Source organism: Hyla sarda, chromosome 7 (genome assembly GCF_029499605.1).
Source record: "Hyla sarda isolate aHylSar1 chromosome 7, aHylSar1.hap1, whole genome shotgun sequence".
NCBI classification, from domain to species: domain Eukaryota; kingdom Metazoa; phylum Chordata; class Amphibia; order Anura; family Hylidae; genus Hyla; species Hyla sarda.
The window spans coordinates 78,761,578-78,905,756 of NC_079195.1; the positions used below are offsets into that span (position 1 = coordinate 78,761,578).

The 144,179-nt window shown below is 42.6% G+C and overlaps 1 long non-coding RNA gene across 2 annotated transcripts; it reads right to left on the minus strand.

Annotated features, from left to right (window-relative positions):
* Positions 1–20,761: 20,761 nt before the first annotated feature.
* On the minus strand, positions 20,762–111,960 carry LOC130281959 (uncharacterized). 2 transcript variants are annotated; one of them, XR_008846179.1, is made up of 3 exons: positions 111,745–111,960; positions 111,025–111,094; positions 20,762–21,010 (listed from the first exon to the last, which is right to left on the minus strand). It is a non-coding gene; the product is annotated as an uncharacterized LOC130281959 (long non-coding RNA). The 2 variants fall into 2 exon arrangements; XR_008846180.1 differs by lacking the exon at positions 20,762–21,010 and adding an exon at positions 21,267–21,399.
* Between the last annotated feature and the right edge of the window lie 32,219 nt (positions 111,961–144,179).

Consider the following 144,179-nt stretch of genomic DNA (forward strand, 5'->3'; position numbering starts at 1 on the left):
AAAAACGTACACTCCAAAATCCCCTTGTCGCTCCTTCCCTTCTGAGCCCTCTACTGCGCCCGCCGAACACTTTTCATGGACATATGAGGTATGTGCTTACTCGAGAGAAATTGGGCTACAAATACAAGTATAAATTTTCTCCTTTTACCCCTTGTAAAAATTCAAAAATTGGGTCTACAAGAAAATGCAAGTGTAAAAAATGAAGATTGTGAATTTTCTCCTTCACTTTGCTGCTATTCCTGTGAAACACCTAAAAGGTTAAAACGCTGACTGAATGTCATTTTGAATACTTTGGGGGGTGCAGTTTTTATAATGGGGTCATTTGTGGGGTATTTCTAATATGAAGACCCTTCAAATCCACTTCAAACCTGAACTGGTCCCTGAAAAATAGTGAGTTTGAAAATTTTGTGAAAAATTGGAAAATTGCTGCTGAACTTTGAAGCCCTCTGGTGTCTTCCAAAAGTAAAAACTTGTCAATTTTATGATGCAAATATAAAGTATACATATTGTATATGTGAATAAAATAAAATAAATATTTGGAATATCCATTTTCCTTACAAGCAGAGAGCTTCAAAGTTAAAAAAATGCTAAGTTTTCAAATTTTTCATCAAATTTTGGGATTTTTCACCAAGAAAGGATGCAAGGTACCACAAAATTTTACCACTATGTTAAAGTAGAATATGTCACGAAAAAACTATCTCGGAATCAGATTGATAAGTAAAAGCATTCCAGAGTTATTAATGTTTAAAGTGACAGTGGTCAGATGTTCAAAAAATGGCCGGGTCCTAAGGTGTAAAATGGCTGGGTCCTTAAGGGGTTAAAGCAATACACATATTTACATGCTTGTCTAATAATACTACTTTTTAAAACAGTCAAAGGAAAGAAGAAAAAAAAGGACCTACCTGTTCTGCTTCCAGCCCTCTCCTTCTTCTCCCTGGTCATCTCAGATATATACTATTTTAAGACAGAAGGGGTCGCTGCTTGTCCCGATTACCACGTGCAAGCCTAACCATGTCCACACGTGGTTTGCAGTTTCCCATAACATTCGGCCCATCTAGTCTGCCCAATATCCTGAATACTATGAATAGTCCCTGGTCCCATCTTATATGAAGGATAGCCTTATGCCTTTCCCATGCATGCTTAAACTCCTTCACTGTATTTGCAGCGACCACTTCTGCAGGAAGGCTATTCCATGCATCCACTACTCTCTCTGTAAAGTAATACTTTCTCATATTACTGCAGAAACTTTTGCCCCTCTGACATAAAACTTTTTTTTATCTTCTTTTAAAAAAGGTTTTCCTTCTTTACCATGTTGATTTCTTTTAGGTATTTAAAAGTTTCTAGCATATCCCCTCTGTCTCTTCTTTCTATACACATTAAGATCCTCTAACCTTTCAAGGTAAGTTTTATCCTGGAATCCATATACTAGTTTAATAGCTCTTCTCTGAACTCTCTCCAATGTATCTATATCCTTCTAGAGATATGGCCTCCAGTACTGTGCACAGTACTCCAAGTGAGGACTCACTAGTGCTCTGTAGCCCAACATGAGCACTTCCCTCTCTATTGCTAATACCTCTCCCTGTATACTCATGAGCACTTTCCTCTCCACTGCTAATACCTCTCCCTATACACACATGAGCAATTCCCTCTGTTCTGCTAATACCTCTCCCTATACACTCATGAGCACTTTTTTCTCTACTGCTAATACCTCCCCCTATACACCCATGAGCACTTCCCACTTTCTACTGCTAATACCTCTCCCTATACACTCATGAGCACTTTCCTCTCTACTGCGAATACCTCTCCCTATACACACATGAGCCCATTCCCTCTCTTCTGCTAATACCTCTCCCTATACAACCATAAGCACTTTCCTCTCTACAGCCAAAAACTCTCCCTATACAACCATGAGCACTTTCCTCTCTACTGATAAAACCTTTCCCTATACATCCAGTCTTATGGAAATGATGTTAAAAACACAAGTTTTAATCTCCTGCTGATCTGCAACATCTTTGTCTGGTAAACCACTAAGGGGGTGGGGCTGGAAAAAGGGGCAGGGCTACAACATTTTAATCTCCCTGACAGTTGTCTTACAGCCAGACACATGGCAGTATGAAGGAAGCAGAGAGAGGACATGGCTGAGCTCCTGGGAAATATATTTCTCAGTTTTAATTTTAATGTAAGACAAAATAAGATCAAAGAAGGAGACGATTGAAAAAAGGAAATACTGGGGTACTTTAGTGAATTTTCATTGTTCCTTTAATTGCCTATTGTTAGGACAGTCTATCAATAACTGATCCATTGATCAGCTGAATGAGGGATCTTTTCGTATGTTATTCCCAGGTATAGTGCCATACATATAGTTGTGGCTGTGTTTGGTACTGCAGCTCACTGCATTACAGTGTCATACAAGTGGCTGAAGTACCAGGCATAGCTACAACCTACAACGTTGACCATGGTAAAAATGAAAGGACTACTTCAATTAGCTGATTAGCAGATCTCCATTAATCTAATATTTATGGTTTATAAGGAAATGACAGTTCTCTATCCAACCTTCTCAGAGATGCTTTACTTAGTTTAAAATATATTGCTTTTTACCTCAGTTTTTGAAGTAGTAATGAAAAGAATTTCTCTTTTGCAGTTAAAAGGTCTGTATCCCCATAAGGCATATTACCAGCGCATACAATGTTTATGAATCGCAAGTGTCAATGAAGTACATAGCTAATTTATGGATTTAATAGATTTGACCATAGGGCTAGAATAATCATTGCAGTGAAGGGAGACACAATTCTACTTTTTTTCTACCATTAAATTAGCAGCTACCATTAGGTTATGCTTCAGTTCCTGATGAATGTATTGGATATACTGGGACATGTGTTCATGCCATGTATAAATCTGGGCAATGTTAGTGCAAAGTCAAAGAAATCAATGAATGAAGGTAAAATTATGTTATTGACTACTTGTAGCCAAGTTGAGGTAAACACTTCAGAAATTCTAGCCACTCACATAATAAATAGACATTTCATTATCCTGATCAATACATTGATGTAGCTTACATCTTAAGGCCGCCTAGATACCTTATATACATAAATGCTAGGTTCACCAGCTGAAACCATATCTTTCAGCTCAGTTTATCTCCCGTTGATTTCAGTAGAGAAAGACCAGGAATGTGCGGCCAAACTCTTCTCACTGGACACCCCCATTGTTGTATGGAGACTATCCCCAATGCACAGCAATAAGGCTATTCCGCAGGTCAATGGGTTTTCCATGCACCCATTAATACTTCAGATTTTGTTAAGCGGATTTGTGAGCGGAATTGTCGGTTTCAAATTTCCACCACCACGCACTTTCTTCAGGCAGATTTTTGCCTTTGAATCCCAATATATTCTCAATGGGACTCTCATTTGGAGGCAGATTTTGACCCAAAGTGGAATCGAGGCAGATTGGAAGCGGATTGCAGGCGGAATTTCCGTACGGAGTTTAGTCGGAATTTTTAATTGGGTCAGCCCCTGGTTCTTGAAGTTGCCCACATTCTTCCTATTAATACGCCCATGTGACCAAATTGTCCAAAAGGGGCTGAACTTTGGTCCTTAGTGCTCACTCACACTGTTTTCTGCTTCAAATTTCCGTTTTGAATTGGGGGTGGAAAATCCGTCCGGAATAGGGGTGAATTCTGCCTGCAACAGAAAATAGGCTTAGGAGGCAAAAATTACTCCTACCAAACTTTTGCAAGCAGACAGGCGGAATTTCAGTAGTGTGAACCTAGCCTTAAAGGGGTACTCCGGTGAAAACCTTTTTTTTTTTTTTTTTAAATCAACTGGTGCCAGAAAGTTAAACAGTTTTGTAAATTACTTCTATTAAAAAATCTTAATCCTTCCTGTACTATTAGCTTCTGAACACTACAGTGGAAATTATTTTCCGTTTGAAACACAGAGTTGTCTGCTGATATCATGAGCACAGTGCTCTCTGCTGACATCTCTGTTCATTTTAGGAAGTGTCCAGATTAAAAGGAAATCCCCATAGCAAACATATGCTGTTCAAGGCAGTTCCGAAAGTGGACAGAGATGTTAGCAGAGAGCACTGTGCTCGTGATGTCAGCAGACAGCTCTGTGTTTGAAAAAGAAAAGAATTTCCGCTGTAGTATTCAGCAGCTAATAAGTACAGGAAGGATTAAGATTTTTTAATAGAAGTAATTTACAAATCTGTTTAACTTTCTGGCACCAGTTGATAAAAAAAAAAAGTTTTTCACTGGAGAACCCCTTTAACCCCTTAACCCCTTAAGGACCCAGCCATTTTACACCTTAGGACCCGGCCATTTTTTGCACATCTGACCACTGTCATTTTAAACATTAATAACTCTGGAATGCTTTTACTTATCAATCTGATTCCGAGATTGTTTTTTCGTGACATATTCTACTTTAACTTAGTGGTAAAAATTTTTTGTAACTTGCATCCTTTCTTGGTGAAAAATCCCAAAATTTGATGAAAAATTTGAAAATTTTGCATTTTTCTAACTTTGAAGCTCTCTGCTTGTAATGAAAATGGATATTCCAAATATTATTTTATTCACATATACAATATGTATACTTTATATTTGCATCATAAAATTGACGAGTTTTTACTTTTGGAAGACACCAGAGGGCTTCAAAGTTCAGCAGCAATTTTCCAATTTTTCACAAAATTTCCAAAATCACAATTTTTACGGGACCAGTTCAGGTTTGAAGTGAATTTGAAGGGTCTTCATCTTAGAAATACCCCACAAATGACCCCATTATAAAAACTGCACCCCCCCAAAGTATTCAAAATGACATTCAGTCAGCATTTTAACCCTTTAGGTGTTTCACAGGAATAGCAGCAAAGTGAAGGAGAAAATTCACAATCTTCATTTTTTACACTCGCATGTTCTTGTAGACCCAATTTTTGAATTTTTACAAGGGGTAAAAGGAGAAAATGTATACTTATATTTGTAGCCCAATTTCTCTCGAGTAAGCACATACCATATGTCTATGTAAAGTGTTCGGCGGGCACAGTAGAGGGCTCAGAAGGGAAGGAGCGACAAGGGGATTTTGGAGAGTACATTTTTCTGAAATGGTTTTTGGGGGGCATGTTGCATTTAGAAAGCCCCTATGGTGCCAGAACAGGAAATAAAAACCACATGGCATACCATTTTGGAAACTATACCCCTTGAGGAACGTAATAAGGAATAAAGTGAGCCTTAATAACCCACAGGTGTTTCACGACTTTTGCATATGTAAAAAAATGTAAAAAAAAATTTCAATAAAATGTGTGTTTCCCCCCAAATTTCACATTTTTGCAAGGGTTAATAGCAGAAAATACCCACCCAATATTTGTAACCCCATCTCTTCTGAGTATGGAGGTACCCCATAAGTTGACCTGAAGTGCACTATGGGCGAACTACAATGCTCAGAAGAGAAGGAGTCATATTTGGCTTTTTGAGAGCAAATTTTGCTCGGGGGCATGTCGCATTTAGGAAGCCCCTATGGTGCCAGGACAGCAAAAAATACCCACATGCCACACCATTTTGGAAACTAGACCCCTTGAGGAACGTAACAAGGAATAAAGTGAGCCTTAATACCCCCCAGGGGTTTCACGACTTTTGCATACGTAAAAAAAAATAATATTTTTTTCACAAAAATGTATGTTTCCCCCCCAAATTTCACATTTTTGCAAGGGTTAGTAGCAGAAAATACCCCCCAAAATGTGTAACCCCATCTCTTCTGAGTATGGAGGTACCCCATAAGTTGACCTGAAGCGCACTACGGGCGAACTACAATGCTCAGAAGAGAAGGAGTCATATTTGGCTTTTTGAGAGCAAATTTTGCTTGGGGGGCATGTCGCATTTAGGAAGCCCCAATGGTGCCAGAACAGCAAAATAACCCCCACATGGCTTACCATTTTGGAAACTAGACCCCTTGAGGAACGTAACAAGGGGTACAGTGAGCATTTACCCCCCACTGGTGTCTGTCAGATCTTTGGAACAGTGGGCTGTACAAAATTTTTTATTTGCGCAGCCCACTGTTCCAAAGATCTGTCAGACACCAGTGGGGTGTAAATTCTCACTGCACCCCTCATTACATTCCGTGAGGGGTGTAGTTTCCGAAATGGGGTCACATGTGGGGTTTTTTTTTTTGCGTTTGTCAAAACCGCTGTAACAATCAGCCACCCCTGTGCAAATCACCTCAAATGTACTTGGTGCACTCTCCCTTCTGGGCCTTGTTGTGCGCCCTCAGAGCACTTTGCGCCCACATATGGGGTATCTCCGTAGTCGGGAGAAATTGCATTACAAATTTTGGGGGGCTTTTTTCCCGTTTACCTCTTGTCAAAATGAAAAGTATAGGGCAACACCAGCATGTTAGTGTAAAAAATTTATTTTTTTACACTAACATGCTAGTGTAGACCCCAACTTCACATTTTCATAAGGGGTGAAAGGAGAAAAAGCCCCCCAAAATTTGTTAGGCAATTTCTCCCGAGTACGGCGATACCCCATATGTGACCTTAAACTGTTGCCTTGAAATACGACAGGGCTCCGAAGTGAGAGCGCCATGCGCATTTGAGGCCTGAATTAGGGATTTGCATAGGGGTGGACATAAGGGTATTCTACGCCAGTGATTCCCAAACAGGGTGCCTCCAGCTGTTGCAAAACTCCTAGCATGCTTGGACAGTCGACGGCTGTCCGGCAATACTGGGAGTTGTTGTTTTGCAACAGCTGGAGGCTCCATTTTGAAAACAGTGGCGTACCAGACATTTTTCATTTTTATTGGGGAGGGGAGGGGGGCTGTGTAGGGGTATGTGTATATGTAGTGTTTTTTACTTTTTATTTTATTTTGTGTTAGTGTAGTGTAGTGTTTTTAGGGTACAGTCACACGGACAGGGGGGGTTACAGCGATTTTCCCGCTGCGAGTTTGAGCTGCCGCGCAAAATTTGCTGCATCGCAAACTTGCAGCCTGATACTCACTGTAAGCCCCCTGCCCATGTGAATGTACCCTGTACATTTACAAGGGGGGGACCTCCAGCAGTTGCAAAACTACAACTCCCAGCATGCACAGTCTATCAGTGCATGCTGGTAGTTATAGTTTTGCAACAGCTGGAGGCACACGGGTTGGGAAACACTGAGTTAGGAAACAGACAATGTTTCCCAACCAGTGTGCCTCCTGTTGTTGCAAAACCACAACTCCCAAACATTCTCAGGCATGCTGGGAGTAGAAGTTCGGCAACATCTTTAGAGCCAGATGTTGCCGAACTAAAACTCCCAGCATGCTTGGAGTTGTAGTTTGCAACATCTGGAGGACTACAGTTTGCAGACCACTAATACAGTGGTTCCCAATCTGTGCCCTTCCAGATGTTGCAAAACTACAACTCCCAGTATGCCAAAACTGTCCAGGCATGCTGGGAGTTGTAGTTCTGCAACATCTGAAGGGCCAGATGTTACAGAACTACAACTCCCAGCATGCCTGGACAGTAAGGGCATGCTGAGAATATGTAGTTTTGCAACATCTGGAAGGGCACAGTGGTCCCAAAACTGTGGACCTCCAGATGTTGCAAAACTGCAACTCCCAGCATGCCCAGATGCCAAGGGCTGTCTGGGCATGCTGGGAGTTGTAGTATACAGGGTCCCATTACAGCAATGTATGTCGCTTTACGGCGACGTGCATTGCTGTAAAAGGCCCGACCGCGGCTGAAGATCTACTCACCTGTCGCCGCCGCCGCCATCTTCCTCGCCGGGATCCGGGTCTTCAGATACGAGCTAAGTACCGGGGCCGGTCCCCAGCACTCCCCCGTCCCCCGCCGCGTCCTCTGGTCTTCCTCCCGTCCTCTACAGACTTCCAGGGGCCTGGCAGGACGGGAGGAAGTAACCACCCCACCCCCCTGCGATTGGTCGGTTAACTAACCGACGGATCGCAGAGGATCGGAGGAGGTGGCAGGCTTGCCACCTCGCTCCTATGCTTTAGCATGGTCCTGGCTGTCTGTGACTGCCGGGATCATGCGAAATTACCGGGCGGTCGGGTCCCAGAGACCCGATCAGCCCGGTATCGCCGCAGATCGCAAGGGCGATTTCCCTTGCGATTTGCGGCGATCGCCGACATGGGGGGCCTACATGGCCCCCCTTGGCGTTTGCCCTGGATCCCTGCTGAAGGATTTCAGCAGGGATCCGCTTCCGATCTCCGCCGGGTGAGCGGCGGAGACCAGGAAAAGACATGACGTATGCATACGTCATGGGTCCTTAAGACCCAGCCAGGGTGTAATGACGCATGCATACGTCATGGGTCCTTAAGAGGTTAAGGACTTAGCCCTTTTCACCTTAAGGACTCGGACGTTTTTTGCAATTCTGACCACTGTCACTTTAAACATTAATAACTCTGGAATGCTTTTATTGATCATTCTGATTCCGAGATAGTTTTTTCGTGACATATTCTACTTTAACATAGTGGTAAATTTTTGTGGGAAATTGCATCCTTTCTTGGTGAAAAATCCCCAAATTTGATGAAAAAAAATGAAAATTTTGCATTTTCTAACTTTGAAGCTCTCTGCTTGTAAGGAAAATGGATATTCAAAATAATTTTTTGGGGGTTCACATATACAATCTGTCTACTTTATGTTTGCATCATAAAATTTATGAGTTTTTACTTTTGGAAGACATCAGAGGGCTTCAAAGTTCAGCAGCAATTTTCAAATTTTTCACAAAATTTTCAAACTCCCTATTTTTCAGGGACCAGTTCAGGTTTGAAGTGGATTTGAAGGGCCTTCATATTAGAAATACCCCATAAATGACCCCATTATAAAAACTGCACCCCTCAAAGAATTCAAAATGACATTCAGTAAGTGTTTTAACCTTTTAGGTGTTTAACAGGAATAGCAGCAAAGTGAAGGAGAAAATTCAAAATCTTCATTTTTTTTTACACTCGCATGTTCTTGTAGACCCAATTTTTGAATTTTTGCAAGGGGTAAAAAGGAGAAATTTTTTACTTGTATTTGAAACCCAATTTCTCTCGAGTAAAGACATACCTCATATGTCTATGTTAGTTGTTCGGCGGGCACAGTAGATGGCTCAGAAGGGAAGGAGCGACAAATGGTTTTTGGGGGGGCATGTCACCTTTAGGAAGCCCCTATGGTGCCAGAACAGCAAAAAAAAAAAACACATGGCATACCATTTTGGAAACTAGACCCCTCGGGGAACATAACAAGGGGTAAAGTGAACCTAAATACCCCACAGGTGATATATGCTTTTGCATATGTAAAAAATAAATAAATAAAAAAAACGTTTTACCTAAAATTGGTTTCCCAAAAATTTTACATTTTTAAAAAGGGTAATAGCAGAAAATACCCCCCAAAATTTGAAGCCCAATTTCTTCCGTTTCAGAAAACACCCCATATGGGGGTGAAAAGTGCTCTGCTGGCGCACTACAGGTCTCAGAAGAGAAGGAGTCACATTTGGCGTTTTGGAAGCAAATTTTGCTCTCGGGGCATGCCACATTTAGGAAGCCCCTATGGTGCCAGGACAGCAAAAAAAAAAACACATGGCATACCATTTTGGAAACTAGACCCCTCGGGGAACGTAACAAGGTGTAATGTGAACCTTTATACCCCACAGGTGTTTCACGACTTTTGCATATGTAAAGAAATTTTTTTTTTAACCTAAAATGCTTGGTTTCCCAAAAATCTTACATTTTTAAAAAGGGTAATAGCAGAAAATACCCCCCAAAATTTGTAACACAATTTCTCCCGAGTACGGTGATGCCCCATATGTGACCCTAAACTGTTGCCTTGATATACCACAGGGCTCCAAAGTGAAAATGCCATGCGCATTTGAGGCCTACATTAGGGCCTTACATAGGGGTGGACATAGGGGTATTCTACGCCAGTGATTCCCAAACAGGGTGTCTCCAGCTGTTATAAAACTCCCAGCATGCTTGGACAGTCAGTGGCTGTCTGGCATTACTGGGAGTAGTTGTTTTGCAACAGCTGGAGGCTCCGTTTTGGAAACAGTGGCGTACCAGACGTTTTTCATTTTTATTGGGGAGGGGAGGGGGGCTGTGTATATGTAGTGTATATGTAGTGTTTTTTACTTTTTATTTTATTGTGTGTTAGTGTAGTGTAGTGTTTTTAGGGTACAGTCGCACGGGCGGGGGTTCACAGTAGTTTCTCGCTGGCAGTTTGAGCTGCGGCAGAAAATTTGCCGCAGTTCAAACTTGCAGCCGGATACTTACTGTAAACCTCCGCCCATGTGAGTGTACCTTGTATATTCACATTGGGGGGGACATCCAGCTGTTGCAAAACTACAACTCCCAGCATGTACGGTCTATCAGTGCATGCTGGGAGTTGTAGTTTTGCAACAGCTGGAGGCACACTGGTTGTGAAACACCGAGTTTGGTAACAAACTCAGTGTTTTGCAACCAGTGTGCCTTCAGCTGTTGCAAAACTACAACTCCCAGCATGCACTGATAGACTGTGCATGCTGGGAGTTGTAGTTCTGCAACAGCTGGAGGCATACTACTTTGGCTGGGGATGCTGGGGATTGTAGTTTTGCAACTGCTGGAGACACACTGGTTTGCCACTAAACTCAGTGTTTCACAACCAGTGTGCCTTCAGCTGTTGCAAAACTACAACTCTCAGCAGTCACGGACAGCCAACGGGCATGCTGGGAGTTGTAGTTATGCAACCAGCAGATGCACCACTATAACTCCCAGCATGCACTTTAGCTGATTGTGCAAGATGGGAGTTGTAGTTATACAACAGCTGAAGGTACACTTTTCCATCGAAAAAATGTGCCTCCAGCTGTTGCAAAACTATAAGTCCCAGCATGCCCATAAGGGAATGCTGGGAGTTGTGGTGGTCTGCCTCCTGCTGTTGCATAACTACAGCTCCCAGAATGCCCTTTTTGCATGCTGGGATCTGTTGCTAAGCAACAGCAGGAGGCTGTCAATCACCTCCAACTTCTGCTCCACACCGCCGCACACTGGTCAGTCCCTCGTCGTCGCCGCCGCTCCTGGGGCCCCGATCCCAACATTGATGCCGGGGATCGGCACGCACCCGCTCACGTCCGGCGGAGCGGGTTGCGGGAGTGACATCCGCAGCAGGTGCCCTGATTGGTCGGCCTGTAAACCGGCCGACGAATCAGGGCAATTGTGAGGTGACACCAGTGCCACCTCACCCCTGCTGGCTATGGCTGTTCCCGATCAGCCATTAATTCCAGGTCACCGGGTCACTGGAGACCCGATTGACCCGGAATCCGCCGCAGATCACTGGGCTGCGATCTTCGGCCATCACCGACATGGGGGGTCATCATGAACGATTTCAGCAGGCATCGGGCACCGGCTCTGCTCCAGCTGGCTGCAGGGGGGCCGGGAAAGCTCATGATGTTCTCATACGTCATGAGTCCTTTAGGACTCTGAAATGAAGACGTATGAGAACGTCATGAGTCCTTAAGGGGTTAAGGGTCTATTCACATGGCGGAATTTACGTTTGCAGAATTCTTCATCAAATTAAAGCCCATAGACTTTTATGGGATTCCGCACTCCCAGTCACACTTCTGAATTTCCGCAAGCGAAAATTCAGAAGTGAGACTGGGAGTGCAGAATCCCATAGAAGTCTATGGGCTTTAATTTGAGGTGGAATTCCGCAAGCAGAAATTCCGCTGTGTGAATATACCCTAACTCTAGTTGCCTTAAAGGGGTACTCCTGTGGAAAACTTTTTTTTTTTTTTAAATCAACGGGTGCCAGAAAGTTAAACAGATTTGTAAATGACTTCTATTAAAAAATCTTAATCCTTCCAGTACTTATTAGCTGCTGAAATTCTTTTATTTTTAGAATACAGTGCTTTCCGCTGACATCACAAACACAGTGTTCTCTGCTGACATCTCTGTCCATTTTTAGAACTGTCCAGAGTAGGAGAAAATCCCCATAGCAAACATATGCTGCTCTGGACAGTTCCTAAAATGTATCTGCCAGTATTTTGTCTATATCCCAATTGTCATTACTTAGTAAAGGACTTAATTTTGTAACCAAATGCAATTTTCAACTGTTCAATACAATCCTGGACATTAATAGATTTGCTCTCAATATTACTTTACAGAGAATGTTTTTTGAGTTGGATAAAGAGGACAATCAGAATGAACATTTGGGTCCAGGGGAAGATGTCCCCATAATGTGTGCAGGTTTTGTGGACCAGAACAACTTACTTATATTGCGTAGTTTGCAAAACAGTAATGTTAATATTTGTGACCAGGTGGGGGAGGGATTTCGCCCGACCGGTCCTGGGTTCTATCCTGTGGCCTACCGGTCGGGGGCCCTGGATTGATTTCAGGAATTGGTTGAGTGGGATTTGGTGGAATTGCATAAACGGTTACCTACCAACATGAAGTGTGACAATCTCCATAAAGCAGAGAGGAAAGCATTGCATGAATTGAAGTCCAATTGCCATGTTGTAGTCTGCAATGCAGATAAGGGGGGGGGGGGGGGGGATAGAGTAGTGCTCGATGTGGGGTTGTATGGCAAACTAAACAAAGAAATGTTACAGGATAGTGACACATATCGGAAGCTTGCCTCCAACCCCACATCTGCATGCCATATATATATATATATATCTTGTGTATGAGGGGAGGGGGCCGGTACCTACAATAGGGAGAAAAACTGTAAAAATTGGTCCACAAAAAAAAACAAAAAACTTTATTTATATATTTACATTTTATGACTAATATACTCTAACGTGACCATTATCCTTTTCTGCTTTCTGTCTTTTCTCTGTCTGGTGGAGACGCGCACTTTCTAGAGACAGAGAAGAAGCGCACTTTCTGCCTCTAGCACTGCGCAGGCGCACTGAGGAGGCAGATATCGGCGGGAGCGAGCGCTCACCTGGATAACACGCAGCAGTGCGCACGATAGATGAGCTGAGGGGCACATGCGCTAGGACCTGTGTGTAAATCACACAGCGGTCCCAGCGCTGACACAGGGGGTAGGCGTGGCGGCGGCGGGGCATAGCATACCTCATGCCACGCCTATCCGACTGTGTGTGGCTGTAATCAAAAGCATTTTTGGGGGTGATGAAAGCCTGCAAAAATAAGGTAAAAACAAGGCTGTACACAGTACAAAGGCTGTGTGTAGGTTATAGCACCCAGAGTTGCGCTTTAAGCAAATATACAGAATGCTGCAAATAAATATTCTTTGTACAGAAGAAGCAGCACTTCTTGTAAACTGCATATGGTTTATGTTTGAAGAGGGAAAAAACTAAATCCCAGTTAATATTTTCAGATGAACAGTGACTCGAATAACCCAATAATACAGTATTTCATGTCTGTGAGCTTTAATTAAAATGGGATTGAATCAGCTAAAAGCATATATAAACTAGGACACAATTCAAGTACCAGAGCACACGATGATCATACACAATGAAGAATTACAATTAGAGGCACTTTCTGCTTTGTCTGTAACTAAAACATGAAAGGAAAAAGGATCCAGAGCGTGGATACAGCGTTTGTATTGAAGACTTCTATAGAATTAGACAGATAGTATTTTGGTCAACATATTTTTTTGTCTTATAACAAAGAAGTTACATAATATATATATATATATATATATATATATATATATATATACACACACACACACACACACATATATATATATATATATATTCTCCCCTTAAGGACTTAAGTTTTTTGCACTTTTGTTTTTTTTGCATTACCTTTAAAAAATCATAACTCTTTCAATTTTGCACCTAAAAATTCATATGATGGCTTATTTTTTGCACCACCAATTCTACTTTGTAATGACATCAGTCATTTTACCCAAAAATCTACGGCGAAACGGAAAATAAATCATCGTGCGACAAAATTGAAGAAAAAAACATTTTGTAACTTTTGGGGGCTTTCGTTTCTACGTAGTACATTTTTCAGTAAAAATAACACCTTATCTTTATTCTGTAGGTCCATACGGTTAAAATGATACCCTACTTATATATGATTGATTTTTGTCGTACTTCTGGAAAAAATCATAACTATGTGCAGGAAAATGTATACATTTAAAATTGTCATCTTCTGACCCCTATAACTTTTTTATTTTACTGCATATGGGGCGGTATGGGGCTAATTTTTTGCGCCGTCATCTGAAGTTTTTAGTGGTACCATTTTTGTATTCGTCGGACTTTTTGATCTCTTTTTATTAATTTTTTCATGCTATAAAAAGCGATCAAAAATACGCAATTTTGGACTTTGGAATTTTTTTGCGCGCACGCCATTGAGCGAAATTTTTAGAATTCAGACATTTACGCACGCGGAGATACCACATATGTTTATTTTTTTTACAGTGTTTTTTGTTTTTTTTAAAGGGAAAAGGGGGGTGATTCAAACTTTTATTAGGGAAGGGGTTAAATGATCTTCACTTTTTTTCCACTTTTTTTTGCAGTGTTATAGCCCCCTCTAGTGGCTATAAAACTGCATGCCCTGATCTCTTACATTGTTCAATGGTTTCTCATAGGAAACTATTGATCAATGATTCTGCCACTTGACTGCTCATGCCTGGATCTCGGCGATCGGACAACAGGAGGCAAGCTAAGGGACCCTCCTCGTGTCTTACAGCAGTTCAGGATGCCTCGATTTCACCGCGGCGATCCCGAACAGCCCCCTGAACTAACCGGCAATGTTTTGCTTTCACTTCAATGCCGCGTCTAAAGGGTTAATAGCGTGCGGCACCGCGATCAGTGCCGCGCGCTATTAGCCACAGGTCCCGGCCGTTGTTAGAGGCCGGGCCCGCCCCGCCGTTATAGAACGGGAGTGGACTCAGGACGTACAGGTACGCCCTGAGTCCTTAAGGGGATATATATATATATATATATATATATATATATATAAGAAAGTGGTGCATTTAGTAGTCAATGTACAGTAGTAATAGTATTCAATGTACAATAATGAGATTTTGTAAAGAAATAAAGAGCAGATGCCGTACATCAGTGTTTCTCAACCAGAGTGCCTCCAGCTGTTGCAAAAATACAACTCCCAGCGTGCAGGAACAGCCTTTGGCATGCTGGGAGTTTTAGTTTTTCAAAATCTGGAGGCACTCTGGATAGGAAACACTTCAGTAGCCTAACAGTTTGCACTACTCTTATCTACCATGGGGCAAAGGCATAGCGGTATCAAGGATGGCACCTATTAAACTTAGGCTGCATTTCATACCCCGTTTTTGCAATACAGTTCCCGTATACGTTTTCAATTTGAAAACCGTATGGAACCATTTTGAAAACCGTATTTATTGACTCTCCATTCAAAACCTTATGCCAAATGATGCATCCGGTTATGTACTTTTTGTGACTTGTACAGTTTTGCCACTTTTTTCCCCATACCCAACACTGTAGCCTACCACTGTTTTTGTCCAGGTGAAAAACCGTATTAAAACTGTATACGGTTTCTTTAACATAGGAGTCAATTAGAACCGTAGAGAACCGTATTTGCACAATGCAGTTTTTGAGTTTGCACATATGCAGTGCACACGTGTGGATATTTGGAATATGATCTGCATGTGCTACTTTTTCTTGTTGCTAGTGACATGGATGCAGCGAGTTTCCACTAAAGGACTGTATTGCAGCCGCAGCCACCAACATGTTCAACTGCAGTAACATAGTATTGTACCTCTATGTGAGATGTGGTATGCTTCTGTGCTATGTAAATATTGAAATTTCCAAGCTTTGAGTGCCTCTGAGTGGTAAAGAAATCCTGACCTTGTGCAAACTAAAGTGTGAACAGTGTTTACGGCGCCATTTTGCTTTTCTACGGAGGTCCCTGCTAGACCTCATAGTCTTGTCAGATACACCTCCACCCTACTCTGGTTCAGTCCCCACACTTACATACAGTATGGAGGCACAACTTTCAGAATGTATCCTCTTTAAACTACCACAGTGAATTTGAAACATAGCCATCAATATGGGATTGAAGTGAAAATATTGAAATCACTGCTTAGGCATTACAGCCATTTGCTACATCAAAAATACACTTTACAGTGCATCAGAAACTATGAGTCTGTGTGAACCGGGTTATTGATGGAACACTCCCAATCTTAGAGGGGCACTCCACATTTAGTTCTGTGTGCACGCTGCGGGGGTCGGCCATGCCCCCTTGTGATGTGAGGCCACACCCCCTCTCCTATAGACTTGCACGACCCCCGCCCCCTATAAACTTGCATTGAGGTGTCATGGCCTGACATCACTAGGGGCCTAGCCGACCCCCGCAGCCCTGACCAGTGGAGTACCCCTTTAATAAGATCAAATCTAGCCAGAATGTTTTAGGGTAGGTTCAATTACAGCTGTGTTTTATTTATGGACGCATTTTTATCTGTAAATTGCAGAAAAACAGCCACCAAAAAAAAATCATACCATTACTGAGGCAATGCTAATTTATTATCATCATTATTATAATTATTTTATATTATTTGCACAGTATATGGAAATCTAAAAGCAAAAGGTGGAAGCAGAGCTTCTCATGGGACAGTATGCAAGTACAGGTGGTAATCGTATTTTGCAGATTGATAGAGTGACACACTCACCTTTCTCTGTTGTGTGATTGACACAACAGCTATCAAGTCGGTATTGCATTCAACGGTGCATCCACCAAGGTCGGACTTCGGACAATCCCCGGCCGATGTAGACAATGGTGAGCAGATTTCTCCATTTCATTGGAGGGAGGAGACCGGCTTGATTGGCCAATCATTTGCTAAGTTTATTAATGGCGAATCCAGATAGGATAAGAAAACTTCAGGTTTATTGAAAATGCCTTTAAAACAGACGTGTTTTGGGACGCATGTCCCTTATTCATTGTGAATAAGGCTAGTTCCCATTGAAAAGCCTTAAAAAAGAGAAAAAGGGACATGCCTCCTGAAACACGTCTGTTTTAACCCCTTAACGACCACGAACAAAAATGTACGTCCTGGTTTGGCGGTACTTTGCACACAGGACGTGCATTTACATCCTGTGTAATGGCCAACATCCGCAATCGCGTGGATGTCCGCCATTAACCCCTCAGATGTCGTGATCAGTACAGATCACGGCATCTGCGGCTATACGCATGTTAAAATAGATGATCGGATCGCCCGCAGCGCTTCCGCGGCGATCCGATCATCTGTAATAGCGGACGGAGGTCTCCTCACCTGCCTCCGTCCGTCTCCCGGCATCTCCTGCTCTGGTCCGAAATCAAGCAGACCAGAGCAGAAGATAGCCGATAATACTGATCAGTGCTATGTCCTATGAATAGCACTGAACAGTATTAATAATCAAATGATTGCTATAGATAGTCCCCTATGGGGACATAAAAAGTGTTAAAAAAAAAAGTAGAAAAATCTCCTCCCTCAATAAAAAAGAAAATGTTCTGTTTTTCCCATTTTACCCCCAAAAAGCGTAATTTTTTTAATAAACATATTTGGTATCGCCGCGTGCATAAATGTCCAAACTATCAAAATATAATGTTAATGATCCCATATGGGGAACGGCGTAAATGTAAAACATTTTAAAAAGTCATAAAATGCTGCTTTTTTGTCACATTTTATTCCCCAAAAATTGTATAAAAAATTATCTAAAAGTTTTATATATGCAAATTATGGTATTGATAAAAAAGTACAGATGATGGCGCAAAAAATGAGCTCTCATACCGCCCCATATACGGAAAAATGAAAAAGTTATAGGTGGTCAAAATTTAGGAGAATTTAGATTACTGATTTTGTACAAAAAGTTTAAAAAAATGTTTTTAAGCGGTACAAAAATATAAAAGTATCTAGCCATGAATATAATTTTAATCGTATTGACCCACAGGATAAAGAACACATATCATTTTTACCGTAAAATGTACAGTGTGAAAACAAAACCCTCCCTAAAAAATAATTTTTTGGGTTTGCTGTACATTTTATGGTAATGAGAGGTTCCATTACAAAGTAAAATTGGTCACGCAAAAAACAAGCCCTTATATGGGTCTGTAGATGGAAACATAAAAGAGTTATGGATTTTAGAAGGTGAGGAGGAAAAAACGAAAACGCTAAAAATAAAATTGGCCTGGTCCTTAAGGTTAAAATGGGCTTGGTTCTTAAAGGGTTAAAGGCATTTTCAATAAACCTGAAGTTTTCATATCCTATCTGGATTCTCCATTAATGAACTCAGTGAACGATTGCGCTGATCAAGCCGGTTCTTTGCCTCCTGTGAAATGAAGAAACCTGCTCACCAATGCACAGTAAATGCTTATTGTACATTATGTTATGGAGTCTAAACCTTCTCTAATTCAACTGATGCAACTGAAACTGTACACATATAGAAACTGTACAAATATAGGGGTCCCACTGTGTTAGCTACAGAATGATGAAGCAGTGATGAAATTATTTTGTGCTGCATTATAAGTGTATCAAGGTTACCTGCAGTCCTACACAAACTCAGAGATCATTGGCACATTATGACGAGGTATACCAAATGATAAACTTAAAGCGTACCCGTCAGATCCAACAAAAAAATTTTTTTTTAAATATATTACTCAGCACCTAATCCTGACCATGTACATCAAATTTTTATGTATCTAGCACCTTTATTTATTTTATTACACTTTTAATTTACCTCACTAGTCTGAATTCCTCTCAAAGGGAGGGGGTGTGGCCTCACTGTGCAGGTCTCCACCCCTCCCTCAGTATGCTGTCTGCTCACATCTCCCCTAGCATTAGCAGAGCTACAACTCCCAGCTTGTCCTCACTAACAGTAACGGGACACAAGCTGACAGCGGGAGGATTTTTCCTCCAGCTGTGAGCCCTGCGCTCACAGCTGTCAATCAAGGAAGTGTGTCCATGACATAGGTGATGATGCATGGACACAGCAGGACTAGTATGTGTCCAAGCAGGCGAGGGGGGCAGTTGTTTGACTGGCTTTTCAGTATTTCATACCGAAAATTTTCTAATGAAAGCAATTGCAAAACCCATTGATTTTGCATGCTTTACAACATATCAAAAGTTTTTGTATCTGACAGTGACCATTTAAGTTTTCGACATATGTATAACCAAAACAACCTATAAAAGGCTCTGTTAAACCAACCTATATCATATACAACACCAATATAATACTTAGGACAAATATATTTAACAAATCCTTAGTCATTGTACCCAGTTACAAATAATATGTTAAAAGTCTGCACTCACACTAAGGGGTCCTCTGGAGAATCACATTATCACAGAATAATTCTAAAGGATGTCTACAAGTAGTGTTAACCATCATAATACTTAGCTCTATGTAGTAACCTAGTATAGGGACTCTGGTTCCAATTCAAATGTGTACCAACAAAGTAAAATAAAAATACTACAATAGGCATATGCCCAGAGAAGAAAAGGTCAGAAAGTACACCAGCAGAATATTTAAATGGCAGGTAAAAAATAAAAAGATTAATGTTACTGTAACACCTCAATGGGCGTGAACCTACCGTGTCACTTACCGATCTGGCTTTAGGCGTAAATTGGGAGCGGAGTCTACGGATATGTTCATACAGTGGCATTTCTGAGCGGAATCTAGCAGAAAAATTCTACTTGGATATTCTGTTGCAGCAAAGTTATTGTATGTTGTTTTCAATGGGATTGATCTGCCATGGAAATCCTGATTCCAGCCTCCTTCAATTATTTCTGCAGAATCTGCTCTGAGATGCATTGCCATCTATGGAGACAGCGCATTTCTGAGCAGTCTTGGAGCCGCGATGTCCTGCTGATACCCACTGTTCGTGCTAGGCCAGAGACTGCAGGGCCTCCTTACGATCTCCTGAATGGGGCGTGTCCGACCACTGCACAAAGCGGCGGCTGACACACACCCTCAATGAAGCTCTATGGGAGAGCCAGAGCGCTGCACTCGGCAATCTCCAGCTCTTCCATAAAGCTGCATTGTGGGGCGTCTCGGCTGCCGCTTCGTGTGGTGGTTGGCACACGCAATTTAGGGCCCCAGGAGTTTGAAGGGGGGGCAGTGGTCAGATTACCCACGATCTGACACTTATACTTAGGATAGGGGATATGTTTTTATATCCCGGAGTATCGCTTTAAGACCTTTTTTGGCACATACTATAGTATGATTATCCAAGGGAACCCTTAGTGTGAAGGTAGACTTGCCTCTTAATAGATGTAGCTGTGTAATAAATAAAGATGCATTTGTTTAATCTTTGCTTGTCCTGCGTATTTTATTGGTGTTGTATTTGTATAACTAAGATTAACCAAGCATGCATTATCTGTTAAATGTGATAGAATACTCCATCTGGCAAAATACTTCTGACTCTAACCACCATTCATAACATATCCATATTAAAGCTGTTGCGGGGAGATATAGTCATCATGGCTTTGATGGTATCATATTTAGCCAAATTAGGACAATTTCAAGCTATGCAAAAAGAAAATACAATATAACTTTGGCATGACATCAGTATTATGGTCCCCAGTCTTTCTGTGAATACATGTGAGCAGAATACCAATCTAGCTGAGAGCACCCAATGCCTCAATAAGCTGTGAGCAGTTTCAAGCCTGGCTAGCAGACATTATACCAGCCATCAGTCAAAAACATCAGCTGTAAAGGTTAGCTTCTCCCCTACAGATCAAGCCTGGGTAATATATTCCTTCCAAACATTGGGAGACAGATAAATTCGGATCAGACTCGGAGAGAGATCACATATCAATCATGCTGCCATTTTTTTCATAATGAATTACTTCGGCAATATTTAATGTCTTTGTCAAAAGTGTCAACAGACAGCATGAGAAGAACAATGGTGCTGCATCACCGGGTTATTTAAAGAATTCTCAACAAAACTGATGAGGCTCCAAGATGTTTGGGTTGTCTGGAAGCAAGACAATGCTATTTACTCCCTATGCTGGCGAGAGCTGTCATTCGTATTTATGCCAATGTATTCACACTGTCAGCTGTTCTTCCCTTCTTCATTGTGTTTATTTGATATGTCCAGGGAATCCGCTTATTTCTTACCATTTGTGCATGGGCTTCGGATCCACTGGGGAAGTCAATCTGTGTCATGCATAAAATATGTATTAAATTTAACAGAAAATACAGAAAATAGCTACAGAAACAGGAGGAATATTCCACCTTAACTATATTCTGGACAAGGCATAAAGCTATGCAGTTGCTACAAGATGTGTTATATACATGAACTGAGGCCAAGCATGCTTAAATGGTTCTTATTACAAGTGCATTAGGAGAAAATAAACATATATTAGTGTTTATCTGACCAAAAATGACAGATACATTACGTAGGAGAAGTTTTATTTTGTATTAACTCTTTTATTAATATTTATAGTTAAATTTCCTTATACTGTATGTCCAGCTTAAAACATTTCCAAATTCTAGAAATTCTCTATTATATTTTAGGAATCATCCCTGCTAGTGGTAGCAGCAGTCTGTAAATAAAGAGAGAATAGAGAAAATAACAAGTAGGACAATTTACAGGGCTGTTCCAACCATAAATATTTGTTAAATTTTTTAGATTAGTATACTGTACATTAAAGAAAACTCCAGCAAAAATTAACTTATCCCCCATTCAAAGGATAGGGGATAAGTAGCTTGTCACTGAGGGATTCTTACTGTTGGGACCACCTGCGATCTCCGGGAACATGACCCTGGCTCTCTCAGTGAGGCGCGCGTGTCGTCTACCAATAGTTGGCAGACGCTCCATTCATTTCTATGAGAGCGCCAATGATGCCTGAGTACTATACTTTTGGAACACCCATAGAAATGACAGCTGGGTCCCATCCTGGAGATTGCAGGGGGTCAGCTACTGTGGATAGGGGATAAGTTAATTTTTGCTGGATTTCTCTTTTCAGTGGTGTAAAGGTTCGACTTTAGGGGATCCCAGTGATCACTACAAGTCCTATGTACATATTGTGTAGCCGAGGGGAGGACCAGAGAGCTTATCACCTAGGCATGGGCCTGCTATATTATCGTCTGCGAGAATTATGCATGACTAATTTTTATATCATCCATAAACTACAATGGAGATTGTCTGTAGGTGCTCTGAACTTGACTTTGCTTCATATAACAGGAAGGTCTAGCATGAAGTTTATGTGGGTCTTTAAATGACAGTAAGTGACACAATGCATCCCAGTAGGCCTCTAGTTCTTTTCACCAGTGACACTAAGAGTATATTTCTAAGAATTTTTCTTGTGTATTAGTATTAATTTGAAAAATGACATGAATATACTATATTTTCCTTTCCATAAATCTGAATGTGGTTGTACCTGTAGAATGTTTAAAGGGGTACTCCATGGGAACTAAACCCATAGCACATTCTTTCCTTTTCATTAACCTATTTAATTGTATAAATATCATTCATTAGCTTTGTAGAGCAGTTTCCCCTCTTTGGTTGTCACTTACATGCATGAAGTGAGGGAATGACATCATCCAGCCATCCACTCACTCTGTGTCCAAGTCCCTCACTGAAAGTAGCCCCTCCCTCCTGAGAGACACAGACCCTGTGATTTCTGCCTTGCACTAATAAGTCATGCTCCCTTTAGTGCTGAGAACTGGAAGGTGTGTGCAGACTGGAAGGTGTGTGCCAATCAGACACTGAATCTATCTCTGCGGCTCAAAGCAGGAGGGTGGGGCTGCTCTTAGAGAGTGAGCTGGCTGGCAGAGCAGAGCTGCAGTGAATGCTGGGAGATGAAGGCAAGGGAAAAGGAGAATGGCAGAGCATATCAAGCAGCCAGAGAAGTCTACATAGGCCATAGGAGCCATGCATATCAGGCAGGATGGTTTACTGGGAACACCACCAGTTAGTGGTGGCTTTAACCCCTTCACGACCACAAAGGTAAATGTAAGTCCTGGCTTGGTGGGACTTCCCGCACCAGGACGTACATTTACGTCCTGTGTATGACCGCGAGCATCGGAACAATGCTCGCGTCATACACGGCAGGTTCCGGCTGCTAGCAGCAGACGGGGACCCGCCCGTAATGGCCGACATCCGCGATCTCGCGGATGTCCGCCATTAACCCCTCAGATGCCGTGATCAATACAGATCACGGCATCTGCGGCATTGCAGTACTTTGATTGGATGATCGGATCGCCTGCAGCGCTGCCGCGGCGATCCGATCATCCAGCATGGCGGCCGGAGGTCCCCTCACCTGGCTCCGGCCGTCTCCCGGGGTCTTCTGTTCTGGTCTGCGATTGAGCAGACCAGAGCAGAAGATCACCGATAATACTGAGCAGTGCTGTGTCCTATACATAGCACTGCACAGTATTAGCAATCAAAGGATTGCTATAGATAGTCCCCTATGGAGACATAAAAAGTGTAAAAAAAAGTTGAAAAATGTAAAAATAAAAAGTAAAAAGTGAAAAATCCCCTCCCCCAATAAAAATGAAAATTGTCCGTTTTTCCCATTTTACCCCCAAAAAGCGTAAAATATTTTTTTTAATAAACATATTTGGTATTGCCGTGTGCGTAAATGTCTGAACTATCAAAATGTAATGTTAATGATCCCGTACAGTGAATGGCGTAAACGTAAAGTGAATGGCGTAAAAAAGTCAAAAAATTATGCTTTTTTGTCACATTTTATTCAAAAATTTTTTTATAAAAAATGATCTAAAAGTTTTATATATGCAAATGTGGTATCTAAGAAAAGTACAGATGACGCCGCAAAAGATGAGCCCTCACACCGCCCTATATACAGAAAAATGAAAAAGTTATAGGTGGTCAAAATAGGGCGATTTTAGATTACTGATTTTGTACAAAAAGTTTTAGATCACTGAAAACAATCTCCTGAAGACACCTGTGATAATTAGATTGCCAGGTGAGCCCAATTTAAGGAAAAACTACTAAAGGTGGGTGCTCCACATTATTAAGCAGAGCACCATTTTCAAGCAATATGGGAAAGAAAAAGGATCTCTCTGCTTCCGAAAAGAGTGAAATACTTCAATGCCTTGGACGGGGTATGAAAACATTAGATATTTCACAAAAACTTTAGATGTGTGGCTGATTCAGAGCACAGATGGGTTCATGCAGCTAAAGGCAAATTGAGGAAGATTTCTGCCAGATCCATGCATCGGATCAAGAGAGCAGCTGCTAAAATACTATTGCATAGCAGCAAACAGATATTTGAAGCTGCTGGTGCCTCTGGAGTCCCAGGGACATCAAGGTGTAGAGTCCTCCAGAGTCTTGCAACTGTGCATAAACCTTCTATTCGGCCACCACTAACCAATGCTCACAAGCAGAAATGGCTGCATTGGGCAGAAAAATACATGAAGACTAATTTTCTAACAGTCCTGTTCACTGATGAGTGCTGTGCAACCCTGTATGGTCCAGATGGATGGAGTAGTGGTCGGTTGGTGGACAGCCACCCTGTTCCAACAAGGCTGCAATGTCAGCAAGGCGGTGGTGGAGTCATGTTTTGGTCTGGAATCATGGGAAGAGAGCTGGTCAGCCCCTTTAGAGTCCCCGAAAGTGTAAAGATGACCTCTACAAAGTATGTGGAGTTTCTGACTGACCAATTTCTTCCCTGGTACAGAAGGAAGAATTATGCTTTCTATAATAAAATCATCTTCATGCATGAAAATGCACCATCTCATGCTGCAAAGAATACCTCTGCATCAATGGCTGCTATGGGGATAAAAGGAGAGAAAGTCATAGTTTGGCCTCCATCTTCCCCTGACTTCAATCCAATTGAGAACCTTTGGAGCATCGTCAAGCAAAAGATCTATGAGGGTGGGAGGCAGTTTACATTCAAACAGCAGCTCTGGGAGGCTATTCTAACAGTTTGCAAACATATTCAAGCAGAAACTGTCCAAAAACTCACAAGTTCAATGGATGCAAGACATGTGAAGCTTCTATCAAATAAGGGGTCCTATGTTAAAATGTAACGTGACTTGTTAAAAGTTTGATTGAAATAGCTTTTGATTTCAGTAAATATGCTGCAAACACAACCAATGACAATTTTCAGTTCTTTACAACCTATAAAGTTTTTTTAAACTTACTGTGCGTAATAATTTGGAACAGTGCTTTGTAAGTTTTTTTATGTTTAAAAAAAATACTGTTATCATTAGGAGGTTTGTTCAATAAAATTTGAATTGTACTCTTATTAGTTGATAACACGAGAATTATGCTGACTGTTACTTACATCATTTATTTAGGTAAATGAGAAAAATATAATTTGCATAATAATTTGGAACAGGGTGTAAGGATATCTGCTGAATCTGCTATTCAGACAAATTATATCTTTCAGACATGATATGTGAGTTAACAGTTTGGCTATGTTCACACACAGTAAAGTCAAAACAAAAAGACGGCCGTAAAATCAATATAAGAAGAGGCTTCTTTGACCCCTTGATGACCACAGACATATATTTACGTCTGTGGCCGTCTCCTGTTATCTGAAGCGCACTCAGGAGCCTAGCGTGCTTCATACCTGGCAGGTCCTGGTTGCTATCAGCAATTGGGACCTGCAGCTAATACCAGACATCGCCGATCGGGCTGATGTCTGGTATAAACCCTTTAGACGCTGCAAAGTTATGATCAACTATATAGTGATTGCGGCGTCTAAAACAGGAGAAAACTCTGCCGGTAAGCTCAGCGGAGCTGTTCGGGACCGTCACTGCGTCCTGAACAGCTGAGAGGACAGTGGGAGGGTGCTTACTTTCCTTTCTGCCATCCGATTTGTTGCTCCATTGCTCCAAGCCTGAGAGCCAGGCTGGAGCAATCAAGCACTGATCAATGCTATGCTATGGTATAGCATTGTTTAGTGTATGCAATCTAAGTATTGCATGTAATAGTCCACAATGGGGACTAAAAAAAAAGTGTAAAAAAGGTTGAATGCATAAATGTCTGAAATATAGAAATATAATGTTAATTAAATTGCACGATCAATGGCATACACGTAAAAAATTCAAAAATTACGTATTTATGGTTACTTTGTATACCCTAAAAAATTTTTTTTTATAAAAAGCGATCAAAAAGTCCCATCAAAACAAAAATGGTACTGATAAAAACTTCAGATCATGGCACAATCATCTTCCTTCTTTCATTTTCAAAAAGGCCTCTGAAAAATGAAAGAAGCAATTGGATTGTTTCCTAAGGGCAACTGGTCGACTTTTCCTCTCCACAGGTTTTGATAAATCTCCCCCTATAGGGGTCAGAATATGCCAATTTTAAACATACTCATTTTGGTGCATGTAGTTATCATTTTTTTTAATAGTAAAATAAAATAAAAACTATGAGGGACATTTATCAATGTTTGTTTATGCATTCTTTTTTTTTGTAATTTTTTTCTTACTTTTTTTTTGCTTATGTGCGACGTATTTATCAACTGGTTTCAGCCTGTTGATAATTTTCTTTCACGTAAGCAATTTTTCCTTTTCTACTTTGGTAGTAGCTTTTTCTGCTCCATGTTTGAGCTGGAGTAAATTTAGTCAATTTTTAACGCTGTTGCGACTTTTTTTTTGCGCAGTTGCGACTGTCGCAGTTAATAAATACCTGACTACCCGTAGTCCATTTTAAAATTATTACTACATAGTAAATTTTAGGAAAACTTGCTTTTCTCGCTTTCCAGTCAAAATGTCGCACGAAAAATCGTGTAGTCGCAGTTGCGACAATTTTGCGACAATTATAGTAAAGAAAACCTGACTAAACCCGTTGATAAATGTCCATATATATGAATTGGGTATCCTTGTAACCGTATGGACCTACAGAATAAAGATACGGTGTAATTTTTACCGAAAAAGTGCACTGCGTAGAATCGGAAGCTCCCAAAATTTACAAAATAGCATTTTTTTTTTATTTTGCCCCACAAATATTATTTATTCTGGTTTTGCCTTAAATTTGGTGCTGAAATGATTAATGTCATTAAAAAGTACAGGGTGGGCCATTTATATGGATACACCTTAATAAAATGGGAATGGTTGGTGATATTAACTTCCTGTTTGTGGCACATTAGTATATCTGAGGGGGGAAACTTTTCAAGATGGGTGGTTACCATGGCGGCCATTTTTAAGTCGGCCATTTTGAATCCAACTTTAGTTTTTTCAGTAGGAAGAGGGTCATGTGAAATCAAACTTATTGGGAATTTCACAAGAAAAACAATGATGTGCTTGGTTTTAACGTAACTTTATTATTTCATGAGTTATTTACAAGTTTCTGACCACTTATAAAATGTGTTCAATGTGCTGCCCATTGTGTTGGATTGTCAATGTAACCCTCTTCTCCCACTCTTCACACACTGATAGCAACACCGCAGGAGAAATGCTAGCACAGGCTTCCAGTATCCGTAGTTTCAGGTGCACATCTCATATCTTCACAGCATAGACAATTGCCTTCAGATGACCCCAAAGATAAAAGTCTAAGGGGGTCAGATCGGGAGACCTTGGGGGCCATTCAACTGGCCCACGACGACCAATCCACTTTCCAGGAAACTGTTAATCGAGGAATGCTCGGACCTTACACCCATAATGTGGTGGTGCACCATCTTGGTGGAAAAACTCAGGGAACGTGCCAGCTTCAGTGCATAAAAAGGGAAACACATCATAATGTAGCAATTTTGCATATCCAGTGGCCTTGAGGTTTCGATTGATGAAGAATTGCCCCACTATCTTTGTACCCCATATACCACACCATACCATCAATTTTTGTGTTCCAACAGTCTTGGAGGGATCTATCCAATATGGGTTAGTGTCAGACCAATAGCGGTGGTTTTGTTTGTTAACTTCACCATTCACATAAAAGTTTGCCTCATCACTGAACAAAATCTTCTGCGCAAACTGAGGGTCCTGTTCCAATATTTGTTTTGCCCATTCTGCTGCACCTGAAACTACGGATACTGGAAGCCTGTGCTAGAATTTCTCCTGCAGTGTTGCTATCAGTGTGTGAAGAGTGGAAGAAGAGGGTTGCATTGACAATCCAAAACAATGGGCAGTACATTGAACACATTTTATAAGTGGTCAGAAACTTGTAAATAACTCATGAAAGAATAAAGTTATGTTAAAACCAAGCACATCATTGTTTTTCTGGTGAAATTCCCAATAAGTTTGATGTGTCACATGACCCTCTTCCTATTGAAAAAATCAAAAGTTGGATTCAAAATGGCCAACTTCAAAATGGCCGCCATGATCACCACCGATCTTGAAAAGTTTCCCCCCTCACTTACACTAATGTGCCACAAACAGGAAGTTAATATCACCAACCATTCCCATTTTATTAAGGTGTATCCATATAAATGGCCCACCCTGTACTATTGGTGGTGCAAAAAACAAGCCCTCATATGGGTCTGTAGGTGCAAAATTGAAAGTGTTCAGATTTTTAGAATGTGAGGTGGAAAATGCAAAAGTGCAAAAATGAAAAAAACCTGTGGTCCTTAAAGGGGTACTCTGCTGCTCAGTATTTGGAACAAACTGTTCCTAACGCTGGAGCTGGTCGTGAGCTTGTGATGTCATAGCCCCGTCCCTCACTGCAAGTCTATGGCAGGGGTCATGAAGGCTGTCACGCCCCCTCCCATAGACTTGCATTGGGGGGCGGGGCTTGATGTCATGAGGGGTGGGGCTATGACGTCACAAGCTCCGGCACCAGCTCTAGCATTCGGAACAGTTTGCTCCAAATGCTGAGCAGTGGAGTACCCCTTCAAGGGGTTAACAATGTGTTTTATTATGGTCTGTGGAAAAGCGGCCACCAGTGCACACACTTGGGGAGATTTTCAAAACCTGGGCAGAGGTTAAGTTGACCAGTTGCCCATAAGAACCAATCAGATTGCTCCCGCTTCATTTATTTTTCAGAGGCCTTTAAAAATAAATTAAAGAAGAAATCTGATTAATAGGACAGTTGGTCAACTTTCCCGCTGCACAGGTTTTGAGATACATCCCCAATTGTTTACAAAAATATCCATAATTCCAATGTTATAATTATGATTTTTTTTTATATTTAACTGTTCACTGACGGACACTTTTCCATAGACTTTACTATAACACATTATTAAATAAATAAAACGGCTGCATTTTATACCGATTTCATGGCCATTTTTTTTGTATGTTTTGATTCTAGCCCTAAGGATCTGAACAATAGTGGACGGTGACAGATGAGACAGGAGAGTTGTTTTACGTCGCTGGGTATATGTACATGGCTCCAAGGACAAACTGCGCACAATGATCTTCACATAAGCATCCCAAAAGTTTCATTAGACATCATAGAGTTCCCTAAATGATACTATCCATTTTGCCAATGGAATGGCTGTAGTGGAGGCCAGACAGTCTCAAGGTCAGCTCTAAATCAGATGAGTGAGTCAGGATGACAATTACATAGCTAGCTTCTAATAGCATTTTCTGTTGGCGTAGGCTCCTTTTTTGTGCCTACCCAACTTACCTATCCATCACAATTACGTATCACAATTAGGCCTTATTCAGATGGAAGGATAAGGAAAGATGAAGTTGTCCAAAAAAAAAAAAAAAATCATTAATGTCAGTTAAAAAGAAAGACAGGCAATGTACCATCTGACACAAGGCCTACCTGCCAGATGAGGTAAATCCACTGGTTGTTTCAGATTTTGCATAATCTATCCTGGGGAGCAGAGGGTAAGGCATCCCGTAATATTGCCAATCCAATCCCTATACAGGAACCTAGACTTGACTGCAGATAACCCCAGGGTTGATATCCCCAGAAAAGTCTTTGATAACAAATGGCTGATATATTCAAATACAGTACAGTACTGTAGTAGCTTCCAGAAGGCATATTTAACCAAGCAGAGGTCAGAACAGGTGGAGTTTGGTCAAGAAAGGCATCAGGCAGAAGGTAAAAACAGACTGTGTGAAAACATAGTTTGGAGGCCCAGCGTCAAATACGATGTGCTACGTGTGACCCTACCCTTAAAGGAGTACTCTGCAGTGAAGCATTGGTCGTCACATGGCACACTCGGAGCCTCCAGCACTACGGAGAGCTCGCAAAGGTGGGTGATGAATGACAGATTGCGGGGGTCCCCAGCAACGACCCCCGTGATAGGGGATAAGGTGTATTAGGGCCGGAGTGCCTCTTTAAAAAAAGTTATCTAAAAAAAACACTTCAACAGAATGATCCTGCCTTGGGCATGCTTCACTGTAGGGATGGAATGGTTCAGTAGTGCCTAATTTCCTCCAGACGTTAGAATTGAAGCCAAAAAATTAAATGTTGGTCTCACCAGACCCGAAAATCTAGTTTCTCATAGTCTAAGATTCTTTTTAGTTTTTAGTTTTTTTTTTTTGCAAACTCTCGGCAGGCTTTTATCTATGTTTTACTGAGGAGAGGCTTTTTTCATATAACTGCAGAAACTTTTGCTCCTCAAATACAGAAATTTGTTCTCTTATTTTAAATATTCAGGACTGTATTAAATATTCTATATTCTGCCCTTGAGTTATTATGCCCCAGGTGCATTATCTTGCACTTTTCCACATTAAATATCAGTTTCCAGAGTTCTGACCATTCTTCTAGTTTACCTAAATCTTTTTCCCTTTGATGTATCCCTCCAGGAACATCAACCCTGTTACAAATCTTTGTGTCATGAGCAAAAAGACCAATACCTGACCACCGGATGCCTATGGCTGGATGGTGGTTTCAGTCATTCAATCAGAGTCTTTCACCGCACTGAGTGGAACTACAACACAATGTTGTATTAGAAAGATTTGGTTTTGGCCTCAGATTTATTTCTTTAGTAATTTTATTATATCAAAACCCTGTTGGCAAGCTCCAGATTCATAGGTATGTTTCCTCTATTTTTTGCTTGCAAATGGGCACCAGTCGAGGCTGCCCATAGTCTCCATTGTTATTTCCCTTGACAATGAAAAAAAATTGCTTCAGCTATTTGTAATCACCCAGATATTGAAAATTGTAGGTTTGGAAGCATTGAGTATACAATTTTACTTCATGTATCTGATATTTTTGTCACTTTTAAGAAAAGGCGATCATTCAATAGAAAATTATATAAGTGGTAAAAAAAAAATTATAATAATTAAACCACATTAACTGCAACTTTCTGCTATTGGTTTAGCACTCTATATATTTTTTCTTAATTAGCAATACTTTTAAATCTTTTGATGAATTGGAAGATGATGCGGGTTTGACTAGAGCATTGTTTTCCATTAACCACAGTTAAATTACATTCACTCAGATTATAAACCATATGAGTTTAAAGGTATTATCTATTTAGTAAACACATATTCCCTGTGTAAAGGCTAGGGGATAAGTCTCTGATCACCTGTATGGGGTATAAGTATTTCTTGTACAGGGCCCGGATCTCATTATCTTTTTGATCTCTTTATGCAGGGTCTGCCGCTTCACACCTGTGCTCTCCGGCCCCCAGCCCACTAGACACACTCTTGCTGTCCATCTTGGCCGTAGATTGACTGAGTGGGCCGTCACTTCTGTTCAGCACAATTACGCCTTCGAGGATTAGGGCTGGAGTGCACTGGCAAAATGTGTCCACTTGGGAGACAAAAAGTGTGTAAAAAGGGTCTCTTAAACCCTTGTTTCACATTAAACATGCAAAATGTCCAAACTAGTAAAACATATCGTTCTTTGTCCTTCATGGTAAACACCATTTCGGAAAGAAATATCCAATTCCAGAATAAATGTTTTTTAGTTCCTTTCACCACATGAATTAAAAACCAATTAAAACGTCAAATCTAATCCAAATTAGTATCAATAAAAGCTGCAAAAAAAGAGCGCTCAAACAATTCATATGCATATGAAAAATAAAAATAGTTAGGGGTCAGAATAGGGCAATACAAAGTTGTTTGAAAAAACAATTATTTCTTATTTTTTTAACAGTAACAATAATAAGAAAAGGCATAATATATTTTGTATCGTATAACAACCCTTAGAATAAAGATAACAATCTGTACAGCAGTGTAAATCATATAGAAACAAAACCTCCACTAAATGCATTGTTTTTTGTTTGTTTTTTATTTTAACCTACAGATCATTTGTTTTCTTTTCTTTGAGGGATGGCATTCACAAAATATGCAGTACAATTAAGGGTGTCGTAAGCCATACAAAGCATATGAAGACAATTCATGTAGTCAGCTGAACTCCATTTAATGACAACAGGCATTATTTCTTAATATGAATAATGTTAAACACATTTGTAAAATCATTCTAATAAAAAATCTTAATCCTTCCAGTACTTATCAGCTGCTGTATACTACAGAGGGAATTCATTTCTTTTTCTTTTTTCTTTGTCACAACCACAGTGCTCTCTGATGACACCTCTGTCCATGTCAGGAACTGTACAGAGCAGGAGAAAATCCCCATAGCAAATATATGCTGCTCTGGAAAGTTCCAAAAATGGACAGAGGTGTCAGAAGAGAGCACTATGGTCGTGACAGAAAAGAAAACCAAAAATAAATGAATTTCTTCTGTAGTATACAGCAGCTGATAAGTACTGAAAGATTAAGATTTTTAATCGAAGTAATTTACAAATCTGTAACATTTTCTTCACCAGTTGATAAAAAAAAAATTACATCGGAGTACTCCTTTAAGAGCTTATGGTAGAGAAACAATGTCACGTTTAATCTGTTTTCAGCCTACTTATATCTTATTTTGCTTCTGATTTGTGAACCTGATATGGATGCAGATGTTCATAATCTTCGATGACCTCCATGGGCCACCTCATTGGCCTTCATTGTAGTAATAGTAATCCATATCATGTCAGAATTATTGTATGCTAATTGTATTTTACTGGAGAATAGCTTGTTGTCCGATTGCATTTTATGACATAATTTAGGAAAAGTTTCTGAATGTCAAATTTCATTAGCTATGAAAACACAGGGGCCTCATGTGTGATATCAGTCTTAAGGTAGGGAAGCCAAAGTATCTTCACACAATTCAATCAATGTGACATCAAAGCACTGAATACCAGTTCAGTACTGTGATATAAAATGATGGAGATAGAATCATAACATATAAATCATGGTGTTTTTTTTAGGTCGGCTCTGCATTTACTTTAGCTATTGTCAACTGGGCATTAGGATTCACAAGGGCTTTAAACATACTGCTTATTATGCCATCAAAATATTCACCTGATAGAGCAAAATAAAATGTAATTCTCTTAATCAATTACAAATGTTTTTTGAGTCTCTTTTTATGAATACAGAATTTATTGGAAAAATTGTATGAGAGAGAAAGACTAATGAATGCGTTGTATGGATGACTTGACACAAAGAATACCACTGTCAAGTGCACAGGATTTTATGGAAATGATAACCGAAATAAAATGGAAAATTACTTTTCTTCTTTTCATGCGCTCTAAAGCAAATAGACTTCATATTTTCCCAGTTGAGCTACCTCCTTAAAAGCTGAAGGTGAAGATTCATAGAGAGGTAAGTAAGACAAATGGTTGCAGTTGGTAGACTGGACAGAGCTCTTTGCAATTTGGATCCCTATCCTCTGGATAATTTATCAAATTCCTCTGTTATATTGTATAATATGTTGGAGATGTAAAACATATTATTTTGCTTTTCTCTTGTGGTTAAGGAACACATAAAATAGTACACTTACCTTTTATATATCTGTCTAATTAATTTTTATATGTTATTTCTTTATCTTTATCGTTGGGAGCCTTGGTGAGTGGCTCACAACTAAATATCAGCAGCACACAGAACTTGGTGCAAAAATAGTGAAGATTTATTGCATCATTCCAGTGTTACAGAAGCAATGTTTCCGCGACCTCTCTTCGCCATTTTCAAGCTCAACTGACGGACCCAAGGTGCAGCCTTAAATGTGCTCACATAATTACATAATTTCATCTTTAATATTCAGTGCTAATTACAAGAGTGTACATCAAAACATAATAAAACATGCTTACATAGATAACTGTCAGTCAGGTTCCCGGTGTTCAAATGTTCATTCATTGAGTGCATACATGTGAACACCAGGAACCTGATTGACAGTTTTAATTTAGCCATGCCAGCTCTGTCAGCAAAAAATCCCGCTAAAGCTAGCAGAGGACCACTGACATTTTATACATATTTCTATACCTGTTTCCGGAGTGTGGGCTATTTTCCCACAACAAAGATGGCGTGGGTTCCACACTTCCAAACTACGCATGCGCCTCGCAATGCATCCTGTTTGGGATTAGTCTACTCCTATTGGTTACACGGCAGCAGAGAATCATCCGTGGGATTGGCGGACTCTATGCAGTTGCGTACTTTCCATCATCCCACACTCCGTATAGTGACACACATTTGGAAAAATGTTTAAAAATTTTTTCAAAAATAAACAATTATATTTAAAAAAGTACGTTATTTTATGGAATGTTTTCAAGCATATCGGCACCTGTGAATCACTATCACTGGAGAACACACCGCTACCCTGAATAAAGCACTGGAATCACAACACATGAATAAGAAGTATTTATCACTGCAGCAATGCCCTATTATCTATGTAAACATGTTTTATTATGTTTTGATGTAAACTCTTGTAATTAGCACTGGATATTAATGATGTAATTATATAATTATGTGAGCACATTTAACCCCTTAAGGACCAAGCCCATTTTCACCTTAAGGACCAGAGCGTTTTTTGCACATCTGACTGTCATATACCATGGCAAAATATGTATTCATTCAATAGAAAAAAGGGGGTGTAACACATGTTTCAAATGCAGCTTAAATTTTCTTTATGTATGTATTCAGCAGATATGCAGTTTTCTTCAACATCAGAATATTCACCCATGTGCACAAAAGTAATAAATCAGCAGTGTCCAGTGGGAGACATGTATCAGCTCATCAGGTTTTCTTTAGTTATATAACTTGTATACGGCCATCTCCTACAACAGCAGGTGTGTAAGTCCATGCAACGTTTCGAAGGAAACACCTTCTTTGTCCACCATGAAAGGGACTAGAATCCCGATCAAGGGCTGGCATTCATGCAATAGCACACAAGTGATCTATTTTCTCAAATGCCCGTGTGGGAAGGGCTATGTTGGCCAAACCACAAGAAGCATTAAACAGAGAATAAATGAACATAAGAGCTCAATTAGAACGTACAAAAAAAGAACAGGATAATGTGAACAAGAGTGAAGACAATGCGGCAAATAAAGAAAAATTTGAAACCAGTTTAGCTCGGCATTTTTCAGAATATAGACACAATGTGAACGAACTTAGATGGCAGGTACTTGAAAACATAGAGGGTGAGAATAAGGAACAGATAAAAATGAAACTATTGAGGAATGAGGTGCGCTGGATACAAAAACTGGGCACTTTAAAACCGGACGGGATTAATGAGATCTGCAATTTCAATGTATTTTTATAACTAAGCGTATACTATAACTGTACTGTTGTTTTTATGTGATCATGCTGTACAAAGAAGGTGTTTCCTTCGAAACGTTGCATGGACTTACACACCTGCTGGTGTAGGAGATGGCCGTATACAGGTTATATAACTTAAAAAAACCTGATGAGCTGATACATGTCTCCCGCTGGACACTGCTGATTTATTACTTTTGTGCACATGGGTGAATATTCTGATGTTGAAAACTGCATATGTGCTGAATACATACATAAAGAAAATTTAAGCTGCATTACACCCCCTTTTTTCTATTGAATGCATTTTTTCTGAGTACAGAGCACTCAGGTGACCACGTTTACCCTATGCACAGTGAGCCCCCACACTTATGATTGTAAAAATATGTATTCATGTTGCAATGTGATTGCTTGTCATTTGTGATACAAGCTTGATGGACATATGTCTTTTTTCGACCGTACTAACTATGTAACTATGTAACTATGTTCTGCAAAATTTCTATCGGCATACACAACTGTTAATTCCATTACACACCTATCTGCATCGCTGAACATTTCAAACAATCCCTTCTGTTTGGTCTAACTGTCCGGAGACGATAATCTGAGCGATAGCATCCAGTGGCCAGTTGGGGGCAATTAATTCTCTTTGATCAGGGCACCATGGAGCCTACATGTTTATCCAACCTGGGTATAGGTGTGACTAATCCTAGCAGGGGGTTCACTAACACAGCTGCTCTATGACAAGAAAGGTAACACCTTCACAGCCAAGCAGACTCCAAGGCCTGATGTCAATAGATCAATTGATGAAATGTGGGGGGTCAGGGAAGTATGCTCGCAGCCCCAATCTTGTACAGTTAGATTCTCCATCATAATACCTTTAAAATGAGTCCTCACATGACCCTTGTGTATTGATCCCTGCCCAAACTGTATGCACTGGGTAAATTATACACAATAAGGGGGTCATGTCAGGTACCCCTAGAAAGAGGATTTGATGGAGAACCCAAATATAACAAAATTATGTGGGTGTCTGACCCATGATAAAAGTTAGGGGTAATTTCCTATTCTTTGGGCATAAAGTTATCATGAGGAAGTAGGCAGCATCTATCTCTCCTCCTTGTCCTGCCCAGGGGCTGAACATAGAGGTGTCTCCTGTCCATAGCAGGGTATAAAGCTACAGATCTGGGGGACTAGGGGCGCTTGCATGGGGGACGAGATCTAATTTTGGATGCCAGACGCCATTTCCTATCAGATCCCATGGGATAGAACTCTAACTTTTGTAAGTAAGGACTATGTTTTTTCCCTTTTATTTTATTTTCCGTATGGTGAAACTTTGTCTTGTTAATATCTGTTTTTATATGTACTGTGAATATTTTTCTTTCATAATAAACCATTCATTTATTAAGTACCGCCTTATGTCTGGTAAAACGGACGTTCATTGTCCTTGAAGAGATTGAAGTCATAGTCTTAAATTTACTTCGGCTACATTATAGATGTGGATTAATCTTTTTCCTGTTTTTATATACTACTGGGGATAGTAGAATATATTTGGGAATTGTAGCATATCCAGATTGGATTGATAGCTTCCTGTCGGCTTGAAACAGGCAGGTGGTGGCAGCGATATCGTTAAATTGGGTAGTGTAAGAGGGATTTTTTATCATTATTTTCCGTCTAGTGCAGGCAAATAGTGATTTTATAGATAATATAGACAGCGGTTCGTGACACTGACCACTGTCACTTTAAGTATTAATAACTCTGGGATGCTTTTACTTATGAATTTGATTCCGAGACTGTTTTTTCGTCACTTATTCTACTTTAACAGAGTAGTAAATTTTTGCCAATACTTGCATCATTTCTTGGTAAAAAATTCCAAAATTTCATGAAAAATTTGGAATTTTTCTAACTTTGAAGCTCTCTGCTTGTAAAGAAAATAGACATTCCAAACAAATAAATTATATATTGATTCACACATTGATGTCACATTTAGGAAGCCCCTATGGTGCAAGAACAGCAAAAAAAAAAAAAAGAAAACACCTAGAAATCTATTTTGGAAACTACACCCCTCAAGGAATGTAACAAGGGGTACTGTAAGCCCCACAGGTGTTTGACAACTTTTCGTTAAAGTTGGATGTGTAAATACTTTTTTTTTCACTAAAATGCTGGTTTTCCCCAAAATTTTACAATTTTACAAGGGTTTATAGGAGAAAATGCCCACAAAAATTTGTAACCCCATCTCTTATGAGTATGGAAATACCCCATGAGTGGAAGTCAAGTTCATTACAGGCACACTACAATGCTCAGAAGAGAAGGAATCACATTTGGCTTTTGTAAAGCAAATTTTGATGAAATGGTTTTTGGGGGCATGTCGCATTTAGGAAGCCCCTATGATGGCCAGAACAGCAAAAAAAAAAAACATGTGGCATACTATTTTGGAAGCTACACCCCTCAAGGAACATAACAAGGGGTACAGTGAGCCTTAACTTACCACAGGTGTTTTTCGTTAAAGTCGGATGTGCAAAGGAATTTTTTTTTCACTAAAATGCTGGTTTTCCCCCAAATTTTCCATTTTTACAAGAGGTAAGAGGAGAAAATGCCCCCCAAAATTTGTAACCCCATTTCTTCTTCTGATCTATCTATCTATCTATTGGGAACCTCTAATGTAGGCAAACCACGCAGCTGTTGCAGGGCCTGCACATTTCGGGGCCTATAAGACTAATGGTTCCTCCTAACAAATACCCAGTATTCAACATGTGATAGTGGCATTACTGACATTTAATTTTCAAAATAAAGATAAACAGCAGGTAAAATAAGTATTGAACACATCACCATTTTTCTTACTAAATATATCTCCAACTTTATTTTCATTGAAACCATTTAAGAGTTTCCCTGGCTGTGTGTTTGGGATCATTGTCTTGCTGAAATGTCTGCCTACTGTCATCCTGGCAGTAGAATTTTGTCAAGAATGTATCAGTAAATTTGCCCATTCATTCTTCCTTCAATTATTTGAAGTTTACCAGTGACATTTGGTGAAAAGCAGCTCCACATCATGTTATTCCCACCTCCAAACCTCCCTGTTTGTATGGTGGTTTTAGGGTCATGTACAGTGCCATTTCTCCTCCAAACATGGTGAGTATTATGGCATCCAGGCAGCTTAATTTTTCTCTTAAATGCCCGGTGTGCCCGATGGCCCGTCTGGTCCTGATATTCTCCCAGTATTTTATTGGCTTTTCCCAATGTTGTGCAGGAAACTTTAACCCCGTATTGGAACGTCATGTGTCCGCTCCCAATCTATAACGCGGGGCCACTCCTCTAACAACGGCCGGGACCTGTGGCTAATAGAGCGTGGCATTGATCGCCGTGCCGCGCGCTATTAACCCTTTAGACGCGGCATTCAAAGTTGAACGCCGCATCTAAAGTGAAAGTGAAGGTGTGCCGGTTAGCTCAGTGGGCTGTTCGGGATAGCCGCGGCGAAATCGCATCCCGAACAGCTTACAGGACATCAGGAGGGTCCCTACCTGCCTCCTCGCTGTCCGATTGCCGAATGACTGCTCAGTGCCTGAGATCCAGGCATGAGCAGTCAAGTGACAGAATCATCAATCACTGGTTTCTATAACACTGCAAAAAAAAAGTGAAAAAAAAACCCTTCCCTATTAAAAGTTTGAATCACCCCCCTATTCCCATAAAAAAAAAACACAGTGTAAATAAAAATAAACATATATGGTATTGCCGCGTGCGGAAATGTCCGAATTATAAAAATATATCATTAATTAAACCACACGGTCAATGGCGTGCGTGCAAAAAAATTCAAAAGTCCAAAATAGTGCATTTTTTGTCACTTTTTATATCATGAAAAAATGAATAAAGAGAGATCAAAAATTCCTATCAATGCAAAAATGGTATTGTTAAAAACTTCAGATCACGGCGCACAAAATGAGCCCTCATACCGCCCCATAGGTGGAAAAATAAAAAAGTTATAGGGGTCAGAAATGACAATTTTAAACGTATAAATTTTCCTGCATGAAGTTATGATTTTTTCCAGAAGTACGACAAAATCAAACCTATAGAAGTAGGGTACCATTTTAATCGTATGGACCTACAGAATAAATATCAGGTGTCATTTTTACCGAAAAATTTACTACGTAGAAACGGAAGCCCCCAAAAATTACAAAACAGCGTTTTTTTTTCCATTTTGTCTCACAATTATTTTTTTTTCTGTTTCACCGAAGATTTTTGGGCAAAATGACTGACGTCATTACAAAGTAGAATTGGTGACAGAAAAAATAAGCCATCATATGGATTTTTAGGTGCAAAATTGAAAGAGTTATGATTTTTTAAAGGTAAGGAGCAAAAAACGAAAATGCAAAAACGGAAAAAAACCCTGAACCAGCTGATATTAATTTGCACTGACAAGGGGATTGCTCGAATGCTATTAATTACTGATAAATTTCAGCTGTTGTCTTGGCTTTCCATGCCTTTTGCACCTCCTTTTCTTCATATGTTCAATACCTTTTCCCTGTGTCATTTCACATTATTACACATAACTTAATTTCCGAGCTTATTTGTTGCATGTATAGATTACTTGGGATGTTACAAACATCTGGTGAAAATTTCATTTCCATAGCACCTTTTGAAATATATTTAGTGAAAAAAATAATAACGTGTTCAATAATTATTTCACCAGCTGTACATTGTAATAAAACAAAGCATTTAAAGTAAACATGTCCACTTATTTTGCTAACTGTGTGAGTAGAATACACTTGGGAAAATTCATTATTGGTTGTATCTAAAAATAAGTGAATCTTTAAGAACTCTATTTTCCATTGTTTCTCCAAAATAATTTACTAAAAATCCTGACCTGGGCGATCAATTCTAACATCTCTGTGGATGATCTTTATACACCCTTTTCTGTATTCATTTAACAAAACTAAATTTATTCCTATTAACTCTGAATATCAAAACTGATTAATATTGATTCTGCCACTTCTAGTGATTTTGCAGGAAAATGTAAGCCAGATCTTTAAAGAAGCATTTCATGACCTAAATCTATGTGTCATATTATTCTAAAATTCTGGTCTTAATGCAGAAACTGATTTGGCCTTTTATTCAATATAGTTGCCAGGTTCAGGTAGCAGGTTGACATAGGTTGTTTCACTCTGAAATCATTGTTTTAATGGGGTATTGCATTAAAAAACTTTTATATATCAACTGGCTACGGAAAGTTAAATACATTTGTAAATTACTTCTATTAAAAAATCTTAATCCTTCCAATAATTATCAGCTGCTGAAGTTTAGTTGTTCTTGTCTGTCTCGCAACAGTGCTCTCTGCTGACATCTCTTCTTGTCTCGGGAACTGCACAGAGTAGAAGAGGTTTGCTATGGGGATTTGCTTCTACTCTGGACAGTTCCCGAGACAGGTGTCATCAGAGAGCACTTAGACAGAAAAGAACAACTCAACTTCAGCAGCTCATAAGTACTGAAAGGATTAAGATTTTTTAATAGAAGTCATTTACAAATCTGTTTAACTTTCTGGAGCCAGTTGATATATATAAGAAAATGATTTTTACTGGATAACCCCTTTAATAATAACAATAATTTATTTTTAAAAGGAAGAAACAATACGGTATAAAATGCATTTGGAAAGTCTTTAGACCCTTTGTTATGTTGAAGCCCTGTCTATATAAGGTCTGACATCTGACAATCCATATTAGAGCAAAACCTAAGCCATGAGGTAGAAATAATTGCCTGTAGAGCTCAGAGAAAGGATTGTGTGGAGGCACAGATCAAGAGAAGGGTACAGAAAATGTTCAGCTGAACTGAAACGTTCCCAAGAGCACAGCGGTCTTCAAAATTCTTAAATGGAAAACATTTTAAATATTAAGGACTCTTTCTAGAGCTGGCCACTCCACCAAACTAAGTAATAGGAGGAAAAATACTTTAGTAAGAGACATGAGAAAGAACCCAATGGCTACTATACCTGAGTTCCAAAGATCCTGTGCACAAATTTGAGAAGCTTTCAGAAGAATAACATCACTTTAGCACATTGCCAATATAGGCTTTATGGCAGAGTGACCAGAAAGAAGTATTGCTTTACTAAGAGAGTAGTGGATGCATGGAATAGCCTTCCTGCAGAAGTGGTAGCTGCAAATACAGTGAAGAAGTGTAAGCATGCACGGAATAGGCATAAGGCTATCCTTCATATAAGATAGGACCAGGGACTATTCAGAATATTAAGAATATTGGGCAGACTAGATGGGCCAAATGGTTCGTGTCTGCTGACACATTTTATGTTTCTATATAGGAAAATAAAACAAAATCTATATAAATTTGATAGCACTGTCATAGGGACCTACAGAATAAAGATAATGTAACATTTTAAACAACCCAACATTTGCAAAATTGCTTATTTTTAAAAAGATTTTTAAATTTCCACCACAGATAATTTTTATTGTTTAATCATGGACTTTGTAATAAAATGAGTGATATCATTACAAAGTACAATTGATCCTGCAAACAACACGCCCTAATATGGGTCTGTAGATGGAAAATTAAAGAGTTATGGATTTGGTGAGGAGGAAAAAATGAAAACACAAAAACGAGAAACTGCTGCATCATTAAGAGGTGAACAAACCAGGATGTGCACTTATGTCCTGAGCAGCATTTCGACTATAAAGCTAGCGCAGAAGCTAAGTTCACTTTATAGACCTCAAGTCTCTGCTGCTATCAGCAGTTAGACCCTCACTGCTAATGGCAGACATCAGATCCAATTGATGTCCGCCACTTACCCTTTAGACGCATCTGTGGGGCTTAGTTATATTCATTGGAAGTTTAATCTCAAGGGTAAGATAAAGGAAAATGATTGTCGGAGGTCCTCTTACCTTCTCCGTGCCACTTTGCAGCTATTCTCTTGTACCGTCTGTGGGTTAATACTTTGTATTTAATACTGCTTTATCTTGTTTGAACCTGAATTTGTACCCTGAACCTGTATTTTAACCTGACTCCAGTTACCTGTATTCTGACCTGTAGACCTGTATCCTGTACTTGTTTTTCAGTAATCTGAATACCTGACCTTATTCATCTTCTGGGTTCCCTGTTTGTCAGTAATCTGTAAACCTGTTGTTTAATCTTACCGGTTCCCTGTTTTTTTTGGTTCTCTTGGTTAACCCTTCATGTCCTGATCAGTTTTCCTGACTTTCATTGTTTTTGTTTGTTGTTTTGACCTTTTTTCACTATACTAAAGTGCAGGGACCATCGTCTAGTTAAGAGTTCCCTATCTAGGGAGGATTGTCAAGTAGGCAGGGACAGTGGTCTGGGTGAGAGAAGGGCCTTACTATTCCCTGCCCGACATGACATAAGTAATATTTCTAATTTTTTTTCCATTTAAATATGGTCTGTCAATAGTTGTCAAGTTCAGCAAATATAGGCTGAAAAACAATCATCTTCATCTCTGCTATCTGCAACTCTAGAAATAGAGATTGTAATGCCTTGAACCTGTCTTGAATTTTTACATATCTGTCAGACCAGAGTGCCAGAATGAGATTTCTGGAACGCTGTCTTTTATGGTGCTAATATAAGATTCTAACTGCTTGCAATGGTCTCTTATTTTGTGTATATCGTCTTTTAACAAAGAAATGTCGGACTTATTACAGGATGTTTGCTCAACCAGACCTTTATTATCAGAATTACACAGTTGGGTTGCAAAGAGAATGTCTTGTGAAATGGTTCTGGAGGTGAAAGTATTTCATGAAAAGTTAGATCAGAAATTTGATAGCACCCAGTATCCAGTTCTTACTGTCAGTAAATCCATAGTCAGCCATGTTTATTTCATTGTATTTACTTGCTGGATGTTGTTCAAGACTAGATAAATCATCATCCATACAAGGGGCAGCAGCTTTGTCAACACAGGAGCACTGATAAACATGTTCAGAAGATAAGGCTCATTTTTTTGTAGTGTGTTGTTTTTTTAGTGTGGTAGCCATGGGGTGTTAGTAGAAATACCTATTCACTTTGTGACGCCAGGGCACCGTTATCCTATACATGGTCCAAGGTTGGAGATAGCTTCTCCTGGGCCAGACACGGGGAGTAAGGGAACACACCGATGTCAGGTTACGGATAACTGTCTTTACTGAGCTAGGTACAGATGGTACTACACAGACAGTTGGTTTTGGGTGAGAGGATGTAGCATAACCGCTGGGGAGCCCTATTGCCTTGCTGGGACTTGTGGTGCTTTCACCAAACAGATCAATACTGACTTGTAAGACGGGTAGATGAATCCTGATAGGCAACTCCTCCCCCCACTACACTACATGGGTGAGAATTTAGGGGTTCCCATTGGCAGACAGGGTCACATGGGGTTCACACTGCTCTCACTTAAGGGTACAGTAACATTATAACATATATACATATAACAGCAATATAATTAATTTAGAAAAATATATTATTTGGCAATAAAGTGTGAACATAATTCATTTAACTATAAGTCTCTAGTGGGTCTTTTGCCTTGTGCTGCCAAGCTGTCTGAAGCAGTCCGAAGCCACAGGACAGTCATTGGTGCTGGGACACCACATTAGGTTAAAGATTTCCAGAATTTTTCCATATTATTGCCCTCAAATTGTTGAACCTTTGAGGGAGTCTGTAGCTGGAAAGCATATTTTTATCAGCATCGTGCAAGCTGGTCATAATATTTGCTCAAAAAAATTTGTAACACAGAATCACAAAACCAGAAACAGATTATGAACAGATTATGAATAGACTATGTATGGGGCTTCCCCCCCCCTTTTCTATCTCTTCCTTTCTTTTCTATCTCCCTTTCTTTCCTTTATGCTGATCATTTGATATGAAAAGAAAATGGTCACAATATGTTCCCTAATAACTCAATAGAACTGACATCTATGCTATAGGGGCAACTAATGAAAAGTGTTTGCAGGGTTCATTACAATGTCTCAGGATTACAATGTGCCCTTTACACAGTGACTGTACTTTGTGTAAATATTATTGCAGTTCAAAAGAATCAGTCTTCCCATTCTAAAGGCTTCCAGTGCCTCGGAAATACACGATAATCATTGACAACTAAGGGAAGTTGGCATAGCCGTTACCTTTCTTAAGGCATAGAGTGCACTGTATCCATATGAAGTAGTGAAACAGCAATTTTACTTTTGCAGAGTCTACAGATTCAATGTCTTCCTTTACATCTTTCAATCAGAAATAACAAGGTGGAAACAACTAGAGTTCTTTTTTCCCCCTGAACAGACACCAAGCCAAACACTTGGGAAGAGAAATTGATTGCAAAGGATCGGTGTTTATGTTACCAGGATGTGGGGGCTGGGACACAAATTGCTTTTTGTAGATGTGGGCTAAAATGTTGAAAACACATCAAACACCAGAAGTTAAAAAGGAGTCAATGAGGAGCTTTGGTACATAAAATCTCACAGGATAAGAGATAAGTTTTTGGTCAAGGAGGGTCTGACCGCTGGGATCCCCTGCAATCTCCTGCTTGGCGCCCCAGCTCTCTACGTGCACGTAGCAATCTCCGCTCTATACAAGGAGATTACTGGCCCCTGCTCCATGCAAGGAGACTGCTGACCCCCGCATGAAGCGATGGTCAATATTTACTCTCCATGCATCTCTACAGAAAAGCCGCGTATATACGAGTGCTGTATCTCCAGCCCTATAAAAATGCATAGAGGGGGCAGGACGACCAAAGCCGCTCCAAGCAAGAGAAGAGTCGTGTTCTGAACACAAATGATGGAAACTCTGGGGCGCTGGGCAGGAAATCTCGGGGGTCCCAGTGGTCAGACCCCCCGCGATCAGGCACTTATCCCCCCTGTGGAGTTCCCCTTTACAGCAGGTTTGGGTGAAGAGAGCTGGCAGGTCTGCTCCATGCTGGACACTAATAGAGCCCACTGGACCCCATTTACTTTAACAGAATTTACCTGAAAAAAAAAAAACCTCTGATGCAGATGTGAACATAGCATAGCATAACCACAAAATGCATCCCAGAATCAGTAGTCAAATGCTAAAAGCTGGGGGATTTACTAGACATCCTATCCCCTATCCAAAGGATAGGGGATAAGATGTCTGATCATGAGGTCCTGCCGCTGGGGACCCCACAATCTCTCCTGCAGCACCTACTTGTCATTAGCCTCATGGAGCAAAGATCACTCCGAGTCTGATGACTCCCGATACAGGGGTCGGAGTATCGTGACATCACGGCCCCGCCCCCTCATTAAATCACACCCCTTCAATGCAAGCCTATGGGATGGGGCATGACAGACACAGCGCCCCCTTCCATAGACTTGCATTGAGGGGGCGGGGTGTGACATCACGTGAGATGAAGCCTTCGTGTCACGATACTCCGGCCCCTGTATCATGAGTCATCAGACATGGAGCGATCTTCGTTCTGTGAGGCTGATGACAAGTAGGTGCTGCAGTAGAGATTGCGGGGGACTGCAGCAGCGCGACCCCCGCGATCAGACATCTTATCCCCTATCCTTTGGATAGGGGATAAGATATCTAGGGCTGAAGTTCCCCTTTAAGGCAGTAAGGTCAGGGGGAAAGCAGAAAGTTGGACATAACTAAATTTGAGCCACATTGACAGTGAGTCATATCACTGTGTTTCCACTAGATGAGGTGGGAGGAGTGAAACTTCCTTCATAACATGACCAGAGATCGGGAGATCAATTGTGATTAAGCCATTTCTAAGTAATGGCAATCTGTGGAAAACTACTGTAAGTAGCAACCAATATTATCACCATTACCTACACAGAGATAGGAAAATATAGGCATTATTCTTTATGGACTGTAGAACAGAAGCCATATTGGTTTTCATCCAGTTTTGCAAGAAAATAGATAAATACAATTTTAACAACTTGACAGAACAGAGCAATTCAAGGACTTAAAGTCACAATTGATTTTTGTTTCTTATCTGTGCAGAAAACAATCAAAACATACTTCTTAAAAGTTCTCGAAATACCAAAAATAAAACCACAAGCAAAGTGCCTGTTAGAGCGCCTCACTAAATAGGTTGCACAAAGCAGAGACTTTCTCTGAACAATGACAGGATGAAAAGCAGTAGCTATTAGTGAAAGAGCTAGAAGATCAATGGAAGCAAATATGATAAATCAATGGGAAGGAGCTGTCCTTGGTGCTGAAAGTCATGACAGGGATAGAGAGCTGGAGAGCAGCCTTTGTTCCATGCAGATCTGTTCTGTGTGAAGATCATGTCACCTACTAATCTAATCCCATCACAAACCACTACACAAACATTCACACAAGTGATCCGGACGTGAGAGGCCTCACAGATATGATTTCAAAAGATTATCTGACGAAAATCTATCACAAAATATTGCAGTCCCCCGGCTGATGTCAATAGAAATTCTCTATCGTAAATGAATCCCTTTCAAATTTAACTCTGTAATCCACAGTGTTGGGATGTACCATGGTAAGAAATGACATGCAACAATGTAAAACTGTTGATCCTCATTACAAAGTGTTTATAAAATGGACACGTTAGGCACAGAGCTAAAGATTAAAGGGTTTATATTGGTAAGCTTATGTTTTGCATCATTTTCATAATACCACCAGAGCTTGTACAATGATTTTTTTTTTTACCACTTAGCAGTATTAAATAATTAGCCTTTGTCAAGGTTTGAATTTGTTCTGCCATATTAGTAATGTATTCTAATAACACGTCATAAAAAAATAACACATTGCGTTTTCTTGTAGACCTATGTAGAACCATAGCTAATGTCTTATGAAATGGAGGTGGGGGTAGTTCACATTTGCATTGAAGGCTCCATTCGGAGAGCTCCATCGCAGATTGAATTAAAATAATGGGATTTAAAAAATTGCTGCATGCAGGGGTTTTTTTTTTTCCCATTAAAATCAAGTAAAAATTATGGACATCGGTTGAAAATCTGACAGACCACATTAATGTCAATAAGTTCTGTTGATGTCCATTGTGCAGCGGACAGGCCAACTATGGCCAGCTCTGTGCTGCTGCAGAAAAGTATCTGCGATGGAGGCCCTCAATGGAGCCTATAACGCAGAGGTGAACCTATAACAGGCTTGAGAAAGCACAAAATAGCATGAAACAGTGTGATCCTGACATCCATCTCTCCCCGCCTGAATCCATCCTGCCATCCTGTTCTATTTATCCAATAAATTGTGAACAGTTCTCAAGCAACTTCAATGGTGAGTGCCGCATTACTTTTTCTCCTTGTGTTTTTATAAGTTTGGCAACCTCCATCAGCTCCAGGAAAAGGTACAGTTTGCTTTTATACCCTAACAGCTATCCAATAGTGTCTGCAGTTCTTAGAATTCAGTAGCACGCTGTGGATTTGATGCTGTGGATTTGATGCTGCAGAAATTATGCTGCATATTTGATGCAGCAGATTTCAGAAGCTCATTTCTATTGACTACATCAACAGCATAAAATCTGCAGCATCAAATCCATAGTGGATGCAGTATGTGTGAAGACACACTTGGCAGCAAATTTCTGTGTCACAAAGTAACAAACTAAAGTCCTTGCTTTTAATCTACCTTTCGACATGTTGATCTACTACACAGATTATCATTCTGGACTTTCAGTCATCGATTCTACCCTAACTCTGTATACATGGTTCATTTCCTTACAGATTAATCCAGTCTTGGAGTACAGTAACACAGTGTCTTTCAATGATACAAGGTAAAAATAAGCCGGAGACCAGGCAGTAGATGCCATTACTCATCCTGACTGCAGTAATTAAAACTACAAATTAGCCAATTAAGGTTCCAGCGGTTTCCAGAGGGAAGCAGTGACCTTGATGCCCCCTTGGACAGTGATTAATGTCATGTTTATTCAAGACATTTCTTTTAACCTCTGCAAGGAAGGATCAGAACTTATGTGAGCAGAGAGTGTCATCTGAACAGAGATGTCCATAGGCCACAAACAGATTGCAGCACACAGATGGTTACAGAACCTAGGGACTGTCAGTGGAGAGGAGGCAGAAGAGCCTGCCATAGATTGTAGTAGCTCTCCAGAGACAATAACAGTAATGCACCGCTTTGATTATAGAAATATTCAGGGCACACCGTTGGGACTCAATGCTATTTGCATGCTTTCTTAGCACAGATCACCTACAGTATTTGTACAGGTGCTTGGAATTGTTCTCAGAAGTAACATATAAAAAAAGTCAATTCATGGCTAAAACTAATATAAAACAGATGACTGCAATAAAAGACAGATGTGAGGAAACCAGAGCCAAAAAAGGTACTAGCTGTGGTCCTAGCTCTGGTGATGAGCTGCTCTATCTAACTGTGTATCATTCTCACAGATTATAAATGACAAGGGTTAAACAGCTATAATTTATCATATTGTGTAATTCTGGTGCTTTCGAACAAAAGACAATGAGATGAAACAGGCGTAGTATCATTCAATCTTAGACAATTCTCAGTCTCCTTAAAAGTGGATGGATTGAATCTACTTCATTCTGTCATCCATTTCAGTCCAGGCCCTCTTACCCTCTAGAGAAATAACCGACAATATACCTCAGATCAACTAAGATAAAAAAGAAAACATAACATTTATGTGGCGGTCATTAGGGAGGTTCCCACATTCAGCATCGTCTGATGGCCAAGTATCCATTTACAAACTCGCTCTATGTTTTTTTTTACTAATATCAACTGCATTGCTTCATATATGTTGGTCAGCAATACAGTCTGTTAGTTCCCTGATGTACTTGTGCAGATTTGACAGGTGAAACACGTTGGAACTGTTATTGGAACTTTTGGTCTGGTACCAACGTTGCTTTTATGGTCACATGTTGGTGGTTTTTGATTATTAATTATTCTTGGATTCCTAGGGTTGGACTCACAGAGCTCTGGCGTATAAATGACGGTGTCATCCATCTTCCATCTTGTTTGTTGTTTTATCCCTCACTTAGTGAAGGTTAGGGTCCAGCACGCTGTTAAGGAGGCGGGTCCCTCAAAAGGCAGGGACAGAGGGACGGGCAATAGAGGGCCCGTTATCCTTCCTATCTCTTTAACACCTAAAGAGCCATAAGATCAACTACTGTCCCCCCACTCTACTATATTATTTAATTTCTATTTAGACTAGGCTATTACCCCGTTATCACATCACAACACACCATAGCCTGTGTTTCATAGTAGAACCATTGTGAATCCAACTTTTTTTGGTTATCGGTTTTTAGGTATTTGAGATCTTTGTGTTACGCATGCTTTTATGTAAGATTGGCCCACTAGAAAGCCTTTTACTTGAATCCCTAATAAATGTTATGTTTTAATTTTAATCTTGGTTGATCTGAGGCATATTGTCGGTGATTTGTCTAGCTATAAATATCTCTGGACACGTCATTGTGAAAATGTGGAATCTTGATATTGTATAATGTCCGGTCTCTGTTATTTCCTCTTACCCTCCAGCCAGTCACTGTTATACCAGGTAATCGACTAGACAGTTAAATTAGTTATGTATGCCATTCTGAAGAACCCCAATGAGTTTGTGGTAATAATAGTTATAACTACTTGGAAACATTGCAACCCATTTGAGGTTATTACTTGTAGTGCCTTAACATTTGCGGATGGCCACCTATGAAGGTGAGTGAAATAAGGAACTAAAAGGTTAAGGCATATTATATGGCAACTAATGCACATTGGAGAGAGCAGGCCTTGCCATGGTTGGTCTAATTTATGGGTGGTATTTGGCAGGTCCTCTTCAGTTCTAGTGATCTGAATGTCACCACTTGGTTTCAGGGACTGTCAGAAGAGGGATCCTGACCTGTTCCCTGAATTCAATAGTATCTGTTTAGCTATGATATGGATACAATTAAATGACTACGCATTGGTGGATGACATACCCCAAGCCAAGAAGGAGACCTATTCTTAAAAATCTGAATCCCTGCCCTAGTCCTATACCCTTTTCTCCTAGGCAGTTAGACTCTGTACAGGTCTTCTCTCCGCATAGGAATTGGTAATAGGAACAAGGAATTGGGAATTGGTCAAAGCATCACGGAAAGGGTGGGAAGTGAAAGGCATACACCACTTTCTGTCTTGGATGCCAATATTTGGCAACTTTGGGGGTTTCACTCCTCTTTGCTAAGTATTCCACCCGCTATGAGAATGTGCCATGGCCCTTTCACATTGTCAGACATCCAGCATTCCTGTAGCCTTTGACTGTAAGCATAGTGTCATTACAAATTAGACCTGAATGGTAAAGTTATTTCTCAGCTCAAGGCCATGCTGGCAATAAGATAGTCAATGAGAAAGATAATACTCAAACCCCTTTTTCCCCAAAAAATGTGATCACATTTTTGCATGAATACAGTAAGGTGGCCTTGAGTTTAAGCCAAGTGAAGTTACATTACAATACACTGTATGTGCTCTTTTTTTTAATATTTACATCAGTTGCCATTTAGAGTTTGCAAATCTAAAATGTAATAGAATGCTATTCATTTTTCTCTAGGGCCATCTAGAGCAGAAGGCATTAAATGTATTTTAATAAGATTAGGGACAGACCGATGATGTTTACGGTAACTAGGGAGATTAAACAGAAAGGAAGGCATTAGTAAAAACTTTTGGAAAATGCCCAATGGTTATTTTACAATTGGTTATTTTTAACATGTTATTGCTAAGGAACTCCAGTGTTATACAGATGATGTCCCCAGAATTAAATGCTTCTATGTGACTAAATAAATCCTGTTAAATCTAATACACAAAAGAGTTAGAAATGAACTTGCCCATGTTTTGTAATAACTTAACCTTAGTTGTGACATTTGTAATTTAAACTGTTTAAATTGATGTTTGTCATTATTAAAGATACAGAAATATTTTCACGTTTATATGTGGAGATTTATTTTTAATTTAAACAGTACAATACAGAACAATCCTGTATTGTATTTTAATTGTCACACATCCACACCGTTTATCTGGTGGAGGGTGCCATTGGGGCACTTGTAGTCTGTTGCAGGCATCCCCCATTGTATGCATTTTTATGCTGGGGATCGCCCTTAGCAACGGACCACAAGGGCAGGATCTGCTCCCCCAGTATATATGCACAACTACATTTGGGGCTGAACACCTCCTGCCATTTGAGACCACGTCTTTGTTGTTGTTTAATTTAAACACTACATAGAAATCTGTTGCCTGCATCTCTCATCTGGTTCTTGTGTCTCTCTTAAAGGGGTACTCCACTGCTAGGCATCTTATCCCTTATCCAAAGGATAAGAAGCATTCGTTCAGTGGCGGGACCCCCGCGACCTTCGTGCAACACCCGGCATTCTGAACGAATGCTGTGTTACAGTGGGAGGGGTCGTGATATCACGCCACGCCCCCTCGTGACGTCATACCATGCCACCTCCATGCATGTCTATGGGAAGGGGCATGATATAAGAGGAAAACCTGGTTTCTAGGCTTCTGCTACACCGGCTCCAAGAGATAAGCTTGACATTTGATTTACCAGCCTTCGGTCTCCATTGTGTTGAGGCCTTGATGCTGTGCCCATTGACTAAAATGTGCAACATGACAGACTTAATAATAATAAATAGTAATAATAAGTATGTATATATATATATATATATATATATATATATATTTATATATGCCAAACAATAGCAGCAGTGCATTTAAGGTAAGACCACTAAGCCAAAAAAAAAAGGGTGCAGTGAGTCTGTGAGGGACTGGGTATAAAGGGGAGATGTATCAAAACCTTTGTAGAAGAAAACAAAAATAGAGAAAAAGAAACACAGCCGCACATCCACAATTTGTATTTTGATCTACTTGCTTCTCAGCATAAATTCAAACACTAACAAGTTGTTAGTATACATTTTGATCAAAAAGTACAAGAAACTGCATAAGGGTTTCCTCCTAACATTCCCCGGCCCTCTGGCAGGAAGCACATGGTAGGTGTTCACACTGGTGTTGTTCTCTGTGGGGGCTATAGTTTCTGTGATGCTTTGTCTGTGGGGTGGTGTGGTCCAGAGCCAGGGGCTTGGTCAGGCAGCAGTAGGGCTGCCTGGCCACTGGATCGTTCCCCCTGTGGGCATGGTGTCTCGGTGGTTGCTGCCCAGCACCACGCCAGTGTTAGGTTAGGGACCCACTCTGACTAGGTGGCTTGACGTGGAGAGTGGGCTTGTACTTTTTGATCAAAATGTATACTAACAACCTGTACACTTTTTAAAATTATGCTGAGAAGCAAGTAGATCAAAATACAAATGGTGGATGTGCGGCTATGTTTCTCTATTTGTGTTGTACATGTGTAGAAGAAATGTTGACCAGTTGCCCATAGTAACCAGATAGCTTTTTTCATTTTCCAGAAATAAAGCTAGCAATTCAAAAATATAAGAAGCAATCTGATTGGTTGCTATGGGCAACTTTTCCTCTTCATAGGTTTTGATAAATCTCCATAAAAGTCTCAATAAAGATCCAAAAGAAAGACCACTGCAGAAGAGTCCTGCATTGGGATTGGGATCCTGCAGGACCCAAAATAAAAAGTTGCGAGCAGGAATAAGGCTGCTGTGGGCAGGAGTGGGCAGGCAGGTTCTCTTTAATTGTAGTTAAATATATTAAAATAATAATAGTTAGATTACAAAAAACAATAAACAAATTGTAAAAAGGAAAACCAAAGTGCTCCTTTCCCTCACACAGTGGTAACAGCAGGTTTCCCCTTTCCAGACCACCCCCAGCCCACATAACAGGTCTCCCCTCTCCAGCCCCCCCCCCCCCCCCCCACCATACACACACACACACACACACACACACACAGCAAGAATCTACCTCCCATTTTTTTCTAATCAACTGGTCCCAGAAAGTTAAACAGATTTGGAAATAACTTCTATTTAAAAATCTTAACCCTTTCAGTACTTATCAGCTGCTGTATGCTGCAGACAAAGTTGTATAGTTCTTTTCTGTCTGACAACAGTGCTCTCTTCTGACCCCTCTGTCCATGTCAGGAACTGTGCAGAGCAGAAAAGGTTTGATATGTGGGTCTGTTCCTGCTCTGGACAGTTCCTGACATGGACAGAGGTGTCAGCTGAGATCACTGTGGTCAGATTGAAATGAAATATACAACTTACTCTGTAGTATACAGCAGCTGATAAATACTAGAAGGATTATAATTTTTAACAGAAGTTAATTTACAAATATGTTTAACTTTAACTTCTAAGCCTCCTCACCACATGTCGGGAATTAACTCCTTAACTTACCAGAACCCCCCCCCCCCCCACACACACACACAGCAGGACTCTATTCCCCCTTACACATAGCAGGACTCCATGCACTCCCTCCCTCCTTCTCACACATAGAAGGACTTCCTGACATCCATCACAAAGTAATAACATTAGGTTCCCCTCTCACCCAGTGCAGCACATCTTCCCCATAGCAGCTCCTGTTCCTGTGTGCAGTCAGTGGGAGGAGCCAGAAGAGCAGTGAGGAGGAAGAGCAGAGAGGCAGCAGTGAGTGTCCTGTCTCTACAGCACATAGTACGAACTCTGTAGCCTCCGGACCTCCGCTCACTGTGTCAGCCTGTCAGTCTCAGGACCTGTGTGTGATGCTGCAGCTCCGGTGCACAGGTCCTGAGTCCTGACAGGCTGACAGAGTGACTCATGCTGTATGTGTTGGCCCACTAGCCTGCCGGCCTACCAGGTATTTTCTCGGTATCCTGCTAGGCCAGTCCACGCTCTAAATGTGTCGCAGCATGGACTTCACTTCCTGGTCTCTTTCACTCCATAGATTAATGCAGTGGAAAAAGTCACATTTGATTGACACCTGGGGAGTGAAGTCCACACTGCCACACTGTTCAGCTGGCTATTACCCAATCGCATTTGGTCTCAGGACTGATTCCCAGTGTAATCTAAACTTTTGACATGTCTGGACAGCATGTCAAAGGTTTATTTTAATTATATTAAAATTTTAATGCATATAGAGTTCTTGTCTACTTGTCCATACTTCTTCCACTTATTTATATTCTCTTGCTTGAAGTTGAGGACTATGTATCTTTTTTCAACTATATTAATAGCATACCTCCAATTTCTAATGAAACCAGTTTAACACCATATCATAACATTCTATCAGAACACTCAAAAGTGATTCAATCCCGGCTGTCAACCAAATACGACTCTGTCACTGCGTAAGTCTATGGAGTAAAAGAGTCAGATCAGGCAGTTGGGCAAAAAGTGAAGAGCGCTGCTCCGCAAATCAGCAGCCATTGCTCACGATGACAGCGGGTCTCAGACTTGAAATGACAAACAAGTTTATTGAGACAGCATATTCATGGAAACAGCTATATTTCAACACATGCAAAGTGAGGGTCTATGGTTTTATTGTCACTTTGTTCTAAGAATTTGTCTAAGCCTGTTTTGAAACCTTCAATAGTTTTTTTCTATAACCAGTTCCTGAGGCAGACTGTTCTAAAGATTTACAGTTCTTATGGTAACAATGTCTTCTAATTTCTGAAGGTTAAACCTTTTTTCTCCAGACGGAGGGAGTGCCCCTTTTACTTGGAACAGTTTTGCCCATATTTATGTTTGATTGTATTTTTTCTCCTTCCTAATCCTTGTTGTGGAGGATAATCAACAGAGAAAGCTTTTGACTTCATATCCTGTCCTCATATATTGTTGTTATATCCCAACTCTATATCCTGACCTCCTATCCCAACCTTCTATCCCGACCTCCTATCCCAACCTCATATCCCGTCCTCATATCCCATCCTCCTATCCTGTCCTCCTATTTTGACCTCCTATTTCGACCTCCTATCTCAACCTCCTATCTTGACCTCCTATCCCAACCTCCTTTCCCAACCTACTATCCCGACCTCCTCTCGTGACCTCCTCTCACGACCTCCTATCCTGACCTCCTATCCCGTCCTCCTATCCCGACCTCCTATCCCGTCCTCCTATCCCGACCTCCTATCCCGTCCTCCTATGCCTTTCTCCTATCCCGTCCTCCTATCCCTTCCTCCTATCCCGTCCTCCTATCCCTTCCTCCTATCCCGTCCTCCTATCTCGACCTCCTATCTCGACCTCCTATCCCGACATACTATCCGTCCTCATATCCCGTCCTCATATCCCATCCTCCTATCTCGACCTCCTATCTCGACATCCAATCCTGACCTTCTATGCCGTTCTCCTTTCCTGTCCTCCTATCTCGACCTCCTATCCCGACCTCCTATCCCATCCTCCTTTCCCGACCTCCTATCCCGACCTCCTATCTCGACCTCATATCTCAACCTCCTATCTCGACCTCCTATCTCGACCTCCTATGTCGACCTACTATCCCGTCCTCCTTTCCCATCCTCCTATCTCGATCTCCTATCCCGACCTCCTATCCTTACTTTCTATCCCGACCTCCTATCCAGTCCTCCTATCTCATTCTCCTATCCCGTCCTCCTATCCCGACCTCCTATCCCATCCTCCTATCCCGACCTGTAATATGTGTACCAGGTATTGAAATATCTCCGGCCGTACGGAAGTTATGTGGGAAAATAAATTTAGTATTGATTTGCATGGGACTTTAAACAAAAACCCCGACCCTCACAAACTATCCTGTTTGTTGTTGACATATAAGTAACATGTGTGCCAAGTTTCATGTTAATATCTTAAGCCGTTTGGACGTGATGCTGGAACATACACACACATACATGCACACATACACACACATACATACACACACACACATTGAGTTTTATATTTATAGATAACTTAATCATATCCCCCCCCCTTAAAGGTCTTCTCAAGACAAAATAAATTGCATTTTGAACCTTTGCTCATAACTAACTGTGTACCCTTTCCAGCTCCAGGACATCCCTTTTATGACAGGGGCCCAGAACTGAACAGCATATTTCAGGTGAGGCTGTACCAATGCTTTATAAAGGAGTAGTATTAAGTCCCTGTCCTGCGAGTCCATGCCTCTTTTAACCCCTTAATGACGCAGGACGTATATTTACGTCCTGCGCCGGCTCCCTCTATATGAAGCGGGGTCGCGCATCACATCGTGTACATCCCGAACAGCTTACAGGACACCGGGAGGGCACTGACCTGCCTCCTCGATGTCCGATTGACGAATGACTGCTCCAGGCAGGAGCAGTCAAGCGCTGATAACACTTATCACAGGCGTGTTAATACACGGCAGTGATCTGTGTAAGAGATCAGTGTGTGCAGTGTTATAGGTCCCTATGGGACCTATAACATTGGGGAAAAAAAGTTTAAAAAAAAGTGTTAATAAAGGTCATTTAACCCCTTCCCTAATAAAAGTTTGAATCACCCCCCTTTTCCCATAAAAAAATAAAACAGTGTAAATAAAAATAAACATATGTGGTATCGCCGCATGCGTAAATGTCCGAACAATAAAAATATATCATTAATTAAGCCGCACGGTCAATGGCGTATGCGCAAAAAAAATTCCAAAGTCCAAAAAAGCGTATTTTGGTCACTTTTTATACCATTAAAAAATGAATAAAAAGTGATCAAAAAATCATACCAATAAAAACTTCAGATCACGGCGCAAAAAATGAGTCCTCATACCGCCCTGTACGTGGAAAAATAAAAAAGATATAGGGGTCAGAAGATGACATTTTTAAATGTATACATTTTCCTGCATGTAGTTATGATTTTTTCCAGAAGTATGACAAAATCAAACCTATATAAGTAGGGTATCATTTTAACCGTATGGACCTACAGAATAATGATAAGGTGTCATTTTTGTCATTTTAAATATGCACTGCGTAGAAACGGAAGCCCCCAAAAGTTACAAAATGGCGTTTTTTCTTCGTTTTTGTCGCACAATGATTTTTTTCCATTTCGCCGTGAATTTTGGGGTAAAATGACTAATGTCACTGCAAAGTAGAATTGGTGACGCAAAAAAAAAAACATAATATGGATTTTTAGGTGGAAAATTGAAAGGGCTATGATTTTTAAAAGGTAAGGATGAAAAAACGAAGGTGCAAAAACTGAAAAACCTTGAGTCCTTAAGGGGTTAAAACATCATGGCAGTCATAGAAGAAAGGAAGAAAAAAATCTGTAGCGCAGGACGCCAGGGTTCGCAGCGTGGTGGAGTGAACAGCCGCTTCCGCGCCATGGACCTCTCTTCACACGTCATGGAAGGTAGGCATTTCCATATAAAAATTAAAAACAACACACATTAAAGCTTCTTAGAATGCAATGATCTATTTACAAGACTCTTTTCACAAAAAAGACGCTCTTGTCCATTCTATCATTAAATCCGAGACCTCCCTGGGCATTCGTTTTCAAAATTCATCTCCCTTCTTTCTGTAGGAGAATTTAAAACATGACAATATCCTGCTAGCCTTAGAAGCAACTGCCTGACATTGCATGCTGTTCTGTAATCTATGATCTACAAGTACACTCAGATCCTTCATTACAAGTGACTTTCCTAGTTCTACTCCCCCTAGCATGTTACCAGACTGCAATATGAAACATAACAGAATCAATAGAGAAAATTGTTCCACATAGTGTTGTGATGATAATAAACATATTTTTTTAATATAGTGTAAATGTAATGACATTTAATTCCACTTGTAGATTAATGTGTTCTATTTTCAAAAATTCCACTTTGTGGATTCTATAGACCTGATGAAGAAAGTCTGAAAGGACAGAAAACACTGTAAGGGTTACCTACTGTGTATAAAAACTTGACCTTATGACTGGTATTAAACTGGTCTAAGTCCCGTGTTGCATCGGTTAACCCATTCAACAAGTTACACGGAAACTGCCGAGTTTGATTAAAAACACCTGTCAGGTTTTATTCTAACTCTTCTATGGTAAATCCGGGAAAGGTAAACAAACATCAATTTCCCTGTGTAGCTCTTGTAGGTTTCTCTATACCCCCAGGGCTCCATCATGCTCAGGTAAGAAACCTAGCAAGCTGCAATGAGATATTTTATAATGTGATAAAGTTTTCTGGCAGAACAGATATTAAACATATTGATGTGTTTCCCACATATGACTCCTTATTGCTATGCAGTAAAACGTCTTCTTATAAATTCAGTATGTCTGCCCAGAGGCAAAAGAGATTCAGCTAATAAGTAGAATGATTTCACACAATGCATGCTGCTATTCCTCACAGGCCTCACCACTGGTAACTAGGTCTATAGATGTGTATCAGCTATGACAGTGTCCAGCATAGGGAGGGGGTCACCGCACAGAGTGCCAACAGAACAACAGGAGGAAATCAATAAAAGGAAGCATAAAAGCTGTATTAGTGGCTGCTGCTCATTTTAACTAAAATGTAGCGTTGCGGAAGCAAGGATCAAATAAAAAAAAGATTGTTTCAAGTTCTATACATTTCTGGATTGTAGATACAAAAAAACAAAAGACAAAGCCAAACGCAACAAAACAACTTCAAAGACAAAATATGCATCGACATTCAATGACTTCCTATGCCGAATCTACATCTGATAAGTAATGCCTATATTTGATTCGTCTTGTTTTATGCATTTTTGTTTACTATAAAACCATTCATTTGACTAATGTACATTTGGTTTCATGTACACAGATGGTGATCCGCTAAATGGAAGGTCAGGAACACATCTTGCTAAATACAATGAGGAAGAGGAATAGATGTAAGGGCGGGTTCACACATGAGAAAAATTGTTAACATAATTTAATAACTTAATTTTATGCATTCATTTTTGTCCGTAACAGCCAAAAAAATTCAAAGGATAATTTTTTGTCGGTATGTACACCTGGCCTAAGAGAAGAAATAAACATTATTAAAAGTTATTTCATGAGTGGGGTCATTTATCGATGGCCAAATCTGTGTACATTTTTCCAAAGTCACAGCGCAAATGGGATTTTAGCCAGTAAATACAGTGGACAAGGTTTGGGCAAGGTTTGGCCATGGCTTGCAAAGCCCACAGTTTACGCAAAGATTTATGACATGTGACTTTCGAAAAAGTCATACATTATTGCGCAATGGCCACTCCAGTCAGAACTATGCATAGGTGGCCACGCCGGGATGACAGACAAGTGCATCCACATTAGTTACATAAACATTAACCGGCATTTACCAAATGGTGTAGGCTTCTTGATAAATGCCGAACAACTGCATTGTTACGCCGAGCGCTCCGGGTCCCCGCTCCTCCCCGGAGCGCTCGCTTCACTCTCCCCGCTGCAGCGCTCCGGTCACATCCTCTGACCCGGGGCGCTGCGATTCCGCTGCCAGCCGGGATGCGATTCGCGATGCGGGTAGCGCCCGCTCGCGATGCGCACCCCGGCTCCCGTACCTGACTCGCTCTCCGTCTGTCCTGTCCCGGCGCGCGCGGCCCCGCTCCCTAGGGCGCGCGCGCGCCGGGTCTCTGCGATTTAAAGGGCCACTGCGCCGCTGATTGGCGCAGTGGTTCCAATTAGTGTGTTCACCTGTGCACTTCCCTATATCACCTCACTTCCCCTGCACTCCCTGGCCGGATCTTGTTGCCATTGTGCCAGTGAAAGCGTTCCTTGTGTGTTCCTAGCCTGTGTTCCAGACCTTCTGCCGTTGCCCCTGACTACGATCCTTGCTGCCTGCCCCGACCTTCTGCTACGTCCGACCTTGCTTCTGCCTACTCCCTTGTACCGCGCCTATCTTCAGCAGCCAGAGAGGTGAGCCGTTGCTAGTGGATACGACCTGGTCACTACCGCCGCAGCAAGACCATCCCGCTTTGCGGCGGGCTCTGGTGAAAACCAGTAGTGGCTTAGAACCGGTCCACTAGCACGGTCCACGCCAATCCCTCTCTGGCACAGAGGATCCACTACCTGCCAGCCGGTATCGTGACAGTAGATCCGGCCATGGATCCCGCTGAAGTTCCTCTGCCAGTTGTCGCTGACCTCACCACGGTGGTCGCCCAGCAGTCACAACAGATAGCGCAACAAGGCCAACAGCTGTCTCAACTGACCGTTATGCTACAACAGTTACTACCACAGCTTCAGCAGTCATCTCCTCCGCCAGCTCCTGCACCTCCTCCGCAGCGAGTGGCCGCTCCTGGGCTACGCCTATCCTTGCCGGATAAATTTGATGGGGACTCTAAGTTTTGCCGTGGCTTTCTTTCCCAATGTTCCCTGCATCTGGAGATGATGTCGGACCTGTTTCCCACTGAAAGGTCTAAGGTGGCTTTCGTAGTCAGCCTTCTGTCCGGAAAAGCCCTGTCATGGGCCACACCGCTCTGGGACCGCAATGACCCCGTCACTGCCTCTGTACACTCCTTCTTCTCGGAAATCCGAAGTGTCTTTGAGGAACCTGCCCGAGCCTCTTCTGCTGAGACTGCCCTGTTGAACCTGGTCCAGGGTAATTCTTCCGTTGGCGAGTATGCCGTACAATTCCGTACTCTTGCTTCAGAATTGTCCTGGAATAATGAGGCCCTCTGCGCGACCTTCAAAAAAGGCCTATCCAGCAACATTAAAGATGTTCTGGCCGCACGAGAAATTCCTGCTAATCTACATGAACTTATTCACCTAGCCACTCGCATTGACATGCGTTTTTCCGAAAGGCGTCAGGAACTCCGCCAAGATATGGACTCTGTTCGCACGAGGCGTTTCTTCTCCTCGGCTCCTCTCTCCTCTGGTCCCCTGCAATCTGTTCCTGTGCCTCCCGCCGTGGAGGCTATGCAGGTCGACCGGTCTCGCCTGACACCCCAAGAGAGGACACGACGCCGTATGGAGAACCTCTGCCTGTACTGTGCTAGTACCGAACACTTCCTGAGGGATTGTCCTATCCGTCCTCCCCGCCTGGAAAGACGTACGCTGACTCCGCACAAAGGTGAGACAGTCCTTGATGTCTACTCTGCTTCTCCACGTCTTACTGTGCCTGTGCGGATGTCTGCCTCTGCCTTCTCCTTCTCTACTGTGGCCTTCTTGGACTCTGGATCTGCAGGAAATTTTATTTTGGCCTCTCTCGTCAGCAGGTTCAACATCCCGGTGACCAGTCTCGCCAGACCCCTCTACATCAATTGTGTAAATAATGAAAGATTGGACTGTACCATACGTTTCCGCACGGAGCCCCTTCTTATGAGCATCGGATCTCATCACGAGAGGATTGAACTTTTGGTCCTCCCCAATTGCACCTCGGAAATTCTCCTTGGACTTCCCTGGCTTCAACTTCATTCCCCAACCCTGGATTGGTCCACTGGGGAGATCAAGAGTTGGGGGTCCTCTTGTTCCAAGAACTGTCTAAAACCGGTTCCCAGTAACCCTTGCCGTAACTCTGTGGTTCCTTCAGTAACCGGTCTTCCTAAGGCCTATATGGACTTCGCGGATGTTTTCTGCAAAAAACAAGCTGAGACTCTACCTCCTCACAGGCCTTATGATTGTCCTATCGACCTCCTCCCGGGCACTACTCCACCCCGGGGCAGAATTTATCCTCTCTCTGCCCCAGAGACTCTTGCCATGTCTGAATACGTCCAGGAGAATCTAAAAAAGGGCTTTATCCGTAAATCCTCCTCTCCTGCCGGAGCCGGATTTTTCTTTGTGTCCAAAAAAGATGGCTCCCTACGTCCTTGCATTGACTACCGCGGTCTTAATAAAATCACGGTTAAGAACCACTACCCCTTACCCCTCATCTCTGAACTCTTTGATCGCCTCCAAGGTGCCCACATCTTTACTAAATTGGACTTAAGAGGCGCCTATAACCTCATCCGCATCAGAGAGGGGGATGAGTGGAAAACGGCATTTAACACCAGAGATGGACACTTTGAGTATCTGGTCATGCCCTTTGGCCTGTGCAACGCCCCTGCCGTCTTCCAAGACTTTGTCAATGAAATTTTTCGTGATCTGTTATACTCCTGTGTTGTTGTATATCTGGACGATATCCTAATTTTTTCTGCCAATCTAGAAGAACACCGCCAGCATGTCCGTATGGTTCTTCAGAGACTTCGTGACAATCAACTCTATGCCAAAATTGAGAAATGTCTGTTTGAATGCCAATCTCTTCCTTTTCTAGGATACTTGGTCTCTGGCCAGGGACTACAGATGGATCCAGACAAACTCTCTGCCGTTTTAGATTGGCCACGCCCCTCCGGACTCCGTGCTATCCAACGCTTTTTGGGGTTCGCCAATTATTACAGGCAATTTATTCCACATTTTTCTACCATTGTGGCTCCTATCGTGGCTTTAACCAAAAAAAATGCTGATCCCAAGTCCTGGCCTCCTCAAGCAGAAGACGCCTTTAAACGACTCAAGTCTGCCTTTTCTTCGGCTCCCGTCCTCTCCAGACCTGACCCTTCCAAACCCTTCCTATTGGAGGTTGATGCCTCCTCAGTGGGAGCTGGAGCTGTTCTTCTACAAAAAAATTCTTCCGGGCATGCTGTCACTTGTGGTTTTTTCTCTAGGACCTTCTCTCCAGCGGAGAGGAACTACTCCATCGGGGATCGAGAGCTTCTAGCCATTAAATTAGCACTTGAGGAATGGAGGCATCTGCTGGAGGGATCAAGTTTTCCTGTTATTATCTACACCGACCACAAGAACCTCTCCTACCTCCAGTCTGCCCAACGACTGAATCCTCGCCAGGCCCGGTGGTCTCTGTTCTTTGCCCGATTTAATTTTGAGATTCACTTTCGTCCTGCCGATAAGAACATTAGGGCCGATGCTCTCTCTCGTTCCTCGGATGCCTCAGAAGTTGAACTCTCTCCGCAACACATCATTCCACCTGACTGCCTGATCTCCACTTCTCCTGCCTCCATCAGGCAGACTCCTCCAGGAAAGACCTTTGTTTCTCCACGCCAACGCCTCGGAATCCTCAAATGGGGTCACTCCTCCCATCTCGCAGGTCATGCGGGCATCAAGAAATCTGTGCAACTCATCTCCCGCTTCTATTGGTGGCCGACTCTGGAGACGGATGTTGTGGACTTTGTGCGAGCCTGCACTATCTGTGCCCGGGATAAGACTCCTCGCCAGAAGCCCGCTGGTTTTCTTCATCCTCTGCCTGTCCCCGAACAGCCTTGGTCTCTGATTGGTATGGATTTTATTACTGATTTACCCCCTTCCCGTGGCAACACTGTTATTTGGGTGGTCGTTGATCGATTCTCCAAAATGGCACATTTCATCCCTCTTCCTGGTCTTCCTTCTGCGCCTCAGTTGGCTAAACAATTTTTTGTACACATTTTTCGTCTTCACGGGTTGCCTACGCAGATTGTCTCGGATAGAGGCGTCCAATTCGTGTCTAAATTCTGGAGGGCTCTCTGTAAACAACTCAAGATTAAATTAAATTTTTCTTCTGCATATCATCCCCAGTCCAATGGACAAGTAGAAAGAATTAACCAGATCTTGGGTGATTATTTGCGACATTTTGTTTCCTCCCGCCAGGATGACTGGGCAGATCTCCTCCCATGGGCCGAATTCTCGTATAACTTTAGGGTCTCTGAATCTTCCTCCAAATCCCCATTTTTCGTGGTGTACGGCCGTCACCCTCTTCCCCCCCTCCCTACTCCCTTGCCCTCTGGTCTGCCCGCTGTGGATGAAATTTCTCGTGACCTTTCCATCATATGGAGAGAGACCCAAAATTCTCTCTTACAGGCTTCATCACGCATGAAGAAGTTCGCGGATAAGAAAAGAAGAGCTCCTCCCGTTTTTTCCCCTGGAGACAAGGTATGGCTCTCCGCTAAATATGTCCGCTTCCGTGTCCCTAGCTACAAGTTGGGACCACGCTATCTTGGTCCTTTCAAAATTTTGTGTCAAATTAATCCTGTCTCTTATAAACTTCTTCTTCCTCCTTCTCTTCGTATCCCTAATGCCTTTCACGTCTCTCTTCTCAAACCACTCATCCTCAACCGTTTTTCTCCCAAATCTGTTCCTCCCACTCCTGTTTCCGGCTCCTCGGACATCTTCTCTGTCAAAGAAATCTTAGCTTCCAAAAAGGTCAGAGGGAAAACTTTTTTTTTAGTGGACTGGGAGGGTTGTGGTCCTGAAGAGAGATCCTGGGAACCTGAGGACAACATCCTAGACAAAAGTCTGCTCCTCAGGTTCTCAGGCTCTAAGAAGAGGGGGAGACCCAAGGGGGGGGGGTACTGTTACGCCGAGCGCTCCGGGTCCCCGCTCCTCCCCGGAGCGCTCGCTTCACTCTCCCCGCTGCAGCGCTCCGGTCACATCCTCTGACCCGGGGCGCTGCGATTCCGCTGCCAGCCGGGATGCGATTCGCGATGCGGGTAGCGCCCGCTCGCGATGCGCACCCCGGCTCCCGTACCTGACTCGCTCTCCGTCTGTCCTGTCCCGGCGCGCGCGGCCCCGCTCCCTAGGGCGCGCGCGCGCCGGGTCTCTGCGATTTAAAGGGCCACTGCGCCGCTGATTGGCGCAGTGGTTCCAATTAGTGTGTTCACCTGTGCACTTCCCTATATCACCTCACTTCCCCTGCACTCCCTGGCCGGATCTTGTTGCCATTGTGCCAGTGAAAGCGTTCCTTGTGTGTTCCTAGCCTGTGTTCCAGACCTTCTGCCGTTGCCCCTGACTACGATCCTTGCTGCCTGCCCCGACCTTCTGCTACGTCCGACCTTGCTTCTGCCTACTCCCTTGTACCGCGCCTATCTTCAGCAGCCAGAGAGGTGAGCCGTTGCTAGTGGATACGACCTGGTCACTACCGCCGCAGCAAGACCATCCCGCTTTGCGGCGGGCTCTGGTGAAAACCAGTAGTGGCTTAGAACCGGTCCACTAGCACGGTCCACGCCAATCCCTCTCTGGCACAGAGGATCCACTACCTGCCAGCCGGTATCGTGACATGCATTTTGTGCACACTAGTGCATTGCACAGGCGGAAGAAAGCAAAAGTTGACACCCCAAAATTTATAGGCAGTAACTGTAGTGGAGAAAAAATAAAAATAAAAAATAAATATATATATATATATATATATATATATATATATATATATATATATATATATATAGACTTGAAGCAGTTTGTTCTTTAATTCTCCATGTTTGATATGAAAGCATTTTATAGAAATACAGACCAGCAGACACCACCAGATATTTTTATATGAGAACACATACGGCTCAGCAGAGCATCAACTATTGTTCAAATGAAAGTCTATTTTTGCCCCATGACCAAAGTTCAATAAAGTAGAAAAATAGCAGTAGATCCAAAGTAGCAATTTAAGTAATATGTATTTATCCAGCATCAGCACCAGTGAATATATCACATCCCTCCTGCTTATTCCCAGACAGGGGCTGTGAAATGAAAATTAGCAACGTCTATACTTTTCTTATATATTAAAGGGAAAAAGTTACTTGGAATAGCAAAAGCCAAATGCCAGTCCCAGGACTCCTAGTGAGCATAATATAGCCTTTAATATGCAGAACAAATTATCAGCCATGGCAAGTACATTAATTACTTAAGGACCAAGCACATTTTCACCTTAAGGACCAGAGCATTTTTTGCACATCTGACCACTGTCACTTTAAGCATTAATAACTCTGGGATGCTAATACTTTTCATTCTGATTCAAAGATTGTTTTTTCGTGACATATTCTACTTTATGTTAATGGTAAATTTTCGTCGATACTTGCATCATTTCTTGATGAAAAACTAAAAAAAATTGATGAAAATGTAGCATTTTTTTAACTTTTAAACTCTCTGCTTATAAGGAAAATGGACATCCCAAATAAATGATATATTGATTCACATATACAATATGTCTACTTTATGCATGCAAGGTTCGGAAGGGAAGGAGGGACAATGGGATTTTGGAGAGTGAGTTTTTCTGAAATGGTTTTTGGGGGGCATGTCACATTTAGGAAGTCCCAACTGGAGAGGCTGGGATTTTTTGTCTAAATTTTCATCCAAGTCTTTGGTTCCTGCAAACTTTTAAATGACTGGAGATATTTTATTGAAATTTGGTAAACATGTTACATATATGCCAACAAAACCATAGTAGAGTTAAATCAATTCTTATGCAAGGTTAACGGTTTTTGTCTTAAGTCCCCTGCAAGTCTATTGGACTTCCGGTACTTAACTCCATAAGCTTCGCTCTGTATCTCCAAATGAGTGTGTTGATCTAGCTTGCAAGCCACGCCCCTACCCCAAGCCACTCCCCTTATATTTTTGCCTCTTGCCTCAAGGCCAAAAACACTATTTTCGCCAAATGCACCCACATCACAGGTTCTTTGACCACAATCTCTTCATCACAGCTCAGTCCCATGTGACTCCACAAGCTCTGCATTTCTGGGTGAATGTGTCAATCTGGCTTGTAAGCCATGCCACTTGCAAAGACATGCCCTCTTCTATTTTTGGCCTACAATCTTTTCATCACAACTCAGTCCCACCGAAGTGTGGGATATGAGAATGGGATATGAGGTTGGGATATGAGGTTGGAATATCAGGATGGGATATGATAAGCGTCATTGTTGCTTTGCCTTTTCCACAAGGTTTAGGTAGGAAGACTGGAGCATGGCTTGCAGGCTGGACCAACACACTCACTCTACCAAAAAATGAGGCCATATATAGTAGCAAAATAAACATATTAATCTTTATGAAAAAAAACATATTAAAAAGACATACATAAAATCATTGAATAGAAATAGGTAAACAGAGTACACATGCTGATGAAACAGAGCTGTGTATATCACAGACACAACTAAAATAATTACATTGCACGTCCAGTCATATAAAATCAGATGTACGGATTGACAATCCCAGCCTAATATCCTTGAGTGAACTAAGTGAACTGGTAAAGGAGATAATCTCCAACATGGTAGGTATACATATAAAGGCAAAATGGGACTGCAATGTTTAAGACAGGTAACAAATGCTGAGACAAGGGAGACCAATAGCATCGTGAAAGATGGAAAAATGCCCCCTGACAAAGCCAAAGGCGAAAAACGCGTTTGGGGTAGGTGAGATATCCCTGATAGGGTGCATGACCTGGTTATTGGACATTTTTCCATTTTTCACGAGACTATTGTATACTTATCACGTTGGAGATTATCTCCCTATACCAGTTCACTTACAAGGATATTAGGCTGGGATTGTCGATCCGTACATTGATTTTATATGACTTGACGTGCAATGTAGTTATTTTAGTTGTGCCTGTGATATACTCATCTCTGTTTCATCAGTATGTGTACGCAAGCTCAATCTGAAGAAATTTTTCTCTTCTGTACCTAATAAAAATAATATCAGCAATGTTAACTTAGTCTCTGAGTGTGATTCCCATTGTAAAATAGGTCCACTAGGTTTTTCCATTGTGAAATAGCTAGAGGCAATAGCTCTAGGTTTAATCCTCCATTTGTTCCAGGGAGCCCCATTGATGTTTTCTATATAGCTGTACTGAAAGACATAAAAGCTATCATATACCCTAAACCCACCCCCAATATTTCTAAAGCTGAGGCTAGAGCACTTGAGTGGCCACCCATGATGAAATTGTCATCTCAAAAGCAGAAAAGGGGGTGGAGTGGTACAGGAAAGATTATAATGCAGAAGTTGAAAACCAGCTAGGAAACCTTATGGTCAATGAAAAAATTAAAGGGGTACTCCACCCCTAGACATCTTATCCCCTATCCAAAGGATAGGGGATAAGATGTCAGATCGCCCCGGTCCCGCTGCTGGGGAGCCCCGGGATCTCCGCTGCGGCACCCCGCTATCATTACAGCACAGAGCGAGTTCGCTCTGTGCGTAATGATGGGCGATACAGGGGACGGAGCAGTGTGACATCATGGCTCCGCCCCTCGTGACATCACGGCCCGTCCCCTTAATGCAAGTCTATGGCAGGGGGCGTGACGACCGCCACGCCCCCTCCCATAGACTTGTATTGAAAGGGGCGAACCGTGATGTTACGAGGGGCGGAGCCGTGACGTAACGATGCTCCGGCCCCTGTATTGCCCGTCATTACGCACAAAGCGAACTCGCTCTGTGCTGTAGTGATAGCGGGGTGCCGCAGTGGGGATCCCGGGGCTCCCCAGCAGCGGGACTGTGGCGATCTGACATCTTATCCCCCTATCCTTTGGATAGGGGATAAGATGTCTAGGGGCGGAGTACTCCTTTAACCTCTAATCCCACCCTTAAAATGTAAGAAAAAGTCTTGTTGCTCCTCAAAAAATGCACGGATAAAGGGATTATCTCAGAAAGAATAGCCACTAGACTTCTCCCTAACAGTCCAAAATTCCAATATTGGTATATTCTTCCTAAACTGCATAAGTCAATGAGCCAGCCCCCTGGCCGCCCTATCGTGGCGAGGGTTGGCTCAGTGACAGAGGCACTATCTAGTTACTTTGATTGGTTATTGTCCCCACTATTAAAGTATATGCCCACCTATCACAGAGACACAGGAGACTTGATCGATGCTTTGGACAGTTTTTGTTGACAGGAACAGTAGCATCTTGCCTCTATTGACGTGGAAAGCCTGTATATCCGCATCCCTCACGATGCGGGTATACAGGCGATCCAAGAGGTACTTGATAACACTGAGAAATCCCAGGAATTTGTTGATTTTTTCTGCGAGGCCCTTTCTCTCATTTTGTGCAATAATACCTTCACATACAATGATGATTGGTGCCGGCAAAAGTACGGCAGGCGATGGGCACGCCCATCTCGTGCACGTACGCCAATTTATTTATTTCCACTTTCGAACATAATTATATTTTTTCATCCACATATCGGTATATCAAACATATTAAATTATTTTTACGATTTGTGGATGATATTTTTGTTGTATGGGACAGTACACAGCAGGAGTTCAGTGATTTTGTTGCAGAAATTGTCAACACTGTCAACACTGAAACTGTCAACATTGTCAATTTGACATTCACATACATCTTTGGTGATAAATCATTGGATTTCCTTGATGTCAAAATCCAGGTTGATCAGGGCGCACTTGTCACCTCAGGATTCAGGAAATCCATGTCTAGGAATGCATTGTTACATTTTGACAGTTCTCACCCGTATTGTGTCAAACGGAGTTTACCATACGGGCAGTTTGTCCGTCTTAAGAGAATCAATAATAACAACAATTTATTCCTGGAAAAAGCAAAAGATTTAACCAACAGACGGATGGAGAGGGGTTATCCCCGAAAAATTATTCAACAAGCATTTGACAAAGTTGAACAGACTGACAGATCTACCTTATTACAGAAAAATATGAAAAAGAAGACAAACATAAAAAAATCTAACAGTAGAGGTGAGAACAGCATGAAGACTATTTTTTCATTTGCAAATGCCTCCATGAATGAAACCATCAATGGTATACTGAGAAAAAATTGGTACATCATTCAACAAGAACAGGATTTTTACCCCTTAAAGGGTAGCTCCCACCATCATGTTTTTTTTTCTGTCCCTGCCTATTGCCCTTCTATCCCTAACACCCTCCCTGCCTTTATTTTTATTTTTTTACTATTTTAAAAATGTCATTTAGTCTGCCTGGTAGTGTGCTTCCTACCAGGCAGACTTCCCCAGCAGGCACCACGTCACTGAAGCCTGCTGGGGGCCAACTTCTGCCCTTAGTTCTCCTAACAGGGTGCCTCCAGCTGTTTCACCACTACAAATCCCAGCATGCCCTGACATCTACTGGCTGTCAGGGCATGCTGGGAGTTGCAGTGGGGAAACAACTGGAGGCACACCGTGATGGCCGCACATCCCGCTCCCCGCCTCGTGGCCCGCAATTGCATTTTTGTTTTTTGCTCCTTGCCTTTAAAAAATTATAACTCTTTCAATTTTGCACCTAAAATCCATATGATTGCTTATTTTTTGCGCCACCAATTCTACTTTGTGATGACGTCAGTCATTTTTCCCAAAAATCTACGGTGAAACGGAAAAAAAATCATTGTGCGAAAAAATTTAAAAAAAACGCTGTTTTGTAACTTTTGGGGGCTTCCGTTTCTACGTAGTATATTTTTCGGTAAAAATGACACTTTATCTTTATTCTGTAGGTCCATACGATTAAAATGATACCCTACTTATATAGGTTTGATTTTGTCGTACTTCTGGAAAAAATCATAACTACATGCAGGAAAATTAATACGTTTAAAATTGTCATCTTCTGACCCCTATAACTTTTTCATTTTTCCGCGTATGGGGCGGTATGAGGACTCATTTTTGACGTGATCTGAAGTTTTTAACGGTACCATTTTTGCATTGATAGGACTTATTGATCGCTTTTTATTCATTTTTAAATTATATAAAAAGTGACCAAAAATGCACTATTTTGGACTTTTGAATTTTTTTGCGCGTACGCCATTGACCGAGCGGTTTAATTAACCATATATTTTTATAATTCGGACATTTCCGCACGTGGTGATACCATATATGTTTATTTTTATTTTTATTTACACTGTGGTTTTTTTTATGGGAAAAGGGGGGTGATTCAAACTTTTAATAGGGGAGGGGTTAAATGATCTTTATTCACTTTTTTTTTTCACTTTTTTTTTTTGCAGTCTTATAGCTCCCATAGGGACCTATAACACTGCACACACTGATCTTTATCATTGATCACTGGTTTGTCATAGGAAACCAGTGATCGATGATTCTGCCGCTTGACTGCTCATGCCTGGATCTCAGGCACTGAGCAGTCATTCGGCGATCGGACAGCGAGGAGGTAGGTAGGGACGCCACGATTTCACCGCGGCTATCCCGAACAGCCCACTGAGCTAACCAGCAGTTTTTACTTTCACTTTTAGCCGCGTGGCTCAGCTCTGAGTGCGCGGATAAAGGGTTAATAGCATGCGGCGCCGTGATCGGCGCCGCACGCTATTAGAGGCGGGTCCCGGCTTCACTATGACGCCGGGCCCGCCGTGATATGATGCGGGGTTACCGTGTAACCCCGCCTTATATCACGGGAGCAGGACCAAGGACGTAACGGTGCGTCCTTGGTCCTTAACGGGTTAAATAAAAAAATGGACCTTTCCAGTCCGATAATCAATTTTAAACGCAGTAGAACCATTGGTAATGTCCTAAAAACTGAAACATCAACAGAATACCAAAGATAAAAAACAGCATTGGTAGAAGGATGTTGTTCCCATAGGCAACATGAAATGTAGGACCTGTTCAATCTGTAACCAGATGTCTGCAGGAAAAACCTTTCATCCGGGTGCCAACAGAATCACAGTAAGGGTACATTCCCACACGGCGTATTTGCTGCGTATTTGCTGCTGCGTATTTTATTTTCTCTGTTGAAGTCAATGGGTAGGAAAATACGCAGCACCAAATACGCAGCAAATACGCAGCAAAATACACCGTGTGGGAATGCACCCTAAAACAACTAATTACTTGTCAAAGCACTTTCGTGGTGTACTGTCTAATCTGCTCATGCAGATTTTATTATATAGGCAGAACAAATACAGAACATACAGGTTAAGGAACATCTTAGATCAGTAAAAACAGGAGTTGGAGCGCAAAGGTATATTACTCACATGCAAACTATCCATGGAGGTGAAGTCAGATCTAAGGTTTGCAGGCATAGAAAGGATAATGGGGGAGATTTATCAAAGGATTTAGACTGGTTTTTCCTGTCTAAATTTGTCTCACAGAAAGTCTCAGTCTAAATATGTGCGACTTTTCTGCGACTTTTGCTGTAGAGGATTTTTAGAATATGATGCATGCAAGTCTATTTTAGACGGAAATGCATTGGAAAATGCATTGGTGCTGAATTTATCAAGTGCGACTTTTGTGCGACAAGTCGCATCTGCCCAAAATACACTGAAATGTCAGACCATGTTGGAGCAGGTCTAAATGCAGTTTAAGCTGTAGACCCTGAAGTCTGAGCACAGAATTTATCAAGGGCTGTGAGACCTTTGATAAATTAGGAGCACAATAGACAGGAGACTACGACATACGCTGGTCTATAAGCATACCCATAATAGACTAGATTAGTAAATGTCCCCGTGCCCTAAAGGGGGTGGAGACAGACATGAAAATCTAGCCCGTGCAGAGGCACGCTGGATTACTAGTGCTGAAGCTCTAGGAGCACTGGGTCTGAATGACTGAAATTAAATGGGCTCCTTCCTTTAAAGTTTCCATTGGGTTGCTTTTATAGGTACTAGCCTGTTGTATTATATGCATTATGCATATTTTTAGACATTTTTCTATGTATTATACATCTGCTTTTTTGTCCACATTACTGGGTGTATACTATTTATAACCAACAATAAATAAAGGAAGACAGTCCTACTAGGCTAGGGATGAAGGTAAAAATATAAGAATGTAAAAGAGAATGAGGGACATTTATCAATGTTTGCTTATGTATTCTTTTTTTAAGTAATTTTTTCCTTACTTTTTTTTTTTTGCTTATGTGTGACTTATTTATCAACTGCTTTCAGCCTGTTGATAATTTTCTTTCACGTAAGCAATTTTTCCTTTTTTACTTTGGTAGTAGCTTTTTCTGCCCCATGTTTGAGCGGAGTAAATTTAGTAAATTTTTAACCCTTTTTTTTGCGCAGTTGCGACTGTCGCAGTTAATAAATACCTGACTACCCGTAGTCCATTTTAAAATTATTACTACGTAGTTAATTTTTGGAAAACTTGCTTTTCTCGCTTTCCAGTCAAAATGTCGCACGAAAAATCGCGTAATCGCAGTTGCGACAATTTTGCGACAATTATAGTAAAGAAAACCTGACTAAACGCGTTGATAAATGTCCATAAATAAGAGGAATAAAAGAGAGTAAGAATGAAGTAAAGAGATGGTGTCCAATGATAAAATAATATTTAACCCCTTCCCGACCTATGACATACCTGTACGTCATGGGTGGCAAGGTGTTCCCGACCCATGACATACAGGTACGTCATGAACATTACTGCCGCTACTCGCGGCATCCCGCAGCGCCCGGAAAGATGGTGGCTATCACTGATAGCCAGCCATCTTACCGTGCGACCACGGGGGGTTTCATCCCCCACCCCCACCCCCAGCGATCGCTGCTATCAGCTGGTCAAATCTGACTAGCTGATAGCAGCGTTTTGCTATGAAAATACTTAGCAGCGCGGTGTGTGAGTCCCGATCACGGGGATCGGGACACACACCGCTCTGCTAAGTGTCCCTGACCCGTCCCACGGCGTCACTTACCCGTCCTAGCGGTGTCCCGAGCGGTCCCGGCGGTCCCGGCGTCCTACATGCGGTCCTGGCTGCGCTGCGTCCCGGAGGTGAGTTTCCGGCAGCAGTGCGGCATCTTCATTGGCAGCAGTGAGATCGCCAAAAAGTGATCTCACTGCTGCCTCTGAGAGGTTCAAAACTGCAACTCCCAGCATGCCCAGACAGCCTTTGGCTTTCTGGGCATGCTGGGAGTTGTAGTTTTGCAACATCTGGAGGTCCACAGTTTGGAGACCACTGTATAATGGTCTCCAATCTGTGCTCTTCCAGATGTTGCAAAACTACAAATCTCAGCATGCTCAGTCTGTCCAGGCATGCTGGGAGTTGTAGTTCTCTAACATCTGGAAGAGCACAGATTGGGGACCATTATACAGTGGTCTCCAAACTGTGGACCTCCAGATGTTGCAAAACTACAACTCCCAGCATGCCCAGACTGCCCAAGCATGCTGGAAGTTGTAGTTCGGCAACATCTGATCCTTCAGATATTGCCGAACTACAACTTCCAGCATGCCTGGGCAGTTGGGCATGCTGGGAGTTTTAGTTTTGCAACAACTGGAGGCACACTAGTTGGGAAACATTGTCCGTTTCCTACCTCAGTGCCTCCAGCTGTTGCAATTGTTGCAAAACTATAACTCCCAGTATGCACTGGCAGACCATGCATGCTGGGAGTTGTAGTTTTGCAACAGCTGGAGGCACACTGGTTTGGAAACACTAAGTTTGGTTGCAAAACAATTGAAAGTTTATTACTTAACTTAGTGTTTCCAAACCAGCGTTCCTCCAGCTGTTGCAAAACTACAACTCCCAGCATGCACGAACAGCCAAAGGGCATGCTCGGAGTTTGCAACAGCTGGATGTTTGCCCCCCCCCCCCCCAATGTGAATGTACAGGGTACACTCACATGGGCGGAGGTTTACAGTGAGTGCTGCAAGTTTGAGATGGCGCAAATTTTGCGCTGCAGCTCAAACTTCCAGCGGCAAACTTGCTGTGAACCTCTGCCCATGTGACTGTACCCTAAAAACACTACACTACACTAACACTAACCTAAAATAAAAAGTAAAAAACACTACATATACACATACCCCTACACAGCCCCCCTCCCCCCAAAAAATGAAAAACGTCTGGTACGCTACTGTTTCCAAAATGGAACCTCCAGCTGTTGCAAAATAATAACTCCCAGTATTGCCGGACAGCCATTGACTGTCCAGGCATGCTGGGAGTTTTGCAACAGCTGGAGGCACCCTGTTTGGGAATCATTGGCATAGAATACCCCTATGCAAATCCCTAATTCAGGCCTCAAATGCGCATGGCGCTCTCTCACTTTGGAGCCCTGTCGTATTTCAGGGCAACAGTTTTGGGACACATATGGGGTATCGCCGTACTCGGGAGAAATTGCCTTACAAATTTTGGGGGGCTTTTTCTTCTTTAACCCCTTATGAAAAGGTGAAGTTGGGGTCTACACCAGCATGTTAGTGTAAAAAAATAAATTTTTTACACTGACATGCTGGTGTTGCCCTATACTTTTCATTTTCACAAGAGGTAAAAGGGAAAAAAGACCCCCAAAATTTGTAACGCAATTTTTCCCGACTACGGAGATACCCCATATGTGGGCGCAAAGTGCTCTGGGGGCGCACAACAAGGCCCAGAAGGGAGAGTGCGCCATGTACATTTGAGGCGATTTGCACAGGGGTGGCTGATTGTTACAGCAGTTCTGAGAAACGCAAAACAATAAATATCCATATGTGACCCCAGTTTGGAAACTACACCCCTCACGGAATTTAATAAGGGGTGCAGTGAGCATTTACACCCCACTGGTGTATGACAGATTTTTGGAACAGTGGTCTGTGAAAATGAAAAATAAAATTTTTGATTTGCACAGTCCATTGTTTCAAATATCTGTCAAACGCCAGTGGGGTGTAAATGCTCACTGCACCCCTTATTAAATTCCATGAGGGGTATAGTTTCCAAAATGGGGTCACATGTGGGGGGGGTCCACTGTTCTGGCACCATAGATAAATGGGACATGCCCCCCAAAAACCCTTTCAGAAAAACTCACTCTCCAAAATCCCATTGTCGCTCCTTCCCTTCTGAGCCCTCTACTGCGCCCGCCGAACACTTTACATATGAGGTATTTCCTTACTCGAGAGAAATTGGGTTACAAATTTTAGGGTGATTTCTCTCCTTTTACCCCTTGTAAAAATTCAAAAATTGGGTCTACAAGAAAATGCGAGTGTAAAAAATGAAGACTTAGAATTTTCTCCCTCCCTTTGCTGCTATTCCTGTGAAACACCTAAAGGGTTAAAACACTTACTGAATGTCATTTTGAATACTTTGGGGGGGGGGCAGTTTTTATAATGGGGTCATTTATGGGGTATTTCTAATATGAAGACCCTTAAAATCCACTTCCAACCTGAACTGGGCCCTGAAAAATTACGATTTTGAAAATCTTGAGAAAAATTGGAAAATTGCTGCGGAACTTTGAAGCCCTCTGGTGTCTTCCAAAAGTAAAAACTTGTCAATTTTTTTATGCAAACACAAAGTAGATATATTGTTTATGTGAATCAATATGTAATTTATTTGGAATATCCATTTTCCTTTCAAGCAGAGACTTTCAAATTTTCATGAAATTTTTAGATTTTTTACCAAGAAAGGATACAAATATCAGTGAAATTTTACCAATAACATAAAGAAAAATATGTCACGAAAAAACAATCTCGGAATCAGAATGATAAGTAAAAGCATTCCAAAGTTATTAATGTACATGCTTCAGCAGGACCCTTGCCTCAGACTGTCAATAAATAAAAATGCTATAAAATAAGCTAAAAGATTAATGCAAAAATATTTATACAGTATTTCTCATAGAAGAATGTTCATGCAATACTAGGTGCTACCCCTTGGAACAGGTCAGGGAAAATAGGACATTCGGCAATTTAGGCAAGTGCTGCAGGTGCTGGAGTTAGTATAGTCTTTCTACAATTAAAAGTCACTTGATATAGTCATTGTTTTATCTGCAAAGACAGCTGTGTGTCTGGATTGTAATAATATCAGTTGAAAGTATTTGGTGGACGAATTTTTGCAGAGCTGGAGGCCCCCTTTTTTTGAGCCCACTTTACCCTGTCGGCACAGGGCTAGGTATAAGCGGTCTCAAGCTGGGGGTTTTACTGTTGTATAATCGATTAAATTCATAAAGAAAGAGGCGTCAAACAGGACATAAATATCACAAAGTATACTTTATTAACATGAATCCAAAATGACAAAACATTTAAAATGATTTAAAAGAATACATATATAGTAATAAACATAAATCCAAAAAGTGTTGAGAGAGAAACGGGGGCTATGCTTGTCTGCCAGCGGAAGGGTTAAATAGTTGGTACACAATAAGTATTGACTCCCGTGGATTAATGAGGGAGGCTACTGCTCATAGATTGTGGATTAAATATTAGAGTCGGATCCGGCAAATATGCCCGGATCACGAGTAAGTACAGAAAAAGTCCAAGGGCAGACAAAAAAGTCTCAGGGGGTCAATAACACATTATGAGTAGGACAAAGCCTGAACTAGGCAGAAATAACAAAATACTTTACCAAGTGGAGCAAGGAGTACAGCGCTACAGCCACCCGCCACCCAACGTTTCACCAATGAAGGCTTCTTCCGAGGTGTATAATCGGTTGCTCTGTTTAATAGCCTCAGAACCTCGCTACCACCGATGGCCCGGGGACCAATGTGCGGGGTTCTGAGTGCAATGATGTTAGCTACAATAACAAAGATTACAATTTGTAATCTTTAGAAAGCTCGCAAGTGCCCGGCGGCGCGGGGACAAGTGCGCGGGCTTCCGAATGAGCTGTGATGTGGCACTATGTGCCTCTTACTGGCTTCTTCGATATAGCTAGCCAGCGGAGCGGGGGATGGTTAATGTTGAATTTTGGAATCCGTGCAGAAGATTCCTAGGTTCAAAGTCCTCCTTTGTGTTCACAAGTAGGGATGTCTTAGTAAACTTTTACTAAGACATTCAGTTCTCACTGCTATTGAAAAAGGGGACAAGGCTCTCTGAAACGCATCTAGCCCGAGAACACTCTTGCCCTCACCCCTACTTGTGGACACAAAGGAGGACTTTGAACCTAGGAATCTTCTGCATGGATTCCAAAATTCATCAAGAGCCATCCCCCACTCCGCTGGCTAGCTACAGCGAAGAAGCCGGTAAGAGGCACATAGTGCCACATCACAGCTCATTTGGAACCCCACGCAGTTGTCCCCGCACTGCTGGGCACTAGCAAGGTTCCGAAGGATTAGAAATTGTGCACTCTCTGTGTTTTTGTATCTAACATCACTGCGCTCAGAACCCCGCACATTGGTCCCCGCACCATCGGTGGTATCGAGGTTCTGAGGCTATTAAACAGAGCAACCGATTATACAACAGTAAACCCCCAGCTTTGAGACCACTTACACCTAGCCCTGTGCCGACAGGGTAAAGTGGGCTCAAAAAAGGGGGCCTCCAGCTCTGCAAAAATTCTGCCACCAAATACTTTCAACTGATATTATTACAATCCAGACACGTAGCTGTCTTTGCAGATAAAACAATGACTATATCAAGTGACTTTTAATTGTGGAAAGACTATACTAACTCCAGGACCTGCAGCACTTTTATTGCCTAAATTGCCGAATGTCCTATTTTCCCTGACCTGTCCCAAGGGGTAGCACCTAGTATTGCATGAACATTCTTATATGAGAAATACTGTATAAATATTTGTGCATTAATCTTTTAGCTTATTTTATAGCATTTTTATTTATTGACAGTCTGAGTCAAGGGCCCTGCTGAAGACTGTGCATGTACCTATAAATTATTAATTATTATTTTATCATTGGACACCATCACTTTACTTCATTCTTACTCTCTTTTATTCCTCTTATTCTCTTTTACATTCTTATATTTTTACCTTCATCCCCAGCCTAGTAGGACTGTCTTCCTATATTTATTGTTGGTTATCCTTTTGGCACATTGGGTTTATGTGCAGCACAGTATCCTCGGCTTGGTAATTCATGTTTTATGTTGAGCTCCCATTTATTTTTTAGAATTTTGTATACTATTTATAGACCATACTGAGCAACAGAAAGCTGTCACCAGGGACCTGAGGAAACGCCCGTGCGGTCGTCCAGGTGAAGAGCTCCTGCCGCTCCAGCTCTGCTAGGTCTAGGGGTGTCAGGATTTTGGAACCTGCTGCTGTTCGTTTGAAATAAATCATCACAAGCAAGATTTCCAGGTGTGTTCTCCGCTTTTTCTGCTCTTTTTCTGTTGAAGTATGTGTACTCTGTTTACCTATTTCTATTCAGTGATTTTATGTATGTCTTTTTAATGTTTTTTCAATAAAGATTAATATGTTTATTTTGATTCCATACATGGCTTCATTTTTTGGTGAGAGTACTGTATAGTGGCCCATGGCAGTGTAATTTGTGCCCACTATTTTGTTAACACCAACACACTCACACAAAGTTGCAGAGCCGAGCTTGTGGAGTAATGAACCAAAAGTCCCATAGACTTGCATGGGACCGCAGACAAAAACCTCCACCTTTTCATAAGGGTTAATTGAACTCTACTATATTTTTAGCTGACACATATAAGTAACATATGTGCCAAGTTTCATCGAAATATCTCCAGCCATTTGAAAGTAATGCTGGAAAGCACACACAAACACATACACACACACACACATTGAGTTTTATATGTCTAGATAATAGCTTATGTTGTCTGATATATGTAAAAATAAATTGTCAGGAGCCATGGGGTTAAATGGTTCTGACAGCTCTTGCTCTGTCTTGCTTTTCCTTGGGCTATGCCCAGCTGTGTCAACTGGTCAGCTGACCTTGAGGTGAGCACCTGGTCTGGGCCTATTTAAGCTGGCAGTCTACTTCCAATTGCTATCTGCTATAGAGCTCAGTTTGTACTCCTAGTTAGCTTTCTTCTGTTTCTGTAATATCTGGCATTTTGACCCTTTGGCTCTGCTCTCTGACTCTTCTCTCTGGTATTATTTTGCACTCTGACAACTCCTGGCTTTTGATGCAGATAGTGGACTTGGACTTATTATGTGTGTTAGTTTTGCTTTGTTAGTCCGTCTGCTTCCTACTGTTCCTTGACCTGAGTATGTATTATTGAATTTTATTATTTTGACTATTACGTACCTCACTTGTCTAGGGAGGGACTGTCACTGTGGTTACAGACCTGTTGCCTAGGGCAGATACGTAAGAAGGCAGGGATAGGGGAGTGCGCGAGAATAGTGTGCACTCCTTCCCTGCCCATACGTGACATTATATCAGGCCCAACTACTGCATCTGTTTAGTTGTTAGTCATGGACCCTATGACAGCTCTGGTTGGTCAGATGCAGAACCTTAATCAGATGCAGAACCTTATTTGTTCAGAATTTATCTGAGAACGTACAGCAGCAAGGGAAATCTCAGTCTAGAGTCAACAGTACTTGAATGACAGGTTGGAACACCAAGAGCAGCTGATTCAAAGGTTGCTGGCCAGAATCTTTGAGTCATCACGCACTACTGATCCTACTTCTCCACCTTCAACTCCTTTAGAGCCACAAGTTAGTCACCTCGATCGATTTTCTGGTAAACGGAAAGAATTAAACATTTTCTGTGAGAGCTTCAAATTATATTTTAGGATAAGACATTACACGTCTGATTCTGAGGCCCAAAGAGTAGATATTATGTCTCTTCTGCAAGGGGGTCCCCAGGAATGGGCATTTTCCCTTGATCCCAATGTTCCGGAGTTGGGTCTCTTGTACATTGAACCAGACCGTGCTATGTACACTGAATCTCAGTTGCGTACATTAACCCCTTAACGACGCAGGATGTATATTTACGTCCTGCGCCGACTCCCGCGATATGAAGCGGGATTGCGCCGCGATCCCGCATCATATTGCGTCGGTCCCGGCGCTCATCAACGGCCGGGACCCGCGGCTAATACCACACATCGCCGATTGCAGCGATGTGCGGTATTAACCCTTTAGAAGCGGCAGTCAAAGCTGACCGCCGCTTCTAAAGTGAAAGTGAAAGTGACCCGGCTGCTCAGTCGGGCTGTTCGGGACTGCCGCGGTGAAATCGCGGCGTACCGAACAGCTTCCAGGACACCGGGAGGGCCCTTACCTGTCTCCTCAGTGTCCAATCGGCGAATGACTGCTCCGTGCCTGAGATCCAGGCAGGAGCAGTCAAGCGCCGATAACACTGATCACAGGCGTGTTAATACACGCCTTTGATCTGTATAAGAGATCAGTGTTTGCAGTGTTATAGGTCCCTATGGGACCTATAACACTACAAAAAAAAAAGTAAAAAAAAAAGTGTTAATAAAGGTCATTTAACCCCTTCCCTAATTAAAGTTTGAATCACCCCCCTTTTCCCATAAAAAAAATAAAACAGTGTAAAAAAAATAAAAATAAACATATGTGGTATCGCCGCGTGCGTAAATGTCAGAACTATAAAAATGGATCATTAATTAAACCACATGGTCAATGGCGTACGTGCAAAAAAATTCCAAACTCAAAAAAAGCGCATTTTTGGTCACTTTTTATACCATTAAAAAATGAATAAAAAGTGATCAAAAAGTCCGATCAAAACAAAAATCATACTGATAAAACTTAAGATCACGGCGCAAAAAATGAGTCCTCAAACCACCCTGTACATGGAAAAATAAAAAAGTTATAGGGGCCAGAAAATGACATTTTTAAACGTATAAATTTTCCTGCATGTAGTTATGATTTTTTCCAGAAGTGCGACAAAATCAAACCTATATAAGTAGGGTATCATTTTAACCGTATGGACCTACAGAATAATGATAAGGTGTCATTTTTACCGAAATATGCACTGCGTAGAAAAGGAAGCCCCCAAAAGTTACAAAAATGGCGTTTTTTCTTCGATTTTGTCGCACAATGATTTTTTTTTCCGTTTTGCCGTGCAAACCCTGAGTCCTTAAGGGGTTAAAGCAAGGGCATAGACTTGTTGAGTAGGATTGTGCAGACTTCAGAAAGTGGTGTGTGGCTTCCAGATGGAACACCCCAGCTTTGATTTGCCAATTTAGACTGGGTTATCTAATGTCCTGAAGGATATGTTAGTGACCTACCCCTCTCCTGACACCTTAGACCAAGCTATGACTTTAGAAGTTCGTTTAGACAGATGCTTATGGGAACGCAGATGGGAACGTTGTTCTTTCTCTGTCTCTCCTTCTCTGTCTTCTCTTCTGTTTCTAAACATCAATCAGTGCCTGAGGAGGAACCTATACAAACAGGGTCCATTCGCACTCCAGAATAGCGCATATTTTGCCAACTCTACGGCTTATGTTTCTACTGTGAGGAGGACACACATTTCATCAGGTCCTGTGGCAAGCGTCCTAGACCAAGTGGTCATCATGGCGGCCATTAAGGATACTGTTGAAGAAATTGATGAGTCCTCTGTACCTCTTTACTCTCAGGTTGTGAAGGGTCCAGTGGCCCCTCCTAAAAGGGGGGTGTGTGTACTGTCAGGAACCGTGGGGTTAAACAGTTCTGACAGCTCTCACTCTGTTTTGTTTTGCTTTGGGCTACGCCCAGCTGTCTGGTCTGGTCAGCTGACCTTGATGTGAGCACCTGGTCTGGGCCTATTTAAGCTGGCAGTCTACTTTCAATCGCTGCCTGCTATGGAGCTCAGTTTGTACTCCAAGCTAGCTTTCTTCTGTTTCTGTAATATCTGGCATTTTGACCCTTTGGCTCCGCCCTTTGACTCTTCTCTCTGGTATTAGCGATTTTGTACTCTGACAACTCTTGGCTTTTGACACGGATAGTGGACTTATTGTGTGAGTGTGTTAGTTTTGCTTCTGTTATTCTGTCTGTTTTCTTACTGTTCCTTGACCTGGGTCTGTATTATTGTATTTTATTATTTTGACTATTACGTCCCTCATTTGTCTAGGGAGGGACTGTCACTGTGGTTACGGACCTGTTACCTAGGGCAGGTACGTAAGTAGGCAGGGATAGGGGAGTGGGTGAGAATAGTGTGCACTCCTTCCCTGCCCATATGTGACATAAATAAAATTTCTGGAGTGTTTATATAAATGAGTCTAGGTAATATTGTATCCAAATAGTAAGCTCTACTTCTAGCTCATCTTCCACAGTCATACATGGTAAGACTAGGTCTATTGTGAGATGATTTCCCTCTGTCCTTCTCACTAGATGATGTAAGCAGATGTAGCAGAGGAGAACCCATAGCGGAATAGCGCCTTGACAAGTGGTTTAGTTGTTCCAGTGGGTAATATGCATTCATAGGGGGGTTGCTTTGCATGAGGCAGTGATCAGTCGGGACTGGAGATAAGGGAAATGGGGGGGCAATAGTTCAAGGGGTGGGGGCTAGGAGGTTACTTAAAGGGGTACTCTGGTGGAAAACTTTCAACTGGTGCCAGAAAGTAAAACAGATTTGTAAATTACTTCCATTAAAAAAATCTTAATCCTTCCAGTACTTATTAGTTGCTGAATACAACAGAGGAAATTCTTTTCTTTTTGGAACACAGTGCTCTCTGCTGACATCATGACCACAGTGCTCTCTGCTGACATCTCTGTCCATTTTAGGAACTGTCCAGAGCAGCATATGTTTTCTATGGGGATTTTCTCCTACTCTGGACAGTTCTTAAAATGGACAGAGGTGTCAGCAGAGAGCTCTGTGTTCCAAAAGAAAATAATTTCCTCTGTAGTATTCAGCAGCTAAAAAGTACTGGAAGGATTAAGATTTTTTATGGTGATGCGTGGTTTCGGGAGCAGGTCCGGTCTGTGCTGGGTGGAGATTCCTCGGATGGACAGGTGGTTGCTTCCCCTCCTGTGGGACGGCGGCACGGGAATCACTGGTCCCATCCCCTGGAGTGGTTAAGTCCGGAGGGTACCCCATGGTCACGGCGGCGGGCGAGTAGTCCCAGCGGTACCTCCCAGAGACCTGCGGCAGCGGGGACTTTATCTGCAGCTTAACTTCGGGGAAGGCTGCGGGGGGAGGGGGGAGTCGGGGCCCATCTCTGCTCCTCCTCCTGCACGGCACAGTGGCAGGTCCAGTGTGGCTGTCTACCCCGCCCGGACCAGGGCTCGGGTGAGAAACGGCACGGGAGAAGCAAAGATCCAAAACGGGGCAGTTCCAGCAGGGGAACTGGCTCCCAGCACGTCACAGCATCATGAGTGTGTGGAGAAGAGAGGAGGCTGTCTGCAGTGTCCTTTTCTGATGTGCGGGTGCCCTCTGGTGGCCAGGAGCGGCAGTGCAGTCTGTCAGCTGCTGGGGAGACTGGAGCTTCTGCAGCAGGTATGCTGAGGGATGATGCTGCTGGGATGCGGCATTCGCAGTTGGTGGCGCCTGGGTCTGCAGAGTATGAGCATGCTGGTAGCACCGATCGGCGGCCGGCAGGTGCTGCTGACTTGGTGGCAGCTGGGCCCAGCAGGCGGGTTAACCCCTTGGAGTCTTCAGAGGAGGAGGAGTCAGAGGGAGAGTGCTCCAGCAGGCGGCGTGCACAGTCTGTGGCGCCAGGGGCCCATGATGGAAAATTGTCTGCAGACCGGCACCGGAGTGCTGGTGGCAGGGGGCAGCGTCCCGCCTTCTTTTCGGACATGGAGTATGGCGAGGTGGTGGATCAAGTGGAGCGGTCTTCCTCTGCAGCGGTGATGGTGGAGGATCGGCCTTTGGTGTCTAGTGTTGGTGTGGAGCGGGTCCGGTCGGGGCCATCGGCTGCGTCTGCAAGGAGGTCTGGAGCTGGTGAGTCCAGTGAGCAGACGGTGGGCTTGGCGGCTGCCGGGGTGGCTGTCTCGGGTCAGCCTGGTGAGTGTTCTATGTTGGGGTGTGGGGGTTGTGGGGGAGGTGATGTCTCTGTCCATATCTTGTTGTCTCAGTTGTTGGGGGTGTTGTTGCAGTGTACAGGGGATGGGGGGGGGGCTGTCTCCTCTCCATTGACGGTGTGGGGGGTGTCATGTCGTGGTGCTGGGGTGGCTGGGGAGTTGGCTTCGGGGCCAGTGACTAGTGGGACTGTTAGCAGGGTGGGGTTGTCCCGGCGGCAGTTTCTATGTTCGGGGGTGGGGCTGTGGTCAAGGATGCCTCGGCCGTGGCGCCCAAGGAGGTAGGGGGTGACGAGGTGTGCGTAGCTGATGTGGCCAAAGGAGACATATATGCTTGCTTCAAGGGGCCCATTTGGTGCACACTTGAAGCAGGAAGTCAAGGAAAAGATTTGGAAGGACAAATATGTCGAAATCTTTTTGTTACTTCCGTTGGAGAAATTCAATTTAGACCGCAAGAAGCCGGAAAGTAAAAAGGAGACGGTGGAAAAGCTCTGGTATTGCTTAATTCTGCGCACTTTTTCTAATTGGCTCCAGGTGTTTACAATTTTTGCTAGTGTGATTGGGGAAAGGGCACCGGCCAATTGTTCTGCTTAGTTTCAGGGAAAGGTGGTGCGTTGGTCCTTGCGGTGAGATCACAAGGACATAGGTCTATGGATGCACCTTATGGTGGCTCCAAGGGGTGGGCCTCAGCCCTTTCAAGGGGCAGCCGGCGGTTCTTCTGCAGCCGGACAGTCGGCTGGAGCACAGAGAGATTTCTGCTGGCAGTTCAACGAGGGGACCTGCAGGTTCGCCTCCGACCATTGCTTTAAACACAAGTGTTCCGGCTGTGGCGGGGCACATAACTACACACTGTGTTTTAAGCAAGGTAGAGGAAAGGTTGCAGAGACTTCACAAGCCCGTAGTGACTCCAGTGAGAGTGGCAGAGATGCGTCCGTTTTTAAGCCAGCACCCAAATAGTGCGGCGGCAGCACTGTTGTTGGAGGGTTTTACTTTTGGTTTTCGGATCCCAAGTTCGGCGGTGGCTTCTGGTTGCGGGGGGGGGGGGGGGCGTGTAATCTAGTGTCAGCTTACAAAGCCCCAGAGGTGGTGTTGACGAAGCTGGCTGCAGAGGTGGCGTTGGGCAAAATGGCGGGCCCCTTTGCGGAACCTCCAGTGGAGGGGTTGGTTGTTTCGCCGCTTGGCTTGGTCCCTAAGAAGGAACCGGGGAAGTTCCAGATGATACATCACTTGTCGCATCCGGCTGGGGCATCAGTGAATGATGGGATTGCTGAGGGGGCGTGTTCAGTGTTCAACCTTCCGGAGGATAAACTGGAGGATTTGTGGAAATGTGTAGCTCGTTGCCGGATGTGTCGTAAGGAGCGTTTGAGTGTGGTGCAGTCATTCTTAGGTAAGTGGAATTTTGCCAGATTTTGCCTATGGGACGAGTGTGTGTGTGGGGGGGGGGGGCAGTGGGCTGATCGTCGGCGCCCGGTGTCCTTTGATTTGTTGAAGTTTTCGGCGGAACAGGTAGAGGTGCAATGTTTTGGTCCTTATGAGGTCCTGCTGTTTCATCTGGCGTTCTCACTGGCATTTTTGGGGCATTCAGGGTCTCCGAATTGGTTTCTAGGAGCCGTGGAGTTTTGTGCGGCTTGTCTTTTACGGACGTGGAGTTGTTTCCGGGTTTGGTTCGTTGCTGTCTTTGCCGGTCCAAGACGGTTCAGACTGGTGCGGGACATTGGGTGGTTTTGGGCGCTCTGCCTGGGACATTGGTGTGTCCGGTGCGTTGCATGGAGGAGTTTTTGGCAGTCTGCCCAAGGGGCATTATTGGTTCACTCGGAAGGTTCCACTTTGTCTCAGTATCAATTTGTGTCTGTGTTTTGTAGTTGTTTGGTGGCTAGAAGGCTGGCCCCTGAGGACTATAGTTCACACTCTTTCCTAATTGGTGCCGCTACAGAGGCGGCTTGCTGGGGTGTGGGAGAGGAGCGTATTATGAGGATTGTTCGTTGGGCGTCTATTCATTATCATTTGTAAGTAAGGCCTCACTTTTTGTGAGGTATGGGGTTGATGTTTTCTGGTGGGGTATTGGGGGGGGATTGCGCATGGTTTCTTTTCTTTTGCTATTTGTCGCTGCCCGGCATTGGTGTGGATCATGGGCCATTCCTATGTGAAGTGGGGGGTTGTGAGGGCTGACGTGCAGAGAGATGGCAGGCAATTAGGTTTTGCTAGGTGGGTAGCGGTTGTCCAGTGGATAGGTGTCGTAGGAATGGTTAGGGGCCGTTTGTTGCCAGAGGTTTATCGGCATGCTGCCTTGGATCATCCTCCGGATGTGCTGGTGGTTCACCTGGGGGGTAACTATTTAGGGTGGCGCTCTTCCCGTGAGTTGATTCGGGACATCAAGTTGGATCTATTGCATCTGCAGGCTACATTTCCGGACATCATTTTTGTCTGTTCGGAGATGGTGGCGCGGCGAGTTTGGCGGTATGCTAGGTCTGTGGTGAAAGTGAATAAGGCTAGAATCAAGGCTAACAAGGAGGTTGGCCGTTTTGTGCAGTGAAATGGAGGGATAGTGGTGAGGCATAGTGAGTTAGAGGGGGAGCCTGGGGAGTTTTTGGATGGTGATGGTATTCATTTGAATGTGATAAGCATTGATTTGTGGGCTTTTGCCTTGCCAGAGGGGATAGAGACTGCGTTGCAGGTTTGGCGGGGTGAAAGTGGGTAAGGAGTCACACACTTTCATCTGTGGCAAGAAAAGGGCCCTTGGAAGTGGTATCCCAGGATAAGTTTGGTTATTTACAGTTGGAATGGGCCTCCTGGTGGTGGTCGGGGCCCCAGGAGTAATTGGGTACATGCACTAGGTCATATGTGTGCCTGTGGGTCAGGTGATTGCTGCCATGGGTAATTTGTTTGGTAGTGCATGTGGTGGTGAAATGTGGTGGAAGTTACAGAGTGGTTTTTAGTTGCCCTCCAGGGATCCTTTCTAAGTTGGTATACTGTTAATATTGTGAATATTGTTTAAATGTTAAATATTTAGTCAAATAAACTGGCCTTGGGGCCCAATTTTCTCCAGGCATGTTTCAAGTGTCATTTTTGGGTTAGGTAACTGAGTACTCAGGTAACAGGAACACAATCTAAAGTCCCTTTAGTCATGTCTTAGTGACTGTGAGAAGCCACCATTGCTATTTCAGTACAGTGGTCCCTCAACATACAATGGTAATTCGTTCCAAATGACACATCGTTTGTCGAATTCATCGTATGTTGAGGGATTCGTGCATTGTAAAAAGTACATTTAATACTCACCTGTCCCCGCAGCTCCGGACCGCGTCCTCACCGCTCCCGATGCTGTCCCAGGGGCTCCCGATGCTGTCCCGCTGCTCCGGCGTCTTCTTCGGGATCCTCTGGCTTCTTCCGCATCTTCTCCGTTGTCCGGGCCTCGCTTTCTGGAGACGTTATTACGTTGCTACGCCGGCACGGCGTGCGCAGCGACGTAATAACGACGCCGGAAAGCGAGGCCCGGACCCTGGAGAAGATGCAGAAGACGCCGGAGGATCGAGAAGTGGACCCGGAGCAGTGGGGATAGGTAAGTGAACCTGTCCGGGATGCTTAAACTGCTATCCGACAGCAGCTTAAGCATTTTGCAATGGACCCGACATATAAAAGCATCGTATGTCGATGCTGACATCGACACGCAATGGCCTCTGAGAGGCCATCATATGTCGATTTGATCATATGTCGGGGCCATCGCATGTTCGGGGGTTACTGTATGTGACTCACTAGAATTGATTTAGATACTAATTTAACCCCTTAAGGACCAGGCGTTTTTCGTTTTTTGCACTTCATTTTTTCCTCCTTACCTTTAAAAAATCATAACTCTTTCAATTTTGCACCTAAAAATCTGTATTATGGCGTATTTTTTGCGCCAATTCTACTTTGTAATGACATCAGTCATTGTACCCAAAAATCTTCCGTTTCTACGTAGTACATTTTTCGTTACAAATGACACCTTTTCTTTATTCTCTAGGTCCATACGGTTAAAATGATACCCTACTTGTATCGGTTTGATTTTGTATTACTAATGAAAAAAAATCCTAAATACATGCAGGAAAATGTATACGTTTAAAATTGTCATTTTCTGAGCCCTATAACATTTTTATTTTTCCATTTTCAGGGGGCTATGAGGGCTCATTTTTTGCGCCGTGATCTGAAGTTTTAGTCGGTACCATTTTTGCATTGATTGGACTTTTTGATCGCTTTTTATTCATCTTTTCATGATATAAAAAGTGACCAAAAATACGCTATTTTGGACTTTGGAATTTTTTTGCGCGTACGCCATTGAACGTGTGGTTTAAAAAGTGGTATATTTTTATAATTCGGACATTTTCGCATGCGGTCATACCACATATGTTTATTTTTATTTACACTGTTTTTTTTTTTTATTCTTGGAAATGCCAGGTGATTCAAACTTTTATTAGGGGAAGGGATCATTGAAAGGGTTAATGATTTTTTTACACTTTTCTTATGCAATATTATAGTTCCCATAGGGGGGGGCTATAACATTGCATTAACTGATTTTCTACACTGATTGATCCATCTCCATAGGAATGGATCATTCAGTGTTTTCGGCGATTGAATGCTCAAGCCTGGATCTCAGGCTTGAAGCATTCATTCGGCGATCGGACAGTACAGGAGAAGGTAAGAAGACCTCCTCCTGTGCTACAGCTGTTCGGGATGCCACGATTATACCGCGGCGATCCCGAACAGCTCCATGAGCTAGCCGAGCACTTTTCCTTTCGTTTTTAGCCACGATCAGTGCCGCGTGCTATTAGAGGCGGATCCCGGCTTCACTATGACCGTGTAACCCCGCGTTATATCACAGGAGCGTGACAAGGTGCATAAGTTTACACCCTTGGTCCTTAACAGGTTAAAGGGTACTCATCCCCTTGACATCTTACCATAAGATGTCTGATCTCCCTGCTGCACCTGGCATTCGTTTAGGGCATTGGGTGCAGCGCTGGAGGCTTGTGACATCACGGCCACACCCCGCTTGTTACATCCTGACCAAGCCCCCTCAATGCAAGTCTATGGGAGAGGGCGTGATAACCCCTCCTATAGACTTGCATTGAGGGGGCGTGGCCATGACATCACAGGCCTCCGCCCTGCATCACCAGTCATCCTTTGGATAGGGGATAAGATGTCTAGAGGTGGAGTACCCCTTTAAGTGGAGGCTCACTTCAGGCTAGTCATGGATGTGCAACTTTACTTCTAGTCTTGAGAAACTTTGAGATTGATTGATAAATGAATAAAGTCAGTAGCCAGAGCTCAAGGTGAAGCCAACCCCCCCCCAAAAAAATGTACACAATATAGGTTAACTATTTTAAAACTAACACACATTACTGTACAGCAGTGGTCCCAAACCTGTGGTATTCCAGCTATTTCACAAAACAGCTTCCATCATGCCCCGACAACTTCCAGCTGCTAGACAATCCTGGCTGTAGGTTTATATCATTTGGACATGCCCCGGCTTGGCGATCACATCTCTACCTATGATCAAATCAAGAATCCCTCCAGTTTTATGACTTTTTCCAGCTTAGTGATCATGGTAAAGACAGATAATGATGTTTTTATCATCGAGCAGCTTCACCACCGTGGTTCCAAGCATAAGTCATATTTTTATCAATACCATTCATGACCCGCACAGACATTTTAATAGGGAAATAGTGTTGGAGTAGAGAAGTGTTCATTAAAATTTACAATCCGGAATGATTAATATTTAGCAGATTACGTTTTATTTTCCTGGAAAAGGAGTATATGTCGAACTGTACAGATTTTTTTTTTTATAAAAAATTTTAATGCCTGCTTCATATCTGTGTTTATGGGGCATTCAGGCATGGAATTATTGGATTGCTCAATAACTATATTGATTCACATTTGTTTTATAACCTCTGTTTTTTGGTTTGCCACTAGAATTAATCTGCAGATCCAAAAATAAAAGTCTTAACAGTAAGTAGACAAATAAACGGAGGTGTTTCTGAAATAAAGTGGGTTATCACCTGTCAACTGTTGGACAACTGTAGGCAATTTGGTGGAGACCCGTGGTCTACATGGACACTCTGACAAGTCTGCGGCAATGTAGCCCCATAAGCAGCATGTTGTGATGCATTGTGTGTGCTGACACCTTTCTATTATAGCCAGCATAAACGTTTAAAGTAATTTTTAGCTGCAATAGCTATTCTATGGGATCAATTTTGCCTCACTAGCCATTGCTTCTAGTCTACCTCAATGAGACTTAGGTAGGTACTCCTGACAAAATCACAGGTTGTCCATCTGTGGACCACTTTTGACAGGTGCTAACAAATTCATATCAATAACAGGACCAGATGATTTGGCAGTCTACTAGCCATTATAATTTTAAAGGGGTACTCCAGTGAAAATATATATTTTTTTTAAACCAACTGGTGCCAGAACGTCAAACAGATTTGTACATTACTTCTATTTAAGAATCATAAGGTGATTTTAGTACGTACCTGGCAGACAATAATGGACATGCTTAGGAAGGATCTGCGCTTGTCTTGGGGTTGAACGGCTGTGTCATGAGATTACCATAATACTGTGGCTAGCTTTTTGTGAACTTGCATTTCCTGTTTGACTTCTGTTTTTTTGACTACAAATCCCACAATGCCATTTTCCTCCCTCCCACACATCACCCATTGAAACAAAAGACCTGTGGTTTTCAATCAGGGTGCCTACATCTGTTGCATTAGTTGCAGATTGATCTCTCTCCCACCAAGTGATCGCTCCACCAGGTGAAGCAGACATGCTCCCTGTCATCAGCTGACTAGTGAGTCAGGTTTCGGTCGCATTGCATGCTGGGAAAAATCCGAGACAACAGTCATTTTGTGTGCTGTTAAAAATAAATAGTGGGTTGAAAATCACAGAAGAATTGTGAGAAAACAGTCACACACAGGTACATACACTATATAATGAACTACACTAACTTCACAGCCCCTGTAGCATAGTCAAATTAAAAAAAAATCCTGGAATACCTCTTTAATTAGAGATGAGCGAAGTTACAATACTTCGATTCTGCACAAACCTCGCGGCTCAGCGGTTGCTGACTTTAGCCTGGATAAATTAGTTCAGCTTTCAGGTGCTCCAGTAGGCTGGAAAAGGTGGATACAGTCCTAGGAGAGTCTTAATCTCGCTAATCTTAACCCTTCCAATACTTATCAGGTGCTGTATGCTCCACAGGAAGTTCTATTCTTTTTTAATTTATTTTCTGTCTGACCACAGTGCTCTCTGCTGACACCTCTGTCTGTGTCAGGAACTGTCAAGAGCAGGAGCAAATCCCCATAGCAAACCTATCCTGCTCTGGACAGTTCCTGAGACAGACAGAGGTGTCAGCAGAGAGCACTGTGGTCAGACAGAAAATAAATTGAAATAGAAAAGTACTTCCTGTGGAGCATTCAGCAGCTGATAAGTAAAGGAAGGATTAAGACATGCTCAGATTCTTACTCTTGCCCGTTTTTCCTGACTTAACCCCTTCCCGACCTATGACATACCTGTACGTCATGGGTGGCAAGGTGTTCCCGACCCATGACATACAGGTACGTCATGGACATTACTGCCGCTACTCGCGGCATCCCGCAGCGCCCGGAAAGATGGTGGCTATCACTGATAGCCAGCCATCTTACCGTGCGACCACGGGGGGTTTCGTCCCCCACCCCCCCCAGCGATCGCTGCTATCAGCTGGTCAAATCTGACTAGCTGATAGCAGCGTTTCGCTATCAGAATACTTAGCAGCGCGGTGTGTGAGTCCCGATCACGGGGATCGGGACACACACCGCTCTGCTAAGTGTCCCTGACCCGTCCCCCGGCGTCACTTACCCGTCGGAGCGGTGTCCCGAGCGGTCCCGGCGTCCTCCGTGCGGTCCCGGCTGCGCTGCGTCCCGGAGGTGAGTTTCCGGCAGCAGTGCGGCATCTTCATTGGCAGCAGTGAGATCGCCGTAAAGCGATCTCACTGCTGCCTCTGAGAGTTTCAAAACTGCAACTCCCAGCATGCCCAGACAGCCTTTGGCTTTCTGGGCATGCTGGGAGTTGTAGTTTTGCAACATCTGGAGGTCCACAGTTTGGAGACCACTGTATAATGGTCTCCAATCTGTGCTCTTCCAGATGTTGCAAAACTACAAATCTCAGCATGCTCAGTCTGTCCAGGCATGCTGGGAGTTGTAGTTCTCTAACATCTGGAAGAGCACAGATTGGAGACCATTATACAGTGGTCTCCAAACTGTGGACCTCCAGATGTTGCAAAACTACAACTCCCAGCATGCCCAGACTGCCCAAGCATGCTGGAAGTTGTAGTTCGGCAACATCTGATCCTTCAGATATTGCCGAACTACAACTTCCAGCATGCCTTGGCAGTCTGGGCATGCTGGGAGTTGTAGTTTTGCAACAACTGGAGGCACACTAGTTGGGAAACATTGTCCGTTTCCTACCTCAGTGCCTCCAGCTGTTGCAATTGTTGCAAAACTATAACTCCCAGCATGCACTGACAGACCATGCATGCTGGGAGTTGTAGTTTTGCAACAGCTGGAGGCACACTGGTTTGGAAACACTAAGTTTGGTTGCAAAACACTTGAAAGTTTATTACTTAACTTAGTGTTTCCAAACCAGTGTTCCTCCAGCTGTTGCAAAACTACAACTCCCAGCATGCACGGACAGCCAAAGGGCATACTCGTGTATGCAACAGCTGGATGTTTGCCCCCTCCCCCAATGTGAATGTACAGGGTACACTCACATGGGCGGAGGTTTACAGTGAGTGCTGCAAGTTTGAGATGGCGCAAATTTTGCGCTGCAGCTCAAACTTCCAGCGGCAAACTTGCTGTGAACCTCTGCCCATGTGACTGTACCCTAAAAACACTACACTACACTGACACTAACCTAAAATAAAAAGTAAAAAACACTACATATACACATACCCCTACACAGCCCCCCTTCCCCCAAAAAATGAAAAACATCTGGTACGCTACTGTTTCCAAAACGGAGCCTCCAGCTGTTGCAAAATAATAACTCCCAGTATTGCCGGACAGCCATTGACTGTCCAGGCATGCTGGGAGTTTTGCAACAGCTGGAGGCACCCTGTTTGGGAATCACTGGCGTAGAATACCCCTATGTCCACCCCTATGCAAATCCCTAATTCAGGCCTCAAATGCGCATGGCGCTCTCTCACTTTGGAGCCCTGTCGTATTTCAGGGCAACAGTTTTGGGACACATATGGGGTATCGCCGTACTCGGGAGAAATTGCCTTACAAATTTTGGGGGGCTTTTTCTTCTTTAACCCCTTATGAAAAGGTGAAGTTGGGGTCTACACCAGCATGTTAGTGTAAAAAAATTAATTTTTTACACTGACATGCTGGTGTTGCCCTATACTTTTCATTTTCACAAGAGGTAAAAGGGAAAAAAGACCCTCTAAATTTGTAACGCAATTTCTCCTGAGTACGGAGATACCCCATATGTGGGCGCAAAGTGCTCTGGGGGCGCACAACAAGGCCCAGAAGGGAGAGTGCACCATGTACATTTGAGGCGATTTGCACAGGGGTGGCTGATTGTTACAGCAGTTCTGACAAACGCAAAACAATAAATATCCACATGTGACCCCATTTTTGAAACTACACCCCTCACGGAATGTAATAAGGGGTGCAGTGAGCATTTACACCCCACTGGCGTATGACAGAGTTTTGGAACAGTGGTCTGTGAAAATGAAAAATAAAATTTTTGATTTGCACAGTCCACTGTTTCAAATATCTGTCAAACGCCAGTGAGGTGTAAATGCTCACTGCACCCCTTATTAAATTCCATGAGGGGTATAGTTTCCAAAATGGGGTCACATGTGGGGGGGGTCCACTGTTCTGGCACCATAGGGGCTTCCTAAATGGGACATGCCCCCCAAAAACCCTTTCAGAAAAACTCACTCTCCAAAATCCCATTGTCGCTCCTTCCCTTCTGAGCCCTCTACTGCGCCCGCCGAACACTTTACATACGCATATGAGGTATTTCCTTACTCAAGAGAAATTGGGTTACCAATTTTAGGGTGATTTCTCTCCTTTTACCCCTTGTAAAAATTCAAAAATTGGGTCTACAAGAAAATGCGAGTGTAAAAAATGAAGATTTAGAATTTTCTCCTTCACTTTGCTGCTATTCCTGTGAAACACCTAAAGGGTTAAAACACTTACTGAATGTCATTTTGAATACTTTGGGGGGTGCAGTTTTTATAATGGGGTCATTTATGGGGTATTTCTAATATGAAGATCCTTAAAATCCACTTCCAACCTGAACTGGGCGCTGAAAAATTACGATTTTGAAAATCTTGAGAAAAATTGAAAAATTGCTGCGGAACTTTGAAGCCCTCTGGTGTCTTCCAAAAGTAAAAACTTGTCAATTTTTTAATGCAAACACAAAGTAGACATATTGTATATGTGAATCAATATGTAATTTATTTGGAATATCCATTTTCCTTTCAAGCAGAGACTTTCAAAGTTAGAAAAATGCTAAATTTTCAAAATTTTCATGAAATTTTTAGATTTTTTACCAAAAAAGGATACAAATATCAGTGAAATTTTACCGATAACATAAAGTAGAATATGTCACGAAAAAACAATCTCGGAACCAGAATGATAAGTAAAAGCATTCCAGAGATATTAATGTTTAAAGTGACAGTGGTCAGATTTTCAAAAAATGCCCAGGTCATGAAGGTGAAAATGGGCTGGGTCATGAAGGGGTTAAATGGGTACTCCGGTGGAAAACATTTTTTTTTTTCAAATCAACTGGTGTCAGAAAGTTTAACAGATTTGTAAATTACTTCTATTACAAAATCTTAATCCTTCCAGTACTTATCAGCTGCTGAATACACAGAGGAAAATATTTTATTTCTGGAACACAAAGCTCTCTGCTGACATCTCAAGCACAGTGCTCTCTACTGACATCTCTGTCCATTTTAAGAACTGTCCAAAGTAGGAGAAAATCCCTATAGCAAACATATGCTGCTCTGGACAGTTCCTAAAATGGACAGAGATGTCAGCAGAGAGCACTGTGCTTGTGATGTCAGCAGAGAGCACTGTGTTCCAAAAAATCATTCCCTCTGTAGTATTCAGCAGCTAATAAGTACTGGAAGGATTAAGATTTTTTAATAGAAGTCATTTACAAATCTGTTTAACTTTCTGGCACCAGTTAAGGACACAGTCCCTTTAAGGACACAGTGGGTTTTGTCCTTTTTCATTTTTGCATTTTTATTTTCTCCTTCTCACCTTTTAAATGACATAACTCTTTTGTATTTTCATCTAAAGACCCATATGAGGACTTTTTATTTGTGCAACTAATTGTACTTTGTAATGACACCTTTCATTTTATCCTAAAATGTATGCCAAAACCTCAACAACAAAAAAAAATATGAAAAAATAATGCTGTTCTGCAACTTGAAGATGATCTCCTTCTTATTCAGTGAAATTTATGGTAAAACTGACAAGTTATGTTTATTCTGTGAATAAATACGATTACAATGGTCAAATTTTCTGGGATTAATGTGACCAAAAATATGTAATTCTGGATGTCTGTATTGTTTTGCGTTTACACTGTTCACATATTAATAATTCAATAACGTAGAAATGACGGCAATGGCACTCACCAGTTCAGTTGCTAGATTTCTTTTATTTCATCGGTGCAGGTTACAGTAGGCGCAAGATCCCTCTGGACCAGGACGCCAGTGCGCTCGCTAGCAGACAGGTAACAAATGTTTCGCGCTTGCGCGCTTCAACAGACCCCCATATTAATAATGTTACATTTTAATAGTTCAGATATTTACACGTCTGTCTTTTATTTTTTATTTTTTTTTTGTCTTTTTTTTTTTTTTTTATTCCTCCCAAATATCTCCGTACTGGCTCAAGGGTGATAATCTAACAGAGCCTGCCTTCTTTTCTCATGTTTCAATTGGTTTCCAGCTGGTATGGAAACTGATCAGATCCCAGCAGAAATGTCACAGGGCAGCCGAACTGTGCAGTTATTGCTATTGATCAAAGCATGTAATGATTGCCAATGTCCACCATTGACTGTGAGTGCACAGGTGCTGATAGCAGCCGTCACTCACAGTCTATAAAGCTAGACAAAATGCAGCTCACAACGTAAATCAGCATCTTGGTGCATTGAGTACCAGGATGTACATTTGCATCCATTGTCATTAAGGGGAGTGTCCCTGTCATTTTATTGGTTGGGGTCTGTGTGTTCAGACCATCGCCAATTATTAGAATGAGTTGGAAGCAGCGTTTCGCTGTGCACTTTACTTCCTGGCCCACTGCAACCTCTATCTCACTGCAGGAGATATATACCACACCCAACCTGTAGACAGACAGGCAACGGTTTTTGAAAGAAATTAGCTCTGTTTTTCTTTTCCTGAATAACCCCTTTTAAAGGGGTAGTCCAGTGGTGAAAAACGTATCCACTATCCTTAGGATAGGGGATAAGTTTGAGATCGCGGGGGGTCCGACCGCTGGGGCCCCCTGCGATCTCTCTGTACGGGGCCCCGGCTCTTTGCCCCGGCTCTTCGCCCCCTCAATACATCTCAATAGCAGAGCGCTGCCTTCGGCAATCTCCGGCTCTGCTATTGAGATGTATTGAGGGGGCGAAGAGCCGGGGCCCCGAACTGTGCAGTTATTGCTATTGATCAAAGCATGTAATGATTGCCAATGTCCACCATTGACTGTGAGTGCACAGGTGCTGATAGCAGCCATCACTCACAGCGCTGCCTTCGGCAATCTCCGGCTCTGCTATTGAGATGTATTGAGGGGGCGAAGAGCCGGGGCCCCGAACTGTGCAGCTATTGCTATTGATCAAAGCATGTAATGATTGCCAATGTCCACCATTGACTGTGAGTGCATAGGTGCTGATAGCAGCCGTCACTCACAGTCTATAAAGCTAGACAAAATGCAGCTCACAACGTAAATCTGCATCTTGGTGCATTGAGTACCAGGATGTACATTTGCATCCATTGTCATTAAGGGGAGTGTCCCTGTCATTTTATTGGTTGGGGTCTGTGTGTTCAGACCATCGCTAATTATTAGAATGAGTTTGAAGCAGCGTTTCGCTGTGCACTTTACTTCCTGGCCCACTGCAACCTCTATCTCACTGCAGGAGATATATACCACACCCAACCTGTAGACAGACAGGCGACGGTTTTTGAAAGAAATTAGCTCTGTTTTTCTTTTCCTGAATAACCCCTTTTAAAGGGGTAGTCCAGTGGTGAAAAACTTATCCACTATCCTTAGGATAGGGGATAAGTTTGAGATCGCGGGGGGTCCGACCGCTGGGGCCCCCTGCGATCTCTCTGTACGGGGCCCCGGCTCTTCGCCCCCTCAATACATCTCAATAGCAGAGCCGGAGATTGCCGAAGGCAGCGCTTCGGCTCTGCCATAGAGTTGTATTGAGGGAGCGTGTCGGCCACCGCCTCGTGCGGAGGTCGACACGCCCCCTTCCCACGGGCTGTCGGGGCTCCATACAGGAGATCGCAGGGGGCCCCAGCGGTCGGACCCCCCGCGATCTGCAACTTATCCCCTATCCTTAGGATAGGGGATAAGTTGCTCACCACTAAGTCACCACTGGACTACTCCTTTAAGAACTGACAGTTCACTTGCCGCCTAATGTAGTATATACTATCATTGGCAGGTGCCATTGTAATAAGTCAATCAATGTTATTCACTTCACCTGTCAGTAATTCTCATATTATTGATGAATAGCGTGTAAATAAGGCATAATACAATTCAGCAAGAAAGGGATTTATTTTAAGTACTGAAAGCAACAGTTCTTTTAATTTCTGTTACTTTTATTTATATTCTAAATGTTCATTAAAAAAATCATTGCAGCGGAGATGCCTAGGGGCCTGAAAGAATATACTGCTTGATATAATAAAATGTAAGAAACACAATAAGAGAACGTTAGAAGAGATTAAAAGTAGTATTTCATGGAAATTGAAATGGTCAATTATGTTCAATGTTAAATAAGATTTAAAAACGTCAGTTTTGTGAAACTTCCCCAACATTTCCTCCTTTAAATGTGTAATACGTGTCTTTATCTATGAAATCCCCTGTGTTAAGTTTGCTTTACTTCTAGCTACAAAAACCCCACCCAGTGCTTCTTTAATAATGGAATATGAAACAGTTATAGGGCAGAAGGAGTATTAAAAAAATCCATCTTTATCTCTTCCAATTACACCACTGTATAGAAGAGGAGAAAAGAGTAATAATCCCAGAAATCTTCTCTCACCATAATACCAGAGGAACACTGAATAATAAAGAGGAACACTGAACAATCACACTATGCTGAACATTGATGTAGGGCAGAAAAATATAGAACCATTCATTTATGATATCTTGTAAAATGGAGTTTTAGTTATAACAATTCCTTATATATATAATTTTTGTTAACTTGATTGGCAATTTATAATTAAAAACACTATTTGACTAAAATCATAATTTCTACCATTCTTGTATTGAGCATATTGAGTAAACATTCACAGTGCAGGGAGGAATAAGTGAAAAGTAAATCATTAAGTTTAATAACCTGTAAATCCCCCTTCAGCAATAATCACTTCATTCCTACTAGAGATGAGCGAACTTCCAGTATTCAATTTTTCATGAACTTCGCGGCTCGGCAGTTGCTGACTTTAGCCTGCATAAATTAGTTCAGCTTTCAGGGGCTCCGGTGGGCTGGAAAAGGTGGATACTGTCCTAGGAGAGAGTCTTCAGCCCACCGGAACACCTGAAAGCTGAACTAATTTATGCAGGCTAAAGTCAGCAACTGGCGAGCTGAGAAGTTTGTGACAAATCAAATTACTGTAAATTCGCTCATCTGTAATCTCTACATTAGCTGTATCTTAAAATAAAATCTGTGCAGGGTGGAGAAGGAATTTTGGACCATTACTCCATGCAAATGTATTTCAGGGCATGAATTTCTGGGATGCCTTCTGGACACATGCACAGCCCTTTTTAGGTCATCTTCAATGTTCAGAGGAAAGAAGATTTCACAAGTATCACAGATGAGGATTCTTCATAGAAAATCATGGAATTCATAGAATTCACTATCATATGATATTGTGATGGATTTCAGGACCAAGCCCATTTTCTCCTTAAGGGCCAGAGCGTTTTTTGCACATCTTACCACTGTCACTTTAAGCACTAATAACTCTGGGATGCTTTTACTTTTCATTCTGATTCCGAGATTGTTTTTTCATGACATATTCTACTTTATGTTAGTGGTAAATTGTCGTTAATATTTGCATCATTTCTTGGTGAAAAGTTACAAAATTTTATGAAAAAATAGAAAATTTATCATTTTTCAAACTTTGAAGCTCTCTGCTTGAAAGGAAAATAGACATTCCAAGTAAATTATATGTTGATTCACATATACAATATGTCTACTTTATGTTTTCATCATACATTTGACATGTTTTGACTTTTGGAAGACATTAGAGGGCTTCAAAGGTCAGCAGCAATTCTCTATTTTTTACAACATTTTCTAAATTTTTCAGGGACCAGTTCAGTTTTGAAGTAGATTTGAAGGGCCTTCATATTAGAAATACCCCACAAATGACCCCATTATAAAAACTGCACCCCTTAGGTGTATCACAGGAATAGCAGCAAAGTGAAAAAAAAATTCAAAGTCTTCATTTTTTACACTCGCATGTTCTTGTAGACCCAGTTTCTGAATAGGTAATAGGAGAAACAGCCCCCAAAATTAGTAACCCAATTTCTCTCGAGTAAGAAAATACCTCATATATGTATGTAAAGTGTTTGGTGGGCGCAGTAGAGGGCTCAGAAGGGAAGGAGTGATGATGGGATTTTGTAGAGTGAATCAAGCTGAAATATTTTTTTTTGGGGGGCATGTCACATTTAGGAAGCCCCTATTCTGCCAGAACAGCAAAAAAAAAAAAAAAAAAAAAAAAAAAGAACACATGGCATACTATTTGGGAAATTGCACCCCTCAAGGCAGGTAACAAGGGGTCCAGTGAGCCTTAACACCCCACAGGTGTTTGATAACTTTTCGTTAAAGTCAGATGTGTAAATGAAAAAATTTTGTGCATTTTCCCCCCCAAATTTACAATTTTTGCAAAGGGTAATGGGAGAAAATGCCCCCCCCCCCAACATAATTTGTAACCCCATCTCTTCTGAGTATGGAAATACCTCATGTTAGGACGTAAAATGCTCTGCCGGTGAACTACAATGCGTGTCAGAACAGCAAAAAAAAAAAAAAAAACACATTGCATACTATGTTGGAAACCAAGGAACGTAACAAGGGGTACAGTAAGCCTTAAGACCCCATAGGTGTTTGACAACTTTTTGTTAAAGTCAGATGTGTAAATGAAAAACATTTTTCCCAAAAATGCAGTTTTTTCCCCAAGTTTTACATTTTTACAAGGGGTAATAGGAGAAAATACCCCCCCCCCCCCCGAAATGTGTAACCCCATTTCTTTTGAGTGTGGAAATACCCCATGTGTGTACGTCAAGTGCTCTGCAGGGGAACTACAATGCTTAGAAGAGGAGGAGCGCCATTGAGCTTTTGGAGAGAGAATTTGTTTGGAATGGAAGTTGGGGACCATGTGCGTTTACAAAGCCCCATGGTGCCAGAACAGTGGACCAAATTGTTGGTTTTTTGGGGGGCATGTCACATTTAGGAAGCCCCTATGGTGCCAGAACAGCAGAAATAAAAAAAATAAAAAAAGCACATGTGACCAAATTTTGGAAACTATACTCCTCACGGAATGTAATAAGGAGTGCAGTGAGCAATTACACGCCACTGGAGTTTGAGAGATCTTTGGAACAGCGGGCTGTGCATTCATTTTCATGGACCACTGTTCCAAAAATCTGTCAGACACCTGTGGGACATAAATGCTCACTGCACCCCTTATAAAATTCTGTGAGGGGTGTAATTTCCAAAATGGGGTCACTTGTGGGGGGGGGTCCATTGTTCTGGCACTATGGCGGCTTTGTAAACACATGTAGCCTTCAATTCCGGACAAATTTTCTATCCAAAAGCCCAATGGTGCTCCTTCTCTTCTGAGCATTGTAGTTCGCCCGCAGAGCACTTGACATCCACATATGGGGTATGTTCTTACTCAGAAGAAGCTGTAGTTTTGCAACAGCTGGAGGTTCCCCCCCCCCCCCCATGTGAATGTACAGGATACATTCACACGGGCGGGTTTATGTGGTGAGTTTCCCGCTAGGAGTTAGCGCTGCAGCAAAAAATGTGCCACAGCTCAAATTGAGGCAGGAAACTCACTGCAAACCCGTCCGTGTGAATGTACCCTGTACATTCACATGGGGGGGCAAACCTCCAGCTGTTAGAAAACTACAACTTCCAGCATGTGCTGACAGACCGTGCATGCTGGGAGTTGTACTTTTGCAACAGCTGTAGGCCCACTGGTTAGGTTCTGTTACCTAACTCAGTATTTTCCAACCAGTGTGCCTCCAGCTGTTGCAAAACTACAACTCCCAGCATGTACTGATCGCAGAAGGGCATGCTGGGAGATGTAGTTATGCAACAGTTGTGGGTACGCAACTACAACTCCCAGCATGCTGAGACAGCTGTTTGCTGTTTGGGCATGCTGGGACTTGCAGTTTTGCAACATCTGGAGGGCTACAGTTTAGAGACCACTGCACAGTGATCTCCAAACTTTGGCCCTCCAGATATTGCAAAACTACAAATCCCAGCATGTCCAGACAGCAAACTGCTGTGTGGGCATGCTGGGAGTTGTAGTTTTGCAAGATCTAGACAGAGGGCCACAGTTTAGAGACCACTGCACAGGGATCTCCAAGCAGTAGCCCTTCAGCTGTTGCAAAACTACAAATCCCAGCATGCCCAAAGAGCAAACAGCTGTCTGGGCATGCTGGGAGTTGTAATTTTGCAACATCTAGAGGGCTACAGTTTAGAGACCACTGTTTAGTGGTCTCAAACTGTACCCCAACAGATGTTGCTAGGCAACTACTCACCGACTTCCGTAGGATTCATGGAGCCTGCTGCACATCATCGTTGCCGCCGAGGATCGCCGCCGATGATCTCGGCTGAGGGTAAGTGACCTCCGGCACTTTGAGACATGATTTAAATACTTGTTCTTTTAATGCCTGCAAGGTACCCAGACAATAAGGAGAGAAAGCAGCCAAATAAAAAATCTCCCTTCATGTCTCATAGTTGGCATGAGGTTTGTGTATTGGTGTGCAGAGTCTTTTTTTTTTCCCTACAAACATAATGACCCTCATATACTAAGCTAAAACTGTAAAATTTTTGGCTGGTTATTCCAAGTTCTTTTGGTGCATAGTGTCTGCGACAGTGTGCACCAGGAAAAATTGAGAAACCAGACACTGCATTGTGAAAAGCCAAAAAAGGGGTGTGGTCTGTCACATAGGGGTGTGGTCACCCCAAAAAGGGGCATGGCTTCACAACCAAACCTATTTACTAAAATACTATAATACTGTGAATAAATGGCTGGAAATTTCTACCCAGAAATAGTTGATCAGAAAAAGTGTTGTAAAAATGTTGTAAATAGAGTGAAATCCTGCAAGTCGTAAAACAACATTTCACACTAGAAAAAACCCAACACTCTTAGTAAATGAGGGACAGTGTTGTACATTTGGTCTAATAAGTTTCACTTTTTTCTTCATTTTTCTCTTAAAATAATCGTTATTTCAAGGACCAATTGGTGAAATCTCCGATCCCTGTTTTCCCCACCAGGAGAAGGAAAAGCTTGTGATAGACATAAATGTACTCCATTTGCTATACCACCTATAAATAGTATAATGCATACCTTGGGGAACATGTAGTATGAATCACATGTCTATATATTTTTTCTCATGTCATATTGACAATACCCATCTAATGATTTTTCAAGAGAAATTATCTTAAAAAATGGCAAATGCAATGGCTTTATCATCAGTTACAATATGACTGTTTGGAGATACTATAATGCATGTATGTTTTTGAGAGTTTATAAAATGAAGGAGCATAAATATACAGTGGTCCCTCATCATACTATGGTAATCCGTTCCAAATGGACCATCGTTTGTTGAAACCATCGTATGTTGAGGGATCCGTGCAATGTAAAGTATAGGACAGTGGTCTACAACCTCCGGACCTCCAGATGTTGCAAAACTACAACACCTAGCATGCCTGGACAGCCAACGGCTGTCCGGGCATGCTGGGAGTTGTAGTTTTGCAACATCTGGAGGTCCGCAGGTTAAAGACCACTGGTATAGGAAGTTATACTCACGTGTCCCACGCCGCTCCGGACCGTCACCGCTCGTCACCGCTGCCCTGGATGTCGCCTTTCATCACTGTCGCCGCGTCCCCAGAGTGTCCCCTATGCTCCGGCAAAGCCTCTGCTTCCCCGGCCTCCTCACTCTCCGTCGCCGCCATCACGTCGATACGCACGCCACTCCTATTGGATGACGGGACGGTGTGCGCAGCGAGGTGATGATGACGATGGAGAGCGCCAATAAAGCAGGGGATCCTGAAGAGGACGCGCCGGAGCCCCGAGGACAGGTAAGTGATCATCAGCGGACCACACGGGGCCCCGTAATTGGCTATCCGGTGGCAGCTGAAGCAGTCTGTGCTGCCGGATAGCCGTTTATGCGATGGCCCCGACATACAAAAGCATCGTATGTTGATGCTGCCTTCAACATGAGATGGCCTCTGAGAGGCCATCGTATGTTGAAATGATCGTATGTCGGGGCCATCGTAGGTCGGGGGTCACTGTACTCCTCAAAGTATCAAAAAAAAAGAGAGAAGTTTTAGGATGATATAAAAAGATACAACGATTTAACTTTATCCTGCTATGTATTCTCTTTGATTTGCCAAAAATCCATACATATTGCACACACAGCATTAGCTCAATGTTTGCTCAGTTTAATGCCAGGAAAACAAAGTGGAGCTAACACAGGCTGGAACAGAGAGATGATGTAAACATGCTTACATAAAAGAAAAGGAAATTGGATTATGCACATTATTTTCTACATAAAGACAGACTTGTTGTGCATTTATAATACTATTTATAAACAAAATATGGCTCAATTCTTCTGTTTTAGAAGAAATGTGTCCCCTTTGTTTTTTACTAATTAAAATTCCATTTGAAATTTAGAATTTTATTAGCGTGCATAGAAGTACAATTGATACATTACATTTTAATATTATGAAATGTGGCGAAAATCCTGCAATACAAGTTTTAGTATTCAGGGAACCACATACCACATCAAATTACATGCCAGACAAAAGTTATAATATGAAAAACAGAAAGCTGACTAAAGCCATATAAACATTTATCTATTTTAATACTCTAACCATTGGGAACAAACAATTCTGAAAAGCAAGAGGGTAAGAAGAGTATAAAGGAGTCTATTGAAATGGCACCAACTTGTGGCTGCCATGACAATCTTTTCCCAAAGGTGTTTGTACTGAAAAGTAAAGAATAGAAAGAAAGAGAGCTCCAGCTCACCCAGCCTGGACAGTTGGAGCAGCGGATCTACGACACCGGACTGTGTCGGCCACAAGCAAATAAAATAAGAAGAGGTGATCCGGCTCTGCAGATAAAAACTGAGTTTTTATGGGCACCCACCACAGGAAACAGACAAAAGTAACGCGTTTCAAGCGCCAAACACTGCACTCTTACTCATACATGTGGTGGGTGCCACTGTGGTGGATGCCAATAAATACTCAGTTTTTATCTGCAGAGCCAGATCACCTCTTCTTATTTTATTTGAAAAGTAAAGAGATATATGACAAAAAAAAGTACAAAAAATGAAGCATAAATAAAGGAGAAAAGGTGAAGGACAACAAAAGGAGTCAAAGGGGCCCCATAAAGGAGACAACAACCTCATCATGGAGCATCTATAAGATCATATAGGGGGACATTTATCAATGTTTGCTTATATATTCCTTTTTTAGTTATTTTTTTCCTTACAATTTTTTTTTTGCTTACGTGGGACTTAACTATTAACTGGTTGCAGCCTGTTAAATTTGTTGCACTTAAGTAATTTTTTATTTTTTTTGCTTTGGTAGTGGCCTTTTCTGCTCCATGTTTGAGCTGGAGTAAATTTGGTAGGTTTTGTCATGTGATGCGACTTTTTTGCGACTTTCGCACTTGATAAATCTCTGACCACTGCAAGTCAAAAATCACTTTTTGCTTTGGTAAGCAAAATTCTTTTCTTTTTTGCTTAGTTTTTTTGCTTAGGGCACTGCACAATCAAAAAGTCGCACAAAAAAGAGTAGTCGCACATGCGACTGTTTTGCAACAATTTTAAGAAAAAAAAAAAAAAACTACTAAATGCTTTCATGAATGTCCTCTATAGAGTCTAGTTAATATAAGTAGAATTAGTTCTTCAAGGTAAAGGACCAAAAGGATACTGTTTCTCATTTAGGTGAACATCATAAAGATGTGTGAAGACTTCTAGGCCTTTCATGCTTCACTGGGAATTCTGGGAAGAAGGATATGCAAATCAGCTCTCTGATGCCACCTCTTGGAGGTATATTTATCATCAATTCAGTGTCTGACTCAAAAGACGCTTTAGAACATAACTGAGCATTTGGCCAAGCCAGACAAGTCTCCAGAAAGAGAATATACCCATAATCCTTGAAATAGTTGTCCTGCAGATTGGTATCCTTTCCTTCTTGAGAGTTGTCTGGCATGGCTTAGATCCCCAATCATGTTCTAAGCCTTGTTATCAAAATTAACCATTGACTTGAAAGGAAAGCTACGTTCAAAAGGGGACATCAAAAAGCTGCTTTCCATATCCTAATTCTTCAAGTCCAGACATTTAGAAAATACAGACATAGCTGTAAATATTGGCTCCCCTGAAATTTTTCAAGAAAATGAGGTATTTCTCACAGAAAAGGATTGCAGTAACACATGTTTTGCTATACACATGTTTATTCCCTTTGTGTGTATTGGAACAAAACCAAAAAAGGGAGGAAAAAAAGCAAATTGGACATAATGTCACACCAAACTCCAAAAATGGGCTGGACAAAATTATTGGCATCTTTAACTTAATATTTAGTTGCACACCCTTTAGAAAAAATAACTGAAATCAGTCGCTTCCTATAACCATCAATAAGCTTCTTACACCTCTCAGCCGGAATGTTGGACCACTCTTCCTTTACAAACTGCTCCAGGTCTCTCTTATTGGAAGGGCGCCTTTTCCCAACAGCAATTTTAAGATCTCTCCACAGGTGTTCAATGGGATTTAGATGTGGACTCATTGCTGCCACTTCAGGACTCTCCAGCGCTTTGTTGCCATCGATTTCTGGGTGCTTTTTTATGTACACTGCTCAAAAAAATAAAGGGAACACTAAGATAACACATCCTAGATCTGAATGAACTAATTGTATGAAATATTTTTGTCTTTACATAGTTGAATGTGCTGACAACAAAATCACACAATAATTATCAATGGAAATCAAATTTAATCAACTCATGGAGGTCTGGATATGGAGTGACACTCAAAATCAAAGTGGAAAACCACAGTACAGGCTGATCCAACTTTGATGTAATGTCCCTAAAACAAATCACAATGAAGCTCAGTAGTGTGTGTGGCCTCCACGTGCCTGAATGACCTCCCTACAACGCCTGGGCATGCTCCTAATGAGGTGGCGGATGGTCTCTGGAGGGATGTCCTTCCAGACCTGGACTAAAGCATCTGCCAACTCCTGGACAGTCTGTGGTTATGGATGGAGCGAGACATGATGTCCCAGATGTGCTCAATCGGATTCAGATCTGGGGAACAGGTGGGCCAGTCCATAGCATCAATGCCTTCTTCTCTTGCAGGAACTGCTGACACACTCCATCCACATGAGGTCTAGCATTGTCTTGCATTAGGAGGAACCCAGGACCAACCATACCAGCAAATGGTCTCACAAGGGGTCTAAGTATCTCATTGTGGTACCTAATGGCGGTAAGGCTACCTCTGACAAGCACATGGAGGGCTGTGCGGACCCCAAAAGAAATGCCACCCCACACCATTACTGACCCACCACCAAACTGGTCATGCTGGAGGATGTTGCAGGGTGCAGAACAATCTCTATGGCATCTCCAGACTCTGTCACGTCTGTCACATGTGCTCAGTGTAAACCTGCTTTCATCTGTGAAGAGCACAGGGCGCCAGTGGTGAATTTGCCAATCTTGGTGTTCTCTGGCAAATGCCAAACATCCTGCATGGTGTTGGGCTGTAAGCCCAACCCCCACCTGTGGATGTTGGGCCCTCATACCACCCTCATGGAGTCTGTTTATGACTGTTTGAGTGGATAAATGCACATTTGTGGCCTGTTGGAGGTCATTTTGCAGTGCTCCTCCTATTCCTCCTTGCACAAAGGCGGAGGTAGCGGTTCTGCTGCTGGGTTGTTGCCCTCCTATGGCCTCCTCTGATGTACTGGCCTGTCTCCTGGTAGCGCCTCCATGCTCTGGACACTACGCTGACAGACACAGCAAACCTTCTTGCCACAGCTCGCATTGATGTGCCATCCTGGATGAGCTGCACTACCTGAGCCACGTGTGTGGGTTGTAGACTCCTTCTCATGCTACCAATAGAGTGAAAGCATGGCCAGCATTCAATAGTGACCAAAACATCAGCCAGGAAGCATAGGAACTGAGAAGTGGTTTGTGGTCACCACCTGCAAAACCACTCCTATTGGGGGTGTCTTGCTAATTGCCTATAATTTCCACCTGTTGTCTGTTTCATCTGCACAACAGCATGTGAAATTGATTGTCAATCAGTGTTGTATCCTGAGAGGACATTGTGATTGACTTGGAGTTACATTGTGTTGTTTAAAGGGGTATTCCAGGCCGAAACTTTTTTTATATATGTCAACTGGCTCCGGAAAGTTAAACAGATTTGTAAATTACTTCTATTAAAAAATCTTAATCCTTCCAATAGTTATTAACTTCTGAATTTGAGTTGTTGTTTTCTGTCTAACTGCTCTCTGATGACTCACGTCCCGGGAGCTGTGCAGTTCCTATGGGGATATTCTCCCATCATACACAGCTCCCGGGACTTGACATCATCATTGAGCAGTTAGACAGAAAACTTCAGAAGCTAATAACTATTGGAAGGATTAAGATTTTTTAACTGAAGTAATTTACAAATCTGTTTAACTTTCCAGAGCCAGTTGATATATAAAAAAAGTTTTGGCCTGGAATACCCCTTTAAGTGTTCCCTTTATTTTTTTTGATCAGAGTATGTTTTGGGTCATTGTCCTGCTGGAAGACCCAAGATCTCGGATGCAAACCCAGCTTTCTGACACTGGGCTGTATAGTGCGACCCAAAATCTGTTGGTAATCCTCAGATTTCATGATGCCTTGCACACATTCAAGACACCCAGTGCCAGAGGCAGGAAAACAAGCCCAAAACATCATTGAACCTCCACCATATCTCACTGTATGTACTGTGTTCTTTTCTTTGTAGGCCTCTTTCTGTTTTCGATAATCAGTAAAATTAAGTGCTTTACCAAAAAGATGTATCTTGGTCTCATCTCTACAAGACGTTTTTAAAGAGGGATTTTGGCTTACTCAAGTTCATTTTGGCAAAATGTAGTCTAGCTTTTTTATGTTTCTGTATCAGCAGTGGGGTCCTCCTGGGTCTTCTGCCATAGCGTTTCATTTCATTTAAATGTCGACGGATAGTTAGCACTGACACTGATGCTGCCTGAGCCTGCAGGACAGTTTGAATATCTTTGGAACTTGTTTGGGGCTGCTTATCCACCAACTGGTCTATCCTGTGTTGACACCTTTCATTCATTTTCCGTCCACGCCCAGGAAGATTAGTTACAGTGCCATGGGTTGCACATTTCTTGATAATGTTGCGCACTGTGGACAAAGGCAAATCTAGATCTCTGAAGATGGACTTGTAACCTTGAGATTGTTGATATTTTTCCACAACTTTGGTTCTCAAGTCCTCAGACAGTTCTCTTTTCCTCTTTCTGTTGTCCATGTTTAGTGTGGCACGCACAGACACCCAATGCAAAGACTAAGTGAACTTATCTCCTTTTTATCTGCTTTCAGGGGTTATTTGTATATTGTCCACACCTGTTACTTGTCCCAGGTGAGATTAAATGAGCATCACATGCTTGAAACAATCTTATTTTTCCACAATTTAGAAAGGGTGCCAATAATTTTGTCCAGCCTATTTTTGGAGTTTGGTGTGACATTATGTGCAATTTGCTTTTTTCCCTCTGTTTTTTGTTTAGTTCCAATACACACAAAGGGAATACCGTATATACTCGAGTATAAGCCGAGTTTTTCAGCACGATTTTTCGTGCTGAAAACACCCCCCTCGGCTTATACTCGAGTGAACTCCCCCACCCGCAGTGGTCTTCAACCTGCGGACTTCCAGAGGTTTCAAAACTACAACTCCCAGCAAGTCCGGGCAGCCATCGGTTGTCCGGGCTTGCTGGGAGTTGTAGTTTTGAAACCTCCGGAGGTCCGCAGGTTGAAGACCACTGCGGCCTTCAACATCATCCAGCCCCCTCTCACCCCCTTTAGTTCTGAGTACTCACCTCCGCTCGGCGCTGGTCTGGTCCTGCAGGGCTGTCCGGTGAGGAGGTGGTCCAGTGGGATAGTGGTTCCGGGCTGCTATCTTCACCGGGGAGGCCTCTTCTAAGCGCTTCGGGCCCGGCCTCAGAATAGTCACGTTGCCTTGACAACGACGCAGAGGTGCGTTCATTGCCAACGTACTTCTGCGTCGTTGTCAAGGCAACGCCTCTATTCCGGGCCGGAAGCGCGGAGAAGAGGCGCCCCTGGTGAAGATAGCAGCCCGGAACCACTATCCCACCGGACCACCTCCTCACCGGACAGCCCTGCAGGACCGGACCAGCGCCGAGCGGAGGTGAGTACTCAGAACTAAAGGGGGTGAGAGGGGGCTGGATGATGTTGAAGGCCGCAGTGGTCTTCAACCTGCGGACCTCCGGAGGTTTCAAAACTACAACTCCCAGCAAGCCCGGACAGCCGATGGCTGCCCGGGCTTGCTGGGAGTTGTAGTTTTGAAACCTCTGGAGGTCCGCAGATTGAAGACCACTGAGGGCGAATGATGAGAAGAGGATGATGAAGGGGGGGTGTGGGATGATGACAAGAGGATGATGAAGGGGGGTGTGGGATGATTACAAGGGGATGATTACAAGGGGATGATGAAGGGGGGATGTGTGGGATGATAAGGGGATGATGAAGGGGGGATGTGTGGGATGATGACAAGGGGATGATGAAGGGGGGATGTGTGGGATGATAAGGGGATGATGAAGGGGGGATGTGTGGGATGATAAGGGGATGATGAAGGGGGGATGTGTGGGATGATAAGGGGATGATGAAGGGGGGATGTGTGGGATGATGACAAGGGGATGATGATGAGGATGTTAATGACGGGTCTGGATGATGACAGGGGGGGATGAGGTATTTCCCACCCTAGGCTTATACTCGAGTCAATAACTTTTCCTGGGATTTTGGGTTAAAATTAGGGGTCTCGGCTTATACTCGGGTCGGCTTATACTCGAGTATATACGGTAAACATGTGCATAGCAAAACGTGTTACTGCAATCTTTTTTTGTGAGAAATTCTTCATTTTCTTGAAAAATGTCAGGGGTGCCAACATTTACGGCAATGACTGTATATGGAAGGTCAACAGGTGATCAACGGGGAAATCGCACCAATCAATTGCAATTCCTCTGGCCTGAAGCCATGATCTTTGTGTCCTACTATAAACAGAAAAGGGAGGATGATTCTGCTGCAGACAATTGTCTAAGGCCATGTGCACATAGACATAGTCTGTGCCTGTGTACATCACTGCATCTATAAGCTACTGCCTGGGCCTAGACCTGAAGCCCCCATTGATTTCAATGGGAGCTTTAGTGCATAACAAATGCATGGATGCAACCAAAGGGAGGGATATTATACTTTTTCCCCTGGCCACAGCATGGCAACATCTAGATCAAAAGCAGTATTATTATCATCATTTTTTACTTACTTAAATGGTGCCATCCTCAACATTGCTGCTCTAGACAAAGGTCCACGGGTGCCTAATGACAGTAACAACCCTGAGTATGAATTAAGAAAATACAATTAAATAGGCACTGTCATTTAAACAAACTTTGCATAGATCAGTACAAGCAAATATAAGAAACATTGTAATAAACCTTATCAGACAAAATGCTTCTTTCCCATGTTATCAAGCTTCATTCCTCTCCCCCCCCCCTCTCCTGTGAGACTGTGTTCCACTCTAAAAATTAGCTCTGCTTTATCCTACATCAGCAAGACAATCAATACAAGGCTATGGATGGGGAAGAGGTAGCACCACCACCAGCTCTGGGAGAACTGCAAATTATAAATGAATCTGCAGAGCAAAAATCTGCTGAAAAATACCATATCCTAGTTAATATAATGGCCAGAAATAGTATAGTGCTGCTCCTCATGTACACACAGGGTAGCTTACCCTGATATTTGAGTAAACTAATGTATGCATTGATCTTTGCATTAGCTTCTTTAAATGTGTTTGTAAATTGAAGACACAATTCATTCTTGCTTGTTCACTTTCTATACCCCCAAATGATAGACTGAAAAAATCTTTGTTGACTGGAAGATAAAAAATGACTTTCACCTATATAATATTGACGAAATAGAGTTATATTAGCTAGCTATTGTTTCTAAGTACTATTTAATTATGTGAGCTGTCTACACAATGGCTTACCATCACAGTAGAGTAAGCTGTCACTGCTCACCAGTCACCAGGTATTACATCGAGCATAAAAGTCGGCAGACACAGGGCTAAAATAAACCACTTTTTTTTAGAAAGGTCCACAGCATTTTTAGAAATCTCTAGCATGATATTATAGACTGTAGTCACACTTAACCCCTTTACGCAAAATCAGGTACATGTACCTGATGATTAGTGGTGACTTAATGCAACGTCAGGTACATGTACCTGATGGAAATAAACTGTCACAGCTCCGCAGCTCGCTGTGACAGTTTAATGAAACTTGCTGTGCTACACAGCAAGGGCCTCCCTGATGCCAGCCAGGGACCAATCGCAGCGGCCCCTGGCCGGCGATCGCTGCTATTGGTCCGTCAGTTCAGACGAACCGAAAGCAGGGATCTGGCGGGGATCTCCTTCTTCCCCCTCTCATCCGTCGCTTCATTCAGTGAAGCGATCGGTGGTGAGGGGGTCACCGTTGGGGGAGGCCGCCCGCAGCACTCAGGATCGGAGCGCGGCTCCGATCCTGAGTTAACCATGTAGACGCTGTAGTCACTGTGACCGCTGCGTCTATTAGATATACAGAGGGAGGGAGCTCCCTCTGTCACCATCAGCGCTCTGCAAAGTGAAAGCAGAGCGCCGGCGGTTGCCATGACAACCGGAGGACTGACAGTGGCCTCCGTTGTCATGGCAACATGAGTGATCAGTCCCTACCTAAGGTAGGGACTGATCTTTCCTATGGCTGTCAGTACTGACAGACATAGGCAAAATGCAATGGAGTACAGATGTGTACTCCATTGAATTGTGTGTATAACAGTAAAAAAAAAAAAAAATAACATGTGAAAAAGTGAAAAAGAAATAAAAAAGTGGAAAAAAAATTTAAATGTGAAAAAAATTTAAATAAAAAATGTGAAAAAAATAAATAAAAAGAAATAATAAAATAAATTATATATATATATATATATATATATACACACATATATATAATACACCCCAACACACCGCCCCCAAAAATAGCCCCCCCCCCCAAAAAGGTCATTATGTCCCGCAAAAAAAGAGTCCTCACACAATTGCATCAGTGAAAAAATAAAAAAGTTATGGCTCACAGAATACGGCGACTTACAAACATGAATTTTTTTACAAAAATTGATTTTATGCTATAAATGAACTAAAATATTTTAAAAAGTATATAAATTTGGTATCGTCGTATCTGTATCAACCTGCAGAGTAAAGATAACATGTCATTTATACCGCATGACGCACAACCTAAAATTTTTAAATAAAAAACCACTGCAGAATAGTTTTTTTTATGTATACCACCTCATAAAAAATAACATAAAAAATGATCAGTGTCACATGTACCCCTGAATGGTACTAATGAAAGCATCAACTTGTCTCCCAAAAATATTTTTGCACCCCAAGGCCTCTGCAACTATATATGATGCCAATAAATATATGATTTTGTAATGTTCTGGTTTAATCAGAATCCCGTTTAGGACCTGACAGATCACAGGTGTGTAGATAAGTAACACAATGTAATTTTACTATTCCATGAAGGTTTATGAGCATTAAACCTATCTTAATAATTCATCAGGTAATCCCCATTTGTTTGCTCTTTGATCATTTCAGCGATTGGTTCAGAATACACTTTACCTTTCCCTGTGTCTATTCAGAAATGTAATCAGCATTATTAACACTGAAAGTAAAAGAAGCACATAATATGCAAGCTTATAACAAGATGGCCAAACATCACACATTATTGTATACTTGTTCATGGCCTATTTTCGTCATGGACTTCTTTTGAATTAATAAAGTATATCATTATTATATGTTATAAATTCATTGGGTCAAAAACAGGCCTATGGAAAAACCCCATATAGGTGAAATTGTATATTGTTAGTAATTACTGGGTCTTCCACAAATCAGCCATAAAATGTGAAAGAACCTTATAGACACCCACAGAGCAAATGCAGCATTAGAGCATTTAGTCCATATTTACTGTAAATCATTTTGCTGTGTTGTGTTGTATTGCAGACAGGTCAGTTCCTTCAGAGCACAAAGTTCTCTTTGTACCTATGTCATAACAAAAAAATGAGGATTTAGATCTCGGTACCCTTCTTTAAATTGGTACTCTGGGGAAATAAAACATATGCGATAAGATTACAAATGGGGGGGGGGAAAGGTCAGACTTCTGGGGCCTCTCGCAATCTCCTGTATGGGGGGGGGGGAGGGGTGGTGGCTACTCACTCGTCCTCAGGACGCTCTGGTCCCCACCCTCGGAAACGGGTTTCAGCGACAGTCTGTTCAGCAAATCCCCAGCTGAGCCGACACCCCTGCGATCAGAAACTTATGCCCTTTCCTGTTCATAAGGAAAAAGTTTAATTTCCAAAGAAGGTTAACCCCTTCATGACCCAGCCCATTTTCACCTTCATGACCTGGGCATTTTTTGAAAATCTGACCACTGTCACTTTAAACATTAATAACTCTGGAATGCTTTTACTTATCATTCTGATTCCGAGATTGTTTTTTCGTGACATATTCTACTTTATGTTATCGGTAAAATTTCACTGATATTTGTATCCTTTCTTGGTAAAAAATCAAAAAATTTCATGAAAATTTAGAAAATTTAGCATTTTTCTAACTTTGAAAGTCTCTGCTTGAAAGGAAAATGGATATTCCAAATAAATTACATATTGATTCACATATACAATATGTCTACTTTGTGTTTGCATTAAAAAATTGACATGTTTTTACTTTTGGAGGGCACCAGAGGGCTTCAAAGTTCCGCAGCAATTTTCCAATTTTTCTCAAGATTTTCAAAATCGTAATTTTTCAGGGCCCAGTTCAGGTTGGAAGTGGATTTTAAGGGTCTTCATATTAGAAATACCCCATAAATGACCCCATTATAAAAACTGCACCCCCCCCCCCAAAGTATTCAAAATGACATTCAGTAAGTGTTTTAACCCTTTAGGTGTTTCACAGGAATAGCAGCAAAGTGAAGGAGAAAATTCTAAATCTTCATTTTTTACACTCGCATTTTCTTGTAGATCCAATTTTTGAATTTTTACAAGGGGTAAAAGGAGAGAAATCACCGTAAAATTTGTAACACAATTTCTCTCGAGTAAGGAAATACCTCATATGCGTATGTAAAGTGTTCGGCAGGCGCAGTAGAGGGCTCAGAAGGGAAGGAGCGACAATGGGATTTTGGAGAGTGAGTTTTTCTGAAAGGGTTTTTGGGGGGCATGTCCCATTTAGGAAGCCCCTATGGTGCCAGAACAGTGGACCCCCCCCCACATGTGACCCCATTTTGGAAACTATACCCCTCATGGAATTTAATAAGGGGTGCAGAGAGCATTTACACCCCACTGGCGTTTGACAGATATTTGAAACAGTGGACTGTGCAAATCAAAAATTTTATTTTTCATTTTCACAGACCACTGTTCCAAAAATCTGTCATACACCAGTGGGGTGTAAATGCTCACTGCACCCCTTATTACATTCCGTGAGGGGTGTAGTTTCCAGAATGGGGTCACATATGGATATTTATTGTTTTGCGTTTGTCAGAACTGCTGTAACAATCAGCCACCCCTGTGCAAATCGCCTCAAATGTACATGGTGCACTCTCCCTTCTGGGCCTTGTTGTGCGCCCCCAGAGCACTTTGCGCCCACATATGGGGTATCTCCGTACTCAGGAGAAATTGCGTTACAAATTTAGAGGGTCTTTTTTCCCTTTTACCTCTTGTGAAAATGAAAAGTATAGGGCAACACCAGCATGTCAGTGTAAAAAAATTATTTTTCTACACTAACATGCTGGTGTAGACCCCAACTTCACCTTTTTATAAGGGGTTAAAGAAGAAAAAGCCCCCCAAAATTTGTAAGGCAATTTCTCCCGAGTACGGCGATACCCCATGTGTGTCCCAAAACTGTTGCCCTGAAATACGACAGGGCTCCAAAGTGAGAGAGCGCCATGCGCATTTGAGGCCTGAATTAGGGATTTGCATTGGGGTGGACATAGGGGTATTCTACGCCAGTGATTCCCAAACAGGGTGCCTCCAGCTGTTGCAAAACTCCCAGCATGCCTGGACAGTCAATGGCTGTCCGGCAATACTGGGAGTTATTATTTTGCAACAGCTGGAGGCTCCGTTTTGGAAACAGTAGCGTTCCAGACGTTTTTCATTTTTTGGGGGGAGGGGGGCTGTGTAGGGGTATGTGTATATGTAGTGTTTTTTTACTTTTTATTTTAGGTTAGTGTTAGTGTAGTGTAGTGTTTTTAGGGTACAGTCACATGGGCAGAGGTTCACAGCAAGTTTGCCGCTGGAAGTTTGAGCTGCAGCGCAAAATTTGCGCCATCTCAAACTTGCAGCACTCACTGTAAACCTCTGCCCATGTGAGTGTACCCTGTACATTCACATTGGGGGGAGGGGGCAAACATCCAGCTGTTGCAAACTCCGAGCATGCCCTTTGGCTGTCCGTGCATGCTGGGAGTTGTAGTTTTGCAACAGCTGGAGGAACACTGGTTTGGAAACACTAAGTTAAGTAATAAACTTTCAAGTGTTTTGCAACCAAACTTAGTGTTTCCAAACCAGTGTGCCTCCAGCTGTTGCAAAACTACAACTCCCAGCATGCATGGTCTGTCAGTGCATGCTGGGAGTTATAGTTTTGCAACAATTGCAACAGCTGGAGGCACTGAGGTAGGAAACGGACAATGTTTCCCAACTAGTGTGCCTCCAGTTGTTGCAAAACTACAACTCCCAGCATGCCCAGACTGCCCAGGCATGCTGGAAGTTGTAGTTCGGCAATATCTGAAGGATCAGATGTTGCCGAACTACAACTTCCAGCATGCTTGGGCAGTCTGGGCATGCTGGGAGTTGTAGTTTTGCAACATCTGGAGGTCCACAGTTTGGAGACCACTGTATAATGGTCTCCAATCTGTGCTCTTCCAGATGTTAGAGAACTACAACTCCCAGCATGCCTGGACAGACTGAGCATGCTGAGATTTGTAGTTTTGCAACATCTGGAAGAGCACAGATTGGAGACCATTATACAGTGGTCTCCAAACTGTGGACCTCCAGATGTTGCAAAACTACAACTCCCAGCATGCCCAGAAAGCCAAAGGCTGTCTGGGCATGCTGGGAGTTGCAGTTTTGAAACTCTCAGAGGCAGCAGTGAGATCGCTTTACGGCGATCTCACTGCTGCCAATGAAGATGCCGCACTGCTGCCGGAAACTCACCTCCGGGACGCAGCGCAGCCGGGACCGCATGGAGGACGCCGGGACCGCCGGGACCACTCGGGACACCGCTCCGACGGGTAAGTGACACCGGGGGACGGGTCAGGGACACTTAGCAGAGCGGTGTGTGTCCCGATCCCCGTGATCCGGACTCACACACCACGCTGCTAAGTATTCTGATAGCGAAACGCTGCTATCAGCTAGTCAGATTTGACCAGCTGATAGCAGCGATCGCTGGGGGTGGGGGATGAAACCCCCTGTGGTCGCACGGTAAGATGGCTGGCTATCAGTGATAGCCACCATCTTTCCGGGCGCTGCGGGATGCCGCGAGTAGCGGCAGTAATGTTCATGACGTACCTGTATGTCATGGGTCGGGAACACCTTGCCACCCATGACGTACAGGTATGTCATAGGTCGGGAAGGGGTTAAAAATCATACTTATAGAGTATTTTTTTTCTAACACATACAAATGGATAGGAAGGAATATGAGCATTTTAAATGCTCGTTTTACTGAACAGTACTTTAAGGAATCGACTGGGGGGACAGGGAGAGTGAGCCCTAAACTGACCCTAAAACATCTCTCCCTGCCTACTTGCCTATCCACCCTAAATGGTGGATCGACAACTGGGCGCCGGTCCCTTCCTGCGCTAAAGGGCATTGGCATAAAAACACATAATACAAAGTCGGTCACAGATCAGAACAGAAGCAGAAAACTACTAGACAACCACATATACCAGACAAAATATAAATATTAACAGGGCAGAATATGAACTCACAAACAGAGCAGAATATAGTGAATTAACAAACAGTTCATAAACTGGATATCAGATAAACAACAGACATGATAAAATGAACAAGACTAGGCATGATGTGAGTATACAGCAGAATCCAGGATAATCAGAAGAACTGAAAGCCAAAACACTAAACTGAACAGGTAAAATAGAGCACTGTTCACAAATAGGTAAGTACAAAGGACAAAGATCAGATGAACCAAACAGGATATAAATATAGGACACAGTTCACACTGGGACAAATAGCATACAAACTGGACTCCCCACTCCACTATAGGAGTAGCCATTAATAATAAAGCCAAATAGGCTACTGGCCAGTGGACACACTCCCAGTGTGGTCAAAATGCTGACCTAGTAGGAAACAGAAATATAATACATGAAACACTAGACTAGAACCGGATTAGTCTGAATAGACTCAAGAATACCAAACAGGAATATAACATACAGAGCACAGGCTACAAGCTAGACTCAAACACAGTGTGAACACAGACAGAGCAGAACGAACAAACATAATCCTAAAACCAACTAATGTAACACAGACTAAAATACAAGGAGCATGTTATATAACCATGGCTAAAAACCCAGAGAAAAAGACAAGATAAATACAAGATAAATGCTCAAGTTGACATAGTCAGAATATAGCACAAACAGACATAGTAGTATTGCACTCAATAACCAGTGTCAGAATGCAGGAAAACTCTGGCTAAAATAGACACACCCGAGTTTCTCATTCTTTCAGAGCATTAACCATTCCCTACCCAGGTAGAATAGCAAACTGCTCTGAACAAACTAGTGTGTGAATACACACCTAAACAGAAAAATACAAAAACAAATAAACAGACATTACAAATACATGGAATTACTATTGTACAGAGGAAAATATGAGTGTGCATGTCACACCATCATATAGCAAATATACAGTGGGGCAAAAAAGTATTTAGTCAGCCACCAATTGTACAAGTTCTCCCACTTAAAAAGAGAGAGGCCTGTAATTTTCAGTATAGGTATACCTCAACTATGAGAGACATAATGAGAAAAAAATCCATAAAATCAAGTTTTCTGATTTTTAAAGAACTTATTCAAATTATGGTGGAAAATAAGTATTTGGTCACCTACAAATAAGCAAGATTTCTGGCTCTCACAGACCTGTAACTTCTTTAAGAGTCTCCTCTGTCCTCCGCACATTACCTGTATTAATGGCACCTGTTTGAACTTGTTATCAGTATCAAAGACACCTGTCCACAACCTCAAACAGTCACACTCCAAAGTCCACTATGGCCAAGAACAAAGGGTTGTCGAAGGACACCAGAAACAAAATTGTAGACCTGCACCAGGCTGGGAAGACTACATCTGCAATAGGCAAGCAGCTTGGTGTGAAGAAATCAATTTGACTTGGGTCAATGTAGGTTATAGTTCAACATTATTTTTTAAATGAATAAGAAGTTTGTAAAGAATATTAAACATTTACTAAGAACTAAGTAAAATAATATCATTGAATAAATACTTCATACATTATCTCCTTAAAGGGGTACTCTGGTGAAAACCTTTTTTCTTTTAAATCAACTTGTGGCAGAAATTCAAGCTGTTCTGGATGCCGCGATTTCGCCGCGGCTATCCCGAACAGCCCACTGAGCTAACCGGCATACTTTAATTTTCACTTTAGACGCTGCGTTCCACTTTGAACGCCGCGTCTAAAGGGTTAATAGCGTGCGGCACCGCAATCAATGCCGCGTGCTATTAGCCATGGTTCCAGGGTTGTTAGAGTCCTCCTATCCCGTCCTCCTTTCCCGTCCTCCTTTCCTGTCCTCATATCTCGACCTCCTTTCTCGTCCTCCTTTCCCGTCCTCCTATCCCGACCTCCTATCCCGTCCTCCTATCCCGTCCTCCTATCCCGTCCTCCTATCTCGACCTCCTATCCCCTCCTCCTATCCCGTCCTCCTTTCCCGTCCTCCTTTCCCGTCCTCATATCTCGACCTCCTATCCTGTCCTCCTATCCCGACCTCCCATCCCGACCTCCCATCCCGTCCTCCTATCTCGACCTCCTATCTCGACCTCATATCCCGACCTCCTATCCAGTCCTCCTATCCAGTCCTCCTATCCCGTCCTCCTATCCCGACCTCCTATCCCGGTCCTCCTATCCCATCCTCCTATCCCGTCCTCCTATCCCATCCTCCTATCCCGACCTCCTATCCCGACCTCCTATCCCGTCGTCCTATCCCGTCCTCCTATCCCGACCTCCTATACCAGTTATTGAAATTTCTCCAGCCGTACGGAAGTTATGTGGGAACATACATTTCCCATTGATTTGCATGGGACTTTAAACAAAAACCCTGACCCTCACAAATGGGGGTAGTTAAGGGTTAAATTAACTATCCTATATTTTAAGTGGACATATAAGTAACATGTGACCAAGTATTATCGAAATATCTCCAGCCGTTTGGAAGTTATGCAGTAACATATATTTCCCATTGACTTGTATGGGACTTTAAACATAAACCACGCCCCTGGCAAATGGGTGTGAGTAAGGGTTAAATCACCTATCCTATGTTTGTTGTTGACATATAAGTAACATGTGTGCCAAGTTTCATGTTAATATCTTTAGCTGTTTGAACGTGATGCTGGAACATACACACATACATACATACATACACACACGTTGAGTTTTTTATATATATATATATATATATATATATATATATATATATATATATATATATATAGATGAAAAGGTAAAGGTGGGGTCTACACCAGCATGTTAGTGTAAATAAATGTCATTTTTTACACTAACATGCTGGTGTTGCCTCGTACTTTTCATTTTTACAAGAGGTAAAAGGAAAAAAAAGACTCCCAAAATTTGTAAGGCAATTTCTCCTGAGTGCGGAAATACCCCATATGTGTACATAAAGTGCTCTGCGGGCAGACAACAGGGCTCAGGAGTGAGAGCGCACCATGTACATTTGAGGCCTAAATTGGAGATTTGCACAGGGGTTGCTGCTAGTTACAGCGGTTCTGACATAAACGCAAAAAAAAACACCCCATGTGACCCCATTTTGGAAACTACACCGCTCACCGAACGTAACTAGGGGTATAGTGAGCCTTAACACCCCACAGGTGTTTGACAAATTTTCGTTAAAGTTGGAATTGAAAATAAAAAATGTGATTTTTTTTCACTAAAATGCTGGTGTTACCCCAAATTTTTCATTTTCACAAGGGGTAATAGGAGAAAAAGCCCCCCACAAATTGTAACACCATTTCTTATGTAATGGAAATACCCCATATATGGATGTAAAGGGCTCTGCGGGCGCACTACAGGGCTCCGAAGAGAAGGAGCGCCATTGGGCTTTGGGAGAGATCATTTGGCTGGAATTGAAGGCCTTGTGCGTTTTCAAAGCCCCCCCCCCCACACACATGTGACCCCATTTTGGAAACTACACCCCTCACAGAATGTAATAAGGGTTGCAGTAAGCATTTACACCCCACAGGTGTTTCACTGATTTTTTGAACAGTGGTCCGTGAAAATGAAAAATGTTATTCGTCAATCGTGGGGTGTAAAGGCTCACTCATAGAAACATAGAAACACACTCTACCCCTTGTTACATTCCTTGAGGGTGGTAGTTTCCCAAATAGTGTGCCATATGTTTTTTTTTGTTGCTGTTCTGGCACCATGGGGGCTTCCTAAATGCGACATGCCCCCCAAAAACCATTTTAACAAAATTCGCTCTCCAAAATCCCATTGTCGCTCGTTCCCTTCAGAGCCCTCTAGAGCACCCACAGAGCACTTTACATCCACATATGAAGTATTTCCTTACTTGAGAGAAATGGGGTTACAAATTTTAGGGGACATTTTCTTGTATTACCCCATGTGAAAATGAAAAATTTAGGGTAACACCAGCATTTTTGTGAAAAAGATAACATTTTTCATTTTCAAGTCCCACTTTAGCGAAAGTTCATCAAACACATTAAGGCTCGCTGTACCCCTTGTTACTTTTCTGGAGGGGTGTAGTTTCCATAATAGTGTGCCATGTGGTTTTCTTTTTTTGCTGTTCTGGCACCATGGGGCTTCCTAAATGTGACATGCCTCCCAAAATCAATTTCAGCTAAATTTGCTCTCCAAAATCCCATTGTCGCTCTGTCACGTATGAACAGGGAAGAATGAAGCCCTAAACTCACCCACTCACTCTTGCCCTGCCTACTTGCGTACACACCCTAGGCAACGGGTCCACAACGTTAGAGAGTCAAATGTCAACAAAATAAACTATAATGCAGATTGAGGTCAAGACTAGAAATAATAACTAAACAGGAACAGAAATAATAACTAAACATACACACACACAAATAGTCACAGTCCACAAGCAGAGTTAATACCAGTAGATTACAGAAATGCCAAATCGCTAGGAGTAGGAGCTCTTTCACAGGCAAGGTATTAAAGCAGACTGCCAGCTTAAATAGGATCCAGACCAGGTGCTCTCATCAGGGTCAGCTGACCAGTCCAGGCAGTTGGGCATAGCCCAAAAACAAAACAGAGAGAACTGTCAGAACCGTTTAACCCCCATGGGTTCTGACAGTACCCAACCTTTTAGGAGGGGCCACTGGACCTTTCAATTTGGGTCTGGGTTTGTCCGGGTGAGAGTCGTGAAATCTTTTTACCAAGGTGGAAGCATGAATAGAAGAGGCTGGAACCCACGATCTCTTCTCCGGACTATACCGTTTCCAGTGAACCAAATTTTTGACAGAATTTTGCACTGTCCAATATTTTGGAGACCTCATACTCCAGTTCTTCGTTGATCTCAACTGGAGGAGGAGGCACCGAGACTGGAGACTGTGTAGGAACATACCATTTTAATAAAGAACAGTGGAACACATTATGGACCTTAAATGAAGTAGATAATTTTAATCTGTAACAGATTAGATTAATAACATCAATTATCTCATAAGCCCCAATGAACCGAGAAGCCAACTTTTTAGATGGAACCTTGAGACATACATTTTTTGTAGATAACCACACTTTATCACCTACTTTAAAGTACGTCTCTTGTTGGCAAATTTACTTTGTACTTTTTGGCCATTTCTCAGGTTCTTCTGAACCTGGGCCCAAACTGTGCACAGTTTACTTACGGTAGTCTCGACTTTAGAATTATCAATAACACTATTTTTACAGGAATAAAACTGCAAATTAAATCCATGTACACAGAAGAATAGTGACATACCAGTAGAAAAATTCATCTTTTCTATCTGCTTCGTAACATCTAAGGTACTGTTCAACATTTTGATTCATTCTTTCTGTTTGACTGTTGAATTGACTTTTTCATCTGCTTTTCATGCTCAATCTAACACCCAACTGTTTACAAAAAGCGTGCCATAATTTAGAAACAAATTGTACCCCTCGATCAGACACAATATTTTCCGGAACCCCATGGTACCTAACATCATGTCTAAATCAGCAAGAACTTTGACTGAAGGGAGATTTTTCAGAGGAAAGAAATGACACTGTTTACTGAACCCATCCACCACCACCCACAGAACGGATTTTCCCTCAGATGGAGGTAGATCAGTCATAAAAATCCATAGAAATATGAGTCCAGGGCCTTTTGGGAACGTGTCCGAGGAGTTTTTGCTCGAGCACAAATTTCACAAGAAGCAACAAAAACCTCCACATCCCTGTTGAGAGTTGCCCACCAGAATTTCCTTGTACCCCGAATTCAAGGATGACCTGCAAATGGGGAACTATGACACTCTTTAATAATTCTGAGGCGAAACTGAATAGGTACACAGATCTTGCCTCTAGGAGTCTCTGGAGGAACCAAGCCTTGAGTGTTCAATATCTCAGAAGTTAAATCTGAGGACACTGCAGAAAGTATCACACCTTCTGGGAGAATAGTCTCTGGATTGCAATCAATAGGCTGAGAAGCACTGAAACTCCGAGATAAGGCATCAGTCTTGACATTCCAGACAGTAAGTAATAACAAAATTAAACCGAGTAAAGAACAAGGGCTCAATAGGCTTGATGAGGAGTGAGACATTTGGCAGATTCAAGGAAGGTTACATTTTTGTGGTCAGTGATTACTGTAACCTGATAACCTGCCCCATCAAGAAAATGTCTGGTGCATTACTGAGACCAAAGGGCATTACCAAATATTCAAAATGACCTTCGGGGGTATGAAATGAAGTTTTCAATTCATCACCCTCTTTTATTCTGATTAAATTGTAGGCCCCTCGAAGGTCAAGTTTAGAAAACAAACATGCCTGTATTTGATTAAACAAGTCTGGAATAAGAGGCAATGGATATTGATTTTTAACAGTAATTTTATTCAGACCCCGATAATCAATACAGGGCCTTAAAGGGGTACTCCGCCTCTAGACATCTTATTTCCTATCCAAAGGATAGGGGATAAGATGTCAGATCGCTGCGGTCCCGCTGCTGGCGACCCCCGGGATTGCCGCTGCTGCACTGCGCTATCATTACTCGCTCTGTGCGTAATGGACGGTGGACGGAGCAGCGTGACATAAAGGGAGTACCCTTTTAACCCTCCGTCCTTCTTTGCCACAAAGAAGAAACTTGCTCCCATAGGAGATACAGAAGGACGAATATGACCCTTTTGCAAACTTGACTGATTATAATCCTTCATAGCTCCTCTTTCAGGACGAGACAAATCATAATTTAGAATACTTGGCATCAGGTACAAGTTCAATAGCACAGTCATAATCTCAGTGGGGGGACAAAGCAGAGGAGGCCTTCACAGAAAAAAATGTCATTAAAATCAGAACTAAATTCGGGTAAATTACTTTGGGCCACACTGATAGTTGCAACACAAGTGGAAATGCATTTGTTTATACATTCAGACCCCCACTTGATGAGTACCCCTGAAGACCAATCAAAGACAGGATTATGTTTTCTTAACCAGGGTAACCCCAAAATCACATTTACCAACAAATTTTCCAGAACCAAAAATATGATTTTTTCAAAATGCAGAGAACCGCCCAGTAATCCCACTTCTGGAGAGGAAGAATAGACGCAACCCCCTGACAAGGGTATGTAATCCACTCCAGCAATGGGAATAAGGTTCTCAAACAATTTTAAATGATCTGGTGCCAGATAGTTAAACAGATTTGTAAATTACTTCTATTAAAAAATATTAATCCTTTCAGTATTTTTTTAGCAGCTGTTTGCTACAGAGGAAAATCTTTATTTTTTATTTTTTTTTGTGTTGACCACAGTGCTCTCTGCTGACACCTGATGCCCGTATCAGGAACTGTCCAGAGCAGGAGAAAATTCCCATAGCAAACCTATGCTACTCTGGACAGTTCATGACACAGACAAAGGTGTCAGCAGAGAGCACTGTGGACAACACAAAAAAGAAATTCTAAAAGTAAAGAATTTCCTCTGTAGCATTCAGCTGCTAAAAAGTACTAAAAGGATTAAGATTTTTTAATAGAAGTAATTTACAAATCTGTTTAACTTTCTGGCACCAGCTCATTTAGAAAAAAAAAAAAGTTTTCCACCGGAGTACCCCTTTAAGGGTAAATTAAAAAGTGTAATAAAATTCAGATCAACAAAATTAGCAGCAGAACCTGAATCCACAAATGCTTTACTAGAAACTGTTTTTTCAAGAAAAAATATCTGGACTGGTAATCAGAGTTTAGTAGACAATTTCAGTGATACCTGTGCGCCTTAATGATTTCCACGATTGTCATTCAGGCGCTGGCGTTTCCCGGCTGCTGGCGTTTAGGGCAATTATGTATCCAATGTCCCATCTCTCCACATGAGTTGATTTTCTTCCGGATAGATTTTCTCTCCTGGGAAGACAATTTCCCTATTTGCATGAGTTCCTCAGAAGAGACATAAGAGACAGGTAAAGAAGACAATGTGGAGGAAGGAGAGTGAGAAACAGAAGAAACTGACCATGAACGCTCTCTTAAACGTCTGTCACGTCATACCACTAAAGTCATGGCCTGTTCAAAGGAGTCAGGTGATGGATAGTTTACAAGGATATCCTTAATAGCATCAGATAATCCTAGTCTGAACTGACACCTAAGAGCTGGATCATTCCAACCAGATACAGTACACCATTTTCAAAAATCAGCACAATACTCCTGAGCCGTTGTTTGCTCCTGTTTAAGATTAACCAACTGAGACTCTGCAAAGGCTGCATGGTCAGGTTCATCATAAAGAAGGCCCATAGCAGAAAATAAAGCATCCACAGAACTAAATTCAGGAGCAGAGGGAGGTAAAGAGAATATTCATTCCTGGGGATCCCCTAGCAGCAAAGACATGACAATTCCTACTCTCTGAAGTTCTGTGCTAGCGGACTGGGGTCTTAGGTGGAAATATAGCTTACAACTCTACCTGAACAACAGAAATTTCTTTCTACTGGAGGAATGACCACTGGCTGAGCCATAGCTGTTTCCTAAGCTTGAACCCTTTCGGGTTGCCCTGCCTACTTGCGTACCCGTCCTAGGTGACGGGTCCACAACTATGGTGAAAGTCCCTGCCTGAATACGTGCAGGGAGTCAAAAGTCAACAAAATAAACTATGATACAGATTGAGGTCGGGACACTGTATGGAATCACACACACTAACAGAGATAATAACTAAGCATACACACAATAAGTCACAGTCCACAAGTTGAGTCAATACCAAGAGATTACAGAAATGCCAAATCGCAGAAACAGGAGAAGAGTCAGAGAGTGGAGCCAACAGGTCAAATATGCCAGAAATTCAAGAGACAATACAAACGCTAGCCAGGATTAGGAGACCTTTCGCAGGCGAAGTATGGAAGCAGACTGTCAGCTTAAATAGGAGCCAGACCAGGTACTCTCATCAGGGTCAGCAGACCAGTCCAGGCAGTTGGGCGTAGCCCAAGAACAAAAACAAAACAGAGAACTGTCAGAATCTTTAACTCCATGGGTTCTGACACGCTCCTTCCCTTCTGAGCCCTGTAGTGCGCTCGCAGAGCACTTTACATCCACACATGAGGTATTTCCTTACTCGAGAGAAATTAGGTTACAAATTTTGGTGAGCCTTTTCTCCTTTTACCCTTTGTAAAAAAGAAAAAAAGGGGGTCTACAAGAACATGTTAGTGTAAAAAAATTAAGATTTTGAATTTTCTCCTTCACTTTGCTGCTATTCCTGTGAAACACCTAAAGGTCTTTCTAAATGTCATTTTAAATACTTTGAGGGGTGCAGTTTCTATAATGGGGTCCATTATGGGGTATTTCTTACATAAAGACCCTCAAATGTACTTCAAAACTGAACTGATCTGTAATGTCTGTCTTGGGTAATGTTCAGACTGCCGTTTGATTTTGGTGGTCTGAACAGTTTTATGTTCCCCGGCTAAGGAATAGTTAAAACTTTTACCCTGTCATCCAATAGCTCTTTAGGTGTGTCTAGATAAGGCCAGCTCTGTCTAGCTTCTGAGCTGGTGATTGACATCCTTTCATGCTTGACATGCTGCTATGGGTAAAACATTTTTTGTTTGAATTTTAATCTACTATTTTTGCTTTAGCATGCACTTTGTATGTTCTGGTTTTAGCCATGGTTATGTAGCAAGGTTATAGTAGATTTTAGTCTGTGTTTGTTAAGTCGGTTTTAGGATTTGTACATACTTTCTGTTATGCATCTGTTCACACTATGTCTGACTCTTGCTTGTCACCTCGACTCTGTATGTTATATTCCTGTTCTAGAGTCTATTCTAGACTCATCCGGTTCTAGTCTAGTATGTTATAATTATTCAGGAGTCCATTCGGACTCATCTGGTTCTAGTCTAGTGTTTTATGTATTATATTTCTGTTTCCTACTGGGTCAGCATATTGTCCACATGGTGGAGTGTGTCTGCTGGCCAGTAGCCTATTTGGCTTTATTATTAATGGCTACTCCTTTTGTGGAGTGGGGTGTCCAGTTTGTTTGTTCTATGTCCCAGTGTGAACAGTGTCCTAAAGTTATATCTTGTTTGTTTGATCTGATCTTTGTCCTTTGTACTTGCACCTGATCAATTTGCATGTTTATATTCTGCCCTGTTAATATTTGTATTGCACTTTAGCGCAGGAAGGGACCGGCGCCCAGTTGACAATCCATCGTTTAGGATGGATGGGCAAGTAGAAAATTTTGAAAATTACTGCTAAACTTTGAAGCCCTCTGATGTGTTCAAAAAGTAAAAACGTCAACTTTATGATGCAAGCAAAAAGTAAACCTATTGTATAATTGAATCAATATATAATTTATTTGGCATGTATTTTTTCTTTACAAGCAGAGAGCTTCAAAGTCAGAAAAATGCAAAATTTTCTAAATTTTCATGAAAGTTTTGAATTTTTCACCAAGAAATAATGCAAGTGAAATTTACCACTAACAAAAGGTAGACCCACCGGCACTCCATTCTTCATACTTTCTGATCTTTAAGACTAACTTCTTCCAGTTGGTTACACTTGGACCCCTATTACCTAAGAGCCCTCTGAGAATCACAACCTTAGCTAGCATAAATATCCGAATTAATAACTCTCAGACCCTCCTAACCTTATTCAAATCGCCTAGAATAACTTCTGTCGCTCTCAATTCTTTCGCTAAATTGTTTATTTTCAGTGGTCTGAAATAGTGTTGCTCGCGAATATTCGCAATTCGAATTTTATTCGCGAATATCGCATATTCGCGAATTCGCGAATATTCGCGAATATAGCGCTATATATTCGTAATTACGAATATTCGTTTTTTTTTTTTTCACAGTACACATCACAGTGATCATCCCTCTCTGCTTCCAGCTTATGTGGTGTAAGAAGGCTCTAATACTACTGTGTGAGACCGGTGTGCGAATTTTCGCATATACGAAAATTTGCATATGCTAATTTTCGCATATGCAAATTTGCGTTTATGTTAATTTTTGTATATGCAAATTTTCGCATATGTTAATTTTCGCACGCGCGAAATAAAACGAGAATATTACGAATATACGAATATTCGCGAATATGACGAATATTCGCCCATGTATTCGCGAATATTCGCGAATTCGAATATGGCCTATGCCGCTCAACACTAGTCTGAAATACCATACTCCAAAATTCCTTAACCTTTGGGCATAGCCATAGCAAATGTATGAGATTAGTATCAGCTCCGCCACACTTAGGGCAGTCTGCCTCCCTCCAGCTCTTCCATCTTTTTTAACTTTAACGGTGAATAATATAAATGGTAGACTATTCTTAATTGCATAATTTGATATCTCTTATTAATTGAACACTTTTTAGCATACATCAGCATACTTTCCCATTCTTCCTCAGAGATCGAACCAAGTGCTTCCTCCCACCTCCTTTTCTTATTATCCTGAAAGTTGGCAGATACGGTTTTAAGGAGTAACCTATATATATATTTTAACTTCCCAGCTCCTTCCAGATTCATATAATCTATCACCGTATGTGTGCATATCTTTAATCTCTCCTTATCAGTGCATCTATGTGCTTCACACAGTTTAATATACCAAAGTTTTTGTTCCTTCCGCAATCCAAACTAATTTTTTAGTGTTTAACATTTTTTAATCTCTCCATCCTGGAAAATCTGTGCAACATATTTAACCCTTTTACCTTTCCAAAAATCACTCCCTATTCGTAGAAAATGTACCAAATCTATATTATCCCATATCCCCATATTCCTTATACTTCCCTCTATTTTAACCTCTTGCCAGATTTTCCTAAATAACCCTATCAGTGAGACATGCTCCAAATTCTTCTTCACAGGAAGACCAGCTTCAATAAATTTAAAAAAAAAACCTCTCGTAGTGCCCTCTATAATATTTAAATAATTCCCCCCATAGTGCTTCACTCCACCCCTGTCTAATATTCTGGAAGTTTTTTGCCAAAAAATATAACCTAAATTCAGGCAAACCCCCTCCAACTTCTCCTTCCAAATGTACCCACCTTATATACAGGGCCGGCGTTAGGAGGGGGGGGGGGCAACCCAGGCAATTGCCTAGGGCCCCCATCCCCCAAGGGGCCCCCTGCCGGCTGCTCAGTATGGGGGGCAACTGTTTTGAAGTGTCCGCAGCACCAGCTGCTTGTTAAAGATAAGGAACCCGGCCGCGGTCACTTTAAAACCGCGACCAGTGACAGACCCGGACACTTCTGCTTTCACTATTTTTCACATTTCCTTACATGGCCGCGCTCCGCAGGCTCAGGTAATGCGGCGGGTTTTGTGGGCTGTGTGAATAATATGACGAGTGACGTGTCCTGCCGGGTCCTCTATGCGGCATCAGGGACGTCACTCCTCATTTCCTGCAGTGCCGCTGTAGTGAAAAAAACTGTGTCGTGAAGCGTTCTATGTCCAGCTGCAGGAAATGAGGAATGACGTCCCTGACGCAGCATAGAGGACCCGGCAGGAGACGTCACTCGTCATATTATCCCCACAGCCCTCAAGACCCGCCACATTACCTGAGCCTGCGGAGCGCGGCCATGTAAGGATAAGTGAAAAATAGAAAAAGTAGGGGGGGGGGGAGAGGGGAACTATACTGCCAACCTAATGTGGGGGAACATACTGCCAACCTAATGGGGGGGGGGGCTGCAACCTAATGTGGGAGAACATACTGCCAACCTAATTGGGGGGGGGGAACTGCAACCTAATGTGGGGGGAACATACTGCCAACCTAATGGGGGGGACTATACTGCCAGCCTAATGTGGGGGAACATACTGCACCTAATGTGGGGAAACTATACTGCCTACCTAATGGGGGAGAACATACTGCCAACCTAATGGGGGGGGGAACTGCAACCTAATGTGGGGGAACATACTACCTACCTAATGGGGGGGGGGACTGCAACCTAATGTGGGGGAACATACTGCCTACCTAATGTGGGGGAACATACTGCACCTAATGTGGGGAAACTATACTGCCTACCTAATGTGGGGGAACATACTGCACCTAATGTGGGGAAAGTATACTGCCTACCTAATGGGGGGAACATACTGCCAACCTAATGGGGGAGAACTGCAACCGAATGTGGGGGAACATACTGCCTACTGTTACGCCGAGAGCTCCGGGTCCCCACTCCTCCCCGGAGCACTCACAGCGTTCTCTTATTCACAGCGCCCCGGTCGGACCTGCCGACCGGGTGCTCTGCGATAATGTTCCCAGCCGGGATGCGATTCGCGATCGGGCGCGTCCCGATTCCCTTACCAGACCCGTTCCCGGTCTGTGCTGTCCCGGCGCGTGCGGCCCCGCTACTTAGGGTGCGCGCGCGCCGGGTCTTTGCGATTTAAAGGGCCGGTGCGCCACTGATTGGCGCATCAGGTTTTAATCAGTACCTTCACCTGTTCACTTCCTTACTTATACCTCACTTCCCCTGCACTCCCTCGCCGGATCTTGTTGCCATTGTGCCAGTGAAAGCGTTTCCTTGAGTGTTCCTAGCATGTGTTCCAGACCTCCTGCCGTTGCCCCTGACTACGATCCTTGCTGCCTGCCCTGACCTTCTGCTACGTCCGACCTTGCTCTTGTCTACTCCCTTGTACCGCGCTTATCTCAGCAGTCAGAGAGGTTGAGCCGTTGCCGGTGGATACGACCTGGTTGCTACCGCCGCTGCAAGACCATCCCGCTTTGCGGCGGGCTCTGGTGAATACCAGTAGCAACTTAGAACCGGTCCACCGACACGGTCCACGCCAATCCCTCTCTGGCACAGAGGATCCACCTCCAGCCAGCCGAATCGTGACAGTAGATCCGACCATGGATCCCGCTGAGGTCCCGCTGCCAGTTGTCGCCGACCTCACCACAGTGGTCGCCCAGCAGTCGCAACAGATAGCGCAACAAGGCCACTAGCTGTTTCAACTGACCGTGATGCTACAGCAGCTCCTACCACAGCTTCAACAATCATCTCCTCCGCCAGCTCCTGCACCTCCTCCGCAGCGAGTGGCCGCATCCAGCCTCCGATTATCTTTGCCAGATAAATTTGATGGGGACTCTAAATTTTGCCGTGGTTTTCTTTCGCAATGTTCCCTGCATTTGGAGATGATGTCGGACCAGTTTCCAACTGAAAGGTCAAAGGTGGCTTTCGTAGTCAGCCTTCTGTCTGGGAAAGCCCTGTCATGGGCCACACCGCTCTGGGACCGCAATGATCCTGTCACTGCCTCTGTACAGTCTTTCTTCACGGAGATTCGTAGTGTCTTTGAGGAACCTGCCCGAGCCTCTTCTGCCGAGACTGCCCTGCTGAATCTGGTCCAGGGTAATTCTTCTGTCGGCGAGTACGCCATCCAATTCCGTACTCTCGCCTCCAAATTGTCCTGGAATAACGAGGCCCTCTGCGCGACCTTTAAAAAAGGCCTATCCAGTAACATTAAAGATGTGCTGGCCGCACGAGAAATCCCTGCTAACCTGCATGAACTTATTCATCTTGCCACCCGCATTGACATGCGTTTTTCCGAAAGGCGTCAGGAGCTCCGCCAGGATATGGACTTTGTTCGCACGAGGCGGTTTCTCTCCCCGGCTCCTCTCTCCTCTGGTCCACTGCAATCCGTTTCTGTGCCTTCCGCCGTGGAGGCTATGCAAGTTGACCGGTCTCGCTTGACACCTCAAGAGAGGACACGACGCCGCATGGAGAACCTTTGCCTGTACTGTGCCAGTACCGAACATTTCTTCGCCAGGAAAGACGCACGCTGACACCGCACAAAGGTGAGACAGCTCTTGATGTGAACTCTGCTTCTCCACGTCTTACTGTGCCTATGCGGATTTCTTCTTCTACCTTCTCCTCAGCTACGGCCTTCTTGGATTCCGGATCTGCAGGAAATTTTATTTTGGCCTCGTTCATCAACAGGTTCAACATCCCGGTGACCAGTCTCGCCAGACCCCTCTACATCGCCTCTGTTGATTGGACTGTACTGTGCGTTACCGCACGGAACCCCTCTTAATGTGCATCGGACCCCATCACGAAAAAATTTAATTTCTGGTCCTCTCTAACTGCACTTCAGAAATTCTTCTTGGATTACCGTGGCTTCAACGCCATTCCCCAACCCTTGATTGGACCACCGGGGAAATCAAGAACTGGGGTACTTCTTGCCACAAGGACTGTCTTAAGCCTGCTCCCTGTACTGTCAGTCAAGACCCTGTGGTTCCCCCGTTATCTGGTCTTCCCAAGGCCTATCTGGATTATGCTGATGTTTTTTGCAAAAAACAAGCAGAGACTTTGCCTCCTCACAGGCCTTATGACTGTCCTATTGACCTCCTCCCTGGTACTACTCCACCCCGGGGCAGAATCTATCCTCTGTCTGCTCCGGAAACTCAAGCCATGTCAGAGTACATCCAAGAGAATTTTAAAAAGGGGTTTATCCGCAAGTCCTCCTCCCCTGCCGGAGCTGGATTTTTTTTTGTTTCCAAAAAAGACGGCTCCCTACGCCCTTGCATTGATTACCGCGGACTTAATAAAATCACTGTAAAAAAACGCTATCCCCTACCTCTTATCTCGGAACTCTTTGACCGCCTACGAGGCGCCCACATTTTTACCAAGCTGGACTTAAGAGGTGCATATAATCTCATCCGCATCAGGGAGGGGGACGAGTGGAAGACTGCATTTAACACCAGAGATGGACACTTTGAATATCTGGTTATGCCCTTTGGCCTTTGCAACGCCCCTGCCGTCTTCCAAGACTTTGTAAATGAAATTTTTGTGATCTTCTATATACCTGTGTTGTGGTTTACCTAGACGATATTCTGATTTTTTCTGCTAACTTAGAAGAACACCGGCAGCATGTCCACATGGTTCTTCAGAGACTTCGGGACAATCAATTATATGCCAAAATGGAAAAATGTCTCCTTGAATGTCAGTCTCTTCCCTTCTTAGGATATTTAGTCTCTGGCCAGGGACTACAAATGGACCCAGATAAACTATCTGACGTATTGGATTGGCCACGCCCCTCCGGACTCCGTGCTATCCAACGTTTTTTGGGGTTTGCCAATTATTACAGACAATTTATCACACACTTTTCCACTATTGTGGCTCCTATCGTGGCCCTAACCAAGAAAAACGCCAACCCTAAGTCCTGGCCTCCTCAAGCGGAAGACGCATTCAAACATCTCAAGACTGCCTTTTCTTCTGCTCCCGTACTCTCCAGACCTGACCCATCTAAACCCTTCTCATTGGAGGTAGATGCCTCTTCGGTGGGAGCTGGAGCAGTACTCCTACAAAAAAATTCTTCCGGGCATGCTGTTACTTGTGATTTTTTTTCTAGGACCTTCTCTCCGGCGGAGAAAAACTACTCAATTGGTGATCGAGAACTACTGGCCATAAAATTGTCGCTTGAGGAATGGAGGCACCTGCTGGAGGGATCCAAATATCCAGTTATTATATACACTGACCACAAGAATCTCTCTTATCTTCAGTCTGCCCAACGGCTGAACCCTCGCCAGGCTAGGTGGTCGTTGTTCTTTGCCCGTTTTAACTTTGAAATTCATTTTCGCCCTGCTGCCAAGAACATTAGGGCTGATGCCCTCTCTCGTTCATAAGATGCCTCCGAAGTGGAAGCTTCCCCGCAACACATTATTCCTCCGGACTGTCTGATCTCCACTTCTCCAGCTTCCATCAGACAAACTCCTCCAGGGAAGACCTTCGTCTCTCCACCCCAGCGCCTCAGGATTCTCAAGTGGGGACACTCCTCTCACCTCGCAGGCCATGCTGGCATCAAAAAATCCATCCAACTCATCTCTCGATTTTATTGGTGGCCTACCCTGGAAACTGATGTTGTTGATTTCGTGCGGGCTTGTACAGTCTGTGCCCGGGACAAGACCCCTCGCCAGAAGCCTGCTGGTCTCCTCCATCCTCTGCCTGTTCCTGAACGACCTTGGTCTCAGATTGGTATGGACTTTATTACTGATTTACCTTTATCCCATGGCAACACAGTTGTTTGGGTGGTCGTTGATCGATTCTCCAAGATGGCACATTTTATCCCTCTTCCAGGTCTTCCTTCGGCGCCTCAGTTGGCGAAGCAATTTTTTATACACATTTTTTGCCTTCACGGGTTGCCCACGCATATCGTCTCGGATAGAGGCGTTCAATTTGTGTCTAAATTCTGGAGGGCCCTCTGTAATCAGCTCAAAATCAAATTAAAACTTCTCATCTTCTTATCATCCCCAATCCAATGGGCAAGTAGAAAGAATTAATCAGGTTCTGGGTGACTATTTGCGACATTTTGTTTCCTCCCGCCAGGATGACTGGGCAGATCTTCTACCATGGGCCGAATTCTCGTACAATTTCAGAGTCTCCGAATCCTCCGCTAAATCCCCATTCTTCGTGGTGTACGGCCGTCACCCTCTTCCCCCCCTCCCCACTCCCATGCCCTCTGGTTTGCCCGCTGTTGATGAAGTGACTCGGGACCTCTCCACCATTAGTGTTGCTGGCGAATATTCGCAATTCAAATTTTATTCGCGAATATCGCATATTCGCGAATTCGCGAATATTCGCGAATATAGCGCTATATATTTGTAATTACGAATATTCTTTTTTTTTTTCACAGTACACATCACAGTGATCATCCCTCTCTGCTTCCAGCTTATGTGGTGTAAGAAGGCTCTAATACTACTGTGTGAGACTGGTGTGCGAATGTTCGCATATGCGAAAATATGCATATGCTAATTTACGCATATGTGAATTTTCTCTTATGTTAATTTTGTATATGCAAATTTTCGCATATGTTAATTTTCGCACACGCGAATATTCGAATATGCGAAAATAAAATGAGAATATTATGAATATGCGAATATTCACTAATATGACGAATATTCGTCCATTATTCGCGAATATTCGCGAATTTGAATATGGCCTATGCTGCTCAACACTATCCACCATATGGAAAGAGACTCAAAATTATCTTTTACAGGCTTCATCCCGGATGAAAAAATATGCCGATAAGAAAAGAAGAATTCCCCCCCATTTTTTCTCCCAGAGACAAGGTATGGCTCTCAGCCAAGTATGTCCGCTTTCGTGTCCCCAGTTATAAACTGGGACCACAATATCTTGGTCCTTTCAAAGTCAAGTGCCAGATCAACCCTGTCTCTTACAAACTCCTTCTTCCTCCTTCTCTTCGTATTCCCAATGCTTTCCATGTTTCTCTCCTTAAACCACTCATCCTTAACCGCTTCTCTCCCAAAGTTGTTTCTCCCACTCCAGTTTCCGGGTCCTCTGACGTTTTTTCGGTGAAGGAAATTCTGGCATCCAAGACGGTCAGAGGTAAAAAATTATTTTTGGTTGACTGGGAGAATTGCGGCCCAGAGGAGAGATCATGGGAACCTGAGGACAACATCCTGGACAAGAGTCTTATCCTCAGGTTTTCAGGTTCCAAGAAGAGGGGGAGACCCAAGGGGGGGGTACTGTTACGCCGAGCGCTCCGGGTCCCCGCTCCTCCCCGGAGCGCCCACAGCGTTCTCTTATTCACAGCGCCCCGGTCGGACCTGCCGACCGGGTGCGCTGCGATAATGTTCCCAGCCGGGATGCGATTCGCGATGCGGGACGTGCCCGATCGCGATGCGCATCCCAATTCCCTTACCAGACCCATTCCCCATCTGTGCTGTCCAGGCGCGCGCGGCCCCACTCCTTAGGGCGCACGCGCCGGGTCTTTGCGATTTAAAGGGCCGGTGCGCCACTGATTGGCGCATCAGGTTTTAATCAGTACCTTCACCTGTGCACTTCCCTACTTATTCCTCACTTCCCCTGCACTCCCTCGCCGGATCTTGTTGCCATTGTGCCAGTGAAAGCGTTTCCTTGTGTGTTCCTAGCCTGTGTTCCAGACCTCCTGCCGTTGCCCCTGACTACGATCCTTGCTGCCTGCCCTGACCTTCTGCTACGTCCGACCTTGCTCTTGTCTACTCCCTTGTACCGCGCTTATCTCAGCAGTCAGAGAGGTTGAGCCGTTGCCGGTGGATACGACCTGGTTGCTACCGCCGCTGCAAGACCATCCCGCTTTGCGGCGGGCTCTGGTGAATACCAGTAGCAACTTAGAACCGGTCCACCGACACGGTCCACGCCAATCCCTCTCTGGCACAGAGGATCCACCTCCAGCCAGCCGAATCGTGACACCTACCTAATGTGGGGGAACATACTGCCTACCTAATGTGGGGGAACACATTACCAACCTAATGTGGGGCAACATACTTCCAATCTAATGTGGGGGATCTATACTGCCAACCTAATGTGGGAAAGCTATACTGTCTACCTAATGTGGGGGAACATACTGCCAACTTAATGTCGGGGAACTATATTGCCAACCTAATGTGGGGGAACTATACTGCCAACCTAATGTGGGGGAACTATACTGTCTACCTAATGTGAGGGAACTACAACCTAATGTGGGGGAACTACAACCTAATGTGGGGGAACTATACTGCCAACCTAATGTGGGTGAACTACAACCTAATGTGGGGTGGGGGGGGGTGGGGGGAGGGAACTATACTGCCAACCTAATGTGGGGGGGAACTATACTGCAAACCTAATATGGGGGAACATACTGCCAACCTAATTAGGGGGAACTGCAACCTAATGTGGGGGAACTATACTGCCAACCTAATGTGGGGATCTATACTGTCTACCTAATGTGGGGGAACTATATAGTGTTGAGCGGCATAGGCCATATTCGAATTCGCGAATATTCGCGAATATATGGACAAATATTCGTCATATATTAGCTAATTTCGCATATTCGTAATATTCTCGCTTTATTTTCGCATATGCAAAAATTTGCGTATGCGAAAATTAACATATGCGAAAATTAGCATATACAAAAAATTAACATAAGCATATGCGAAAATTCGCACGCCAGTCTCACACAGTAGAGCCTTCTTTACACCATACAAGCTAGAAGCAGAGAGGGGTGATCACTGTGATGTGTACTGTGAAAAAAAATAAAGAATATTCGTAATTACGAATATATAGTGCTATATTCGCGAATATTCGCAAATTCGCAAATATGCGATATTCGCGAATAAAATTTGCATTGCGAATATTCGCGAGCAACACTAGAACTATATTGCCAACCTAATGTGGGGGAACTATACTGTCTACCTAATGTGGGGGAACTACAACCTAATGTCGGGGAACATACTCCCAACCTAATGTGGGGGAACTACAACCTAATGTGGGGGGAACTATACAAAAATATAAAATTGTACTATTCTGATCCCTATAACTCTTTTATTTTTCTGTATATAGCGATGTATGAGGTCATTTTTTGCGCTGTGATTTGTAGTTTTTATCGGTACCATTTTTGTTTTGATGGGACTTTTCAATTGCTTTTTTAGATATTTTTTATGGTATTTGAAGTGACCAAAAATGTGCAAATATGGTTAGTGCACTATTACGACTTTTGGGGCCCCTCTTTTGATTTAGCCTAGTGCCACGCTAAGCCTAAAACCGGCCCTGCTTATATATTTCATACGTACTCTGCCCCTCCCCCAAATCAATCTACACATAAGGGCTTCCAATCTCCAAAACCATTTTACAGGAATCCAGCAAGTGGCTGCCCCCAAGATGTATAATACCTGAGGAAGGACTACTATTTTGGTTAACCCGATCCTGTCTGCAATTGAAAGAGGCAATTTAACCCATGCTTCTATCTTACTCAATAACGGATAAAAATTAAGCTCCATAAAAAAAAATCCTTTGCCGATGCTAATTTAATACCTAAATAATTCACACTCTCATCTTCTTTCAGAACTTTCACCCCCATAGGTCCAATAATATTACCTGTTACCAAAGGCATTAAAGATGATTTCTCCCAATAAATTTTGAGACCAGAAACCCTCCCAAAATCCTTGTACAGCGTTTTCTAAGAATAGCAAAATATTGTCGGCATACATTAAAAATTTCTCTTCTACGCCCTCTATCCCAAATCCCCTCAAATCTTCCGCTTTTTTAAGCTTCCTATCCAATGGCTCCATAAAAAGAACAAATAGCATAAGTGAGAGAGGGCATCCCTGCCTAGTACCCCGCCCTATACTCAATTGAGATGACAGAGACCCATTTACTGCAACTCTGGCCCTAGGATTCTTATATAACATCTTAAACCATTCTAGCATCTCCCCCTCTATGCCAAATTTCTTAAGGACTCTCCATAAAAATCTTCACTCCACCCTGTCAAATGCCTTCATAGCATCAAGTGACAGGGTGGAGCGGAAGGGGTCCGATCCCAACTGTATATTGACCAATGATCGAACCAGATTACTGTGAATTGAGCGCCCCGGAATAAAGCCGGTTTGTTCAGCTCCTACAATACTAGAGAGGAGAGGAGACAATCTTCTGGCCAAAAGTTAGGCCAAAATCTTAGCATTGGAATTTATCAAGGATATAGGCCGATAAGATTCTATTTTCATACTATCTCTCTTTTTTTAAAATTAGGACTATTTTGGTTTCTAATTTCGAGGGAGGCAGTTCTCCCCCCTTCCGAGTTTCCTCCAAAACTATGCAGAGAATGGGGAGTAATACCTCCTTGTATTCCCTATATATTGAATAGGGTAAGCCATTCAACCCCGGGCTGATGTAATCGAACAACCCTCTAAGGCTTTCTCCAGTTCTTCTACTGTAATTTGTTTATTAAGGCTTTCCAGTCTTATCTTATCCATAGCTGTAAGTTCAATATCCTGCAGATATTCCTATATCTCCCTATCCCCTACAACCTCCTCTGAGCTGTAGAGTTGTTGGTAATACTGCCGGGCGATCTTCTGTAGCTCCTCCAGTGAAGTTTGTATAGTCCCATTTTCATCATATAGGGCAAAAATATCACTTCTCTCCCTTTGGGCTTAAACTAAATTAGCTAGCAGTTTCCCTGGGCGAGCCCCTTCTACAAAGTCCCTTTGTCCCGAAAAGAAAATCTTATGTTGTACTTTTTCAAAATAATAATCTGACAACTTCCCTTGTCCTAGGTTTTTTTTTTTTCTCAAATTCAAAGTTTTATTAAAGTTTTTCCATAAAAAAGTAGTGCAAAACAAATAGTATCTGGAACACAAGGCAACAAAATAGGTGATTGCATAAGACATTACAAAAACAATGTAACGGAGGCCAGAAGGTTCAGTTCAGGTATCTGTAGGTAGACCGCACTAGGTGGGTAGTTCGGATAACAGTCGTGCAGTCGATATCTCGATAGGTCTCAGTCACGGACCTGGTAGCAATCACAGAAATGCCTAACATAATAAACCCTTGTCCTAGTTCTAACTCCCTAAAGTTATTTTTGGATCTCTTTGCCTCATATTCCTCCTCGGCCTCTCTGACCTTCTCTCTCAAGTCATGTTCTGCCTTACCAATTGCTTCTTTTTCCTTTGAATCTCCCTATATAGGATCCCCCTCAATACTGCTTTTATTGTGTCCCATACTACCGGGTAAGGGGCTCCCAACATTCCCATAACTCTTTCACAATTCCCTCCTTACCCTTTATCAAACTCAGCCAATGTGGGTTCAAACTAAAAACCCTCTCCCTCTTATTTTCCCGGACCCCAATTCTGAGGTCCATTACCACTGGGGAGTAATCTGATATGGTCCTACTTTTGTATCTAACTCCTTCGATAAACCGCAACCCCTTATCATTAGAAAGGGCAATATCGATACGTGAAGCCACTTTATATCAGGCCGAGAAACATGAAAACACTCTCCTATCAGGATTCATTAAACGCTACGGGTCCCTCCAACCAATCTCTGCACATATTTTATAGAGGGGGGTATTCAAACCCCTAATTGAGGACCTATCCTGAGTGGGTTTCAACACACAGTTATAATCCCCTAACAAATAAATAGGGAGATGTTCCTTCCCTTTGGAGAAGACAATTAGATCTAGTAGTAGCTGAGTGGAGAATGGCGGGGGGACGTAAAAAAAGGCCATCAATACTAGGGATCGACCGATTATCGGTATGGTCGATATTATCGGCCGATATTCACGATTTTGGACGTTATCGGTATCGGCAATTACCTTCGGGGGAGACAGATATTCTAACATTTGGTTTGGGAGGCATATTCTCTCCTTTATCCCTTCTCCCCTACTAGGAATGTTATTCAAGACCTGAATGAAAAAAGGAGGATTTAGTCACTCCTTAGCCCAAAGGTGGCTTACTTTGGCTCCATCCTCCCCCCGGCATACCTTCAGTTGTCCCGACCATGCTTGCAATACGAGGGTATATTTTGGTAGGCACTCTCTTTCATCCAGCATCACATTCAGCTCCTCAGAATCTGTTTGTAGAAGAATTAGGGGAATGTCATATCGGAGGTGTTCAGGCTATCTGGGTCCCCAGATGAGGTCATACACCCTCTTGGCCAACCACCCCATCGCCCACCTCACCTCCCATTATAAATACATTTTTTTCAAAATCTATACAAGGTTTCTTTTGTATAAAAAAAAATGAATAGTATACATTTAATATAAGTTTTGTTAGCAACAAGTACTTGTAAGAGAAAATGTAAAATCCTGTTGAGTCACATGAGAGGTCACATTAGTGCTGATTCCCAAACCTTCCCTTAATTAAATTCTTCACAAGAAATAAATGCAGTGAATAAATGTTGAGTTAATCTTTATTACTGCTGGAGGCCTACAGTGCATGGCAGAAGAATTTTCTGATGTGACCTCTAGATTAAAGCTATTACTGATTAAACTAATTTTTTTCCCTGTGCATTGCTCTGAATCTACCATTTCACACAATTAATTCACCAGCCTGGGCTTTGAAAGTATATTTACATTATTATTTTTTTTGCTTTATTTTTGTTCTTTGGACCAGTTCCCAAAGATCATATGTACCCATATGCAGACTGCCCAGCATCTATTAAAGTACACAGGCTAGGGCATGTGCATTTGCATATACTGTACAGTTTGTGCATATGAATGTAGTTTTACATGTAAAATAGTAAACATTATTTACGTTTCATTAATAAAACATAAATAATTAATAACATTTCCACTTTTGAATTTAAAATGAATATGAATTCAAAAAAATATGTAAGAAAGGTAAAAACATATTTTCACATATAATACACTTTATTTTGTAATGGTTACAATGCAACAAAAATATATAAATATTGAGGGTTACCAAATTGTAAAAACATGCTCTATTAATCTAGTACATTATTTTAAGGGGTACTCCGGAAGAAAACAAAATTCAAATCAACTGGTGCCACAAAATTTTATAATTTTGTAAATCACTTCTATCTAAAAATCTTAATCCTTCCAGTACTTATCAGCTGCTGTATGCTCCAGAGGAAGTTATGTAGTTCTTTCCAGCCTGACTACAGTGCTCTCTGCTACCAACTCTGTTTGTGTCAGGAACTGTGTAGAGCAGAAGCAAATCCCCATAGCATACCTACATATATTTGTGTTCAGGGCTTCACACTTGTGCTCGTGATTATAGCAATACATACTTACCTTTATGGAAAAACATTACACTAAACATAACTGTCAGATTTGTGCCCAATGACCGCGACGGGGGGCACGCCTTAAGTGGGCATAGCCAGTAATGGATAAATTGGAAAAGAGGGAGGGTTGAAAGAGGTCCACAAAACGTCACGTATGCCCCTCCCGTAGGAGCAGGGGCTTTATATACCCCGCCCCACCCACAACTACTTGACGCCTCGCCTGGATGTGTGGGGGGTGGAGATACTCCCACCCCTCACACAAATACAGCCATAAATAGCTTTAAACTTGTGTTCAGGGCTTCACACTCGTGCTCGTGATTAAAGCAATACATATGTACCTGTATGGAAAAACATTACACCAAACATAATGGTCAGATTTGTGCCCAATGACCGCAATGGAGGGCATGGCTTTAGTGGGCAAAAAGGGAACCTGATAGGATTAAGAGGGTTTATAATCATGAACCAATACCACAAACCCTAACACGGACTCTGATATTAGCCTCTGAATTGAGACCGAAATAAAGAATCTGCAAATTAGCTAGCCTAGTAATCAATGCCTGGTACCGAAGCTCTGTGGTAGACTTTCTTATTCTGTAATAAACGAGTCAGCATTTAAAACAAGTTCAAACTGATATACAAGCAGATAAATGCCTCTTTAACATACATGCCTATGACAATGTGGTAAGAGGAAAACCAATAGATACCTGTCAGGCATAAAATGAAACTGTCCGGTCCCTGCTGTTAGGCAGCAAAAATAAACTGTTAGAAAGTGACACACAACACGCTACCTGACCGACCTTGGTGATGATAACCTTGTGGCGCCATGTCTCCTGTAAGTCAAACTACCCTTGAATAAGCAACTTGCCTGACTAAACCATACCTTCAACTGACAAGCTACCCACTCAAAGTGATGTTAGGAGTGACGTCCTGTACTGTACATAAACCATCATGCCTGTAGACTAAATAGATCTTGCGTATCATAGTGCCTATGGATGTGTCAGGTCTTACGTAACCCTCGTGGCTATGGACATGAGGCTCTTTGTGACGCCTATGTGACGTGATGTTGTTGCTCTGAAGACGTGTCAGATAACAACAACTGTGCATTGCATCTCCCTGCGGATGTGGCAGGTATGAACGGTATACAACCGCCTATGTGTCGTGATGTAGTTGCTCAGAAGATTTGTCGGTAATAACAATTGCGCAGTGCCTCCCCCTGCAGACGTGGCAGGTAGAACGGGTATACAACAGCCTATGAAGCGTGATATTGTTGCTCTGAAAAAAACGTGTCAGTAACAATAACCTATGTGGTGCTTCCCCCTGCAAATGAGGCAGGTATAACGGTTAAACAACCACCTATGTGTCGAAAAGTTATTACTCTGAAGACGAGTCAGTAACAAGAACCTGTGTGATGCCTCCCCCTGCAGATGTGGCAGGCATAACGGGTAAACAACCACCTCTGTGACGTAAAGTTATTGCTCTGAAGACATGTCAGTAATGATATCCTACTTGGTGCCCCCCCTGCGGACGTTCCAGGCATAACGGGTAAACAACCACCTGTGAGTCGAAACGTTATTGCTCTGAAAAACGTGTCAGTAACAATAACCTATGTGGTGCCTCCTTTTTGCAGACGTGGCAGGCATAATGGATAAACAACCACCTATGTGTTGAAATCTTATTGCTCTGAAAAACGTTTCAGTAACAATAAACTATGTGGTGCCTCCCCCCTGCAGATGTGGCAGGCATAACAAGTAAACAACCACATATGTGTCAAAATGTTATTGCTCTAAAGAACATGTCAGTAACAATAACCTATGTGGTGCCTCCCCTTGCAGACGTGGCAGGCATAATGGGTAAACAACCACCTATCTGTCGAAATGTTATTGCTCTGAAAAAATGTGTCAGTAACAATAGCCTGTATGGTGCCACCCCCTGCAGAAGTGGCAGATATAGTGGATAACAACCTCCTATGTGTCGTAGAGTTATTGCTCAGAAGATGTGTCAGTATCAATAACCTGCGTGGTGCCACCCCCTGCAGACGTGGCAGGCATAACGGGTAAAAAAAACATCTGTATGTCATGATGTT